This window comes from Crinia signifera, chromosome 8, assembly GCF_055691185.1.
Source record: "Crinia signifera chromosome 8, ASM5569118v1, whole genome shotgun sequence".
Classification (NCBI taxonomy): Eukaryota; Metazoa; Chordata; class Amphibia; order Anura; family Myobatrachidae; genus Crinia; species Crinia signifera.
The window spans coordinates 57,949,542-58,071,907 of NC_139224.1; the positions used below are offsets into that span (position 1 = coordinate 57,949,542).

Consider the following 122,366-nt stretch of genomic DNA (forward strand, 5'->3'; position numbering starts at 1 on the left):
GAGATCAACCTCGAGCTTCTGTGATGCCGGAGGGGGAACTGGCAGCCGTTGGAACCGGGAGGAAGTCGGAATTAGCGGGTCACATGTTATCCTACCTGGAAAACGTTCCAGGTTTGCCTGACGGTATCTCCGGTTCCCAGGGGGCTGGCGATGCGGGGCTGGGCTCGTTGGAAAGCCCTGGCCCTCAGCTACAAAATGGGCATATTTGGAGAGTGGGCCTGGAGCTGTAGCTCTATCAGGCCCATTGTTAATCTGGCCCTGACCTTATCCCCCTCTGCCTAAACCCTCCTTCCTCTGCCACACGCTACTGCTGGCTGCATGCTCACCATTTGTGATGTTGGCTGTCGGTATTCCGGCATCAGCATCCCAATTGTAAAATACTACCAAAAATCCCTTTATGGACTCCCCCAACAATTGCAAAATATACTTTTGCTTTGTGTCCCAGATGGCCACAGGCCAGGTCCAGAGTGTGCATGCCTCTGTGTGACACCACATCACACTCACCCTCCATGAGTGCTACAGTGACAGCAAAAGGACAGAACAGCGCAGAGTAGCGTTGCGGGAGAGCATAGTGATACAATTGGGAAATGGGGGGCGGTCATTTGGCAGGTGCGCTGACCTGTACACGCAGCCTCGTGAGCAGGTGGAAATCATGCCTTCGGTCAGGCACCCTCGTGCCACCCCACTCGAGGACTAATTAAACAATTGAAAGTTTCCAGTGAGAATAATTAGTCTGCAAATACTGAACTTCCAAAGCAGTTTCTTCTGTATCCAGCATCAGGATCCGGGTCTTCTGAAGCAGTGATGAGTATATTAAGGTGTGGGTGATACTCCCCCAGCCAGCAGATTGGAGAGCTAAATCTTCCAGCAGCCCTTGTGCCTCCCAGCAGACTCCTCCACCCCACCTCAGTCTGAAGATTGGGGGGACCACCAGGAGCCAAAGAAACCTACAGATGGGTATTTAAAAAAAAAAAAAACAAGGCTTTCAGTGCTAAAAACCCTGCAACCATTTTTTTTTCTTTTGGATACCATGGGTATTGAGGGTGAGTATAAACTCCAAAATTGAGCACAAGCTAAACCTTGCTCCCAACTCAACTACCCCTAACCGTATAAGGAGGCCTCGTTATAAGATCTGCTATGGATACAATTTTGTCTAAAATTAAATTTGATAAATGTTATACTTATTTAAATTTAATTCATTTTGATCACTATTACTTCTAAGCTATTCAGTATCTATTTTTGTCCTTATTGAAGCGGACATTAATCTAATGAAGGATGCTGCCAAAAAAGTCAATGAACCCAAAATAGAAAAGCACTTAAAATAATAGGACCCAGACAGGTCAGAGTGATATTATATTAATTCTGTTTCAGAGTCTCTTTGCCTTCACTTATGATCTGATTGAGTTTAGCCAGAAGAAAGCCACTGACCTGCACTGAGGTCTTCAATTGAATCAACATTTAAAAACATGCTAAGATATGGTATAGAACAGGGATAGCCAACTCCAGTCCTCGAGAGCTACCAACAGTCAACCTTTTCCAGGTCTCCTCACAGAATCACAAGTGAAGTAATTAGCTCCACTTGTGGATCATTTATAATGTGTCAATTAGTAATGAGTGCACCTGTGCCCTAGCCAGGTGATCTAGAAAACATGAACTGTTGGTAGCTCTCGAGGACTGGAGATGGCTACCACTGGTATAGAACATTTTAGGCGTGATGCATTAAAGTAAAATGTCATAAAATCCCTGTTATCAGGGTTTTTACCGCATTAACAAATGCACTAAAGACCTCACGCTGGGGTACCGCTGGGGTTTCGCCAGATTTTGCTATACCTATGTGTGGTACCCCAGAACCAGGGGTACCCCACCAGTTTCTTCTTCATGTTGCCCATATGGCTCCTCACAAACAAAATGGTGTACAGCTGTGTGCTCTGGGGGTTGCTAGGCAACTACCCCAGAGCTAAAACTCCCTACCCACGGAAGGAGAGACCCTTGGATTGGAGGCTCAGGAGGGTGCCAAACTGGAGGGGCGTCCCTGCCTGTCTCTGGTAGGGATGGCCATCGTTGCCATTGCCATTGATGGTTGCCATCGATGGCAATTCTGCAACAGGCCATCGATAGTGCTAAACTATGCAATATTTTTACATATCGATGGTCATTTATTGTGCTTGATTGATTGGCCTGTGGGCCAATCAAAACACGGGGGCGGGGCTTTGGTGTCAGGGGGCGGAGCTATGCTCAGTGTCCCGGGACTTTGAAAAAAAAAAAGCAAAACATTTTGCTGTTCCATCGATGGAGGGAAACCATCTGGTTCTCCCCATCGATGGCAAAAGTATTCGACATCGGTCATGAACCATCGATGATTTCGAATCATCGATGGTCGATGGCCATCCCTAGTCTCTGGGGAGATTATGATGTTGCGAGTGCCCCGGAGGAAGAGCGCGCAGGAGGCCCCGGCTGTAAGGAGTAAGTAGTGCTGCGCAGGGCTGGGAGATAACAGTACAGCCGGGCAAGAGAAGGCTAACATACAGGAGAGTCGCGCACCCCGGCGTCAGAGCTGAGGGAGAGCCACGGCTTCCAACAGGCCGAGGACCAATACAAGTTCCCCAGGCGGTTATTGACAGCCAGCAGAGGTATGCTTGGTGACGCAAAGGCTGGGGAGGAGATCCAGGGCTGCGGCAGTAAACAGAAGTTTGACACCCAGACAGGCAGAGAGGAGCCAGGCGGAGCAGCAAGTGACCGTGCCGGTGATTGACAGCGGGACCCGGCGGTAAGCAGCTGAGATGCTGGGGAGCTCCCGGCGCGACAAACCTGCCCAGCGGTGACTGACAGCAGGACCCGGCGTGGAGATGAGACACCCGGCGTTCCCTGCGTGTATCCCCAGCAGTATTCAAGTGCCCAGCAGAGAGGTTCAAGTGCCCAGCAGTATCCAAGGGCCCAGCAGAGAGGTTCAAGTGCCCAGCAGTATCCAAGGGCCCAGCAGAGAGGTTCAAGTGCCCAGCAGGGAGGTTCAAGTGCCCCGCCGCAGTATCCAGCAGTGTGCTCCCGATTCGGGATGCAGTTTAAATCCCAGCGTTCGGGATCCCGGCGTTCAGAATCCCGACGGGCGAAATCCCAAAAGTTTCTCCCTCCGTGGGTGTCCACGACACCCCTGGAGGGAGAATAAATTAGCGTGCCGAACGTAGCGAGGCACCGGGCCCGCTGTGTGGCGAGCGCAGCGAGCCCGCAAGGGAGGGCGATCCACGTCCCCCCCTTGTCAAGGATTTCGGCAGCCGGGATCCCGACCGCCGGGATTTCATACTGAATCCCCCGATTCAGCAGTGACCGGCAAGAGCTGGCAACGGCACCAGTACCCCAGGTATCTACTAATTGCCCCTCCTGGGTGCCCAATGGTCCCGAGCCATAAAGCCGTTTAGGTTTAATTTGTACAAGTGGCCCTTGCCCTCACTACCTCCAAGCCTGGAGTCGGGTCCCTTGACACCATCTGCAGTGGCCGCCTCCCCAGGCCCTCAGCTACAAACCCCGCCGTGGATATCTGGCCACTTTTGTAATAGAGGCCTTACTACACAGCCCGTCACTTACAAGGCCGCAGGAACTACCACCCCATTTGCTCTCCAGTAATTCACCAGGACCAGTTGGAGACTGTACGGGCCAGAGCCTGTTAATTCCGGTGTTATATTGCTACACTGCACTTGGCAGTGAATTTGGTGCACCTAGGCCAAAGGTACCTAACTTTAGGGGTGAACTGCGCAGTTCAAGGAAAATTATACCTTTTTCTGCTCATATTGTCATTTTCAGATTGCTTTGCAGCATATTGTGCGGATTGCAGCCCAGTGCATATTGTGGGCCTCATTGCGCACAGTATCCTTTAAGTGATTGCGTTACAGTATAATTATTCATTGCATATGTTTGATCTGTAATTTTAATCCAGTGAAACTGATTGCATTATTCATTGATTGTCCATCTGTAATTAGAAGTGCCGTGTACCGTGCAAGTTGCGACCTGTGTAATAGGGTCTCATAGCGCACGATATACATTTGTTCTTTCACCTTCAATATTATTGTCAGGCATTCTACTTGTTATTCCTTGCTTTCTCATAATGGTGGCCCGTCATCCAGAGTTGCAGAATAAAACATCTGTTCACCGTCCTCACGTGTGGTGAACCTGTTATTGTGTGTGTTGGGTTCCTTGTCCCTTTGCCCTCAGAGTTCAGGTGAGAAGCTCGAAGACCACAGAAGGACTGTGACAGGCGGGAGTAAAGAGTGCAAGGTATCGTTTACACCACACCTGAGTTTGGCGACATTACATATGGGCTTCTCTTCGTGGCATCACAGATCCCTCCCAGCATGCCCCACGCTCTGCACATGCACAGTGGGACTCCATGGTCTCAGACCCAGAAGTCCAGCACCGGAGCCGCATCGCAAGAGCTGTCCTTTGCATTAATAATCGCATATGTTTGTGCATATGCGATTATTAAGAATGCGGTAACCGATGATGTGGGGCGGCGGATGTTAGTGCATAGTTCCTCTATTTGTCCATTTATCAATGATGAAAGAGTTAATTTCACCTCATCTTCAAATTTACGTTTATGGCCTTAAACAGGTCCTACTAAAATCAAATGTCACAACGATGTCACTGTTAGCTTTACTTTAGTGTTAGAAACATAATCCAATGACTGAAAGTGGGTCTGAGAGATTAGTTACCAAGCACATTCTGATACTTCTAGTGTTGCAAACACTGATCAGATGTGCAGCTGGCATTTTAGTGACAGCAAGGGTTAAAAATAGCTGCGCCAAACCATATACTACAGCTCCTACAGGTCTGGAGTTGACAGAATTGTATAGAGTACATTCAGCAGAGAATTGAGGCTAAGGAAACCACATGCAAAGGCAATAGTGAATTATGGTTAGAGGAGATGCTAGACATATACTAATAAGTGGTAGCAAAACTAATTAGTTACTTTGTTATTAACCTCTAATCTTTCATGCAGATTGGTCAAATGTTGCAGACCGCAATGCCAGCCTACAGATCCAAATCCAGATGAATTTGATCAGACACAAAGATCATTCAATCACTCCCCATCAGCACATTAATTTGTCTAACCCAGAATGAAGGCTGCAGGAAGGTCATACTGAGAAAGTAACTTGTTCATTTTGTCCCTCCATAAATGACAACAGCATTGTAGGTGACACGGTGCCCAGAGCAAGGGTATATTTAGGCACCCCACGTTTGTATTTTTCCTTGCCTTTTACACATTATGCCACACATGGTAATGCTTATTTTACTTTATGCACAAACTATAATGGTCATTACACATTATACCAAACATCTTCTAGCAGCGTAAGCATTCCTGGCACGGGATCCCGACAGTCATTTACCAGACGTCGGGATCCCGACTGTCAAAATGCCGACAGACAGTTACCCGACGGCCACCGGTTATTCTCCTTCGTGGGGATCCACAACCAACATAGAGGGAGAATAGAATAGGTGGCAAGCATAGCGAGCCACGGTGCCCACAGGTATCCGTGTCTGCTCGCCACACTTTCTATTCTCAACTCCACGCCGACGTGGATAGTGGGGGTATGAATAGGTCGTAGGATGCGTAACGCTGCGCTCGCCACGCTTCGGGTTGGCGTTGATAGTGGGGGTGGTACAGTGTGAAAATGACATTTGGGTGCATTTTACATGATTTCAACTCATGTCCATAATTTCTGTGAAAAATGGCATCGCATCAGATCGCATGCGATGCGATTTTTCACTGTACGATGCACATTGTGGGAGCCGTGATTGTACACAAGTACCGCTTTGTATTTCAGCCTTTTCAAATATGAGCCAATCGGAGCTCATGGGCCAGCAGCCAATCACCATACACACCTGATGGTACGTGAGCTCTAATTGCCTGATGGCCAGAGCTGCATTTGAAATGTAAATATGTCTGCTCTATATAGATTTTGATCTGGGACCCCATCAGACAAAACAATTATTACAGGACCCTAGCAAGTACAATATAATGGCCGCCACACGTGTGGTCAGCAGAAGTGAAGTAGCTGCTAATGCAATCACCTAATTTCTTACTCAGTTGCAGAGACCAGTTCCTTTAGGAGTCCTTATCCTACATGTGTTTTATAAAATATTAATGTGAATGTTATAAAGCTTATACCTGCAAATAGTTGTGTTTGTGGCAAGATCTGTAATACCCATTTTACACAGAACAGAAAATTATAAAAGTTGTGAGTATACCATATAATAAAACCCCTTCTAAACAATTTTTTTATGTTTTAATATAGTATGTTGAATTGAATGTAATGGTGTAGCAAGCGGCACCCATTTTTTATTATGCGTCACAAAAGCCAGGCTAACAGACAAAGTCTCTATGAAGAAACGCGTTTGAGGTGTGGCTGTGTGACGCGATCTCTCAGAACTAAATGGCCAGCGGCTTGCTTGTACGAGTGGAGAAGGTTACCGCCACTCGGTAGTGTACCCGGAGGATGCTGGGCGTGGTGTGAGGTCCCAGTATCCTGCCAAGGGGAGGCTTCCTGCTGTTTGCCATAAAGGTAGCTAAATCATCATGTGGTAGTTAAGCCCACACCAGTTTAAATTATTGGTACGAGTACTATCCTCTAGGTTTTTATTTGTGAATTGCTTTTAAAAGTATTAAAGAAGGGTTTACTTAACATCAGGGAGTGATTGTCTTTTTGAGCAAATGTGACAAAGTGCTGATGTATCTGGATAGAGTTTCTAGAGACAATGGTTGTTTGAAAAAATTAAAAATAAATCTTTGGCATTTTCTGCTAAAAAAAAATCTTTTAGCAGTTTGAGCGCACCCATATTCTGGGTTGGGATCATTTGGTCTACAGCAGGCATGTCCAACATTGGCCCTCCAGATGTTGTGAAACTACACATCCCAGCATGCTTTGTCAGTTTTGCTATTAGCGAATGCTAAAACTATTGCAAAGCATGCTGGGATGTGTAGTTTCATAACATCTGGAGGGCCAACGTTGGACATGCCTGGTCTACAGCATGATGGTCGACAGTCATTAGGTAGACACCAGTAGGTCGACATGGGAAAAGGTCAAAAGATCATTAGTTCGACAATGTCTAGGTTGACAGTCAAAAGGTAGACATGGGGTTTTTCACAGTTTTTTTACCTCAATGTCACCACAGTCGACATGTACACAGTTTAAAGTGTACCGCATCCCCTCAGAGATCTCTTAACAGCTGGTCACTTAACAGTAGGTTGTAGCTGTACTCCAATGAAATGAAGGATTCAAATGCAAAGGTGGCATCTTTACACACCAACTGCATGGTTCTGACAAACACAAGGCCCGCGGGCCAAATCCGGCCCGCCAGACCTCGTCATGTGGCCCGCGCAGCCGCCGCCACCCACCCCCGCCGATTACATTACTGCGGGAAGCCATCACAGTGTGAGTGTCACATCACATTCAGTGACACTCACATGACGACTCGAGACTGACATACCTAACAACGTGAGGAAGCCGGGTGACAGTCACTCCGCCGCGGCGCTCGCTGGGAGGAGGAGGGAGGCAGGACAGTGGACACAGACTTGTTAGTGTCACTGTGTGACGTGCCCGACTCCTCCCCGGCTCCTCCTGCGGGCAGCGGCTACGGCGCTGCCATGTGTGACACACGCCCGCCTGACAGCAGTGCCAGTGACACCGTGATGTGCATGCTGCTGCCTGTCGGACTTGGACGCCGGCCCGGCGGTGAGCTGCCTCCTGCCTGTGGTGCCGCGCTGCGCAAAAGTGGCATCAGTTGGTTCAGTATATTTACTGTAAGTTCGGCAGTGGGGTGGGCACAGTTGTGTTGTCTCTTGTTGTCCAGACCAGTCTGTCCAGTCCAGAGTCCGTGGCCGGGCAGGCAGAGAGCCAGGCCAGCAGCACACAGCCACAGCCTGAGCCCACAAATCTGCAGTGCGGCTACCTGTGTCCAGGGTCATTATCATTATCTGTCCCACTGTCACCACCAGTCCAGAACTCTAGCGAGAGTACTGCGAACCCAGAGGCCCAGGTCACCTGCTGGGCGATCTGACGTCACGTCACTGTGCCCTGTCCCAGGCCCCCAGCCAATCTCCCTGCTAGTTATTACTTACATTATTACAAAAAACAGTAATAATTGAATGCAGTGACAATAATTTATGATAATAAAGAGTGGACACATAGTCCTACAGATACAACCGGACCTTTGAGGGTGACGAAACTGCTGATGCGGCCCCCCGATGAATTTGAGTTTGACACCCCTGGTCTAGTAGTATCAGAGAATTATTAGGGATATATAGGGCCAGAATTATTAGGGCCAGACCCAACGGGTCAAAGCTGTTGTTAGGTGATGGTAAATTCAGAATAATCAATAATTATAATCAGTTATGTCCCCTAAATATATTCCATTAGTGTAAAATACTCCCTGATTATTTAGTGCCGTTCCCCAACAACACTCCTTGTTAATAATCCAGATTGTGTTTGTGAAAGCTTTTATTTGCGGGACACCACATCGCAATCGCACAGGGGCATACACATGGAGCAATCTTTGCTTACTCTAGTCAGATCACTTAGAAAAGAGTAAAAAACAAAATAAATCGCTCTGTGTGTATATATGCCCTTTAGACCGAGCTTCTCACTCTCCTGCATAAAACCCAGCCATCTCTCATCCTAACCATGTTTATGCTCACTTCTATCATTAGATATTTATTAACAGTTTCTTATATAACGCACACATATTCCGCAGCGCTGTACAGAGAATATTTGAACAATCACATCAGTCCCTGCCCCAGTGGAGCTTACAATCTATATTCCCTAACACTTGTACACGCACACACAGACATTCTAGGGTTAATTTGTTGGGAGACAATTAACCTACCAGTATATTTTTGGTATTGTGGGAGGAAACCGGAGTACCCGGAGGAAACCCACACAAGTACAATCTCCGCACAGTTAGGGCCATGGTGGGAATGGAACCCATGACCTCAGTGATGTGAGGCAGTAATGCTAACCATTACACCGTCCGTACTGCCCCGTACCCCCTTCTGTGTCACTCCTGCCTGTCCCTCCCTTTCAGAATGTAAGAACTTATGAGCTGGACCCACTTGTCTCATGATATATATCTCCGTACTCCTAGTAATTGCTTCAGTGTCCTGTCCCCTGATACAACGGTCTTTACTTACCATGTACTTGTGCTTAATTGTACTGTAATGCATTATTTGTTGCTCATTTATAATTGTACAATAATAGTAAACTCACTTTGGCGCAGCCCTAGACCATCTTTGAGTAGATTTTTATCAAGATCTTGTTTCAGCAAACCTGGCCAAGGGATGTGAAAAGGTGCAGGAATAAAACCTTTGTAAATAAATCAGAAACTCTTTGAATCACTTTATCATTTTCTACTTTATTACCTCAAATTAACAAACACATTAAAGCTGAAAAAAGTCTATATTTACACAGGAAGTACAAAAACCCCCCCAAAAAGTTGCGTATTCCCCCCCAGATGGATATTTTTTTTGCAATTTTTATTTTTAAATTATAAAGTAATAAAAGTTACCACAAATAAAAAAGAAAAGTAAATATATTGTAAATAAATTAGGAAACCAAACATTGTTAAATATTGAAACAGTTTGGAGGGTAAAAGAGAACTAGTTACATGGCGCTATCTAGTGGTGCATTGTGGGCATGTCCAGGACATGGAGGGAAAGGGAGTGTCAACATTCAGCATCCCACCGTCCAGGAGCCTCCCAAAACATTTGATACAACCTTCATAAAACATCTTGTGCACCTTCACAGTCTTCATCAGGAAAGTCAGAGAGCACCCATCTCAGCCTCTTACCGCTCCAGAAGGGCAGGGGGAAGTCACAATGCTGTGTGTTCATATATTTTTATTTTTAAAATGATTCAAAAGACTTAAAACCACAAACCACTAGCAGCCACAGTGGGAGATACCCAACAATAAACCTACCACTAAAATACATTATAACCTACAACTAAAACTGCCAGAACAGCTAGGATTCACCCGCCGTTTGGACAAACTCTGCTTCTTCCAGAAAGACCTTTCTCCATGGCTCTTTGAAGCAAATGCTAAAAAACAAGCTAGGCGTCCATTGTGGATCAGTGCAAGGACATTAGACAATGATCCTGCCCCTCCACAGCCCTGAATGTTCAGTGACCTTAGACCTTTAGCATCTCTTGATAAACAGATCGGAGGAGGCTGAAAGGGGGATAAAGCCCAATTTGGCTTACATGATCAGTAACAGCGAAACCTCTTTTACCTCAACTTACTCTACCCAACTTTGATGTCATACAAAAAAATAAAATAATGTACAGCTAAAATCTTACATCTTGGGGGAAAAAAAGTTTTTTTTTTTTTTGGGGGGGGAGATGTGGGGAGGTAAGCTAAAAAATAAAAAGGAAAAATATATACAGTATATATCTATATGTAGTGTTCAGTTTAGAGAAAGCAGGAAGAAAATCCGCTGTCCTGGACTGCCAGTATATCTGGAAGGAAAGAGGAGCAGCTAGCCTCCTCCCTGACGCATCAGTTCTTTTGTGTCCGCGCCAAAACCAGCATTTTCAGCGTGGCTCTCTTCATTGGCAGAAAATAAAGGTTAAAAAATTAAATCTCGTCATCTTTAAAAGAAAATGAAATACAGTGAAGACACTGAGGAGAGAAGAGAAAAAAAGTGTTAATGGCTGCAAAACAAAAAAACAGTTATATACTGTATGTAAGCACACGAATGCAAAAAACATACATTAGTTTCTATTTTAACATTTCATGGACATTTATGCAATTTGACAAGGAAAATCAATATTTTGGGGAACAAACCATTTATTTTATTTACTAGTATCAGGGAACACATATAATGAAACCATTGTTTAGAACGGTTTTGCTTTGATCAAATGAATACAATTTAGAAATATTATACCAATTTTTTTCACTGGTGTGTTCTAGAATTTGTTCACACTTGACACCAGACACAGATGATGCAGTTTCCCAAACATCACAGTTGTCCCAATTGTAAGAATAATAACTATAAAGACCATATTCAAACCAAAATTGTTACAATAATAGCGATTAGAGGAAGCATACAAGATACCGCAATTAGTATCTTCTATCTGTCTGCAAAGCAGTGGTTCCCAAACTCTGTCCTCAAGTACCAGTCACAAAGGGGGATATTTAATCACTGGCGAGCATCTCCCGTCGGGGAGATGCCCGCCGGGCCCTATTCAATGCCGTCTTCCCGGACAGCATTGAGCAGGGTATCTCAGCAGAACGAGCCCGACAGCACTGTCGGGCTCGTTCTGCCGAGAACGGCCGGGAAGTGACGAGCTGCCGGCCACAACTCGCGGCCACGCCCCCTTCTCGCTCCCCGGCAGACGGGACATTGAATCCCGCCTGGGTCACGGCGGTCGAGCAAGCTTGACTGCCGTGACCCTCACATTGAATACCCCCCTAAGTCTCTACACAGAATCGTAAGTTAAATAATTAGCTTCACCTGTGGATATTTTTAAATGTGTCAGTGAATAATAAGTGCACCTGTCGGATGGCCTGGACAATGTGAACTGTTGGTGATACTTGTGGGCCAAGGTTGGCAACCACTGTGCTAAGGTGATTAAGGTTACTTTCAGTAACTGTACAAACGCTTAGAGCACACACCTACTTGCCAATGTGTTTCAATCCTGAACTAACGCAGAAAAAAAGAAAATAAATATATGATAGAGATATAGATTTTCTATGTGTACAAATCTAAGATTTTTAAAGTTCTCCATACAAGGGGGGTATTCATCAGAGCAGGTATGCAAGTAGTTGACCAATAAATGGCATGGATGCAAGTATTTTATCACTGACAATTGTCCCAAGCAAAAGGTAAAGAGGAGCCATTTACTTGTCTGGTTCTATGGAAAATACAACAAAAACACATAACAATGGGTTTTATCCATTGGTAGATTGCTCAGTAAATTTATGATTGGTACTCTTTGCTAAAGGTGCCCATACACGTACCAATTACCCGGTACTTTTTGTGCTAAAATAGCATCGTTGTGCATGCATTGTGCATGCGATGCAATGCTATGTTAGCACAAAAAGTACTGGGTAATTGGTACGTGTATGGGCACCTTAAGAACTAGTATTGTAGTCATCCAGCTAAGCCCATTTATAGAATTGCTACCATCGACTGGAGTCTCACTTGACTGCCATTATTCTGCCCAACAGGTCATATTACAAAGCAGCAGTTTTCAAAGCCACTTGGTCTTTGGCAGTTTTGACCATTGGATATAAAGTGGCAATAATATGAACACACCTGGTTTGGATTTAATATTGGTGCCTTTTAAATCCAGCTGTAAAACCATGCTGAATGGAGGCTACAAGTGGTCAGACATGGAAGACATCTGACTTATTTTCCCTGTTCCCAATGTAGGTGGGAGAGGGTATATTGTGAGACTGATGGGCTCACTATACCAGAACTGTGGAGCTTCTGCTTTGCCACAATTCTGCAAGTTGGTGGGAGGAGACATGGAAGAATATAGTAACTGCCAGAATGCCACTAGGCCCACCTGGCAACATACAGCTGCCAACCAGTAGCTTCTCTAAGAACCTTTAAAAACTGGACTTTATATGGCTATGTATCTAGAAAATATACGTAATTGTTTGAGTGCATACCCCCACATAAAATTATCCTCACCTAAGCAAACATTGGTCCAGTGGCAGCTTTCATTTTCCAAGATGGTCAAACGGTATGCTGGCCTGAAAGCAAGAACAGAAATAATCAGTCACCCATGGCTGCACAGGTCAAAGCATCAAGCAGTGAACAAAATACACATGGAATACAGGAAGATCGTTTTAGTCTTGTGAAATGCGGGCAGTACATGAAATGTGCTTTACCCCTGTCAGTTCTTAGTAATTCCTCTTTATGATTGTTGTATGGTGGTTGCCTCCCTCCCCTGCTCTCATGTAGGCTACACTACAGGAGCGGTGTAAAGCATCCCGTGCCATCAGATCATCTCATAACTTCCCCATCCTGCTTCCCACAACCTATTAACGTGGCTGCACTGGCACTGGAAGCAGCTTGGTAACATTCCTGCAGCGATTTGCCACACCTTCCAGCTTTCCGGAGACAACACATTTCTGGCTTGGTTCAACCAAAATGCCAATAAAGCCATCCGTAGTCCCCAAGTATACTCTGGTCAGGCTACTAACATTTAGGAGGGATATTTAATTCAATTTATTTGGTACAGAAAAAAGAAAGTTGCGTAGAGAAAACCGTTCATCAAAGGGCAAAGAAACAGACATTACAGTTTTAATAATTCAGGCAACAGGGTTCTCAGTCTGGGGTTAATTCAGATTAAGGGAAATATTAAATCCGGGAGTATGGGACCCTTCTAATCTCTACATTTTGGAAACAACTTTAGCAAAGGGGTAGAGGAAGATTTCCAATGCTGTTAAATCGCTTTTTATTGTAGCATGGAATGCAAGACTATACACCTGGATGGTAAATGCATGCTCTACCACTAGGGGCATTGTGACATAATAAAAGTAAAGCTGCCCATACACTGTCCGTTTAACGGATCCGTTCGGGACTTAAATATTACACATCACATCGCATGCCTTTTGCATGCAATGCAATGAAATGTGATGAACAGCTAGTACAAAAAGTATGTGCAGCACATACTTTTTGTACCGTACGATGAGATGTGCGGGAGTGCGCATCTCATGGTCCAGGAACGGACCGTCTATGGGCAGCTTTAGACTCATTAGGCAAGAACCAGATAGGTAGGGAGGTTTTGCTACACTGCACCACCAATGAGAACTTTTTTTTTTACTTTGTACCACCAATGTTTATTTATAAGGCCAATGGCCACCAATGATTTTATCGTTTATCAGCCTGGTGCCCACTGCCCATGGACAGCCTCGGGCTTCAGCCCGGGCCAGTGGAGCCCTGGAGGGGGATGACCCCAGGGACCTGGCCAGGGATGACCAGCCAGAGAGGTAATGCTTTAGCCGCGGGACCTTATGTAATAAGCGTCCCCCGGCTGTGGCATTACCCTGATGGCTGTTTGAGCCCGGTACTGGTTTCTAGAGCATGGGGGACCGCTACTCCTTTTGTCCCCCATATTTTGGGAACCAGGAAAATATTCCCCAAAGTCACCTAAACACTTTCTGTGAGAGATTTGAAATCTCTCATGCTGAATCTCCCATTATGAATCTCTGGCACAAATCTCTGTGTGTGTACGGCCCTTAAGAGGAGGCTCAATTACTGAGGCTAAAATGCTCAGATTACGTCAACTGGATAGTCCTGTAATGAGAGGCACGCCTTGAATAGGTCTCACATCCCTTATCTTTGCTTGCACCCTCTGGAGGTGCAAACAATGAGGACTATGGGGGCAAAGGCCAATTCCTTCTCAAATGGACAAAACCATGTGCACTGCAGGGGGGGCAGATGTAACTTGTGCAGAGAGAATTAGATTTGGGCGAGTTATTTTGTTTCTGTGCAGAGTAAATACTGGCTGCTTTATTTTTACACTGCACAAGTTACATCTGCCCCACCTGCAGTGCATATGGTTTTGTCCATTTGAGAAGGAATTTGCCTTTGCAAGTGAACCAGAATAACCCCCTATGAATGTATGCATAACGCTCATGGTGGGACTACCTAATTGAACTGGATGCAATATAAAAACCCCAGTGTGGCAGTTGCATTATATCTTCACAAAAGTGGAAGGGGAAAAAAATGCATTAACTACAGTTTAATAAGCCCTCTGGCAGTAAGAATGCCACCCTTCATATGATAACGGTGACACATTTGCTCCCATTCACAACTGATGATCCTTGTAGTCTGCATGGGGCTTGTTTCAAAAAGTTTCTTATACCCCTTTTACACCAAAATTACCGGGTTAAAAAAGGTCCACGCGGTACATTTTCTGAGTAACACAGATATTTTGGTCTTAAATCCAAGTTTGCCGACATTATCACGGTCGGGGACACGAGATTAAGACCCGGGTTGACCCTTTCACATTTATTTAGAAAAATACCAGTGCTATTCATCAAATTTACCGGGTGGACAGTTTTTAACCCGGTAATTTGCTGCTCAGTGTGAAAACGGGTCAGACTGCACTCAAAATGCTGGGTAATTGCAGGGCAGCAGGTCTGAAAGTGGTATTAGAAAACTTTACTTCGACTCTATATCATTAAACTATGTTACTCAAAACTATACTCTATATGAAAAATGTAGTGTAACTATTAACTTATTGAAGGCTAGCATGTCAAACAGATGTGAAAATCAGCTTCAATACACATTCTCAAGGGGTGCCGGATGACCTCCCGACAGTCGGGGATTGAAACGGTCAGTAGACTGACATCGGAATCCCAACTGTTAAAAGTCAGACAATCGAAATAACGAACCGCAGAGAGGGAGAAAATAACCCGTGGCGAGTGCAGCAAGCCCGCAAGGGGCTTCTTTCTGCTTGACCTACTGTTGGAGTACCAGTGGGATTCCAATGTTGGTCTAATGACCGGGGGGTCGTGACTATCTGACCCCTATACCATACCCATTCGCAAGTATCTAAACTACAATATTTTAGGGGTACAAACAATGGCGTCAATTCTGGGTTGCACTCAATCGGCTGCCATTTCACCCATGTTGTGTGCACATTGCTCAATGCAAATAGATACTGTAAGCATCAATGAGACCGCACAGACCCATACATTTGGTTTTATAGCCGACCATATCAACCTGCACTTACACCAGCCCTATACTAGGTGTAAAAGAGCTGCGTGAAAACAGGTCTCGGTCTCTTTGTATGCACTTACTAAACTTAGCCTATGAGCAAATAACCCATTACCACCCATCTATGCTCCATCCATAACATGTCTAGGATAAACAAGTTGTACAATTCTGGATGCTTGCATTCCACTATGCAGCATGCCGAGTGAGAAAACACCAAATCTGTTCAAAATACGTTCTTGTGTGCAACTACTATATAGGTAACAGTGGACATTTCCCCAGTCTGTTAATTGGTTAAACATAATTGTTTTGACCATTTTAAATATTCACAAAGAGAATTAAAGAGAGTTTCACCTGTGATGCTGAAATCCGTGACACTTCTTGTCGCCCTGTGAGATCGGAGGAAGAGACATTTGCGGGTGCTCCCCGGTGTAACCTCATGCTGACTTTGCGCTCTCTGTCCACCCTTGAAATTGCCCGTGGAGAGGTATTACCTGGAATATAAAAAATGTAAATGGCAAAGCATAAAACACAAAACAAATGGCTAAACAAATAGACCACACAACATGCGACTTATTACCTACTTACCACTCTGCTGAATTCGAGAGGCTGGCGTGGAGGCTACAGGCTCTGCTCCATTCCTTAACCGATTAGGGGCTGCACCAGCCGGAGGGCCAGGAGGCAGCGCTCGGGTAGTGGAACCTCTAAGCTGGCCCATTCTCTCCTCTCTGTCATGTTCTCGTCTTTCCCTGTCCATATCTTCTGGGTTCCGAGCTGCACCCTACAGTCAACCACAAAAATTAGTTTCATAGTATAGGTTATTAATGATCCTACTAATTATGTAGAAAACTTAATTATGGACATTAAATACAGGTTGGGTATCCCAAAACTTTCAAATCACTTTGCAAATAAATCTTGGCTGCGACTGTCGTTGTAAGTCCATGGCAACAAATGTGCAATGAGACTCCAAGGCATGCGCAGTGGTAAAGAGAGAGACACACACACACACACACATACTGTATGCAAAAGAGACATTGCAACCATCTCTGAATCAGGATCACATTCACAAGCAGCACAAATGATCTAGCTTCAGCTAAGAGGTCTAGAAAGCATAGACCTCAGTGCGTCCCTATGGACAAGTTAAAAAATAGGAATTTAATACCTACCGGTAATTCCTTTTCACGTAGTCCTTATGGGATACTGGGAATGGTCTTAAGACATTGGGTATTAGAGGGTATCCGAAGGAGACAGGCACATCTATAACTTTGAAGCTGGGTGTACTGGCTCCTCCCCTCTGATTCCCCTCCCAGGAACCAGTTAATGGAAAAACTGTGCCCGAAGGAGAATGTACATATGAGAGGAATAACTTATATGTCACCTATGTAAACATAAGTGTGAATAGTGTGGTGAGATTCATGCCAGCACACCCGCATTCATCAAAAATAAAAACAACTATAATACCACCAACTGGGTGGATTTTCTTTAACAAAGGTCACTGAACTAGACCTTAGAACCAGAAGACAAAGTTAACTTCTGAACTTTATAAGCAGAATAAAGCTGCAGCCAGACCCCCGCACAGGGCGGGCGCCCAGTATCCCATAAGGACTACGTGAAAAGGAATTACCGGTAAATTCCTATTTTCACTAACGTCCTTGATGGGATACTGGGAATGGTCTTAAGACATTGGGGATGTCCCAAAGCTTCCAGAAAGGGAGGGTACGTGCGGAGACTGCTGCAGTACTGCCTGCCCAAACTGGGTATCCTCTTTGGCCAAGGCATCAAACTTGTAAAATTTTACAAAGGTGTGTTGCCCCGACCATGTAGCAGCTCTACAGAGTTGCAGAGCTGACACACCCCGAGCAGCCGCCCAGGATGCGCCCACCGATCTGGTGGAATGAGCCTTTAAAACCAGAGGTGTCGGCATGCCTGCCGTCACATAGGCTTGTTGGATTGTAGTCCTAATCCATCTAGCAATGGATTGCTTAGATGCAGGGTGTCCTTTCTTTTGTGCGTCATACAGAATGAATAGACAATATGTCTTCCTGATTCTTGACGTCCTCTGGACATACACACGCAAGACACGCACCACATCCAGGGATACCGGAATATCCGGCGAACTGGAGGCAGACGGGACTACAATTGGCTGATTAAAGGAAGGAAATCACCTTAGGGAGAAATCGCGGGTTTGTTCTCAACTCCGCTCTGTCTGAATGGAAAATTAGATAGGGACTCTTACAGGAAAGGGCTCCCAATTCAGACACTCTCCTAGCCGAGGCTAGGGCCAAAAGGACCACCGCCTTCCAGGTGATATACCTCAATTCAATCGACTCCAACGGTTCAAACCAGGAGGATTAAAGGAAGTTTAGAACGACGTCCAAACTCCAAGGAGGTGTAGGAGGTACAAAGGGAGGCTGGATGTGAAGCACTCCCTGAAGGAAAGTTTGTACTTCCGGGATGACAGCCAATTTTCTTTGGAAGAATATGGACAGGGCCGAAATCTGTACTTTTAGTGAGCCCAGACGGAGACCCAAATCCAATCCCGCTTGTAAGAAGCACAATAACCTGTTCAGGTTAAATTTCGCAGGGGGGACCTTCCGTTCCTCACACCAACCCACGTACTTTCTCCAGATCTTGTAGTAGTGGGTGTTTGTTACCGGCTTTCTGGCCTGAATCATCGTGGTGATAACTGATGAACGCAGACCCTTCTGAGCTAAGATTTTCCGCTCAGCCTCCACGCCGACAAACGTAGCCGCCCTAAATCTTGGAAGACGCAAGGGCCCTGTGTGAGAAGATCTCTCCTTAGAGGCAGAGGCCAAGGATCCTCGATCAGCAGGCTCTGTAGGTCCGCGAACCAAGCCCTTCTTGGCCAGTCCGGAGCCACAAGAATGGCTTCCACTCCCTGACTTCGAACCCTTTTTAGAACTCGTCAGTAGTGGTATGGGTGGAAACAGGTACACCAAGGGAAACACCCATGGAATTGTCAGGGCGTCTATCGCCACTGCGCAGGGATCCCTGGTCCTTGTGCAATACATGGGGACCTTGTGGTTTAACCAGGATGCCATCAGATCTATCGATGGCTGTCCCCAACGGTCCACAATTGCTGCAAACACCTGTGAATTCAGGCTCCATTCCCCGGGGTGGAGGGCGTGACGGCTCAGAAAGTCCGCCTCCCAATTGTCCACACCCGGGATAAAGATGGCCGACAGAGCCACCACGTACATTTCCGCCCAAGCCAGGATCTTGGAAGCTTCCTTCATGCAAGTCCTGCTTTTCGTGCCTCCCTGGCGATTTATGTAGGCCACAGTTGTGGCATTGTCGGACTGTATCTGGAGCGCCCGACCTTGGAGGAGATCCTGGGCTTGTAACACTGCATAGTATACAGCTCTCAGCTCCAGGATATTGATGTGGAGTCTCGCTTCCCACCGAGTCCACTGACCTTGAAAGGTTCTGTCCATGGTCACAGCACCCCATCCCTGCAGACTCGCATCTGTCGTGAGTCGCACCCAATCCTGGATGCCAAATCTCCGACCTGCAAGCAGGTTCGACTCCTGAGTCCACCATAGAAGGGACTGCCGGGACTGATGCGACAGAGAAATCCTCTTGTACATCAGGAGATGGGAGCCCGACCATTTTGCCAACAGATCCAGTTGGAACACCCTGGTGTGAAAGCGTCCGAACTGAATGGCCTCGAAGGTGGCCACCATCCTGCCCAATAGCTGGATGCATTGGTGAACCGACACCTGAGGCTTTGCCAAAATCACCATCACCAGGGATTGTATGGCTTCCATCTTCTCCCGAGGAAGGAAAATCCTTTTCAACTCTGTGTCCAGGAACATTCCTAGAAAGAGGATACAACGCGACGGCGTCAGGGAGGACTTGGGGATATTTAGGATCCACCCATGCTCGGACAAAACCTGCCTGGTTTTTGCTATATCCTGAAGCAGGACCTGTTCCGACCTTGCTTTGATCAGCAAGTCGTCCAGGTAGGGGATTATGTTGACACCCGACCTCCTGAGCAGTACCATCATTTCTGCCATCACCTTCGTGAACACACGCGGCGCTGATGACAGGCCGAATGGCAGCGCTCTGAATTGAAAGTGCAGATCTTTCAGCGCAAACCGCAGAAAAGCCTGATGTGGACCCCAAATTGGTATGTGGAGGTAGGCGTCCTTCACATCCAGCGATGCTAAGAACTCTCCCTCCTCCAGGGTTGCTATTACTGCCCGGAGGGACTCCATCTTGAATTTGTAAACCCTTAAAAAAGGGTTTAGAGACTTTAAATTTAAAATGGGGCGTACCGAGCCGTCCGGCTTCGGCACGAGGAACAGATTGGAGTAGTAACCCCTTCCTTGTTCCTCCAATGGGACAGGTGTGATGACCTGTGACGTTAGCAGGCGTTGTATTGCCTGTTGTAGGTTCACTCGATCTGTCTGTAGGGCCGGCAGACCTGATTTGAAGAACCTGTGAGGGGGAGGTTTTTCGAATTCCAACCTGTAGCCGTTGGTAATAAGATCTCTCACCCAGGAATCCAGGAGAGAGACTGACCCCACGTGGCTGAAAGCTGACAGCCACGAGTCATGCCGCAGGCTTAGAGGCGGTGGCATTAGCGGCACGATCCTGAGATCCTGTGCTGGCGGGTTTTCTGAACCTACCGCGGCCCCCTCTGGCGGCCGAGCTGGAGCCTCTCACCCTCTGCCTGGGCCTGGAAGGCCGAAAGGACTGAGACGCCTGAAAGGACTGGGAAGCATGCCCCTGAAAGGGACGTTTAGCGTGAGTGGAAGCTGTTGGCAGAAAAGTCGACTTGCCGGCTGTAGCCTTGGATATCAGGTCGTCAAGTTCGCTACCAAACAACTTTTCTCCCTTAAAAGGCAAACTCTCCACACTACGCTTTGACTCTGGATCAGCTACCCATTGTCTTAACCAGAGTGCCCTGCGGCCCGAAACCGCCATTGCGGAAGAGCGAGCATTTATAGCTCCAAGCTCCTTTTGAGTATCACATAGGATCTTTGCAGTATCCTGGATATGGCGAAGTCTCTCTCCAACTTGCGCCAGTGACATATCGGCCAGCATGCCTTCCTGGATTTGGGAAGCCCATGTATAAATGGACTTTGCCATCCAACAACTGGCGAGGACAGGTCTCTGAGACGCCCCACTCGCAGTGTACATGGACTTAAAGGTAGTATCCAGTTTTTTGTCTGTACTATCCTTCAGTGTTGCTGCCCCTGGGACAGGGAGAACCACCTTCTTGGACAGTCTGGACACTGATGCATCCACAACCGGAGGCTCTTCCCACACCTCTCTAGTGGCGGGATCAAAGGGAAAGTTAGACTTAAACCTTTTAGATAATTGGAAACGCTTTTCAGGTTGTTTCCAAGCCTCCTTAAACGTCTCATCAAGGTCAACTTGTTCAGGATAAACAATTTGCTGTTTCCTTTGAGACCCAAAAAACGGGTCACCTTCCTGCATGTCTGCTAAGGGAAGGTCTAAAACCTCTCTTATTGCTATAATAAGAGGTTCCGGGCCCCTAAGAGATGACTGTGAATCAGGGATCAGAGCCCCGTCATCATCCATGTCGTCACCCGCCTGCAGATCATCATTTGAATCAGGCAACATGGCGACCGCAGCACGCTTCCGTGACTGGCCCGTGGTGGTGTTCATATTATCCACCCGTGCGGCTAGAACTGTTAAGTCCTGCTGCACCTGTTTGGTCTGCATTGTATTTGCAGCCAATTGCGTTGACACTGCCTGCAGCATGGTCTTTATGCCCGCAGCCCATTCAGGCTCTTGTGAGTCTGATTGGGGAGTACCACTGATCTGGGGTGAAACCCCTGTCTGAGTGGTCATACATTCCTCACAAGTAATCTGTGAGGTGGACTTAGGCACAAACTTGCTGCTGCAAATGAGACAGGTTAACTTCCTCACCATGTTGAAGGAAAGAGTAACCTTTTATCCACAAACACACCACAATCACAATGAAATAAAGATATATAAAATCAATGTGCAGTGTATAGCAGCTATGTATGTGTGAGCTCTATCACTGGAAGTGTGTAGCTTAACAAGCACGTGGGGGAGCGCTCAGATTACACTGAGGAGACCAGCACACCCTGTACAACCTGAACTCCTATTTAGGAGTTGGTAACACGCATAAACACAGAACAGTGTGATCAATTAAGCGATTTTAGCGCTAAATACACTTGCTGTTTTCTGCAGATTTCCTCTGTCCAACACCTCACCGCTGAGGAGTGATCTGGAGGCAGTAATGGCGCCCAGGGAGAAGCAGGAAGTAGTGTATGCGCGCTCAGAGCTCTGGCCTCGCTCCGCTGAAGCCCCGCCCCCCTGTGATGGCGCAGGGGCTTCACTGATCTTTATACTGGCGCTGGCTGTCAGTTTTAATGGCGCCCTTTACACTGAACAGCGTTTTGTGGTGGGATCTGCCCTGGTAGCCCAGGGACTGTCACCCGCAGCCAGTTTGTGACAGGGGGTCTGCGCAGCCCCTGTGCAGGGTACCGCGTCTGCCGCCACCGCCATCTTGCCGCACATTGAGCCGGGGTACCCCACTGTGGGGACCCCGGTTACTACTCACCACAGACGTCTTCGGACTGTGTCAGGAGTGTGCGGCATGCTGGGGGTGAGTATCACTGCAGCGCAATGCCCGTGAGTACAAACACCCTCTCAGGACAGTGGTCCTGCAGCAGGGACAGCTCGGTACCTTAAGAGGCCTGCAGCTGAACCCTCCTCAACTGACTCCCTCGAAGCAGGGATACTGTGAAGTCCAACACAGTAACCCCAAAATAATAAAAGAAAATAAACTGAAGACAAACTCTCTGGAGCTCCAGCAGTGTGCATCCTCTCCTGAGGGCACATTTTTCTAAACTGGTTCCTGGGAGGGGAATCAGAGGGGAGGAGCCAGTACACCCAGCTTCAAAGTTATAGATGTGCCTGTCTCCTGCGGATACCCTCTAATACCCAATGTCTTAAGACCATTTCCAGTATCCCATCAAGGACGTTAGTGAAAACACTGTTATATGAAAAATGGATAGCAGGAGAAGAGTATACTTAAAAAATAAAATAGAAAAAATAAATAAGGGGGGGAGGATTTACATATAGATTTGTGAATTTCATAGTAGTTAATTTTGAATCTAACATTTCTACTCACAAATTTGAGCATATTCCAGTCGAACACGTAGTCATACGAAAAACCTTGTCGATGGAAGAGGTTACGGAAGAGCTGCCTCAGGTAGGAATAGTCTGGCTTATCATCAAATCGCAGGGAACGACAGAAGTTCAGATACGTTGAAAATTCGGCTGCAAGAACAAGAATGGTCTGAATAACGGTCTCAGCAGCAGGCATTGCTGACCCAACAGCATGGCAAGCGTGGGAGAAGAGTGTTTTATGCAATATAGGAATTAACATATCGTACAATAAGAGCCCCTTGGTGGTTTCAATGTACAATATGAACTGAAACACAAAAGAGCACTAACGCTATGGGCCAGATGTTTCCAGCTTCAAAAAGTGATAAAATGGAGAGTGATAAACAACCAATCAGCTCCTAAATGCCATTTTTCAAAACCAGCCTGTGACATGACAGGTAGGAGCTGATTGGCTGGTTGTTATCACTCTCCATTTTATCACTTTTTGAAGCTGGATACATCTGGCCCTATAAGCGTTAGCTGACAAGCTCTAGCATTGCATACAACCAAGTCCACGCCAAGTGTCTCACTCAAAATGAGAGTCTTATTTGCACAAATGAAACAAAACTACTTTGCAAGGATTAATTTGATCTGCAACATTTGTACATATGGAGTCTGATAGTGTTTCACCTGCAACTTTGTATGTGTTTAAAACCAATTCCTGTGTGGATACAGTTGTAGCCCAGTGTCTGTAGTACACTCGAGTTGCATTATACGGTGTCTGCAATGTGAATATTCTGCAAAATGCACCACACCTGTTGGAGAGGCTCAGTCTCACACCACATGGCGTATAAAGGCTAGGTGTGTTGGTACACAATTGTATGGCTAACTTACGCTGGGGACACACTGGAGCAACCAATCGTTCCAACCTTAAAATATCGCTTGAGCCTAGAAGTAGGCAAATGGAGTGCTCGAACACACTGCATGATAGGCCCAAATCCCAACTTGACGTAGTTGCATACGAACACAGGAGCGCACATACTGAGTGTACACACTGAGTAAGTGATTGCAAAGCAGGCATTGTATTGTATTTCATTGTATTCAGACACCAGGTGGACAAAAGTACACTCAGCGCACATACCAAGTGTGCACACTGAGTGATTTAAGCAACCGCAAAGCACAACAAATTTGCTTCACTATATAAGAAACTCAATAAATAAAATAGGTCTGCCCTATCAGACAACATAACTCTCAGTGTTAAACCCAGCTCTATAAAAATTAAACACTGAAATGTTCATTATGGGCAGCACGGACGGTGTAATGGCTAGCATTACTGCCTCACGGCGCAGACATCATGGGTTCGATACCCACCATGGCCCTAACTGTGCAGAGTTTGTATATTCTCCCTGTGTTTGCGTGTTTACTCCGTGTACTCCGGCTCCCTCCCACAAACCAAAAATATACTGTTAGGTCAATTGGCTTCCTCAAAAATGATCCCTAGAATGTCTGTGTGTGCATGTACATGTGGTAGGGAATATAGATTCTAAACTCCACTGGGGCAGGGACTGATAAGAATGTTCAACTACACTCTGTAAAGCGCTGCGGAATATGTATGCGCTATATATAAGAAACTATTCATTAATAAATAAATACTTATGGTTTAGCCTATCCATCCAATTACACAATTAAAGACACTCAATTAGAGTACTTACAGGGGTAGCCTTTGCAGAGCACCTCAATAGGGGTTGACATTTTCTTCTCACTGATGCGTTCATACTTCTGCCGTTTGGTTGCTGCCTTTAATCCCTGCCAAGGCAGCGAACCTAGGTTAAAGTACATAAGGACGTATCCCAGACTCTCCAAATCATCTCTGCGACTTTGTTCTACATGGAAAAAAGTTTGATCAATTAAATACAGCCTTTAAAAAGCAAAAGTTGAAAATAATAAATAAATTGGGTTTTAAACATTATATAACTATATACTAAATGTGAAAACTAGAGCACAGGGAACCCCTCCATTTCTGTTCTCCGGTATGCTAGTGCAGAGCATTTGAACTCCTGAAGTGTCCTACCCACAAACAGTCACTTTAGAAGACTGTGTGATAAATACCTCATCAGTAAATCCAAAACTTATGTGGGTGGCATAAAAAAATAAAAATACAGTAAACAAAATAGATAATCCTGGTCTATGCAATGTGTGGGCCCAATTTGCTGCTATATCACTGAGGCTAGTGTTTCACAAACTGGTCTTATGGCCAGATACTTTACGAAAGACATCTATGCATGAGCACAGGTAGATTTTACTACATCAGTTTTTTTTTTAACTACCTGTGTTGAAGCAGGGATATTTCCTAATAAAACCTTACTCCATGCTAGATCATTTACTTAGAGCTATACCTTAACAAGTGCACCGCCACATTACATGTTCTGGTGTATAGCAAAAAGCTACCCCAATTACTCTCCTCTCCTCTTCCCCCCCCCCCCCCCCCCATACACTTGTGAGATATTGCATGAAATCATTTGATTTCGACCACATCTGGCCTATAAATCGAATGATTGTAAGTATTTTTAAGGGACCACTCGATGCGATGCGCGGGCACGCCGTCGAATGTTGCATTGATAGATCTTAAGTGCAGCACATAACATCTATCGAATTGCAGGAGCGATCGCATGTGGATTTTAAGTAGCTGTAAGTATCGCTAGCGGGCGGCAGCAGAAGTGTTTAAAACACTGGGCAGTCATCTGATTGGCTGAGTTCTCTCAGCCAATCAGAGGGTTGCCCAGTGTTTTAAACAATTCTGCCACCACCGCTGACCCCTGCCGCCTGATATTGCTACGCTACAACGCCACCCTCTGTCCGCCCTCTTCCAGCACCCGATGCGCCATCTCAAGATGCTGAAAGGGGGCACTTTTTGCCCCACAAGATGCAATCGGGTTCGATGGACATCGCACTTCAATGTCTCATCGAATCAGATTGCATAAGTATGGGTAGCATAACAAAAATAACACTCCTGGTCACTTACCTATGCCAAGATGAGTATTTATAGACGCATATCTAGCAGTTCCAGTCAAGTTCTTGTTTTCTCTGTAAGGTATATGCTGATGTGTCCGAGCATCACGATACTTCTTGGCTAGGCCAAAATCTATAATGTAAACCAAATTGCCCTTCTTCCCAAGTCCCATCAGAAAGTTGTCTGGCTTCACGTCCCGGTGAATGAAGTTCTTCGAATGAATGTACTCAATGCGACTGATCTGTCACACAAGTAAAATATAGGTTACAAGAGTGAACACACCGCAAGCAGTTGCTAGTTTAAGTCCACATTTGTTTCATATGCGTTCTAGCATGTAAATTATAGCTTTATTTTATGAGCAATTTCATAGTCACATTCGTAAATAATTGGGATTCAAATCTGCCTAATCGTCGCATACTGTATACAGAATCCCTATATGTTTCTCCTCTCAAGGACTAATTTTTCACACGGCTCAGTTTGATGAAATATTCAGGCATTTGGCCTTTTGCGGTACAATTAGATGATTGAATAATCGCAATGGATGAATATTGGCACATTATAAAGTGGGGAAGAAGAAGGAGATTGATCGTGTAGCAGGCTCAGCAGGCTCTTACATCATATACCCTCTCCTGCATAACACAGGGAGGACATGCAGTATTAATAAGATTGGAGGAGAAGCGATGTACAGTTTGTACCAAAACAGTCTTTGCTGGAAGCAGCAGTGCAAACACATCTTCTTTAATACAAGGCAGCGGATTGTTCGGAAAAGCAGTTTTCTGCAAAGCTATTTTTTTTGGTGGTTCTATGTATTTAACCCTTTGAGCATCAACCTCTCTGTGAGAGATGTTCAAAATATCCACTAAAAGTGCTAACGTCGTTCACATTTGTTATATACATTCAAATAAAAAATGTTGCATAAAAAGAGATTAGTTTTCCTATACACGTAGAGTCTCTTATCCAAAATATTCCAAAAAACTTGTTTTTTTATAATATTTTGGACTTATTTTGTTTGTCCCCCCCCCCCCCGCCCCTTTTTTCATACTCACCAGTCCCCTGATGTCCATGGCTGCCTTCAGGATCTTCTTCAGCGGTCCCATTGCGCGAGTGCAAACTGCACAGTGCACCCCTGGGACCGCTGAAGAAGGCCACCGGGGGGACCAGGGGTAAGTATATTAAAAAAATATATTGCAAAAAACTGAAAAATCCCTTATCCGAAATGCTTGTGGTCCCGAGCATTTCCAATAAGGGATACTCAACCTGTATAAAAGGTAAAGATTTTTACTAATCATAATGACCTGTAATATTTGCTTGCCAATTTTCACACCTATTTTGGAAAAATTCACTTGGCACTCGAAGGGTTAAAAACCGCCAGTTTGTAGAATAGTGATTATTTAAACAAGACCTATTGGAAAATATGCCCATCCAAAAGTAACATTCAATTGGAAAAAAACATTTTTACATCAAATGCCTGATAATTTTTTTTTTTTCAGGTCTACAGATACTGTTCAACAAATAGACATGCATCATTTGGGGGTGATTCAAGAACAGCAGCGCTGAATATTTGCTCTTTTTACCTCTTCGTAAAACTGAATGAAGATTCCCAACAATATTAATTGGTCATATGTTTAGCCAGAGATTGTAATGACACATGATAGGGAAATGAATCCCCCCCCCCCCACTGAATGCAGAGCAACCAAATCTTACCATCTGATCGGCCAGAAGCAGCACAGTTTTCAGGCTGAACTTGCGGGAGCAGAAATTGAACAGGTCTTCTAAACTAGGGCCCAGTAACTCCATCACCATCACATTGTAATCTCCCTCTGCACCACACCATTTGATGGAAGGAATCCCCACTGTAAGACAAGACATTTAGGTAAAAAGAAAGAAAATCACTAGGGAACGTGGCAGTTGGGCACCACATAATATTTACATTCAGGTATAAGAAGTACAGTACAGTCCAACAAAAAGAACCAACGTTTTCTTGCTCTAAAGATTACTCTAATAATGATTTAAAAAAAAATTGACTGTTTTAGGGACTGGGGAAGCAGCAATCTTCTGGCCTTGTGAGGTCACTAGTTCCTAGGTAACCAATATTCAACAATACATGTTTAACATGCAAAATGGCTGCCTCCAGTGAGTTTGTGGCAGGTTCACCTGAAATGTTGCTATTATTAAGGGCCAGAGTCCTTACCTCCCCCCTGCATCATCTTGTAAAACTTGCTTTCGATGTGCAACTGTGGGTGCTTGGTCTTCACACATTCCAGCTTAATGGCAACCTCCTCTCCTGTGGCAATGTTTGCACCTGTGAATACATAAGACACAAGGACTCACTGTATGTACACGCTGACATTACCATACATTTCTTATACAAGTACATGTAAATGGTTGTGAAAATAAAACTACTGTACCCCCACACAGAAAATATTTGCATGTTTAATATGTGTTTACGTCGTGCTGGGCTGCTCTATTATACAACTTTCCCTGGTCCAACCAGGGAAACTATATTCAAATATACTGCACTTACCCCTTTAACACCATAGGGTATACCCCCGTTATTCCCAGGTCATGGAAACAAGCAGCAGCAGCAGCAGCCCTGAAGGCCGATTGTCCCCTTGCGCTCTCTGTCCTCCTGTCCATGCGCGCCATGTCCGTTAGACACAGCGTTTGTTGGCCGTGTGCCACATAGTGTGAGAAAATTTGCGCGCCTAGTGAGACAGTCAGTGTGTGGCACCATGGCAGGACCCAGATTGCCCCAGCAATATCCTGGGTCAGACGCTTGGTCTTAAAGTAGTACTTTCAAAATAGTTGCGTACACTCACTCCTAAGCATTACACATGAAAGAAAAAAGGCCAACTCTGCTCCTTACCTCTATAGAGAGGATTCAAGTGTTTTGTGCACAGACAGCAACTAGATGGCTCCTGATGGAGCAATTCAGGTGTGCACAGCCTGCAGTGTGGACATTACTGTTCTGTTGTTCCATCTATTTGACAGGCTTGTAACTAGTTAGCTTATATTCCTGTTAAATTTATTGTTTCCTAAATTTCAAGGGTCCCACACATGGACGACACTGCTGAGCGATCTGAGCAATGTAGATTACTCAGCACACATCGATGTGTCAGTACTGTTTGCTGAGCGATCTGTCAGGGCCAGCGTTCTCCAGTGAGAACATTGGCCCTGACCGGCAATGTAACTAGATTTATCCAGCATGGCCCCTACACACCGAGCGATGTAGCGGCATTTTGTAAGCAATCTATGGAGACTGCATAGAAAACATGCTGAAATCGCCCTGCGTGTAGGCCCCTTAGAAGTACTTACAAATCTTGTTTCAGCTAAATGCACATGAACTACACTTATTTAATACAACATACAAACTAAATGCACTGTCGGCGTATGTGTGTTTTGAGAAGGGTTAGGTAAAAAAAAAAAAAGAGATCACGTAAGAGATCATATATTAACCCTTTGAGTGCCAAGGGAATTTGTCAAAATAGGTGTGAAAATTGCCAAGCAAACATTTGTATTCATTATAATGACCTGTAAGGTTTACTGTATATATATTTTTTACACATTTTTGATTTATATACCAAATGTGAGCAATGCTGGCATTTTTAAACATAAATTTTGCACATCTTTCACAGATGTTGGCACTCAAAGGGTTAAATCAAAATTTTAAGACTTGTTTTAAACACAGATTAATCTGACAAATTATACTTAAATCAGTTCTACTTTCATACAGGAAATAATTATATTTGCAAAAGGTTAAATATTTCTTAACACCTTTTATACTTGTGTTTAAAATGTTATATATATATATATATATATATATATATATATATATATATATATGTGTATATATATGTATGTATGTATGTGTGTGTGTAGATTTGCATATTTCATATATTAAAACACATCAAGCACACACTTCTAGAAACAGACTTTTCTGGTGCTCCTTGCAGGGGTAGTCCAACATTATATATGCAAGAAGGAGTGTGGGCGTTCAGGATAATTAAGGATTCACACTATATTTTTCAGAAAAATGTAAGGCCACAAGACACTTGCTTCATGTAATTATTCCAAAACTGGACAGTAAAATCTGTGATTGTGTACAGTATGTTCCTAAACTTTTACCTGTTGGCTTTTTACCTAGGTCTAGCACGAGTAGGTGACCACACAGTAATCATTGTGACGTTTATAAGGAGAGCCTTCAATTGTTTAACACACCGGTTTATCTGATCACCATGACAAACCATTGTGTAGTTAATGACACACTAGAGCTGTAATTACAGATTCAATCACCAAGCAGAGCACAGATTATCAAAGGGACTTTGAAGGGGATTATTATAGAGCATCTATTTACATTTCTTAAAGAGTAGCTCTCATTAGCATGGAGACAATGTTGACCATTTCTACCTGGAAAGATCAAGTGGGGCGACTCCTTAACAAATAAATCTCCTCGCCCAAAATAAATGCTGCACTTCTGTGACAACCGCTTTGTTGTGTATGCACACATGGGCATATTCACAGCCTCTCATGGGGGTGGGGATTTAGTTCCGGGGCACTATACAGTTCCTTCCTGTGACTATTTCGCTAACGCCCAAGGTCAGCTGCAGCTCTCAATGCTAAGTGCCAGGCGCAATGCATCAGTCAGGTCGCAACTAGCCCCAAAGCCTTACTATAAACACATTGACACTGTGCCACCACCGTCTTCTACCAATATGGTCTTGTTTCCAACACAATTACCGCAAACAAGCTAGAATCATTGGTTCCTATCTTAATGTAGTTTATTTGCTTTTTTATCAATTAGCACCTGAAGTTTTATATACGGTCACTCCTGCTTGTTATCCATTTCTGAATACTCTGTTCCCAAATGTTACAGGACATACATGGGGCGATATTCACCCCATTTGTAAGCGATCTGACTAGATTGCTTAGAAATGGCACGTGTGTGTATAGCCCCGGGTGACAGCAATGCACAGTCCCATGTGTGTCAATCATCCAGAGGGAAAAAAAGACAGTACTTGCACCGCCTTTCCTGCTAGATCGTGGGGCTTTGCCTATAAACAATAAATAAAAATAAACTCTTTGCAGAACGCTCAGCACACATTGCGCTGTGCATTGTGGGTGTACCGCGATGTGTGCTGAGCGATCATACTTTAACCCATCACTCAGCACAGCCTTCACGTACGAGGCTTTAGTCTAGATATTTGGAAAGAATAATATAAAGTCAAGTGTTGCTCTGTTCGAACAGCCTACTGAGGCGCCAAGCTAAAATGCTGGGGTCCGAACAGCACTACTTATGTTGTGCCAATTACTTTACACAGGTTTAGCCCCTTACTCCATCTGTGGAGACACAACATGCATGAAAAAAATAAATCTGATTATCGCCCAATTTAGACACCATCTTTAAAGTCAGAAAAATATATTTAAAAGTAAAACATAGGTACATAATGATGCATTCTTTATTTAACTAAAACTTGTGAACAAAAGGTCAGTCTATACATTATACCAGGGGTGGGGAACCTCAGGCCCTGGGGCCATATGCGGCCCCCGTAGCCGGTTTGAGTGGCCCTCCCACCCGTTCCCAGGAGTCAAGTACAGGGAAATTCTCGCAAGAAGTAGGTAGTTCTTGCGAGATTCCTCTTAATTAACAGCAGCCAGAGACTGTCAATCCTATTCAGTGGCAGCCACCAGAGCGTCAAATGGCTGCAGCAGGACAATTTGTAAGAGAAATTTTTACATATGGCCCCCAAAGGATTTTTCCCCATACAAACGGCCCTTGGCACGAAAAAGGTTCCTCACCCCTGCATTATACCATACTACATATTATTTGTATTTATAAACCCATAACAGGCATCATTTTAAAACCAGCAGAACACATTATGGCTTACGCTTAGTTGATGCTTAAGCAATGATTACTATGTTGCACTATATTTATAGTTTCCATATGCAGCAGGTTCTTATTACAGGATAGTCCCACTTTCTTGCTGAGGGGGGGAGGGGGGGGGGGGGGGTGTTGTATCCTTGCAAGCACATTGATCATTAATTTGAATGGAGAAGAGTCCTCAGAACAACAATGGCAATAATCCTGTCACGGTTTACAGTATTTCAGCACCCAATAAGGAACATCCTTTGGCTTTTATTGAGTCACTAAATGTCAGGTTAGAAGGATGTTCCTGTTTCTTTAATTAATAGATTTTATTAAAATTTTAAAAAGAAAAAAAGTTCAAAAGAAAAATAGGATACATTAAAAAATATATATGAGAGACAGGGTCTATGTACTAAGCTGCGGGCAGTGATCAAGTGGAAAGAGATGAGCTTCCCACCAATAAGCACCTGACCGTTTTCAAACACATCCTGTGACATGGCCGTTCCGAGCAGATACCTGTTCACTCTGCGCTCCTTAGTAAATAGACCCCATAGTCACTGGATTCTTTACACGATTTGCCAATTTGTTTAGAACCGGGAATGTGTGATCATAATGGGGGCCTTAGTCACTTGGCTCTGACATACATAAACTACTAGCTTATACAGTACAGTACATTTAAAATAGCTGTAGATGATTCAGAGAAGCTCATCAAAACGTACAACCGCATTATTCCAAAATATGGTACCTTTGTCAAGCTAGAACAATGAATACAGATGCAGCCACATATCCATTCATGGTGCTCGCATTACATTGGCAGGCCAGTGACATTCATGTGGGCAAACCCGTTCCTTCAGCACTTCCCAGAAATACTAATCAAAAATATACATTTATCTGTCCAATGGTAGACAGGTAGCACGCCGCACGGATTTGGCCTCAAAAACCAGTAGCAAAGCGTGTATTGGGGGGGTGTGTTGCAATCTGCCTCCGCTATTTCCGATGTGGGAAATATCTTTAGCGATAGCATTGAAGCGGGATCACGCCGAGCGGCAGGTGGGACATTGAATCCTGCCTGTCGTTCTGCGGTCAATCAGAACGCAAACGGGCCAGGATCACGGCTGTCGGCAGTGATATTAGTATCATAATTGTGTATTTCAGTGGTTCTCAAACTCTGTCCTCAGGACCCAACACAGTTCACATTTTCCAGGTCACCCGACAGGTGATCTCAATTATTTTAAATGATTTTGTGAGGAGCATGCACTGGGGTCCTGGGGACCAACTTATTTATATGGCACAACAAGGGTGCCACAGCGCCAAACAATACATAAATGAGCAAACAACAAAAGTCAAAGTAATTTAGGACACGTGTATTGTAATTAACGACAGTTGCGTCAGGGGACAGGACACTGAAGCAATTATTAGAGTAGCAGATATAAATATTCTAAGAAAAGCACAGAAGGAGGGCCCTGCACGTGAGAGCTTACGCATGCACACATTTTCCAAGTAATGCTGCAGCCAGAGCGACGGAGGGAACAATGTATATTTAAATGGGTGCAGAGTGTGTGGGTTCCCCTAAACCCAGGGTTACCACACACCGTGTACCATAATATAAATATATAATCTTGGGGATTGCGGCCTGCCACTCTCCTAATAACAGCAGCTGCCCCGGTGCCTTCACATGTGATGAGTAGTAGACGAATTGAACAGCGGCACTCTTTTCAAAGATATATATTCGAGATGAACAAAACTGACGTTTCGGAGCTTGCACTCCTTTATCAGTCTCACCTACACACTTTGATAAAGGAGCGCGAGCTCCGAAACGTCAGTTTTGTTCATCTCGAATATATATCTTTGAAAAGAGTGCCGCTGTTAATTTCATCGAAGCGAATAGTCTATGGTAAAAAGCTAGGACACTCACAAGTTTGGAGAAAAACGGCAATGTGTCTTCTAGGCTTAAAGCATAGCCAAAGATATCACCAACAGTTCAGGCACTGCTATTGGTGTTTTTCTACAAATGAAATGGTGTCCCTTAATACCACATTTTTTTAATTAATAAAAGATTACTTACAAAACACACACACACACACACACACACACACACACACTTGTATATCATTATATATCTATTGGATCTGAGCCTAATTTCTTTGAAATACATACACACATTAGTTGATCTTCTGCATTTGGCACCTGTACATGGTGTACTTCACTTTGGTGAGACTGTACGCATGCTTTATCAGAGATAAATAGGAAGCTCCCAGGACAGCCCAGCAGATGGGGATAGACACAGCAGGAGTGTACAGCAGATAGGATGGGGGAAAATAAAAATCATCTCTTCTTCTCCTCATGGAACATTCCACTTCCAAACACATTCACTGAACACACACCAGCCATGTTCCAATCCTTCCTCATAGTCCACGAAGACTGCAACTATTTATTTAACCCTTTGCAAAGCACCAGCAGCACCAGACTAAAGGAGCAGATGTAGCCTGTAGAGCCCAGCAAGCACCCCTTACTCAGCAGCAGCCTCCCATTTCCTCTCTTTCTAATGGCAAGAAACATCCTGTTTTCATATTGCAGCAGCAAGGCATGCTAAAGGCAAGCCAGAGCGTAAACGGTGTCTGATCACAAGGGATATTAGCGCACACTACAGCAATGCATTCCCATGTGATCCAGTCTGAGCGCCAAATCTAATTTAGCTATTCGTGTGTGCAAAAAAAAAACCTGGAAAAAGCATCCTTTGTGTATTGCCATGATATTTCACTGTGCCAATCATCCTTCTAGAATGACAACTTTAAAATATTTATGCCACAGGATTTCACCTGTATTTCAGAAATTAGAATGGGGTTACATATTTTTTGCATCTTCTAAATTCACATAAAACAAAAGCCTTTAGCCAGTGGATGAAACGTACCAAACAAATCTAATAAAGCTATGGTTCAATATACAAAACCATAATGTATGGAATTGTAGAATTAAAATAGGCCAGAACAATAGTGTTTTAGGCCCATATTTATCAAAGGTTGGAGAGAGATAATGGAGGTCACTCTGGTCGACTCCCAAATATGCAAATTCGGAGTTATGGAGCCAACTAAACGCCACCTGCACGAACGCCAGCCCCCATCACATGGCGAATATCCCCGCATGTGCGCAAATGGAGGTTTAGCATAAACATCTACTTGCAGCCTTGTGTGTGGACCCGAAATCATTCGATGGGGACTCAGATTTGCTACTCCCTGGTACAGGAACAGGGCAGGCAGCTGACATCCGGTGAAGTGAGCTGCCCTCCCCCAGCACCCATGTCATGGCCGAATCCCCATGGGAAAACCCAGCTTTTTCATGGGGACGCCCATGAAACGCTGGGCATTCCCATTGTCACGACCTGTGCCTGTTACCCCACGCCCGCACTGCTCCGTTGGAACAGGCTGGCAACTATACAAGTCAACGCCTCCGTTGCAAACAGAGAACATACATACACATCAATGCATATGCGCAGCAGCAAAACATCGCTCCACTATGCAAATGCACCGGGAGCATGAGGATCAGAATGACCTCCAAAGTACTAACCCCCCCCCCAGCATAACCAGTCCCGGGCAAAGTGCTGGGGTCACCTTGTATTTAAGAAACCAGCACAGAGACAAAGGGGGATATTCAATCGCCGTCGAGCATCTCCCGTGGGGGAGATGCTCGACGGGCCCTATTCAATGCTGTCTTCCCCGACAGCATTGAACAGGGTTTCCTGGCAGAACGAGCCCGACATCTCTAGCTGTCGGGCTCGTTCTGCCGAGAACAGCCGGGAAGTGACGAGCTGCCGGCTGCATCTCGTCACTTCCCGGCCGCAACTTGCAGCCACGCCCCCTTCTCGTCCCGCTGCAGGCGGGACATTGAATCCCGCCTGCATGTTCTCGGTCGAGCTGACCGAGAACGGGACTGGGTCACGGCAGGCGAGCAAGCTCGTCTGCCGTGACCCGAAGATTAAATACCCCCCAAAGAGTAGGGGTTCCTTGTATTTTGGAACTAGCACCGTGCTTCAACAGCCAGCGTTGTCATGATACAGCTGGGGACACTTTTTATAAAAAGGTACTCCGGCCGTCACATGAACACCCTTGATGGTCAGCCCTGAATGGGGTAACGGTGGGGGGATCCCTCAAAAAAAGGGATCCCCCCATCCCAAGGCTTAACCTTTGCATGGCTGAAGACTGGTACTGTCCCCGGCTCTCCTGGGCGGTGGACGCAGAATGATTATTCTGCTTGGTTGAAGGGTTACCCCGTCACTAGGATTAATGGAGCAATGGGGGAGAGAAGCCTGTGGCTTCTCCAATTTGGGATTTTGCAGGGTTTTTTTCTTTTCATTTTTAAATAAATAAAATCAGCCAAGAGTCCATCACCCAGGGGCACTGGGGACTACCCCATGCTTAATGGCTTAGCCTGGGAGGGGTGGGTGGGGGTGCCTTTATTGGGGGGTTTTCTTACTCCCCCAGGTACCCTGTCCAGGGCTGACCAGCCAAGGTGTTCATGTTTCTGCCGGGAGGACCTTGTATAAAAAGTGTCCCCTGGCTGTGTCATGACACCGCCTGATGCTGGCTACAAAATATAGCGCATTTTATTTTTAATTTTGACACGATTTTTGGACAGAATCATATACAGATCTCACTGATATGAGCACGGTTCTGTCAAACTCCCCAGCCTGGACCTGGTCTCTGTTTTTTGGTAATAACTAGGGTGCGATTTAAAAAATAGCACCTTATTACGTTTGCGATTTTGATGCTTTCTATGAGAAAACATTTGGATGTGATTTTGAGTGTGCCGTTTTTTGACCTCCGGGCCCCAAAAATAAAATAAAAATGTACACTCTATTACATTTCACCCCTTATCTCTCTCCAAGCTTTAGAAGTCTGGGCCTTAGTATTACAATATAGGGAGATATTTATCTTAGCCATCCTGTTGCTGTGGCACTTAATATTCTGTTTTGTTTCACAGCTGCAATTTATCAAAATATACCCTCAAGCAATGTATTTACCTGCACATTAGGGTAATTCTCAGCCCAAAGAGCTGTGTATAAGCCACACCAACATGCTGTCAGAAAGGGATCCAGAAGAGGCCATTTCTGTAGAGGGATATCCATCGACCATCAACAATTTGAAAACAATGGTTTATGGCTGATGTTGAATACTTTTTGCCATCGATGTGGGAGACTAAGCATACCCGACACCCAGAAGTCCCACCCCCATGTTCTGATTTGCCCACGGGCATTTGAATGAAAACGCTGCTGTGAACGATCCTCAAAAATATCTGCATCGCTTGCAGTGATTCTTTTAGTACAAGTACAGCCAAGTCAATTAATTGACGTTTAGTTAAATATTGCGCCCCAATAATGCGCCCCAAGAAAATGGTTATCATCCCTTTGTAAGTAGATCTATACAGCATTTGTTGGGGTAATCACCAGCTGGTCAGGGACTGGAGATATCTACAAAAATATCTCACTACAGGAGCTACAAATGTACGTTCTTACTAGAATAGCACAGCATATGTGTGCAATTACCCCAAACCGCACTGCTTACTGCCTACAATGCCTTACCCTTGGCAATATTATTCTGTTGAAGCCACAAAGTACCAAGTACACTTCAGATGGGATAAGTGGGCTTTCTGTAATACAGCAAAAAATGTATTAAGAAAAGAGGCGAATTATACTTACCGATAATTCCTTTTTCTTCATAGAGATCCCATGGCAGCCTTAACACTGGGATATTCCCATCCCCCATAGATTTCAGACAGGACATTTTTCTCTAGGACCGCCCACCTTGGGTATAATAGCCCCCTCCTTGCTCTCCTCTGTGTCTTTTGCCGTCTCCGTAACACTGGTCCTGGAGAAAAACACAACATAGCATAATACACAGGGAGGGTAACCAATGGCTGCCATGGGATCTCTATGAAGAAAAAGGAATTATCGGTAAGTATAATTCGCCTCTTTCTTCTACGATCCCCATGGCAGCCTTAACACTGGGACATACCCAAGTAAACACACGGGAGGGCTGAATTCATGCATGTATATTTATTCATATATATGTAGGCTTTTAAACAGCCGAAGTAGCCTCTTGTAAGACATGCTTCCCAAAGTGGGCAGTCGATACATTAAGTGCGTAGTGATTCGAAAAGGTGTGAACTGACGACCAGGTAGCTGCTCTGCAGATCTCCGCCACCGACGCCTTCGCCTTATTCGCCCAGGAAGTGGAAACTGCCCGGGTAGAGTGTGCCTGAACAATCGGAGGAGCTGTTCTACCGGCCTTCTTGTATGCAAACAGGATGGTTTCTCTGATCCACCTGGATATTGTCTGCTTCACTGGTGCCTTCCCTCTTTTTACTCCCTCTGGAATGACAAACAAGTGATTAGAGGTTCTGAAAGGCTTAGTTCTTTCCAGATAAATGGCTATCGCTCTGACCAAGTCTAGAGTATGCCAGGCTTCTTCCTGCTCGTTTTGCGGATTGGTACAAAACTGAGGTAGTGTTATCTCTTGGTTCAAGTGGAAGGAAGAGACGACCTTAGGGACAAATTCTGGGTGTGTACGTAGAACTACCCTGTCTGGAAATATTACCAGGTATGGTTCCTCTATCCACAAGGCCTGCAGCTCACTGACCCGTCTAGCAGAAGTGACTGCGACCAGAAACACCACCTTCCAGGTGAGGAATTTTAATGCGCATTCGGCTAGAGGTTCAAACGGCTCCTTAGTTAAGACCGCCAGTAGTAGATTCAAGTCCCAAGGTGCTACAATGGCCTTGATTGGTGGTCTGATTCTCTTCATCGCCCTACCAAATCTTTTGACCATTTTGTCCTCCGCCAGAGGCCTGTCCAATAGCACACTCAGTGCTGACGTCTGTGCTTTGATCGTGGCCGTGGCTAGGCCCATTTGAAATCCTTCAAACAGGAACTGTAGCACTTTGTCTGTGGGGATACATGCAAAGTCTCCTTTGAACTCCCCCCAGGTAATAAACTTATTCCAAGTTTTATAATAGGCTGCTGAAGAAACTGACTTCCTAGCCTTCATCATCATCTCCGCCACTTGTGGTGAAAGATTATGTTTCTTCAGGATCTGCCGCTCAATTTCCATGCCTCTAGACACAATGCTGCTGGGTCTTGATACAACAGTGGACCTTGGCTCAACAGATCCGGCCTGTTCGGCAATCTCCAAGGTTGCTCTATCGACATTCTCAGGGCATTGGTATACCAGGCCCTCCTCGGCCAATGTGGTAGAATGACTATCACTTGCACCCGGTCTTCCCGTATCTTCTTCAGTATCTTGGTTATTACCGGGAAGGGGGGAAAGACGTAACCCAGGTCGAATGACCATCTGATCGCGAAAGTGTCCAGTGCTTCTGCATGAGGATGCCAAAACTTGGAGCAGAATCTGTTCACCTTTCTGTTGGTGGCTGTGGCCATCAGGTCCACTTCTGGCACCCCAAACTTCTTCACGATCTCCCGGAACACCTCCTGGTTTAGTTCCCACTCTCCAGGCAGTATCGCCCTGCGACTCAGGAAATCCGCCACTATGTTCTCTTTTCCTGGAATGTAAACTGCTGAAATCGACAGCAGATTCGCCTCTGCCCAGTTCATGATCTTTTCCGACAATCGCATCAACTTCTGACTTCTGGTTCCCCCTTGGTGGTTTACGTGGGACACCACTGTCACGTTGTCGGTCATAATTCGGAGATGAGAGCCTCGAATTTTTGTTTTGAGCATGGATATTGCTTCCCAAACAGCCTGCAGTTCTCTTGCGTTTGAGGAATTCTTTGCCTCCTCCTGAGACCAGATTCCCTGAACTGACGATTCGCCTATGTGGGCTCCCCATCCTGACAAACTGGCGTCCGTTGTCAGTATCCGGAAACTTGGATTTTCCAAGCTGGAGGATCTGCTCTCCAGATCTTCTAACCACCATCTCAGGGATCTTCTCACTGGTTGTGGCAGCTGTATCATATGATGGTCTTTGTAGCCTCTTTTCAACAGTGGAAGCAGGTGCCATTGTAACTGTCTCGAGTTCCACTGCGCCCAGGGCACAATCCTTATACATGACACCATCATCCCCAGCAATTGAACTGCTTTTATAAGTGGGATTCTTCTTTTCAGCAGTATCCACTCCGTCAGCTCTTTTATCTTCGCACCTCTTTCCAACGACAAGGCCACTGAGTAATTCCCCGTGTCTATTCTGACACCTAGGAACTGTATCGTCTTGGTGGGATTGAACTGACTCTTTTCGTCGTTTATTATCCACCCCAGTCTTGTCAGCGTTTCCAGAGTCAGCGATAGGCTCATTTTTACTTCTTCCGCCGAGTCCCCAGCAATTAGCAAATCGTCTAAGTATGGCCAGATCTGGACTTTCCTTTTTCTCAGCTCCGCCATCACTGTGATCAGAACCTTCGTGAAGACTCTCTGTGAACTTCTCAGTCCGAACGGTAGGCACGTAAACTGGAAGTGCTGACCTGCCACGTAAAACCTTAGAAACTTCCTGTGATGTCTGCATACTGGAATGTGGTAGTACGCGTCTCTTAGGTCCACTGAGGCTAGGAACTCGTTCCTCCTTATGCCTGACAGTATTGACGCTAGGCACTCCATCCTGAACTTTATCTTCTTTATGAAGCAATTCAGTTCTCTTAGGTCCAGGATGGTCCTGAACCCACCTTTGGCTTTTTCCACTAAGAAGAGATTGGAGTAAAAGCCCTCCTTGTGTTGGGTCTGCGGCACCTTCTCTATTGCTTTTAGTTTTAATAGTTGCTCTTTCTTTTCCCAGAGCGCTGATCTCTTCTGCCGATCTTCTGGTACCCTTGATTTCATGAATCTGCTGTGAGCGGGGAACTTCGCAAATTCTATATGATAACCCTCTCGAATTATCCCCAACACCCACTTGTCTGTTATGGTATCTCTCCATTCCTTTAAAAACAGTGACAGTCTGGCTCCTACCTCCAATTCCCGAGGATAGTCATGATCTTCCTCCTCTATCCGACTGGAATCGCCCACGAAAGGACTGACGAAAGGCCTGCCTTGAAGTGTTGGAACCTCTTCTATAGAACGGTCTGCCCGGTCTGTACGTCTTAGCCTCCTTGTACGACTGTTTGGACGAAGTCGGGTAAGGGAAACGATTTCTTCTATCTTGAGGAAGCCGAATCGATTTTCCTCCAGACAACTTCTGGATCATTGTGTCTAATTTAGACCCGAATAGGAACTTCCCCTCAAAGGGCAGCGTTGCTAATTTATTCTTGGAGTTGGCGTCCGCGCTCCATGGTCTAAGCCATAGCGCTCTTCTGGCTGTGACCCCAGCGGCCATAGTTTTCGCTGAGAATGACACTGAGTCTAATGAAGCCTCACATAGGTAGTCGATTGACTTTTGCATAACTTCAATACTCTTCAATAAGTAATGCTTGGATATTTTCTCTTCAACATCCGTATGGAGGTTAGATGCCCATAGCCTTAAGGCCCTTGCCACAGATGCCACTGCCACCGTGGACTTCAGTGCTCCTGCCGAGGCCGAATGGACCTTACGTAAGGCGTTCTCAGTTTTCCTATCCATGGAGTCTTTAAAGGCCGCCGAATCCTCCACTGGGATGGTGGACCTTGATGTAAGTTCTGCCACTGCGGCATCCACTTTAGGCAGTGAACACCAGCCTAGAAACTCATCGTCCTTGTATGGGTACATCTTGTCGACCCGGTTACCCAGCGTTAATTTCTTGTCCATATTCGTCCATTCCTTGGCGATCATATCTCTCACCATGGCGTGGACCGGAAATGTTCTCCCCTTTTTCGGTTTTTCATCATATAAGGGGTTCTTAACCCCCGACGTACTAGGCTCTTCTTTATAATTCATCGCCTTATATATATTCTTTAGTATACCTTCAACCAAATCCAGATTAAAGGTTCTGGTTTCCTCTAACTCCCCTTCATCCGTGGAGTTATTCTCTGGCTCCTGATGCTCTATCTCGTCAGCTGAGCCCTCTTCACCACTGAACCCCGCCTGAGCTCTGGATCTCTTTGGTGTTTTTGCCTGCAAATACTCATCTTTGGAGACAAATGAGTCCTTCATCCACGCCATCAAGTCTTTGAGAATCTCCGATTGCTCAGCCTTTCTCTCCACTCTTCTCTGTCCAGCTTCGCATTCGTCACATAGTGACTTATTTAGAGCTGAGGCAAATAGTTTATCACAAGACATGCATCTAGTCTCCACAAACTTCTTCTTTGCCGTTTTCTTTTTAGGAATTGTATCCTCAACAGGCACACTACAAGAAAAAACTACACTAAGTAACTTGTAAAATAAAGAAACTAATGCCCAAAAACCAAAGGGCTTACCTCACTGGGGCATCAACCAGCTTGTGGGGAGAAGGTGCATCCATAACGCTTTCTGCTACAGTGCTATCAAGTCCAGAATCCTAGAATAGCTGCACATGCTATTCATCCTGGCGTTTCTTTAAATAGGGCGCCTTAACCCTGTAATCGCCGCTTTTCCTATTCAGGATGGCCAAGCGGAACCAAAAAATGCTTCCCCTTGTTTCCGTGGGGAAGCATTTTGTCAGCGCACCTCCGGCGCTTGTGGGCGGAAGTGACGCGTGCCGCACACTTCCGCCCCTTCTGCCTGTCCTCCGGAGCGCACAGACGCGGCTTGCAGCTCGGTCTGATGGCTCCCTTCTCCTGCTGCTGCCCGCGCCATCGCGCCTTCTGCTTCCCAGCGCCTGCCAGACCGCGTGCTCCCACAGCCTGCAGTTTCTCCGCTGGGTATGTAAAATTTCGCATCCTCCAGAGCGCACATCTCTGGGCTTTCACAGCGTTTTTCTCATAGGGACAGCTGTTATGGGTTAGCGTCCCTGTAACCGGCAGGCATCCATGCATAAGGGCAGTATACTGGCCTTAGCATCCTCCTCTCCCCGGGGAGCCACCCCATCATTATATAGAGGTAACCCTGTTTAAAATAAATTAACAACCTACTCTGTCCTACTCTTAACGGAGACAGGAAAAAAGACACAGAGGAGAGCAAGGAGGGGGCTATTATACCCAAGGTGGGCGGTCCTAGAGAAAAATGTCCTGTCTGAAATCTATGGGGGATGGGAATATCCCAGTGTTAAGGCTGCCATGGGGATCGTAGAAGAAATACACTTCAAAAAAGGTACTCCTGTACTAAATGCCAATTTGGGACAAGACAAGGAGAAACCCCTTGACATGATCACCAAAATGGACAATACCTGTATTTCTGCCCTACGCAGAGTTCATCATGGACAGGATCAGGGAAGGCTCCAGAGGGGGAGCTGCAGCACAGTTCAGAACTGCCACCAACTGCCTTTTCAAACTGACTCACTGGCAGTTGGTATGGCGCCCCTATTTGAATTTTGGACTGTGTTGCATCCCCTCCTCTGGAGCCACCACTGTACACAACTATTTTGTGGGTCAAAAGATTCTTATCTTGTGTTACATTGTGCGTCTAAGAAACAATTGCACGATTTGTTCTGAGCCCTGCAAGATACGCAGTTACATAGGAATTGATGAGCTAAGTACCTGATTATGTCAGGTCTCAGCCGACTTTACGTGTGTCCCTGTTCAGCAGCCAATACTTTAAGTCTAATGTCTGCACAACGTGTAATCCCATGGAACTCCTATGACCCACAAGAATATCCGTTCCTGAGGAGGGGGCAGTGTTTCCAGACACAGGAAACCTCCAGGACCCAAGAATGGATGGCAGCCAGCAGATGTTCTCCCCAAGATCACCCAGGAATAGAAACACTGACCCTGGGTGTCTGAGCCAGAATAACATCAGTGAATAGGATCAGGGTCAGTATGTTACAGATCCCGCAACGCCCTCTAACCAGTCTGCACTTTGGCTTATTTAGAAAAACATGCCATAAAAAGAGGTGACAATTTCCTGTGCCATCCCTGAAGATGTGAGAGGGTAGGAGGACATTCAGATCCATAAACAGTGGTATTGGTTACTACCAAGATAGATAGATATCGGAGTAAACGACATGTACCTGTAATTTGGGGAATCATACCCGACATGGGTAAATTACAGCTTAAAAGTTGCATTCTGCACAATGTTACATTAAACCTGCAACTCAGAGTATCACACTATAGCATTTACAGGGTTCAAAGGGTATTCTTGCATAGTACTGCTAGAGTCATTGCAAATAAAAAGTCTCTGCATTGACCTTTTTATTACAGATTTTAGCGAAAAGATGTAGCCATGCTGTCATGCCAACCAAGTCTCCTACCATGCCATAAGAATGGCACACTAAAGCTGGCCATACACCTACAGATTTTTTACCCGATCTGGCTGGTTGGAACAAAAACCTGGTTAAGTAATGAGTGTAAATGGCAGTTGACCATTTGCTTGGAAATGCTGGAAAACTTACCAGATTTTTGTTCCAACCAGCCAGATCTGACAATGAATCTTTAGGCGTATGGCCAGCTTAAGGCGTACTATGGTGTAAGAGGATCCAAAGCATGTAATTACATTGCGTTATCGCTGGGTGGCGATTGCGCAAGTGATAAAAATGACATCCATGGCTATTCAGCACTGTACTGTATATGGCAGTACAGAATACCACATACCATATGTACTATACAAAGGAACAGACAAGCCTCCCAGTGCACACTACAGTAAATATTGTTTTTAATACAATAAAAATTGCACACATTGTGAAATTTGACAAACACCAAGCGTAGCCCTGAGTGTCATTTACCACCTGCATTACAAAAGAATTCCAGGCAATATTGCTTTATTGCACCTCACTGTAAAATTATTTAAAAAAAAGTATGACACAAACTGCCTGAATGGAAAATGGTCAAGAATCCTTTTTTGTAGAAGAGACGCTCACAGAGCCGTTCAAATAGTGAGATCAATTCAGCACATGCTCAGCATCTCCACCCCCTAGCGCCACTCTCCTATTTATTCCCACATAGCCAGAGCCAACTGCAAACAGTTCTACACCTCCCCCATCATCAGCATCCTTCCCTTCATTGCTTCTACTAAGGCCACTACAGATATACTGTAGTATATACACTGCCACTTAGCTGCATCAGGTGTGAATGAGCTGACATGTCTTTGTTACAGCAGGCTTCATGGCCTAGCGGCTACAGTGTACCATTTGCTGGGTTCAGTTCCCACTCAGGACCGATTTCCTTTTCTTATTTCTACGGTGTTGTTTTTTTACATTAAAATGTATGCATGGATTTTTTCCCCCCATAGTTTTACTTGTGCAAGCTGGCACACAATTTTGGTGCAAAAAATGGGCAGCCTTATTCAAAGTGCGTTCTATGTTCATTAACTATTTACAGTTTCTTATATAGCGCAGCAGATTCAGTTGTGCTTTACAATTGTAGACAGTGGTAGAACAAACTGGGTAAAGACAGACAGACATGGAGGTAGGAGAGCAAGCTTACAATCTATTTGTTTAGGAAACATGACAGCGCCTGAACTAAGCTCACTGTGTTTACTGCTATGCGAGCACCTCTTCTGCAAAAAAAAATAAAAAAAGACTACCAATTTCTGAATAGGCAGTTTAGCATCTAATGCAGCTTGGGGACACATACAGCAGCTGTAGAAAGCAAAGCGTGAGTACTATCCTATTGAATTTACATTATAAAGCAATCCGTAGCCCTGCATCCATGTGGTAAGCAGACGCTTGTATAGCGTGTTTCCATTTACAATTAACTGTGCGAGATCTGCATTCAGCGATTCTGTAGCCCAGCACTCATCTGTAAAGCAGATTATCACTGCGTGTGTGCCTCCATATCTGTATACTGCATCTCAAATATAGTAAAAGGAGTAATTGCAAATCCTGTACTACATTTTATTGGAGACCTCATACATGCATGTGATTTTTTAAAGCGATATTTGGTGGACATACATAAGCATTACATGCACCGGCAACTCCAAAATAAACCAGGCTGTGACATACTATACTGCAGTGCGCCTCCTGTATAGATATATGCGCCATAGGGAGAATTGATGAGTGTGACTACATCTGTATATAACAAATATAAAAGATTTAGTCATTGGTAGTACGCAATGGGTTACTATTGTGTTCCATAGTAGTATAATGGAATCCTCCCTGTTAGTGGAGCCTAGGAATACATGTGAAAGTGGCCACTGGCATGCTATATTAGCGCACAGCAGCTCTAAATGCTGAGACTTTGCTGCCTAGAGGCGTCCAGAATAATATCACACACAGTCGTCTCTTCTGCATTACTTTATGCATACCCTGGGAGCAGAGAAAATGATGGAATAGTGAAATAGCCTCGCTCTGATGGGCACTTGTGAAATGTAAACAGGCAAGGATGAAAAAGAAGATCATCTGGAAAATACTGCAGCAGAATGTAGAACTGCTAACAGGAAAGCCCATGTATGACAGGTCAGTGACTCGGGATGCTGCCAGTGAGCAACATGTGAATAATCCTCAAACTACTCCGGATATTTAACTATTAATAGGTTTATCTAATTAATGATTCGGCGAACACTAAGACTGTTTAACCAATCAGCACGGATGTTAGTACTTAATAACAGGAATAGGTTTCTGCTTCATGACCAGGTTTTAGGTTTGGGAGATGCCTCAGTATCATCAAGAACACAGTGAAGTCATCTTAAGCAAACCTATATGGCCAGAAAGATTGGGGGGGGGGGGGGGGAGAGAGAGAATGAGGTCAAAAACGATGTTACGATAACTGGATCAAACCCCCCATCACACACACACACACACACACACACACACACACACACACACACACAAGATTGTGCTCATGAGAATAGAATAGAAAAGATCTACTGTGTTTGCGAGGTATGATCACAGCTGTTTTAATGGACACAGACTCTGTGGCAGATGGGGAGAGGAAAAGCTAATTGTGGTGATGGTACAGAGTATGGGTCATAATCGACAGCACTAAGGTGGAGATGCATTGGGTCCACCACTGAAGGTCGACATGCATGACTGTCGGATTCGGTTGACATGGGATTTTTCACAATTTATTTATATCGAATGTCGACATGGACACTAAAAAGATGCACTGATCGCTCGCTATGCTTCAGGCACACTATTTTATTCTCCCACCACACCCTAGTGGATGGTAGTGCATTAAGTACCACCTGTCGGTACATGTCGGCTCATACAAAATGTGAAAAACCCCATGTCGACCTGACCCCATGTTGACCTTCAGGTGTGTTGACACAATGCATGTTGATCTCCCCCTTGTTGACCTAGTGACTGTCCCCCGATGGTACCTTATAGCAGAATTAGAATCACACACATTGTGCATGCATGTTGTGTGAGCAGTAAGTCAGAGTGTGACAGAAGGTGACAACACTACCGGAATGGATTAATGCAGAGCTATATGAGGAGAGAACTGAATCACTATTCCCCCTGCTTTGACAAGGCCATGTCCAGCCTGAAGGGAGAGCCACTGAGGTCACAATGACGTCACCAAGTTTCAGTGCCAATACCCACGTGCAAATCTCATCTCCTCGCTGGATTACATAACATTCATAATAATGTTCATGTGTAACTGATACACAGTGTTGTAACAGAAAGCCTGATACCAGTGCTAGACGAATGGAGGCCCATGTAGTTTGGACTTTATTGTAGTCTGAGCTACAACATGAAGCTTTCTGACAGCTGGCAAACAGTTAACAGTAAGTAAAATGTAACCAGCACAGTCATATGGAAAAACAAAAACTAAAATAGAACATCTAGTGTGTTTTGGTTACACAAATATGATCATGAATTTGCAACTGAAAAGTAATAAAAGGTACTATATGTGGCATGGGTACATCAGTTAACCCCCAGTAGGCAGTATTAGAGAGCAGCAATGCTTACCTAAATAGATGTCTCCAAAGGAACCACTTCCGATCTTCCTGCCCAGCCTGTACTTATTTCCCACTCTGAGCTCCATCGTTTAACCTGGAAACAGGAACATATGTTACAAAGCATGGTAGCAGTAGGAGACCTGGCAGTTTGTTTTCAGAATTTATTTTTAACTGCACATTAGTTCCATAAATATAAGTATTGTCAAGGAAGTGGCGAGTTACGTACAGCTGTAGGAGAAGCAAATAGTAAAACATAATACCTAACAACACAATGAAGATGAACATACACGGGAATCTGACACCTGCGCTCTGGCCACAAGCAACACAGCGCCCAGGAATGCAGCTAATGCCCAGCACTCTAACCAGGGGAACATTCCGTCCAAAAATATCTCCCTGGAGCGAATGCCCATCTGACAAATTCATTTATCAGATGATTGCGGAATATGCTGCGCTACATAAGAAACTGTGAATAAATAAATTAAAAAACACATATTCAATAGTATACTGGCAAAGACCCTCTACTCTATAATACGAATGTTTGTGTAGATCCGTAAAAAAATAATAATAATTTCATCCTCAGAAAACAAGAGTATTGTGACAGTTAGAAATACATACGGCAAAAGGTTTACAAATATCATTAGAAGCCACAATTTGCAGTTGTACTACTAGTGGCATCAGTAGGACTGCAGTAGGTTAGTCCAATATCCTTATGCCCCACCCCGTACACACTAGCCGACTAGCGGCATCGGCTACATAGTTCACTATATTGGTAGTGATACTGACCAAATGAGATACTGTATACACACTATCGGCTACCGATATTGTTTAGTGACATCAATGGGTCTGCATCTGTGCATATAGTCAGACTGAGCTGCATGCCTACATGATTGGGGGGGGGGGGCGGGGGGAGCATTAAAGCCCACGCATGCACAAATAGGACTCCGGGTCATAAACACAGGTTCCCTAAAATATGGAATGTAATAACCTTTTCACACATTGGGGAGTTTAATTAAAGAAATTCTATTATCCCCCCACCCCTGGGTACGAGTGTAGTGTGTGTGCACCCATAAGTGACTGGTTTAGCCGCACATAGAGGACTGCCTTGGTGCTGCTGAAAGCACCTACATATGGCACATTCCAGCTCCCAGCTCTGGAGACTGCGAGACAAAATGTTTGTATCCAGCTTCATTGCTTTGTCACCACCACAGACAATCTGTATAAAATCAAAGAGACTGAAGCTACAAGGTCATTGGAATGACTTCTAATTACCTGACAAGTACTAGTTAAACAAGTGATGTCAAAGGCATTAACATTTGACACACAAAACACCAGGGTACTTAAGGCCCAGAGACCTACGAAATTCAAATTTAGTTTGTGACTCAACATGTTACAACACACACACACACACACACACACACACACACACACCACAATAGAGATTTCTATGAGCAAAACAAACTTGACTAAGGACGATAAACTCAAACTTGCCGTCCCCCTGCCCCTCATCTGCTCAATATACATTAGGTCGACAGCTCTTAGATCGACGCAAGCATTAGGTTGACAAAGGGAAGGTCTATAGTCAAAGTCGACATGCAGTTTTCTAATTTTTGTGGTCCGACTATAGTCGTCGTGGACACCGTGTAAGTGTACCGGCTCCCTTGCATGGCTCACTATTATCTCACACCGTAGTAGATGGTAGGGTATGAAATACCGCGCAGTCTGCACAAATCGGGGGTAAAAAAAAAAAAAAGTTAAAAGCTCACGTCTTCCTTCCCTTTGTCGACCTAATGCTTGTGTCGACTATGTGAACATTTCGCAGACCCTAAGGGGGAGTGGGTACCAATTAGGACTTAAATCAGGAGCTAAGGAGTACCACTTTAAGTACTCATTGGCTGCCCACAGTAATCCCCAGGGTGCACTTACAGCAGATAACAAAAAAGTGGGAAACGGTGCACAAATTTGTCTTTCAGGCCGGCTGGAGACCACATTCATCTCTGCAGCATATGTACTCAGGTATATCTTTAATAACTGAAAAAAAGGGGAGTCTGGAGATGACTCAAAGGGAACCCGACAAGGCTTTTTGGGGCACACTTGTAGATAATCTGAGTATGATATGGTGTCTGTATATTAAAATGTAACTTTAAATTGTTTAAACACTAAAATACAAATCTCACATGTGTGAAAGAATATGTTATCATGTGAGCTTCAAAAGGTTGATCCTTTTCTCCACCTCAAAACAATAAATCAAAGACTTTGTCCAGTGGTTCATTTTTAAATACACACAGCGAAAATTTCATAATCAAATTTCAAGGGAGGATTGCCTTGCCCCCTCTCTCTCATCCACAATCCGATACATCGTAAGATTGCGGACAGCAGAAGTGGGGTCTAGACATCACATTCACCCCTTCTCTATTCCCTCTAATCTATTTTTCAGTGATTCTCTCATTGGTGCCGCTACAATCTGTCTCCTTGCTATGCCCACATGGTAACAGGGAGGGATTTTGTGTGGCTGGACCAACAGCAGAAGCACATTGCAGCTCATTTCTGACCAGCAGTGTGCTCTCTCATTACCAAATTATAGCCATACCTCACTGAAACCGCCTGGTACCATCCGAACCCAGAAGCTAAACAGTGATGGGCCGGCCCAGTACCTGTTTGGGGAACTAACAGGGAATAGCTGGTGCTGTAGCACACCATAACAGCAGAAGCCAACACGCTGTAGGAGTGATCTCTATATCCTGTCTTTGCCCTTTGAGTCATCTCCAGACTCCCCTTTTTTTCAGTTCAGCATTTGAACTCCATTTTGGGAGCACCACCAACCAACGACCTTTGCCGCTAAACTACGGAATAGAGCAACGGTGCATATGTTGGTAACTACCTAATTATATTTACTATCAATACCAGTGCCAATCCAACTCAACCCCAAAGAAATAAGAGGATTTTGGTACTACCCGATAAATCCATTTCTCTGAATCAGCAGGTGACACTGGAACTCACATTGGGTTTTAGAGTTGGGACAGCTGGGAGCTAGGCACTACTAATTTGATTAAGGAAGGCTGGGTCCTCCCCTCTAAGACCCATCAGCCCCCAGTTAGGAAATTGTCCTACTAGAGGAGATGGTAACAGAAAATAGTTCACTGAGACAACAACATTCATCAAATCATACTATAAAAGTAACCAAAACTTGCATGAAAGAACACAAAAGGCAGGAAAAACTCCAGAGCTGGGAGGGCGTCCAGTGTCACCTGCTGATTCAGAGAAATGGATTTATCGGTAAGTACCAAAATCCTCTTTTCTCTCTCATGCAGCGGGTGACACGAACTCACATTGGGGAGGTTTTAAAGACCATGCCCCGGGTGGGAGAGCTCTGTGGATCCTGCAACACCAGACGACCAAAGGTCGTAGAGGAAGAAGCAAAAGTATCAAATTGGTAAAAGCGAACAAAAGTGTTCACGGATGACCACGTGGCTGCTCTACAGAGCTGAGAAGCCGTGGCTCCCCTCTGAGCGGCCCAAGATGTACTCACAGATCTAGTGGAATGCGCCTTCAAGGTTGAGGGTGGCGTCTTCCCTGCCTGCACATACGCCTGTGCGATGGTCAGACGTATCCACCTAGCCAAAGTCTGTTTCGACGCCGGCCATCCTCTGCGGAATGCGTCAGAGAACAAAGAGGCAATCTGACTTTCTGATGGATGATGTCCTAGACACATAAATCCTGAGAGCCCGAACAACATCCAAAAGTAGACTTAGAAGGGGAATCACTCCGAAACGCAGGAACCACGATGGGCTGATTTAAGTGGTATTTTGACACCACCTTCGGAAGAAAAGACGGATGTGTCCGCAACTCCGCTCTATCCTTGTGGAAGATAAGATACGGGGTCTTACAAGATAAGGCGCTGAGCTCAGACACTCGGCGGGCTGAAGCTAAAGCCAGCAGTAGCACTGTCTTCCAGATGAGGAACTTCAAAGGAACCTCGTCTAGCGGCTCAAACGTCCTGGACTGTAGAAAAGAAAGGACCAAGACTAAATCCCAAGGAGGCGTTGGTGGGACAAACGGAGGTTGGACCCGTACTACCCCCTGTAGGAAAGTCTGTATCTCAGGGATGAGCGCTACCCTCTTCTGAAAAAGAATGGATAGTGCTGAGATCTGCACCTTCAGAGATCCCAAACGCAGACCAGCGTCCAAGCCCCTCTGGAGGAATAATAACATCCTGGACAACTTAAAAGTTCTAAAAGGCCATCCCTGAGATCTACACTAGTCTGCATAGGCACGCCAAATGCGATGATAGTGAGCCGCCGAGGATGGTTTACGAGCCCTCAACATAGTCGGAATGACTGAACCTGGGATTCCCCTTGCTCTTAAAACTTCGGTCTCAAGAGCCACGCCATCAAATGGAGGGATGACAACTTCTGATGGTCGGAAAACCAACTTCTGCGCGGCCAACATGGGGCAATGAGGATTGCCTGGACATATTCTCTCTTCAACCTCTTTAGAACCTGACCTAGAAGAGAAAGTGGAGGAAACAGGTACACGAAGCTGAATGTCCACGGCATTGCTAGGGCGTCGGTCCCTATGGCGTGCGGATCCCTTGTCCTTGCCACGTATCTCGGAAGCTGATGATTTATTCAAGATGCCATCAGATCTACCTCGGGAGTTCCCCAGCGATCCGTGAGCTCCAGAAACACCTCGGGATGTAGTGTCCACTCTCCTGGATGGAGATCCTCTCTGCTGAGAAAGTCTGCCTCCACGTTTTCGACTCCCGGAATGAACACGGCGGTGAGAATCACCTGTCTGCCCACTGTAGAATCTTGGATACCTCCGCCATGGCCAACCTGCTTCTCGTGCCCCCCTGTCGGTTTACATAGGCAACCGCTGTGGCGTTGTCCGCTTGAATCTTTACTGGTCTTCCCTGAAGATAACCCGGTGCTGCTAGCAAGGCATTGTAAATCGCCCTTAGCTCCAACACATTGATGGATAATTGACTCTCTCTGAAGTTCCATCTCCCCTGCAGACGAAGACCGAGCACCACTGCTCCCCAACCTCTCAGACTTGCGTCTGAGGTTAGGAGAATCCAGTCCCAGATGGCAAATATTCGCCCCTGTCTGAGGTTCTCTGAGTGAAGCCACCAGAGTAAGGCCTGACGAGCCAGTGTTGAAAGCCGAATCAGTCTGTGTAGAGACAGATGCGAACCCGCTCCCTTCCTTAGGAGGTCCAGCTGGAAAGGTCTGGAATGGAACCTTCCCCAAGTTACCACTGGGAAGGAAGCCACCATCTTCCCCAAGAGCTGAACACATAAGTGAAGCTGAACTCGACGCGGCTGCAGAACCCTGCAGGTCAACGCTGTTATGGAACTGATCTTGTCCTCCGGTAGGAACACTCTGAACTGAGGTGTCCAACCAGAGTCCCAAAAAAAGAATCCTTTTGGAGGGAGTCAGAGTGGACTTCTTGAAATTTAGAAACCAACCCAGGTTGACGAGGGTCTGAACCGTCAGGAGCGCGTGTTCCTCCAGCAATTCCGCCGACGACGCTTTTATGAGCAGATCGTCCAGGTATGGTATTATGGTCACACCTTGATGTCGGAGTGAGGCGATAATAACTGACAGAGTCTTTGTAAAAACTCTGGGCGCCGACGATAACCCAAAAGGCAGGGCCCTGAATTGGAAGTGGTCATTCCCTATGGCAAACCTTAGGTAAGCCTGGTGAGGCTTCCAGATGGGAACATGAAGGTAACCATCCTTGATGTCCAACGAGAGCATGAACTCGTTTGGTTCCAAGGATGCAATGACAGAGTGAATCGACTCCATCTTGAACGGTTGGTATAATACCAATAGATTCAGGGATTTGAGATTTAGGATGGGTCTGACTGACCCGTCTGGCTTGGGGACTACAAAAAGATTTGAGTAGTACCCCTTGCCTCTCTGTGTCGCCGGAACCGGGATGATAACCTGGGACCCTAGTAAGATATCTATCGCCCCCTGAAGAGCCGATCTCTTGTCCTGAGACACGGGGAGAGCCGTGGTGAAAAACCGCGTGGGGGGAGGAAAGTCGAACTGGATTCGATATCCGTCCGAAATGAGCCTGCGAACCCAAGGATCCTCCGAAAGGGAGAACCACTGGGTTCTGAAGTCCAACAGGTGAGCTCCAACCTGAGGATCCCCCGCGAAAGCTGGCAAACCGTCATGCCACCGGTTTCTGCGGTGGCTTGGGCTCCTGTGGTCGGGCGTTGGAGTGAGTACGGGCTCTAGCCCGCGTGCCTCTAGAGGACTGAAATCCATGTCCTCTACCTAGAAAGGACTGCTGCGGACGAAAGGACTGGAAAGACGGTCCCGTATAATGACGTCGTGCAGGTGGAGCTGCTGAGGGAAGGAATGCTGACTTCCCCCCCCCCAGTAGCCTGCGAAATCCACTTATCAAGCTCCGGTCCAAACAGGATGTCTCCTGTGAACGGAAGTCCTTCCACAGCTCTCTTGGACTCCGCATCTGCCTGCCATTAACGGAGCCACAACGCTCTCCTTGCGGATATGACGTTGGCCGAGATACGCGCAGATATAAGCGAGATATCCTTAGCAGCGTCACCCAAAAAGGCTGCAGACTCCTTTATGTGCTCTGCTAATTGACCAATCTCATCACGAGACAAATACCTGAGTCCAAACCTTCAAGAATCATTTCCGCCCATCTAGCATTGGCCTTGTTCACCCAGGCCGACACTATGGAAGGTCTAAGTTGGGCACCCGCCGCCATGTAAATGGTCTTTAGGGTAGCCTCTAGCTTGCAGTCCGATGGATCCTTCAAAGAAGTTGCTCCAGGGACCGGCAATGTCGTCTTCTTGGATAATCTGGACACGGAAGCGTCCACTGGAGGCGGAGTCTCCCATTTACCTAAAGCCGCTGGGTCAAAAGGATATAAAGATGGAAAGCGTCTAGGAATCTGAAAACGCTTATCTGGGTGCCTCCAGGCTGCTAAAAGTTGATCCTGGTTCGGACACGGAAACACAATAGCAGACCTCTTTGTCTGACCAAACAGGTCCAGTTCCTGCGGTTGAGGAGCAGGGTCCTCTGGTAAATTAAGAACCTGCTTAACCGCAATAATAAGGGCTTCAATGCCACCAGGGGTAGGATCCGGTTCAACAGGATCATCCTGCACCTCCTCCCACTCTCCTTCCTCCATTTCCTTAAACGGAGGCTCCTCGTCAGAATCATCCAAATGAAACATAGCCTGCAAAGGCCGCTTCTGGCTAACAGAAGTCTGCTTCTGGGTCCTGTTCATTGAAGAAGCTAAGGACTCCACAGACCTAGCCAGGGTTGAAGCCCACGCCGGTTCAGCCCTGCGTGACTCTGCCAATTCTGCCGAAAGTTTGCACATATTCCCTTCTAGCAGGGAAGCCCAGTGAGGCGTAGTGGGCTCGTTCATCAGAGACCCCGTAGGGGAAGCAGAACAGACCTGACAAAGCGTTGGCTTGTCATCTGCAGAGTATTGGGAAAATGTAATATTACAAGAAGTGCAAATAAATGCCTTCTGGGAAGCCTTGGTGTTTGACCTGCCCGTCATGCTCCCTGCGCAAGTCCGGTCTCACAAACCTCTTGCGCCTTCTCACAAACCTCTTGCGCCTTCTCACATACACCCACACACCACACTTAAGTCACCAGGGGCTGCGGGTCCTAGAGGGGAACAAGCCCTGATACCCACAAACACCTCTGAATACACCCCAGAGTATATACCCACAAGGGGTTAACAGGCTCCGCTGGCTGCAGTAGTCCTATGAATAGGAAAAGAGCAGACCTTACACATGGTTAACAAGCCTGTGTGTATGTGTGTGCAGCGCATAGCAATGGGCCGCGCCATGCCCGCCTCAGGCTTTAAGCCTATACAGTACACTCTCCTTCTCTCCCCACCCCGGCAGCGTCCCTGCAATAGCGCCACAGCGCGCGCCCCTCACTCGCGCCCAGCGCTCCGCCGACCGACCGCTCCACATCCCTCTGCCTGACTACACAGCCAGGACAGGGGGCACCCAGAGCTGGAGAGCCGGCAAAACCAGCGCTGAAGCGGCGGCGCGAAAACAAGATGGCGGCGCCGCGATACTGCACATGAAACGGCGACAGGTTAGGAGGAGAATTGAAGGGAAAGCTCACTTACAGGCTGCTATCGCTCTTGTGGCTGGCAGACCCTTTGCAGAGTAGGGCTGGCAGGAACACCAACGTCTGGGCAGGCACCTTTTGGGAGGTCCTGACCGACAACCTGGTCCAAGAACCAGGGGCGCAGGAGACCCGGACCCAAGCTTTTAAATAAGCAGGGAAGGGCTCTGTAAAGGAATTTAGTATACTGCAAAGGCAACTCTATAAAATGAACAACCTGCAGGAGCAGGTAGAATGGTGACCAGCTCCCTGGGCACAATTTTCTAACTGGGGGCTGATGGGTCTTAGAGGGGAGGAGCCAGCCTTCCTTAATCAAATTAGTAGTGCCTAGCTCCCAGCTGTCCCAACTCTAAAACCCAATGTGAGTTCCAGTGTCACCTGCTGCATGAGAGAGAAATCTTTAATAACTTCATACTGGAGGGGGGGGGCAATTCTGTGCCATACATGCCAGCTACAATAGTGCCAACATCACAAGCTTTCTCCAACACCATGATGGGGTGCGAAGAAACACTTGTGAGGCCATCAGACCACAGTATCAGAATGGCACATGGTGGTAATACCATAGAATCTCATTCACCCTTGGAGATTTGAGAGTTTAGGGCACACTGTATACACAGTTTCCTGATTATTCTGTAGAAAAATATTTTTTTTTAATGACCGGTCATCATCATCACAAGAACACAAAGCAACAAATCATGGCTGTGTATGTGCTTCACGTGTGGGAGAACGTATGTAAAATCTAATGAAAACAAACAGCCCTCAGTATACTCCAGAACCTCTAAAGCCACTACAGAATGATTTTGGAAGAGGATTCCTGTGTGACCCACCTCATAAAAACCATCAGGTCTCTTGAAGGACAAGTCAAGGGCCGATGACTGTTACAGCTTCATATACATTCACACTAATGCTGCTGCTCTAGGAAACCACAACATGGAATGTTTCCTAGAAACAGGCAAACACTCTGCAGATATAGTCACCTGTTCAACAAGCGGAAATAAATACAGACAAAGGTCTCATACAAGAGGCAAAATGTACTACTTCATTGCATAAATATATATATACACACACATTTTTTTTTTTTCAACACAAACGAGAAACCCCCACCTCTCGAAAAACAAACCCTCATAAGGTCACACATCCACTGTAGTTAAAATACATGTGTATAACATAACTAGTGTTTCAATGTTAGTAATGTATGTATGTATGTATGTATGTATGTATGTATATATATTTGAAACTGGAACCCAGTGTTGGCATACACACTTAGTGTTCATTCTAGCACCCGCTATCTTTGAAAACCCATGCTGTTCCACTTCCCTGCCTCGGGTGCCACTGTCTGCTGTAGTGCTTCTAGCACATTGTGGTCTGTATATCAGCACTGATAGGCAAACCAAACCTTTGCTAGAAACACCACAGCAGACAGCAACACCCCAGGCAGGGAACATGAACTGCATGGGTTTTGGGTTCTAGAATGAACACTACACACTAGTGTTTATTCAGGTGCCTTTGTGGTTTTCAGAAACTTATTTGCGGTGTTGAATGGAGTACAATAGAAGCGAAACAGTGAGGTCAACGTAAGGACACAGGTAGCAATGCTAGCTTAATGCATGTCAAACATTTGCATTGGACACATGCTTTGACTGGCATTTGATCCAGCATCTTTGAATATAAAAATCACACAATTACTTTTAGGTAAGTAGAAAACAGGCTCATAGGGCAATAATCAATTATCATATCGCACCCCCATCTCTGTCTAAAGCGACAGGAGGTCATGGGATTAAATGCAATTGATATTTAGTCACGTTAAACTGCGATCAGTGCGAAAACAAATGCAGGCAGGCAGGCGCACTTATGTTGGGCACCCTCTAGCAGTTGCAGGCAAAAAAAAAAAGGGTTAATAACGGCCATATAAGTAGTACTAGCACTGGGGGAAATCCAAATGATAGCTTGACACCATATTTTTAACATGTACAATGTCAACAAAGGCAAAAGGTCAATACAAGTAATAGGTAAAAATGCGGTCAACCCCAAGAAAATTAGGTTGTCCATATGCACCAAGCTCCAGAAAGCTACACATTCCACAGCATGGATCCAGTAGGCAACAACTTTGGACATTAACATTGTCTAACAGAAGTCTGCTACTAACCCTGAATCCGGCCCATTGTCAAAGGGAACAGCTTGTGGGCCGAACAAAAACGCACAATAAAACATCTAGGTACTTGTTTCCTAGCACGGTGCCCACGATATGAAGTTGGCATCTCATCGCATGCGGGCATATGGCATGCGATGCGATTTTAAATTGTATAAGCCCCTATACGATTTTTTATTGTATAAGCACCCTAATGGGTGCTTAAAATGTTAAATGCACCCCCACACCACCCCAGTATTGACGTTAACCCGAAGCGCCGCGAGCGCAGCGAGCCCTCTGACCTTTTCATACCCCCACTATCCACGTCGGCGTGGAGTTGACATTATAGTGTGGCGAGTGCAGCGAGCCACCGAGTCCGAAGTGTGGCGAGCATCCGCTCGCCACACTATATAAAATCAACGCCACGCCGACGTGGATAGTGGGGGTATGAAAAGGTCGGAGACGCGTACCGCCGCCCCTCGCTGCACTACGCTTCGGGTTGGCGTTGATAGCACGGGTGGCGTGGGGGTGCTTTTAACATTGTAAGCACCTATAACGGTGCTTATACAATTATTTATCTTATAGGGGCCACATTTAACATTGAAAACACCCATTAGGGTGCTTATACAATTTTAAATCATATAGCATTGTATATGCCATACAATTCCATGGTATACAATTTTTAATTGTAAAACATCGCATCGCATACCATGGTATGCGTTATGGTATGCGATGGGCGCCGTGCTAGGAAACAAGTATCAACATCTATTATTTACAGCAATAGCCACACAAATATACAGTATAGACAGTCTGCAATCTCATTAACAGGCATCTATCAGATCAATTCAATGCTATGCCGATCAGGTGCCCTAAACTTTTAACACATCCAAAAACAGCAGGTTTAGCCACATAAAGTGGCTAAACCAGTCTAAACTCCTAGTGTGATGCAAAAAGTCCAGCATGGTCAACTAAACAGGAGACTTTCTGCACATTACTGATCACTATCATGGGAGGCTGCAAGCAGAAATGTTAGTGCCAGTGGCATTTCCACCCAAATGGCACAATTGTATAGCTGGCAATGGCTGCCGGAACAATTGAATTGTCCCCCATATTTATATATTAACTAAGAGCAAAAGATACTTTTCGCTCTCAAGCATTTCAAAAGCAACAGATAGATCTTTACATCCTATTAGGTTACAAACCAAACGTACTGACTTGTGTTTCTCCTACAGGAAGTGCAGCCCAGGCTGTGAGGTTAGTAATAGTGATGAAGAAACAAGTTCGCATCACTAAATTACAGCGATCCTGTTATACTACAACCACGTTCTGCATGTCTGGAGATTCCCAATAGTGAAGTATGATGTCAAAGTATATATTTAGAAGGGTTTACGTATAAGCAAATGTTGATGGAGAGATCGCTATATAGACCTATTTTTCTGTGGTTAGCTACACTACGCTTGACAAACAGGCAAGAATTGGGTTACAATAACAGTTGCCATTTTTTTGGGACAGACTGGTTTTTCATCAGAGTTTCTTCTTTCATCTACAACCATTAATGATATGTTTCTTGTCAGAGGGTCAATATGTGACTAAGCCTAGTGTCTGTGTCACAGGATCAATGTGAGACTAGATCTAGTGGTGCATATGTTCAATAAACCGAGGAAATACAAATCAATTTTAAGAGAAAACACTCAGCTCTGGAGATAGCTGAAAATGGCTGTACACCAACGCTTCCCAGAATACCTGATGGAGCATGAGAGGTGATGCATAGAGGAATGGGCAAAACTGCCCAAAGATAGGTCTGTCAAGCTTGTGGCTAGTGTACATTCTAGCACCCGCTATATTTGAAAACCCATGCAGTTCCTCTTCCCTGCCTGGGGTGTCGCTGTCTGCTGTAGTGCTTCTAGCACAGTGTGGTCTGTATATCGGCACGGATATGCAAACAAGACCTGTGCTAGAAACACCACAGCAGATAGCGACACCCCAGGCAGGGAAGAGGAACTGCATGGATTTTTGAAAGATAGCGGTGCTAGAATGAAAACTGCTTCTGGCATTATATTCAAAAACAGTTGAGGCTGTAATTGCTGCCAAAGGTGCATCAACAAAGTATTGAGCAAAAGCTGCGAATACTGTACATGTGATTTCTTAGCTTTTTTTATTTTTAATACATTTGCAAAAATCTCCCAAAAACTTTTTAGCACTGTTGGAAGCAGTTTGGTCATACAGGTTGAGTATCCCGTAACCAAAATGCTCAGGACCAGAAAAATTTTGGATAAAGGATTATTTCGTATTTCGGAATATTTTAATATTTCAATTATGTATTTTGAAGTATCTTGCATTTATGCTGTATAAACACATCAACCACATAAAATACACACAAATATATTTTATTTGTTTAAAAAACAAGGTTTCAAAACATGAAACAAAATTTGTGTACTATCTCAGATATTGAATTTGAATGCCAAGCAATCATTTTCTTGTACATATATAGTGGCAGTTACATATCATGTCCTCAGTAGTGCTGTTACAGATGTACCCAGTGAGTTTAAAAAAAAAATAATTCGGATAACGGATATTCGGATACGGGATACTCAACCTGTATTAACAACTAAACTTCTTGAGGTGCTTGTATTAACAAAGGCCAGAATGGGGCACAATGTAAGGAGCTAAAGGTACCCACACACTATAACGATTTTTGGGCCGATTGGCCGATTTTCGATAAATCGGCCGATATATCGGCCGATATTTACCGATAATCGGTCGAAAATCGGCCGATGCTCGCTCCCGTGGATCTTTTGCTAAATCTTCTGATCTTACGTGCTGCACAAAAGATCAGAAGATTTAACAAAAGATCCATAGGAACGCACACGGGATCTTAAGAAAAATCTTTGGTAAAGATGTGCGCTTGCCTGAAATCTTTTGCCCAGATCGGACAAAAGATTTGAAGGCTAATTTATGCGCACATCTTATGATCGCAGATCTTTCTAGTGTGTGGGCACCTTTAGTCTTTGAATGATGGTTCAAAAGTATCTCAGAAATTGTGATCTTAAGATCAGTCTCTTCAGTTCATTGAGAATAATATGAAGTAAACATACAGCAGTTCTGTGGGTGAAATTGCATTATTACTGGGGGGCAATTGAACTATTTCTTTGCACCCGATGTCTCATCGAATAGGTGACAGATCAGGGTGCCGCTATTCAATTTTTTTTTTTAGTTACACATGTTGCACCCAAGCAGTTAAACTTGTCTAAATTAATGGGCATAGCGTGAAATGTGCTGCTTGAGCGCGCAAGCAATTGATTTTTTTTTTCTTAACACTTCATCTCAACACCTCCAAGGGCTGAGAGCATAAATGTGCCCCCCGCCCCCCCCCCCCCCCCCCCCCCCCCCCCCCCCCCCCCCCCCCCCCCCCACATTTGACATAAATAACATGGATCCATAAAGCCTTCTGTCAACAGCTCCGACTAGTAGTGGTGTAATGGGCATGGGGATAGTTTATACACACTATTCCGCTTAAAACCACTCTAACATTGATTAAATTATACTTCCTTCTCCTGGAGAGGATATGCCAAAGAACTCTCTGGACCCACAATTCCAAGTATTATTTCCCTTTCCTACCCACTTAATTAGGGGTGTGGTATAGGGTTCCGACAGTCAGGATCCCGACAGCCATTATCCCGATGTCGGGATACTGACTGGCCGGACCCAGACAGCATGGTGAGCGCAACAAAGCCCCTTGCGGGCTCGCTCCGCTCGCCGCGGGCTATTCTACTCTCACTCTATGGGGGTTGTGGACCCCCATGAGGGAGAATAGCCGGTGGCCGTCGGGGTTTTGACCGTCGGGATCCCGACGTCGGGTAAATGACTGTTGGGACCCTGTCTGGCACCCTTTATTAGGAAGTGGGTGGGTTAAGTACGATCTATTCACCCTTCCACAGGTTTACCCAAAATAAAATAAAAATGGATTCTCAAATACCTTAGGTACGTATGGTTTAAAATTCAACAGTCATTATAGCCACAGTCTACCCATTGTTTAATGGCTACTTACGAATGTATGTGCCATGCCACAAGGTCCGCACCATCTCAAAACTTGTTCCACAAACATAATACACTCAAGAGGTGATTCTGGTAGGTTTGCCAAAGCAAACTCTGTCTTTAATCATGCAAGACCACTATATGCTGTCTATACAAATATCACTGCTTCTGTATGATTCTCTTATTAGATATTGCTCAATCTGCTTAGTAAACAGTGAAAAAAGCTAATGTGAGAAGGAGAGCAAAGATGTGCAGTCATGCACCAAACCTCCATGTCCTCTACCAGACTAGTACTGGAGTCTCCCCATGTGGAACGCATGGTGCCCATATATTATGCGACTTCTCCCCTCGGAGAAGTCGCATACAATTCCCACTCCAGTCGCCCCTTCTACATGAAACGTATTGCATGCTGTCCCGACTCCCTGCTGCTGGGTGGGGGTCCGACGCGGAGATCATACATGCAGCATGTATGTTCTCTGGGTTCTAACCGATGCACACGGGACCGCACATCATGTCAGACACATCTGACTTGGGTCCGATCTCGGCCGGATCTGTCTGAATCAGGTGAAATCAGGCCCAAATCAGACAAGTGTATGGGGGCCTTTGGGTACACAGCTACAGATTTATCTGTCCAATCTGTCCTCTGGGAACAAAAATCTGGAAATGTATGGGAGCATACGAAAAGACATTCATGTGCATCCAAATACTGGACAAGAGAAACTACTGTTCCAAAAAATCTGTTAAATCAAAATAATTCAACCAATTTGTCTGAATGCTCAGTGTGTATTTTCCTGCATTTGGGAGAAATTGGTGGATTGTCATTCGCTCTCATACATTACCAGATTTTTGTGCCCAACAAACAGTATGCAGTCATATTACCAAGTGTCAAAATAATGACAACCAAAATACAAACCGGCATTGGCTGACAATCAAAATACCGACACGTTCAAAATGCCAACATTCACTATGCCGCTACGGTCAAAAAAGTCAACATGAGTTTTTCTGCGAAACTGACATGTTCTTACTTCACAATCCAAGTGGGCATAGAGATAGATTATAATAGCGTGCCAGCGCATCGCGCCCAAAACATGGGGAGCATAGCGGGCCATGCGAGGGGACATGGTACACTTATATGGTGTCTATGTTGACCTATGTCGATAGACACCCCCCCCCAAAAAAAAAAACATGCTGACTTTTTGACCATGTTGGTCAAATTAATGTCGCTATTATGAAATGTCAGTGTTTTAATTGTCAGGAAATCATACTGAACCACAGCAGCCAGATTTGACAGACATCTGTAGGTGCATACCCAGATTTAGATTAATCCCACAGACATATACAGCAAAAAAAAAAAGTTTCCACCTGTATTATCTCCAGTCCTGACCAGCTTGGCATATCTACATTAGTAAATCGTGATAAAGCCAAATAAGAAACCCGTTAAAAACCCTGCTTGGTTCCCGGGTAAGAATCCCGGGTCATTGACTTGGGATTTTTACCTGGTCACCATTTCCACTGAAAAAAATCCTGGGTCGGTGCACGTTCACATGCAAAACCCTGGTATTTTAAGTAGGTGGAAAGGGGGTAATGGAGGATAATTACCTATACTGATGCATACCAATGGCAGAAAAACGGAAAAGGGAATATAAATCAAATGCTTAACTCTTTACAAACACATGTACATGTATGATTAAAAAACAAAACAAAAAAAACAACAACATTACTACCAACATGGCTGCAGACACTACAACATTTTGGTCCTAAGGTAACTGTTAAACTTTAGAGGATGTGTTCCCAGGACATTCTGTGCTCAACACTTGATGAAGAGAAATTTCAATTCAATGAAGACTAAGCAAACATAAGTATTTACAATGACTGTAGCACAGACAATGAAAGCAGCATGTGTTATTGCCTTGTGTCCAGGAGCCACCCAGTAATCACGTAACACTGGTGTGTACTGCTGGACACTTTACATGCTATTCCTGTAACAAAGAATAACCTATAGAGCGTGTGCTCCTTACCGTAACGTTGCAGGGCTCTGCCATCCTGCAACAGTGTAACCAATTCAGTGCTCATGAATGCCGCCCCTTATAGGGGCCTATTTATCAAAGCAGGTTTGCACCTGTATCAGCGAAAACACCTGACGGCATATATGACGGAGGGAGCATCCATATCCGCCACCAGCCGCACCCTTCATAGGTTTCTATTGGGGATGCAATGCTGGCTAATTCACCAATATCTGGAATGCGTCTGGAAATGGTGGTAGCCCATTATAGCCTATGAGCTACTCACCGTACTGGTGTTCAGGCAGAGGAACCCTCCCAAGAATTGGCCTCTGTGCACATCACAGGAACCAGCTCTATTTCGGAGCCCCTTTCTCTGCAGATGCCAATTCATACATAGGATAGGATGGCATATTGCAATGCCATCCTGGGTGGTAATATTCTGACAAACGCACTGAATATGTCATCATAAATGAGCCCAATAGACTGAAAGTGGGACAAGGCACGCCATCTTAAATCATACATGAATTCCAAGACTTAAGGGCCCCATACATCAGCAATTAATTGTGACAATTTTCAGATATGGAGATGATTGCCACAATTAATTTTAGATGTGTGGGCTCCCCCTTTTGGCAATCCCAATCAAAATCGCCAATCGATTGCTTAATCAGGCTTTTAAACATGTTTAATAATCTGGTATTATCTGCGGATCTTTTTTATATGTGTGGGCATTCCCAATTCGTCTTCTTCATCTATTTACATTATGAACAGCTGAAATGACAATCGATTGGGCAATTTCCAGATATGAAGATGCAATCTTTAGATGGAAAAATCTGCCGATCACTGAAATAAATCTGTAATGTGTGGGCAAAGTCAGATAGATTGTAAATTCCATTTATCTGGCCAAAAAATCCCTGGATCTGGAAATTTATAAATTGTGATTGCTGATGTATGGGGCCCATTAAGTAGCATAAAATACTAAACACATTTTAAATACCCATAGGGATGTTCCATACTGTTGGTCACAAATCATCGGTATCACGCATGGTGTAATGGTTAGCATTACTGCCTCACAGCACTGAGGTCATGGGCTTGATTCCCACCATGGCCCTAACGGTGTGGAGTTTGTATATTCCCCTTGCACTCCTAGATTAGGTTAATTGGCTCCCAACAAAATGAACACTACATGAATGTTTGTACATGTGGTAGGGACTATAGATTGTAAGCTCCACTGGGGCAAGCACGGATGTAAATGGCCAAATATTCTCTGTATGGCATTGCGGAATACGTGTACATTGTATTCAGCATTTACCAGCACCCTCAAATTGATCCAAAAACTGGAATATGTGATTGGGTCAAAGATTTTGTATCTTGTGGTATAATCCTCATGGGGCGACACACTACTGAGCACTACAGATCGCTCAGCAAGATTGCGCAGCACACAGCGAAGTGTCAGCGATGTGTGCTGAGCGATCTGTCAGGGCCAGTGTTCCCTAGTGAATGCAGCAGGATATAAATCACCGGGCAATAGCGATGCGCTGGGATGGGAATTGCTATGTCCCCTACACACAGAGCAGTGGTCTGAACGCTTAGAAAATGCCCTCAAATCACTCTGGGTGTAGACCCAATCAGAATCCTCATCTCCCTAGCTCAGGCATGACCAAACTGTGGCCTTCCATGCTGTTGTGAAACTACACATCCCAGCATGTTTTGCCATAGTTTTTGCATTCCTTTATAGCAAAACTGTGGTAAGGCAGATGGGACTTGTAGTTTCACAACAGCTGGAGGGCCATAGCTTGGACATGCCTGCCCTAGCTCATAACATACCATCCACAACAAGAACAAAAAAACAAGAATTGTGCAGATTCATAGACATAGGGTAAGCCCTCAGCGGTATGTCTGAAGTTTATCATCTTGTTATGTAGAAGGGAGCTAATGAGAGACCAGATTGGATTTGACGTAAAACAGCACCTGCTAAATCTGTGCTAGAAAACTCGCCTCTTAGCAGTCCCAAAAAATGTAAACAGCCCTGATGCTTTGCAACGCCTCAGGTCTTCTAGAAAGAATTGCTGTACTTTTTACAGCACACAAAAGGCCAATCTCATGTAACGTCAGGAAGGCATTTATCAAGTGTATCAGGCCAGCAATGCTTATATTTCATAGGTAAACAGTATTTTCCACAAAAAAAACATTACTACTAAGTAAATAAATAAAACAAACAAACAAACAAACAAAGCCTGAAATTGGAATTGTATGGGATAGTGCTTTATTGCAGAACGTGGTCTTTGGTCACTCAAAATGCTGGTGCTATTCAAGGCGGTTGCTTGTCTCCCCACTGTTTTTGTGATTTTCCTCTGGGTCCATCAGCTCCTCCCCCACTCAAACACAAACACTCCAGTAACAGAAGTGGCTGACAATTAAATTAGGCAAGAGCGAGGATATATTCCAATTCCTCCAGTCTACAGCAGACAATGGCACTGTATGCCATCAGCTCATAATACTGAATTGGGATTATATATATGTCCTTATACCAAATAAGCTGTAACTGTAAGACAAAGTGGTACAGATATAATTGGTGGAGAGGTTTTATCTGACTGATCAGACATTATGGCCCTTATTCAGATCTGATCGCGGTACAAATTTGTTTGGAAAATGGGCAAAACCATGTGCACTGCAGGTGAGAGTTAAATTTAGGTGGGCTGTGTTGAAGCTGAAATCTAAATTGCAGTGTAAAAATAATGCAGCCAGTATTTACCATGCACAGAAACAAAATAACTCTCACAAATCTAACTCTGCACATGTTACATCTGCCCCACCTGCAGTGCACATGGGTTTTGCCCATTTTCCAAACACATTTGTACTGTGATCAGATCTGAATAAAGGCCTATGTGCCACAGATTTGTATGTGATGCCAGCAAATAAAACTGGTCACAATGCCCAGTGAGATCCATAAGGTGTCATGTAAGACAGGTGTGTGGAGGGAGGAAGCGGACTAGCAATCACCGGGGCAGCATTTAAGCCCTGTATTTATGTGTGGTGGCATAACATGGACCTCATCAGCATGTAACCAGATCTATTGTTTATGCAGAGCCAAGGTGTCTGTGTGCATGTCACGTCTACCTTCATCTCGATCAGCCATCACATGGCTACCCTGCGCTGGTGCTTTTTAGTCCATCTCATTAAGTGAACACAGCAGTATAGGTTACATATTTCATTGTGGTCTATATTCTGGAATAAGAGCTTACCAGGAGCTAACTAGAATTTTGGCTGCCTTATGCATTTTGTAGTGCAAATGTCCTGCTTATCACCAAACTCCCTGTTTTGTTTCTGTCCAAGCCTATAGACACAAGATAAGACAAGCCAATCAACATGATCAGGAACCCCCCATTAGATATTATAGGGCCTGCTAATAAAGCAATCAGTGCATGTTACATTCCATTCCTCCCAGTAAAACAAGGACTCAAGTTTCATTAAAAAAACAGGACATTTGAAAGCAAAGGGGAAAATTTGAAGGCCCTTAACAAGTTTTGTATAGTGGTCTCAAGCACAGTGGAACATTATGACGGCATTTCGGAAAGAACTGAATATCCACCTAAATATGCCACTTCATTCAGGAGCAGTGAAGTTCCAATTAGCTATGTATATTGGTTTTCCTGACAGCAATCTTTTAATATAAATCAAGAAAAGAACATCCTATAAAAGTCAATGGTAAAAGACATCTGTTCCCGATGGGCTTAGTGTTGCTACTGTTTTTCAACCCTCACCTCGGGTTTGCTCAGATTGTTTTAAAGGATTCTCCTTTTAAGTTAAGCCATGCAAAATCCCTCCCATAGGTATCCAGTGAACAACCATGGGAGAACAAAACAAAAACGCTTTACACAGATCAGTGTGCCCATGTTGACATCTTTTTAACAACCACCACTTTCCTGGCAACAGTACACAGGTAAAGCAGATAGTCTTGTTCTTCTTGACTAGACAGATAGTTATGAGGGCAAACAGTCTCCGCATCCTAACACAATACAATAAGGGCTATTTCACACACTCTGGCTCCTGCCGGGCGGCTAAAACCCGCACGGGAAGGAAGCCGTGCCGCACTCAGTAGTTTAGAATAGTGGGGATGGCCACAGCCCGGCAGCCGTCCCTTTCAGTGGTGGGATCCGGCAGCAACCGGGCGGCCGGGCCGTGGCCGTCCTGTGTGAATGGACACAATAGTGTCCATTAGCAACTACTGTGCACGGCTTTTGGCCATTCAGGATTTCGCCGCCCGGCAGGAGCCGGAGCATGTGAAATAGCCCTAAGGGCTGTTTCACACAGTACGGTTCCTGCCGCACGGTGAAATCCCGTACGGTCAGGGAGCCGCGCCGCACTCAGAATTTTATAATGGCAGGGATGGCCACAGCCCGGCAGCCGTCCCTTCCAGTGGGGGGATCCGGCTGCAGCCGTGCGGCCGGGCCGTGGCCGTCCCGTGTGAATGGACACAATAGTGTCCATTCACAACTGCTGAGTGCGGCGCGGCTCCCTGGCCGTACGGGATTTCACCGTGCGGCAGGAACCGTACTGTGTGAAACAGCCCTTAGGAGAACTATAGAGTAATAATAACAAACAAACAAAAAACAAACCAACACAGAATACAGGGACATAAACAAAGATAGAGGTGTGCCACAATATTTGTTCATTATCTTTACTTTTATTGGGGGAATAAAATTGATTTATTGCTGCCAAAATTCCCATTAAATTTTTTGAGCCTCTGGGTGCAAGTGCCAAAGGGGCCCATTACTTCTGCTAACACCCTTATGAGGTGGCAAGCATAAATCCACCCAAAGTTGGGCTTCTGGGCACCATAATGCAGAAGGCTCAGTAGTTTACATAGGATAAGCAGCTTTAGATGTTAAAAATAATACATTTATATAGCACTCTTTTGCTAGTAAATACTATTACAGGTTGAGTATCCCTTACTTCCGGTGGAGCCGGGGACAGTCGCACGCATGCGAGCTCCCATCCACCGGATCTTTCATCCCCGGCCCCTGGAGAAGAGGAGCCTTACAGACCGGAGAGGAGGGAGGCAGAGATGGAGGAGGATGGAAGACGGAGACAGAGGGCGCCAAAGCGCGGCAGCATCCACGGCACACACGGTCCTCCGGCCTGCAGGCCCCCCGACCGCTGTGCTGCAGCAGACTGCAGGAGCCTGTCTGCCACCACCGATGCCCCGGCGAACCCAGCGGCGGCGGCCCACAAGGGAGGAGGTACCACTACACTATCAGGAACAACCCAGAGAGAGCCCAACTCCAGCCCCCAGCCTCACTGACTCTCCCTCCCTCCCCCCTCCCCCCCCCCCACGCTGGCCTGCTGAGGCCCTCCACTGCTGCCCTGTGAGCAGCAACATAAAGATAGCGCCGCTGAAGGCTGACTAGGATCTGTGCCGCTAGCCAAATATGTAACCCGTGTCACCCTGGTCATGCTCCATATCTGTTCTGTTTTTACGGTCTACCTATCTGGCTGGTGAAATCACCAAGTGGCGCTACTGAATGGCTGCCTGGGTGCTGTACAGATCAGTAATATATGGTTCCCCATGTCCATATCCCCCATCAGGATACATCTAGTGCATATCTGTAGGTGTTATGTTATATTCATCTGTACTGTGACTTTTTTACGTGTTCCCACCCTGGCTGTTGCACAGCAATTCAAGCCAAATTCCTAGTATCCAGGAGGACCTGCAAGGAGGTAAGCTGGAGGGAGCGGAGAGGGGTCGGCGAGGCTGCGAAAAGAAGCCCATAGGCTTCTATATGGTACTATGCGGTATCGGTGCGGCCAGTTTTTAATTAGAGATGTGCAGGTTCTGATTTACTGATTTCAAATCAGGATCTTATTGGCTATCAACTGTCAACAACTGTCATGTGATTTGGGATAGCTTTGAAATCAGAACCTATCTGATTAAATCTAGTTTTAATACATAGGAAAATGCGGTAAAACAGGGGTTTTACCGCATTTTCAGCTTAATACATCTCGCCCTTAAAAGGATATGAGACATAATACAGAAACAAAGAAATAAAGGAAAAGCTTTTCATGAAATACAGGGCATGGAAATACAACAAAGGTTTGGCTGCTATCAATTCCAGAGATTATTCATTCTACCTGTGCAGGGCCCAGGTGAGGCAGCCATTTTAGGTGCACTACATAGGATTACCCAGGGTGGAGTAGACAAAACGCGCAACTGTTGACACGATGAGAGAGATAAAACAGTACTTGTGTATTAGCAGGACGCCCGCTAAGCAAATTGCTTAGTGGGCAATTCTGCGTCAGAAAATTGAATTGCATCGCATGCATTTTTTTTGTGCGATGTGATCGCATGCGATTTTCCCATGTAATTTATTCACTGCGTTCTACCCTCGAGCAGTGCGATGTGATCTCATGCGATTTTTTATAGCGTGCGATGCCATTTACTTTACTATCCATTTCTATGAGTTGCAATGAGATTTAGGCACCCCCCACTATCCACGCCACCCTGAAGCGTGGCGAGCGCAGCGAGCCACGCGAGGGGCAGTGGAACACATACTCCCGACATTTTCATACCCCAACTATACACGTCGGCGTGGAGTTGATGTTATATAGTGTGGCGTGTGCAGCGAGCCTGAAGCATGGCGAGCGCCTCGAGCTCCACGAGGTGATGCAGAATATTTGTAATGTAATCCGCTGTGCTCGCCACACTATATATAAATCAACTCCACGCCGACATGTTTAGTGGGGGTATGAAAGGGTCAGGAGGACGCGCTGTGCACGCCACACTTCAGGGTGGCATGGATAGTGTTTGGGGGGGGGTGCCTAAATCTCATTGCATGTCATATAAGTGTATAGTAAAGTAAATGGCACCATAAAAAAAATCACATGCGATCGAATGCGATTTTGCGTGCAGTGCGATCGCATCGCAATGCCCGAGGGTAGAAAGAAGTGAATTACATAGGAAAATACACAAAATACTGCACGCGATGCGATTTTCCTACAGTGACGTATGTATGCAAATAGGGCGCCCTGCTAATAGAGAAGTACCGATAAAACACTTGTTTAGATCCTTGTAATTACAGAAGAACCAATCGAGGCAGCCATGTTGAGCACACTGGGCAGGATGCAGCAAGTATAGCCGTTTGCCTGTGATGCATCCTGCCACTATCCTCATGCACATCAGATGAACAAAATATGCTTTTAGCAAGATTTTAGCAAATGACTGCTCTGGTGGTAAAAGTCATCCTTTGCGATGATAGAACTTCAGGGTTAAGGACCCAGGGTCCTATCTGTGCATGCATCGAGTGATGCACATGCTGCAGGGGATGCTGGGAGGGACCCGGTCGTAAATGGTGGTGCCGGGCTTGGTGCATATGCGGCCAAACATCTGAAAACAACATTTTCTGAGGTTTGCTGCATCGCGCCACTACACTTGCTACAATATATGAATAAGCACTGCATGGAAAATAAGACACAAGGGTACAATGAGCTGTTAACAAGATACTACCTGCATAAATATTTCCATGGGTCACATCTACCACTGAAATACCAGGCTGAGCTGCCATCTAGGGCACCCCACATAAATTACAGTGGCCAGAATGAAAACTAGTGCAATTAAATATCGCCCAGACACAAGCTTTATAATGGGCTCCAAATTCAATAACCGTATGGAAACGTTGCTCAATCATTTCAATTTAGTATTATTTTAATTCTAATTTATTTATTTATAAACAGTTCCTTATATGGCACAGCATATTCTGTTGTGCTTTACAATTGGAGACAGTGATACAACAAACTGGTCATTTTCATATATTCAAAAGGTAGTAGGGCCCTGCTCGCAAGCTTACAATGGAATGTCCCGGAAATTCAGAAAGATTCAATTGCGGGCAATGGGCAGTATAATTGGAAAGCTAGCATGATGTAACCACCAATTTTCCCCATTTGTACAGGTGCTGCTGTATTCTACCCTGATCCAGAGAAACATTGCAGCCACCTACTACGGAGAACTGAATATGGCTCAATGTATTAAGAGGATTTCCTACTTTAGGACTCATATCCTGTGCCCAGTGTGGAGACTACTCTGATCTCTTAGTCATAAATAGATTAGGATTTTTTTATCCAATGATAAATGGTCACTTAAATATAAAAATAAGTAGATATTTAGGGGTCACTGTCAGCCTTTTATGGTCAATGTCTGTTTTTGCTGTGCTACAGAAACCCCATACCAAGCTGTTGCGACATACAACTAGGGGTACAAAGAGAAATCTTACACTGCAATGTCTCAAAGGAAGCAAAGTATATTCCTTCTGCCATAATATGCCATGGATCACAACTCCATCACACAATGTCGCAAATTCTACTGAAAGTTGGCCATACATGAGTGTATGGCCATCTGATCCCCCTGAGCCACCCAGGACCTTACTTTCACATGCGATGTATCTCATGCGACCGTGTTCCCTGCCGACTGGGAGGGGGCAGAGGTGAAAGGTCGGACGGGCAGCAGGTCCAACCTCCGGCTCGGATCCAATGTGCATGGGATCGTGCATCGGACCTGGGGCGACGCCAAACACATCCACTTCCTTGGCTCAATCCGTCGGGTTCAGGTGAAATTGCCCCACATCAGACTAGTGTATGGGCACCTTAATCTATCGCTATTGGGTGCACGTATAAATCATCCAAAGAGGTGGCATGGAATTTGTCCCTGTTGCCCCAGATAAGCAATCATACATGGGGAGGGATGTAACATATAAGGGTGTGATTTTAAAAAAGTAACAATTTGGGTGATTTAAGGTGGCATTAAAAAAAAAAAAAAAAAAGTTGGTTTTAACATTAGTACAAATGCACGACCCTATTAAGATCTTAATTGTGATCTGATCACTTATGAAAATGTCGTTTATCGATCAGACATCAACACTTGTGTTGTCATGGGCCTGCCACGCTTTTCCCAAGCGACTACATCCTGACTCTCTGCCAAATTCTCAAACAACCAAGTCTGTCCAAATGGTCCTTCCACATGTATTAATCTTAACCTTTGTGGACATACACACTTCCTGTTGCTGCTGCAGTTAAACTGAAAAACACGCAATTCATCCTCTGAAAAGATTAAGATATTGCAAAGAATGACGTCTGAATTTATTTCACCACACCAGACTTTTCCCACAACAAATACTGACAACATCATACACTTCCTCTTAAAGATATGACGATGGTACATGAAGCAAGTAGCATCTGCTTGGCCACACGTGTTTTACAGAAGCCCTCTAAATGACGGAGCCTGACAGCCAAAGCAGTCGCACAACAGGAAGTAGACAAGCAGCCATTGTACTGTAGACATTCCCATAGAAAACACTAATGTTTCTATTCTTATGCTTTTCTTCAAATAAACTTGCCAAAAATGGATGTTTTATGACTAAATTATTACTTTCACAGAGATGACAACATTCCAGAAAAGCAACCCACCGCAGACAATACACGAAAGGCATTGCTGTCTTGTATCTGACACTTTTCTATTAACCTGCCAAGATTATGCTTGTATTATACTAGAATGTTCATACTGTATTGTTCATAAATTAAAAAGTTATAAAATAGCAGGGTAAAACAACAAGCAGGTCTGTGAGGAGTACACATTTATTTTAAAGACATTGCTTGTTTTGACAAAAAAAGCCATTGCCAACATGACTGCCATGATGAGTGGGGTCTTCTGTAATATGCTATATAAAAACAACAATTTGGAAGACATTACATTTGCATAATACAATAATTCTAAATAAACACGCAGATTTTCACATCTAAAGACACACTAAAAAGACAAATGGCAAATACTGTATCAGCAGTATTTACATGGAAGGTGTAATGGTTAGCATTACTGCCACACAGCACTGAGGTCATGGGCTCAATTCCCACCATGGCCCTAACTGTGCGGAGTTTGTATACAGTATTTCCCCTGTGCGGGTTTCCTCTGGGTACTGCGATTTCCTACCACAATCCCAAAAAAATATACAGGTAGGTCAACTGGCTCCAACAAAATGAACTCTAGAATGAATCTGTCTGCATGTATATGTATCTATTCTATTCGGGAATATAGGGGCAGATGTATGAAGAGTTGATATGGGGGAGAAGGGTATCAGCGCACATTATGTGCACAGATACCTTTTCTCCCTCCTGTATGAAGGAGCCCAGTGAGTGCTAAATGACAGGGGCACTATACGCCCCTGTCCATATCGGCGCTGCTATCTAAATGATAGCAGGCCAAATGTATAAACACTCAATCTGGCCGTTGACCGTTCCACCCGCTGCTGCTATATGTTTCGCTAGCGGCAGGGTGGCGAAGCCCTATCTCAACAGCAGGGCAGCGCTGTCCCTGCTGTTGACTCTGGGCTGCGCTGGAGATCTCGCGTGAGTAGTGAGATCCCACGCATGCCCAGTCCAGCCGGCCAGGGGGAAGGAGATAGCGCATCAGTGTAAACTGCACTCCCCATGCTTCGGCAGACAAGATGTTAATACATCTTATCGAAGTCCCTTCCTGCTTCGCCTAGTATTATAGTGGCGCGCTATGCACCGCTAGAATACATCTGCCCCACTGGGGCAGGGACTGAGGTGAATGTTCAAATATTCGCTGTAAAGCGCTGCAGAGTATGTGAGCCCCTATATACAGGTATAAATAATTTAATAAATAGAACATACACAATGCACAGCAATAAGTCTTATTACCAAACTGTAATGGGAAAGTAAATCCAGATTTAGATCTGATCTGAAGAACCCACATTATCTGATATTTTGTAATTTCTATAATGAAATAACATTTGCAAAAATATATTTTAAAATGCAATCCAAGGAACCACAGTTTCCCGGAACTGGACATGACACTTGTGCTTTGACGGAGGCATCCATTTTGTGATCTAAACCTGTAGGACAGACTATCAGTTTCTTCTGAGCCAGTGACATATTGAAGGTGTTGCATGACAAATATGGTGCACTTATTGGCTTTTAGTGAATTTAAAGGTTACGGGCTCAGGAATATTAGTTACGACCACAAAATATATTCCTCTACTCTGACGTTCTAGGTCAATTTTAATTAGCATAAGGGCCGCAATCCAGTATGGGCTGCTCTGCATTACTGCCCTGAAGTCATGAGTTTCCCTTCCAACCAGGGTTCTGTGTGGAGTTTGTATTTTCTCCCTCATGTTTGCATAATGTACTTCTGGGAACTACAGTTGCCGCTCACAATCCAATTAACATAATTGGCTTCCGAAAAAAAAAATACAATTATCCAGTGTCCATCCATATAATAGAGAATATAGATTATAAACATAGACAACATATTCTCTATACAGTGCTGCATATAATATGAATGCTATAGAAAAAACTGATACTAATAAAAGCAACCATACCAGATGAGAGATTAGTCTACAAGTGGCAAGAATTAATAAAAATGTTGTAAACAATAGTGTCACTATCCATAATAAATTCCCTGTAAACAAAGTTTGTTCCCTTTGCTGAACTGATTAATTAAAAGGCCCAAGTCTATTTGCCTGGGAGGTGCACTGGTTTCCAGCTGTGTATGCACCAGCATTTCTTACCTAACCAGATTGGAGAGATGTACGCTATATAAAAAGGTACAGACCAGACAGTGATTAAACTTACAAAAGGTTTAAATTTACTTATTCGGTCAGTACATAGAAAGATTATTTAAAAAAGGTAGGCCTTGTCCATCAGCCGCCGGTAAACTACACCAATGTTAATTGTAATCTTTCAGAAAAGCTGTAGATTTAAGTAATCTGAATCACAAACACAACATGATCACACACACACACAAAAAAAACAAATAGAATAGCAACAACTGGCCTTTTCCACCTAGTCATATGGCCTAGTGTTCACCCACTAAGCTTATTTATTTACTTATATAGCGCAGCATATTCTGTTGCGCTTTACAATAAGCTTATATGATGTTGGGGTGACAGCCTCAGATGCACCTAGATCTGGCTAAAACTAAGTACACGTTACACACACAAACCTGTCAATTTAACACATCCATATTACCGCTCATAATAAATTACATTATTTCAATGTTTAGCAAGAGAACACTACAAGACAGTCTTGCACAAACCCCTGTTGTGTCAGAAATATATACATGAAGAAAACCAAACACATACAAATTATATACACATACACACATATTTATACATACACACACACCATTAAATGTGAAGAGAAACATTGTAACATCTCCCATACATTCTATGTACTGTAGTAGCTACAAAAATGGCTGTATATGCTAAGTATTACAAATGTAGCATATCATTAATACCAAAAATTATTCATGCTTGAGCCAAGAGCAGAACAAGCAGGAGACAGTGTGAATAACACTGTGGATTATGTAATGTATAGAGAACCCAATAATTCTGAGCTGCCATACTCACACAATACACCATAAACAATTCAGAAGCAGAGAATGGCAGTAATTTAGTAAATGTATATTTTGTGTCCTGCAGAGAACAAAGGGGTGGGCTCTGCATTTTCCCAGGCCTTTACCCCACCCTGTGAATACAGAACAGATTGGATGACGTAGTGGCAGGGAGATATGGGGGTCAGAGCAGCACCCCCTGTGCTAGTAAACGCACTGCACCGGAAGCACTCTAATGGGTTAAGTGTCCACTACGAATACGACGATTGTATTACCGATATAAATGTCCTTTCTGTAATAGCTAAACATAAAGGCTGGAAATCCTGTCTGTGGCTATTACTGGCAGCATCAGTCTGTCCCCGGGGTACCCCGCTGCCATATAAAGCAGGGACTGTATGGAACAGTGTATATGTGCTCTGACCCCCTGCCCGTACATTAAACCGGGGACTGGGTTAGCAGTGCAGAAGGGAGACCGGCCCCGGTAAAACCCGCAGCAGCAGCGCCTCACTGGCAGCATCACGGTTGTTTATCTAGGCTGTAATGTGGCCATCTCCCTGTAAATCCTGGGAAATCAGCATAGGGGGGACATGTTTCCCCCATCATTTCAACCCTATAACCAAAACCGACCCCCAAAATGTCGGTATGTGTGTGTAGCCAGGCGCTCCCTCTGTCTGCTCCTGGGGGTGTCACCTCTTGGGGAGGCTTCTGGGGGGAGGATGACGGGGGATTGCGGGGAGCTCGGCTTACCTGCTGTGGCTGTGTCTAGCTGTGTTCTGCCTCTCTCCTTCCCCCTTCAGTCTGTGAGCTGTCTCTACTCTGTGTACTCTCATTGAATCCGACTGCCAAACCCAAGTGCTGATGTCATCCTTGTGAAACTTAAAGAGACAACACCCCTTTTGTTTAATAGATGACAGCACATCTCACCCTGACTCACTCACCTGAGAGCAGCAGAGATTGTATATGCAGCACTTCTATAAATATCAGTCTGCAAGTGGGACATGGCTGTCAAATTGAAAGCGTGCAACTATGCATTTAGATATATAGATATACGTATGATTTTATGAATATAGCACTTTTCCCATAGAAAAAAATTACATATATAATATATAGATATAGATATACATACATATGTACATACATACATACATACATACATATAATAGTGACAGGGACAGCATACTTCTACATGAGGGTAATGTGGAAGATCTAGTCCAGGATTTAGAACAGCAGCAGCAGTGCTCGGGAGATCCAGTTCAAGTTTTCATAGGATGTAGGGTGAATCACTGGCTGATTAGCTGCACCTGTTGCTTCTTGTTGTGTGTGTGTTCGGGACATGGTTCTCAATGGCAGTTAGTGTTTGGGTAATAGGCTTGAGGTGGTCCGGGGATTATGTTGGAGATTCTCTGGAAGTACACTAAAACTAGATACACACCTATAGATTTATCTGTCCAATCTGTCTGGTGTGAACAAAAATCTGGTAAAGAACGAAAGCATAGCTCTCAAATACTGAAAAATTGACAAAAACTATTATTTGATCTAATCTGTAAGATCAAATTGATTTAACCAATTTGTCTAAATGACTATTGTCTGTTTTACAGAATTTGGGTGTAAATGATTGGTTTTCACATGCTTTCATTCATTATGCAGCTGCAAGGTTAATCTTCCTAGCCAGACGTTCATCGTCTTCAAAGCTACTCTGTCAGTCACTTCATTGGTTACCTGTATTCTACCGAAACTAAACCAAACTACACCAACATACATATCTTCTCTAATCTTAAAATATCTTTTAACCCGACCTTTACTCCCAAGATCTGCATCTCTCATCCACACTCATTGGCCCTTATTCAGATCTGATTGCAGTAAAAATTTGTTCTCAAAATGGGCAAAACCATGTGCACTGAAGGTGGGGCAGATGTAACATGTGCAGAGAGAGTTAGATTTGTGTGAGTGATTTTGTTTCTGTGCAGGATAAATACTGGCTGCATTATTTTTACTCTGCAATTTAGATTTCAGTTTCAACACACCCCACCCAAATTTAACTCTCTCTGCACATGTTACATCTGCCCCACCTGCAGTGCACATGGTTTTGCCCATTTTGAGAACAAATTTGTACTGTGATCAGATCTGAATAAGGGCCATTACTCGCTCCCATTCCCGATTGCAGGACTTTATTCGGGCTGCACCCGCTCTGTGGAATGCCCTCCCAAGCACAATAAGACTCTCCTCCAGTCTCCAAACCTATAAGCGTTCCCTGAAAACTCATCTCTTCAGGCAAGCTTATCAAATTCCAGAACCAGTCACGGAACCTTGCATTCTGGTGGAATCGATGCAATAAAGAATACTTTGGGCGGTATTCAATGAGCCTGATTCGCCAGGTTTTTATGGCGAATTTGTGCTGTTTGGCGAATTTCTGTCAAAAAACGGTGAATCACCCTATTCAATGACCACATGGCGAATACATTTGAAGGTTTTTTTCGCCATGATTCACCGAGTAGCAATCGCTATCTTTTTATGGTGAAGTGGAATGTGAACTTTTAAAATAAAGTGTTTTGTTTTTTACATTTGGTGTCAAAAAATCAGGAATTTTATTCTGAGGAGGGGCATGCTATTTTTATTCATGTGCTGTAAGCACATGAATATATATTTAATTTTAAAAATAATATTTTTGTTATTTTTTTTTTTACACAGCAGCCAGCAGGTGGCGCCAGAGCGGAGCCGCTCATTACATATTCATATATTCACTGCACGATCATTACGATCCTGTGTAGTGAATATACGCTCGCCTGCTGGCACCCCCGGGGGGGGCAGCCTGTGCTGCCTGGCACCCGGGGAGCACACCTAACCCCCCACAAAGGTCTGGGCTAGGCAGAGAGACTACCATCTCTCTGCCTGGCACCGTCCTGAGGCTCCCTGCGGCAATCGCCGCAGGAGCTCATATTCGCCAGTCAGGGGCTCGCTGCCCCTGACTCGTTGAATACCGGAGCCCGCCGGCTCCGGAACGTGGCGAATGTGCAGCGAATCCAAAAAAGGATTCGCTGCACCTCGCAGGTATTCACATTGAATACCGCCCATTATCTATCCTTATGTATCGATGCCTATTTCCCTATAGATTGTAAGCTTGCGAGCAGGGCCCTCCTACCTTTTGACTGTCTGTAAATACCCTGTTTGTTGTATCACTGTCTCCTTTTGTAAAGCGCAACAGAATATGCTGCGCTATATAAGAAACTGTTAATTAATAAATAAAATAAATACAATGATTGTCGTTTTCTCCAATACAATGCCAGATATTTGTTTCCACCAGACGATTTGACAGATAAATCTTTAGGTATGTACCCAGCTTTATTGTGAGAACTGCCATTGCTGTAACCTGAGAACTGCCATGCTGTAACCTAAGAACTGCCAATCTGTTATCCTGGTATGCTGTCTACCTGCTAAGAATAAAGAACTAGACTTTGGGCTTGATTCTGGTCTCTTCATTCCCTGGTGAATTTGCAACAGGGACCGATGTTAACGCTCTGCATATGCGCATATTCTCATGTGCAGGGCTGCTGTGTAGACGCCTTCAGCAAGGGGCGCCCAGGAAACCATTGGGTGTCCCCATGCAAACGCAGGCGGGCACCTGCCTTCCAGGGCCGGGCGGCTGGTGCCACAGGACGTCAGCCACCTGCCCCGTTCTTGCATTAGATTTAGGAAACAGAGTCAAAATAATTAGATGGTCGGCGACCATTGACCCGTGAATGGATGTATATGCAAAACATGCATTCACAAAGGGGCGGGATGTGTGGACCGAGGTGGCTTTAAATGGCTTACTAAGCAGGGATTTTTTTGCTACTTAGCGAGTCGACCAGAATCACCCCTTTCTTTAACTGGTGATTCCTTGTCATATTTGGCACCCAAAATGACAGGGACCCTGGTAGGACAGTTGACAAAACATTTTGCTAGTTATAAATTGTGTAGCAGGCTTGGGAGCCTGAAAAAAGATTGTTGTGTGTCCATTTGTCTGATTGGCCTGTTGAACCTCCCCAGTTTGTGCCTGACTAAAAATAGCAGGGCAATTTGGAATTGGTGGAGATTGTTTGAAAGGCAGCCAGCCTTATAGGGCCACCGTAGTATAAAATATGAATTGCTGTTTTGTGTTAAGTGGCCATTGAAGCAGGCAGGTGTAAGCTACAGTAAATCTGTTTTGTGAGCCTGGCCCATTATATCAAGCCTCCTAAATTTGCCCTGAAACGCAGGCTACTATGGAGCCATTAATAACAAAGTTGGCTAAACTCTCTGCTGGGCAACCAACCCAGATACAGGTGCAACAAGCTGAAACAAATCTTATTGACTTTTTTGACTGGGTGACTAAAGTAATGGATCAAGGTGGGGCTGTAGATGTAGCTTATCTAGACTTTAGTAAGGCTTTTGACACTGTCCCACATCGCAGACTGTTAAATAAACTTGAAAGCTTGGGATTGGATTCTAAGATAGTTGAATGGATAAGAGCATGGTTGCAGGACAGAAAACAGAGAGTTGTAGTAAACGGAGTACAGTCAAAGGAGGGAAAGGTTACAAGTGGAGTACCCCAGGGATCTGTACTTGGACCAGTGCTTTTTAATATCTTTATTGGTGATATTGCAAATGGAATTGTGGGTAAAATGTGCCTTTTTTGCAGATGACACAAAGGTATGCAACAGGGTAGACACACCAGGAGGGGTAAAACAAATGATTGATGATCTAGGCAGATTAGAGAAATGGTCAAGAGAATGGCAACTACAGTTTAATGCCAAAAAATGCAAAATCATGCACTTGGGTTGCAAAAATCCAAAGACTAAATATAGTATAAATGGCACTATAATGGAAACTACTGAGGAAGAGAGGGATCTAGGTGTCATTATTTCAGGGGACTTAAAGGCAGGTAGGCAATGTAACAAAGCAATGAAGAAGGCAAGTCAGATGCTTGGTTGCATAGGGAGAGGTATCAGCAGTAGAAAGAAAGAAGTAATAATGCCACTGTAGAGGTCATTGGTACGACCTCATCTAGAGTATTGTGTTCAGTTCTGGAGGCCATATCTCCAGAAGGATATAAATACATTAGTGACTATACAAAGAAGGGCAACTGAAATGGTGCATGGCCTACATCACAAAACGTACCAGGAAAGACTAAAAGATCTTAATATGTATACTTTAGAGCAGAGAAGGGAAAGGGGGGACATGATAGAAACTTTCAAATATATCAAGGGTTTTAACAAGGTACAGGTGGGAGACATTCTTCACAGGAAGAGGAGCAGCAGAACACGAGGACATGCACTGAAACTAGAGGGAGGAAGATTCAGGGGAAATTTGAGGAAGAATTACTTCACAGAAAGAGTAGTAGATAAGTGGAATAGCCTCCCATCAGAGGTGGTAGAGGCAAATACAGTAGTACAATTTAAACATGCTTGGGATAGGCATATTGATATCCTTACAAAAAAATAAGGATCAAATATGGTTTGAGGTAACATGTTTAAAAAAGGGGCAGACTAGATGGGCCAAGTGGTTCTTATCTGCCGTCAAATTCTATGTTTCTATGTTAGGTTCAGCTGCTGCATGAGGTGCCGCAAGCTCAGATTAAAGGCCAGCAGTACCTGGCTGAACAACAGCAAACCCACATACAGGGACAGCAAGCGAAAGTTCAGATGCTGCATCAGGCCTTAAAGGAGCTGAGAAAAGGATGGCGGGAGAGGCTTCCAAAGCTCACCTCAGCTGACAACATTAAGGCATTCCTCTGCACCTTTGAATCACAGCCACTTGTTTGGGATGGCCTGCAGATGAATGGTCTGACAGACTGGCTCCCTGTTTAATAGGTAGGGTTACCACCTAGTCCCTTTAATTCCGGACACATGTTAATTACACAGGTTCTGTGGCAGTTTAAAATCAGGTGAAGTGGAGTCTTGAAGTCAGCCAGCGTCAGAACCTGTGTAATTAATATGTGTCCGGAATTAAAGGGACTAGGTGGTAACCCTACTAATAGGGGAGGCATAGAGGGCCTATGTCAATATGTCTGTGGCTGGCTGCAGATGGATAAAAACTCAGCAGTGCAAATTGAGGTGATTTTTGCACTGGACCAGGCAATGCAGGTATTAGATTAGACAGTACAACAATGGACCCTACAGGCTGACCTGGGTAGACAAGGGTTTGTTGACGAAGGGTAGACAAGGGTTTGTGCCTGTACCAAAGCCCAGAACCCATGTTCCCATCACTAAGCCCCAGCTCCCACTGTATGGTTTGAATGTGGAGAGCCTGGTCATGTCGGCGGGACTGCCAAGGGCGTGGAGAGCCAATGGATTGCAGCATGGAAAAAGCAGCTCGGCCTGTGGTCAGCATGGCCGCTACAAACATATCCCAAACAGAGTACACCCTGTTTTGTGTTCTGGTACAGCTAGAAGACTGGGAGATCTGGACACTGGTTGACATGGGCAGTGAGCTTACCATTGTGCCTGCTAATGTGGATCCTCCAGGAGCTAACCAAGTTCTGCCTCCAGTCAGAGTCAGTGTTGCATAGTGCCCATGAGTGTATCTACCCCTGATAATTCAAGGCCGGCTAATAAAGGTGGTAGCTGCAATCACCTCTAGACCACCTTATCTGCTGATCCTGAGCTGTGACTTTCTAATTTTGCCATAGCTGATTACATGTAATGCAAATGCAAATAGACAATCAGCAGTTGAGGCATCTCAGAAGCCAGAGTCTGAAGAATATTGAAATTTGGCAACTGGGAGTGCTACTGAAGTCACTGAACCACCCCAGGGAACATAGAATGAGGCCCACTGGAGTCCTATAAGTCTCCTTATAGAAATTTGGGTAAGACCAGCGGGAGTATATGAATCTGGTGCATGCCTTTGGCAATGTGAAAGTGGTTAATGGTAAGGTGGTTACGGCTTTGCCACCAGAAAGTGTACTCTATTTTGTCATTAAAAATGATTTACTATATTGAGTAACCACTTTACAAAGAAAAGTGTAGACCATTTTTTTGTTGCACAAAAATTTCAAGCTTCAGGTATTAAGAGCTGCAAATACACGTCTGTGGGGGTGGTCATTTAGTGGAGCAGAAAACTCTAATGCATACAATTGAGATTCTTTTGCCAGGCATTCATGCCACAGTCAAAATGTATTGTCAGGATGCCCAGAGTGTCAAAAGACAGCACCCTGGCCAGAGTATACAGCTCACCTGGAAAAGCTCCCTATCATTTCCATGCCTTTTGAGATAATCTATGGATCTGATAGGGCCAGTGTATGCTCTAGGCAGCGGTTCTCAAACTGTGGGTCCCGACTTTCTCAGCATGGGGTCGTGAATCCTTGTTGCTGACCGTCAGGCTGATGACTTTTCTAATCTCAGTCAGTGATTCATGGGGTGACATTTATTAGAGATCGATGTTGGGTTTTTGGCGATTTTTATCGCAAAAACGGCAATTTTTTCATTTTTTTCCCAAATCGACTATTTACTGGGTGGCGATTTGTCGCATACATCGCACTTTTTGCCGCTAATTCGCACTTTCTGAAGTGGCGATTTACAACATTGCATCCAGATGTTTTCCCATTGAAAAAGATACAAATCTCTAATTTAATGTCTGCCGCATTTGGAAATCGGCAGCAAAATGCCATTTTCTCCCCCCCAAAAAATAGACCAAGTAGAGGGTGGCGATTTGCTTAAAATCGCCAGCGTTTCAGCGTAGAAACGGTTAAATCTCTCACAGGTGACCCACATAGCACTTACTAACTCCCCTACATATACCCCCACATGATTATGGACACCTGTGAGGCTGTTTGAGATGGACATTTTGCAGAGTGGACTGGAGGTGCTAGTGTGTGATCTGGGGCGTTTGGAGGAGCTACGCAGGAGGGATGATGCTGCCCACCAGATCCAGGTACCCCGACCACTCCGTGCTTCTCGTTGGTACCGTGCTAGGGTGTACCTGGACTCCCTCTCTGATCAACAGGTGGTGGACATGTTTAGGTTGAACCGACAGAACCTGTTGAACTTATATGAGCAGGTGAGAGATGATTTGGACCCTTGTGGGGGGGGGGGGCAACTATGCAGTGTCTGGGCTGCAGAAATTAATGTGTGCCCTCCACTTGTTTGCCACAGGCTCTGTGAGCTCATGGGCCTTGGGGGTGTCACAAGCCACTTTCTCTAAACATTTTTCTCAAGTGTTAAATGCATTAAAGAAGCTGTGGCGCACATATATCACATTCCCACGTTGTGAGTCCGAGTGGCAGGACCTGAAGGTGGCATTCTATCGGCTCTCAGCATTTCCAAATGTGCTGGGAGCCATAGACTGCACCCACATTGGGATTCGGGCCGCGCACGTGAGGGAGCATGTCTATGTGAATCGCAGGGGCAGACATTCCCTCAATGTGCAGGTGGTCTGCGATGCCAACCTCAGAATTCTCAGTGTGGTTGCAGGCTATCCCGGGAACTGCCATGATGCCTATATCCTGCGGCACTCAGCTCTCTGGGACCGTTTCCACAACCACACCACGCCAGAGGGCTGGCTACTTGGTAAGTCACTTACCACTGTTTACATGCTGTTTGCTTACCTATGTCTTTCCCTTTAACATCCATGTGTGTAACTTTCTAATCAAGAGTCATTTCTGTTGTAATTGTTTATACCAGCCCAAACAATATAGTATAGGCTGCTACTATTATGTGCCAATTACCACATGATATGTGACCACACAAATCCCTTTACATGTTAGGTGACTCAGGATATGCGGAACCCACAAAGCCCTGCACAGCACCGCTACAATGCTGCACATATTGCTACCCGCAATGTAGTGGAACGCACCTTTGGGGTGCTGAAAAGCCGATTTCGGTGTTTGGACAGGTCAGCAGGTACACTGCTATACCACCCTGCCAAAGTGGTTTTGGTTGTCCAGGCTTGCTGCATGCTGCATAACATAGCTTTGGGTCAACCAAATTATGTAGATGTGGCCACTGCAGCAGTCGTGCAGGAAGCTCAAACTACTGATGTTGTAGTGCGAAGTACACGGAGGGGGGATGTGGTTCGTACACAGATGATCCTGCAGCATTTCACAGGTAATTTTTGTGTGTACAATGAATAGTAATGGGGAACCTGTAACACACATACATTGGTAACATTACATTTTTCCCTGTCCATGTTAATTGCCCAGAAGCAGACCAACAATAATGGCCAACACCTGCAAGCTACCCCAACACAGCATACTTTATGCCTGGCAACATGATAACACCTATAACAATGTCAAGTAAGTACTGTAATTTTCTGTGTGTACAAATGTTGGCAAATACAAATTAACATAGGCTTAATGGATGGAGGTGACATGGATCAGTGATCAGAGGTGGTTGAAATGTTGCAAAACAAGTGGCGCCTACATACAGTATGCAATTCCCAATGCTTATCCCCTTCAAATGTGACTATTTCCTTAAAATTCCATGACAAATAAGCACACACAACCCAAAGTCCTGTGGCTGCTAAAATGTGACTAGTTGACAATACATAATAGAACATTGTGGGTAATCATTTGTAAAGAATGACAACAAGTTTGCTGGATGCAAATAATTTTTACTTGCTGAAAAATGTAGCCATAGGCCATAGCATATAAAAAATTTTCAGGAACATTCACTGCATGAGTGAAGGAAAAAAAGAAAGAACATGATACACATGTAAATGCAAACAACATTATTCATTTTTGAATACAGCCCGGGTATTAGCACCCGTACCACTAGTGGCACCACCACCCCTAGTACGGACACTACGCCGTGGGGGAGTAGTGGGGGACCCACTCATGGGTGTGGAGGACACACTACTACTTTGGGTAGATGTGGTTTGGTGCTGACCTAACAAAGTAGTTGCACTGAGGCTGATTTGCGTTTGTAGGGACATCAACGCAGTTGTTTGGCCATTAATAGCTTGGGTCTGTTCAACCATATTGGCATTTAGTGCTCTAAAATTAGTAGTTTGCCCCTGAATGGCTTGGCCAATTTCTGCTAAGCGTGTGTCTAATGTGGAGACAAGACAAATTTGTGTCCCTACATTAGCCCACACACTTTGAGAAATTCGTCTCATTTGCAGAGCTATGTTACGCACATACCCCTTAACGGTTTCTAGTTGGGTGGTCTGCACCTCCATAAAAGCTATTTGTTTCCCCTTGAAAAGATGGATGGATTGCGCCAACTCCTCCGCACTAGTGGGGGTGTTGGTGGCTGCAATGATTGGGGGCTGCTGCCTATGTGACTGCGTATAGGGGGCCTCATTGACTGGGTGTGCTTGGTTTTGTGCAGGTTCCAACGATGGCACCGTCTCGAATATGATTTCACTCATGTCGTCCATAGTTTGCATGGGATCCGTAGGTTCAGGCATCGGTTGTGAAGGACCTACACATGAGAAAAGAGTGGTAAATATGCTATGCAGATTGGTGTATAGTGGGTCATGTTACCTTAGTTGGAATGGTTAGGTGTTGTTTATGCATTATGCATTGGCACAGGCTACTGTGGTGGGGACAGCCATGTGTGAAATGTGCAATGTGTTTGTGTAACAGTATGATATCTCACCTGCAGACTGGACAGTGTGAACAATCGGATGTGGCTGATGTTGCTCAATAGCAGGCTGGGACTCCAGAGATGGAGCTGTTTGAAAGAAGAAGACATTTTCCATTATGATCATTTGCACCTAACTGTCACTTTTTCAAATATGCTGATAAAAACTTTACCTAAATCAAACTTTTTGGTACTTGTTTCCTAGCACGGCCACAATCTTGTCCATCGTGTATCTTTAAGTTAAGGTACACGATGGATGCAATGGACCCGATTTCCTTTGAAATCAGGTCCATTTTGCCGGCAAAGGCAAAATCGGGTCCATCGCGTCGGTCGTGTGCATTAACATGGCACGCGACGCGACCGACGCGATGGACCCGATTTTGCCATAGGCTTCAATGTTAAAATAAGGCAATTTTGAAGTCTAGATTTAGACGTCTAAAATCAGACTCCCTGCAGTCCTGCGCACCGCTGACAACCCGGCAATTTACACTCCTCCGGCAATTTAGAAGTCTAGATTTAGACGTCTAAATCCAGACTCCCTGCAAACCGCTAAGATGGGGGCATCTAAATTTAGTAGGGTCTAGGGGTACACTATTAAACCTGTTCACAATGACACTAGTCGACGTAACAGCTGTCGACCTTGATAATTCCACTATCCACGCCAACCCGAAGCGTGGCGAGCGCAGCGAGCCCGCGAGGGGCGGCGGTACGCGTCCTACGACCTTTTCATACCCCCACTATCCACGTCGGCGTGGAGCTGATTTTATAAAATGTGGCGAGCGCAGCGAGCCACCGAGCCCGAAGCGTGGCGAGCCCCGCGAGGGGACACGGATACCTTCACAGGTATCCGCGTCCCCTCGCAGGCTTCACAGGTATCCGCGTCCCCTCGGGGGCTTCACAGGTATCCGCGTCCCCTCGCGGGGCTCGCTGCGCTCGCCACGCTTCGGGCTCGGTGGCTCGCTGCGCTCGGCACACTTTATAAAATCAACTCCACGCCGACGTGGATAGTGGGGGTATGAAAGGTCGTAGGACGCGTACCGCCGCCCCTCGCGGGCTCGCTGCGCTCGCCACGCTTCCGGTTGGCGTGGATAGTGGAATTAACAAGGTCGACAGCTGTTACGTTGACTAGTGTCATTGTGAACAGGTTTAATAGTGTACCCCTAGACCCTACTAAATTGTGGTGAAAGGGGCTGGTCTGGAACAATGTGGAATGGAAACTCACACCTTCCTCAGGAGCTTCAATTGGGTAATTACCAACCCCCATGCTGGGCAATAGACCAGAACTTTTTACTATTGGACCCTTTCACCTTGCCCCTATCTTGCTCCATACCTTGTACAAGGGGCTTGGTCGCATCATTTGAGTACAGATTTAAACATCTAACAGCTAAATAAGAGGATGTGCCCATCTCTCCCCATTTTGTTTTCAAAATGTATACTATGAGTATACTGGGGGAAATTTACTAAGAATACAAATGCAAAAATTCGTATTTGTATTCTTAATACGCCTGAATACGAATGTATACGGCTGTTATAGCCTATACAAATTCATATTCCAGAGAAAAATTTACTAATCAGTCGTATTTGACTGATTCGTATTTTCCGATGGCGTATTGATTCGTATTTTTTGCCGATACGAATTTGTATTTTAAGTACAAATTCGTATTTTTAAATAGAAATTCATATTTTAAAATACGAAAATTCATATCGGCTGCAGTGTTGAAATAAATAAATAATTTTAAAAACCGTCATGGGATTTTTTTGCAGAATAAAATGATGCCCTATTGTTTGAATATTTTTTACGTGAAAACCTTGTGCTATTTTCTTGTCAGAAAATATTCATATATGGTGACATCATGATAAAATTATATTTCCCTTCTTTTCAACTTGTCTCTGTACAAGTCCTGAAGCAGAATATTGTACTTCTGTGCAAACAAGTTCTCTATAAATGATATTAAAAGCTTCAATATCAGAAGAAGAATATGTACATCACCTATGTCCAATGTGAGTTGTTTACAGGAATACTCCATGTTCTAGTAAGTTGTAGCAATCCAAACAATAGTGTACAAAAATCACCAGGGTGCCTGAGTATGTTATCTAAGCAGATCAAAAGAGACACTGCTCGGGAATGTATAGAGTCAGTGTTACTGGCACTCACTGTAATAAGTGGTAACTATTTATGTTTGCTTGGCGGTTTCCAACAAAGTACCACCCAGTTTTTGCATAAAGAATATTTCAACAATAGGGCGTCATAACTTTTTATTCTGCAAAAAATGGTGCAGTCCAAAATGGAAAATTTGATCAAATACAAGAGAGTGAAATTCATGAAAGACAATGGTAATTATGAGAACCAAAAAGTTTATGGGTGACTGACTGGTGGCACCCAGCAACAGCTAAGATTTGGTACTGCGCAGATACCCAGAAGGGGATATACCTTTGATATAGGTTTGATACCTCTAAGGACTCTCGAACATCAGCTAGCGGGGAACCCGCAATTTAAAAAAAAAACAGCTATATACCTTAAGGATTCCATAGGAGAGCACAATTGAGAGCTACAGATTGGGGAGGGGGGGGGGGGGGGGCATTGGAAATGTATTAAGGGCCCACATATCCCCAACACGAAGAATTAATTTTTAATCTTTCCTCTATGCCTTTGACACTGGATGAGATTAGTAAGATAAACAAAGGCCTCAACTTCATCCCTTCAACCTCTTTTGGCCCGTTCTTGTGGAAAATGGAGAATTTTAAGCTTATTCGACAACTTAAGCTACAAGAGTTTTTCAACACATGTGAAAACGGTAAGGAGAGAGCAATCCTTGTTGAGTTGCACATGCTGGTTCCGAAATCCTAGTTCGACCTCCCCTTCCAATAATGCATCCATCAAATACTTTGTTATGATTGTGGAATCTGTTATTACCAACAGTAAGGTACAATCGTCAAGTTCAAATCTTACAAAGTCTGAATGGCATGTCCTTAAAGCACTTGGCTCTAGGGAGGTCATCGTCATTTGAGCATCTGATAAGGGTGGTGCTATAGAATCTAACCGACCAGGGGCGTAACTAACTATTTAGTGCCCCCCCCGCCGCACATTTATTCGGCGCCCCCCCAACCCCCCCCCCACACACACCTAACCTGCCCCCCCTTCTTACCCCCGGTCTGCGTCTCGCCCGGCTCTCTGTCGGGACCTTCCTGACATCACGGTCCCGGCCGGCTCCTGCTGCTACAATGAAAACGGACTCTTAGAAAATGGCTGCAGTATGGGGGCAGCCATTTTCTAATTGTCAGTTTTCATTGCAGCAGGAGCCGGCCGGGACCGTGACGTCAGGAAGGTCCCGACAGAGAGCCGGAAGAGATGCAGACCGCGGGTAACTATAGCCCCGCAGCCCCCCCGGCGGCGCCCCCAATTTCTCTGTGCCCCCCCGCCACCGCGGGGGCTGCGGAGCTATAGTTACGCCACTGTAACCGACTATAGGAATGAGTTTAACAGACAACTATCTGAACATTCCACTTATTAATTATTGGACTCTGACCCTACCCTATTATTCAAATGTAACCTTGTCTCCTATGTTCAAAAGAGCATTCATTGCCCCTGTCAGAACTATCATCTCTGCCAGGGGGTCAATATTTCAACCTTTTTCAATCTATCTAGACACTTATTTACAGCCATGTGTCCAGAGCACACTGTGGGGGAAATTTACTAAGAATACAAATACGAATGTGCCATGAATACGAATTGACGTATTTTCAGGATAGCAAATCCTAAAAATATGTATACACCTAAAAATTTCAAATACAAATACAATTTTTGTCGCCATATTTGGCTTAGTAAATGTCCCCCTGTATGTCTTACAAGATACAACTGTTTTGTTAGTGGCTTTGAATAATTTAGGCAACATTCCCACTGTTTGCTTGTTGTGTAGTATTGATGTGAACTTTCTGTATACATGTATTCCGCATACACAGAGGGTGTTTGAAACCAGGCATTTGATCACGGACAACACGCATTAGAAGGGCCCAGATGTTCATTGTTTGTGAGCTTTTGGAAATGGTTCTGACTGAAAATTGCCCCATTATAAAGTATACAACATGAATGCCCTGCATGCTGGGTGGTTCTTGAAGTCTCTGCATGCAGGGAAGGCTTGCTAGGATTTGTAGTTCCACAATATAACCCAATAGTTTTTTTTATCTACTTATACACAATTATGGCTAATGCCACCATCCAGAGGTATCGGGGAAAGCCCTGGACTTCAGCCCAGTCAGGGAGTAGCCTGGAGGGGACACTCCTTATTGGGGGGTGCCTACTCCCCCAGGGTCCTGGCCCAGGCTGACCTGGCTTGGGTAACGTGTATAAAAAGTTCCCCCAGCGGTGGCATGTTTGGCACGGTTCTGGTTGCAAAAAAAAAGGGGGAACCCTATTCACTTTATTCCCCATATTTTGGTAATCAGTTACATGCAAACGGCTACGACATCAACAAATACAAATCTGGAGACTGCAGCAGCAGCCTTGTAAATTTGCCATCTTCTCCATTTGTATTTGCAGGTTGTATGATCCCATTCTTATGGGGATTGGCCGTATACGGCATAGACTGAAGAACGGCTGCAGAGGAAGTTGTCAATATAGAAGCATTATGGTAAAAGCACTTTCAAGATTTTGCTATGGGACCCAAAAATGTATGACCATGCTGGAACAGCCATGGAGCTCTCAAAAAATACAAAATGGCTTTCCTAAGCAAAAGTATTCAAGTCTCCTGGAAACTGCCACAGCCACTCAGTACCACTTAGTCCCAAGTAAAGCAGCCAATGTCATCATAGCCATGCTACCCATGAGGAAATGGGGTACAAATGATGCAATTATGCCCCATGCCCTGTTCCACCCACTTATGCTACACCACGCCCACCACACATGCCACCTATACTGACCTGGCTGTCCCTTCCTGCACAATGACACTGCACTAGGCAAAGTGAATACTAGCCCAGGTGCTTGTTTTATTAAATAATATATACTTCCCAACAAGGTGGCGCTAACAGGTGAAAAAGAAGACGCAAATTCTTCAATACAAATAAACCAATGTTTTAGAATTTACTGCATCATGGATTGCTGCAGGTATAGTTGCCTACCCTCCCAGAATGTCCAGGAGACTCATGGAATACTGGGGCAGATGTATTATCCGACGTTATGGGGGAGAAGGGTATCAGCGCACGTTATGTGCACTGATACCGCTTCTCCCCCATGTATGATGGAGCTAGCGTGCGGTATTGGACAGGGGCGCTATGCGCCCCTGTCCATATCGGCGCTGCTATCAAAATGATAGCAGGCCGAATGTATGAACGGTCAGCATCGCTGACCGTTCCGCACGAAGCCGGATTTGGCTTCGCCAGCCTCAGGCTGGCGAAGCCCTATCTAAACAGCAGGGACAGCGCTGTCCCTGCTGTCAGCTGTGGGCTGCGCTGGGGATCTCGCGTGAACAGCGAGATCCCGCGCATGCCCAGTGCGGCCGGCCGGGGGACAGGAGATAGCGCATCAGTATTAACTGATGCGCTATCTCCAGAAAGGGACATCGCCGAAGGGGGGAGTTAGCGCTCCCCCGCTTCGGCAGACAAGATGTTAATACATCTTGTCGATGTCCCTTCCTGCTTCGCCTCGCTATTGAGGCGAAGCAGGAAGTATCATAGCGGCGCGATAAGCGCTGCTATGATACATCTGCCCCACTGCGAGGTTTCCCAGAGTTTTAGGAAGTAAGGCTAGCCTCCCCATCAATGCTGTACATCCCGAACTGCCAACTGGCATACAGTTTCCATACAAATGAAGAGTTTTATCTCCGTTAACTGTCAAAACTTTGTTGAGCCTCCCATTGGGTGTGTATTCCTTTCTGCTCCTGTAGATGTATGCTGTATGAGTGTTGCATCACTGCTATGCACTTGTCATACAGGAAGTGTTTTGTTTCAAAGGAATTTTTGCTGCTGCAGCAATTGTTCAATATGACTTCCAGATAGTACACAGAGTACTGTGGTGATTTACACACAAACCACATTACACCTCCTGTGATGCATCCTTTCACAGTGTTATACCATACTTAGCTACTTTTACTGTCTCCTCTCTGGGAGAAGCCTCTGGAGATCTACTCTTTTTGAGATTGATAAATAGAGGCCACAAAGCAGTCCCCATTCAATAACGTCACTATAGGGGTGAGAGGACCGCACCCGGGTGTCAGCCAACAACAGGGGAAATTCAGATACCTGTGCCTGGTCAGTGATAGAACATACATCCCAACATTGAGGTCGGTTTCATGCTCATTGCCACGGAGTTACCATTAAATGCTTATTCATACCTCCCAACTGTCCCGCTTATAGCGGGAATGACCCGGTATTTTGGGACATTACCACGTCCCTTCCGCCGCCGGCAGTGTCACCCGGCGCGGGGGGCAGTTGTGAGTCCCCCTGTCATCCATGAATAGACGTTGTGCGCATTGTGTGCGTTGTCCCCAGTGGCTGGGGGCTGCTCAGCAGCTCATAGAGCTGCTGGGAATGCCCCCACAGTTGCTAAAAACTGGGGCGTGGCCTCACGTCAGTGCCACTATTATAGGCCACGCCCCTTTCTGATATGCCACGCCCCCGAAAAAAATCGCACCCTGTCCCTCCCCGGCATCTCCAAAAGTTGGGAGGTATGCCTATATGGTAAAGGTAGATAGCAGTTTTGGCATTACTGGGGCAAGGAGGGCATTAGGGTCAGGCAATATATATATATATATATATATATATATATCTATATATATAATGATTTCTTACATTTAATTTGTGTAGTTTTAGATAAGCATATTTAATTGCCTTTAAAATAAGCAGTTTATCTTTTATAACTCTGCTTTCCCTGGTGGTCTAGGGTGAAAGCACTCAGCAAGTGTTTATTACCAGACAACCTACCCCTCCCCCCTTTCCCAGCAGTTTTGGGGTTGGTGGCAGCCAGCCCAGTACTCCTACCCTAGGCAGTGAATGGAAAGCAGGGCTGTCCATGCTGTAGCTGCAGCTTCAGGCGTGTCCCATGCATGTCACACAGGCAGCGCAAAGCACAGTAACATTGCAGCTGCCGCAGCGGTGTCCAGGCTATTGCTGAAAATACTGGTAACTGGGACACTCGCGGTGGGGAAGACCTGATTAAGCGATAGCCGATGCGGTAGTCAGCTCTGCGTTGTTGCTGTGCTTCCGGCACCGCTGTCTGTATTACAGGCGCAGTACAGGAGGCACCGTGTCCTGGCAGAAGCAGAGTGGTATTGCAGGGAGAGGCTTGAGCGCCTCTTCAGTCCGGTGCCTCCCTGCACCGCAGGAGACGCTGAGTGGGTAGCGCCGACCCTGCAGGGATGGGCAATAAGCTTCACTCCAGCTGTTGATGAACTACACATCCCAGCATGTCTTTCCTTAGTTTTGCTATTTAGCCATGCTGAAACTGATGCAAACATTGTTGGAATGTGTAGTTTATCAACAGCTGGAGGGCCGCTTATTGCCCACCCCTGGTCTAAGACCTGACCTCTAGAGGAGGGGGTAGGACCTGAGGCAGTGAGGCCCACCGGGGGTTTCTCCTGTACACCTATGTGCCAGTCCGGCCCTGAAGTTAAGAGTTGAGGCCACTATACACTTGTGCGACTTCTCTGGGGTCAGTATTCCGATGGTCATTAGTACTACATCAGAATCCCAACTGTTAAGTGCCTGACAGTCGGGATCCCGACTGACGGTGGCTATTCTCAATTATAGGGGTCCGCGACCCCCATAGAGGGAGAATAAAACCTGTTGCAAGTGTAGCGAGCCAACAAACCCACAGAGCCCGCAAGGGACTTTGTAGCACTTCCCCTCCTGTCAGAGCCCCGGCAGTTGGGATTCCAATGTTGGACTAATGGACCGTCGGATTCACGACTGTCTGTGCATTATACCACACCCACTTCTCCAAAGGAAGAAGACGCATACAATCCCCTTTGAACAACCTGGGACCTTCCCGGTGGCAGGATCCCATGCGTTCCTTTTCCATGTGATATATTGCATACAATTCCAGCATGTGATGCCAGAGGCTGTCTGATCCGACAGTTACTATGTCCTGCACTTGACAATTAGGGGCACCGTTACAATGCCCACAGGTCCGTGCATGGGATCAGAGCTGATAAAAAACACATGTAAGTTGTCCTCTTTCACCCAATTTCTTGGTCCGATGCGTGGGAATGCTGGTGAAATCGGGTAGAATCACACTAGTGTATGGCCAGCTTAACTTGGAAGAGGATAACAGAGTTTAAAGATTCTTCTGGTTCACTCTTAAAAGCAAATTCCTTCTCAAATGGACAAAACCATGTGCACTGCAGGGAAAATACTGACTGCTTTATTTCTACACTGCAATATAGATCTCACTTTGAAGTAAAACCCCACCCAAATCTAATTCTCTCTGCACAAGTTATATCTGCCCCACCTGCAGTGCACATGGTTTTGTCCATTTGAAAAGGAATTTACCTTTGCGAGTGAACCAGAATAAGGGCCTAAAAGTAAAGGGTCTCTATAAAAATAAATGATTAAATATTAATTGTATACATTAGTATATTCAGTTCCTGTAAGCGATTAGAAGTAATTATTACCCCTGCTGTACAGTGTTTCCATTTTCATTGTTTCTGTACTAAAAAGTAAATGCAAATTTCAATACAGCATTTAAGGTCATATGGAACTACATTTAAAGATTCAAATTTAATAAATAAACAAAATGACAAGTCACAAATCTATCTGACAAGGTCATACTCCAAGCAGTAAAATGAATGAATAGGATGTAATGTCCATGTGCTGCTTACAGTATGCAATGATACATAAGTAAGTCAGGAGTTTGGTATTTATTGCTTAGCTAACAAGAAAGTAATGGTTATCAGTGCTAGAACATATGCCCTCTGATGGTGAAAATATGAATTGCAGGTTTTGATCTCTTGGTACCATGTCTACTGTAAATCTCTATACTTCCCGGCATTACAATTCTGCATAAATTAAGTGCTTTCATTGGACTTGAAGCAAATATATTAATGTGGTGGATGAGACCACATTTTTACATGCATTTATACGTATTTGTAAGTGTGCAAATCAATGCATATAATAAAACACAGATTAAATGTGTACCTAAATACAGTTTAAAATTTAAATGTGTTTATGGTTATAGGGGAATATTCAATTGATGTACAAACTGCCGTTTTGCCAAAAAGACGGCAGTTATTGACATGATTAGATCGGAAGGGCTCCAATCTTTTGAATGCTAGCTGTGTTTTTTGGATTGACGGAATATCGACTAATTCACCTGCTTTTGATGGAATCACAGCCAAAACCGAAAGGCTTTGGCCATGTTTCTGGCAATCTCAATCCAACATGAAAAGATGTCGGACTGAGGCAGGGAGGACGGTGCCGGGTGAGCAGCAGCAGCTTACACGGCTCTGTCCTCTTGTCCGCCGCCTACCGTACCCTCCAACTGCCTCCTGTACCTTCCCGCCACCTCCCGTACCCACTCACCCAGGGGCGTAACTATAGCACCGCAGCCCCCGCCACCGCGGGGGGGGGGCGCTGTGCATGTGGGGGCGCCGGGGGCTGCGGTGCTATAGTTACCCCCCCCCCCAATCCCCCGCAGACTTACGTATCTCGCTGGTCCCGGCGGCTCCGTTCTTCTGATGAGGACCACCACAAAATGGCCGCCCCCATATAGCACACTGTTCTCTGAAACTGTCTGCTGTATGGGGGCGGCCATTTTGTGGTGGTCCTCAGCAGAAGAACGGAGCCGCCGGGACTAGCGCAGCGCGATAGGTAAGACTGCGGGGGAGGGGGTAAGCATAGGCGACGGGGCGGCCGGGGGGGGGGGGTGCTTGACGGGGCAGCGGTGGCGGGGGGTGGGTATGGGCGTCCCCCCCCCCTAACGGCGGGGGGCGCCCAAAACGTAGCTACGCCACTGCACTCACCACACTCACATGTTCTGCCACCGGGTCGGGTGAGAGCCCCATCCTGGCTCCCGCCACCTCCCGGGCAATCGTGCTGCCTCCCGCCGCTGCACTCACCCGGTCCCCGTGCCGGCTGGGTGAGCCTCAATCAGCAGCCAAATCCGACATCCTGATTTGGCTGCTGCAATGAATAATGGATGCCGGATCCACTCCGACAAAATAATTATTGCTAGTGTGTCTAGTTTGACAGTCAAATGTCAACTACTATTGGTCGACAATCAAAACACAAGAAAAGGGTTAACATGCTTTAGGTCAACATGGTCAAAAGGTGGACACAAGCAGAAGGTCCACATGGAAAAAGGTCAAAATATGTTTATCATGATTTTTTTTTTTTAAACCAACTTTACCATTCCAGTGGGCATAGAGGGAGAATATATAATAGTGCCGGATGCATGACGAGCGCAGCGAGGGGACGCGTTAAACTTATACAGTATCCATGTTCGGTATTATAATAGGATGTTTACTGTAAGTTGCAGTATTAGTAAAGGTTTGGGAAATGTTTAGGTTGCTACAGTGAAACTAGACAGTGTAGCATTTTTGCTTGAGGATCCATTCAGGTGGCAGAATGCTGGTCAATGGTATTGTGGCAGAATATCAGAGTGGATGTTTTCATAGAATATTTCTTTAATATTTGGCTTTGTCAGCACTATAACGAATGATTAAATAAAGGCAAAATAAGAGTAAAGATCATCGGATTTAATAGAGGTTAAACATCTTTATAGAGAATTTCAGAAATTCATTAGAAACAGAGAAAAATAGAAACTGACGGCAAATGAGAACCGCTTGACACCAAAGGCCTTATTCTAGTTCACTCTTTCTGACAAAATCCTTCTTAGATGGACAAAACCATGTGCACTGCAGGTGGGGCAGATGTAACACGTGCAGAGAGATTTAGCTTTGGGTGAGTTATTTTGTTTCTGTGCAGCGAAAATATGGACTGCTTTATTTTTACATTGCAATATAGATCTCACTTTGAAATAAAACCCCACCCAAATCTAATTCTCTCTGCACAAGTTACATCTTCTCCCCTGCAGTGCACATGGTTTTGTCCATTTAAGAAGGAATTTGCCTCTAAGAGTGAACTAGAATAACCCCCTAAGTCTGCCCATTTTTTACCTTTTGGAGATATCTAAGGCTATTTGTAAGGATATTTATGTGGCTATCCCATGCATGTTTTATTACAGTACTGTACTGTATAAGCCTCTACCACTTCTGAAGGGATTTTATTCCCTTTATCCCCTACCCTTTCTGTGAAGTAATTTTTTCTCAGATTTCCTCTGTACCTGACAAGGACAACATGAGTTGTTTTAGGATTTTGGGTAATTATCTTGTAGCCCATGGGCTCCCAATAAGTGTACAGTGTCTCTATGCATGGCTTGCTCGTTGGCCATGCTTCGGGCAAGATGCCTTACTCCACTACCACTGCGCTCAGCACACTTCACTGCTACCAATCATATGGTGAATGGTAAAGTTCAATTCAATGACAAAGTTCAATTTTAGTATAGTGAAAAACTCATGTCAACCATATGATGTCAACCATTATTGTGTCGACATGTTGACCATGATGACTTAATTCATGTCAATCAATAACTTTTGACTTATTGACTTTCAGCCTAATGACTGTCAAATTAAAGCCTTGATAAATCTGCATTTACCTTAATATTGTACCACAAATTTTCAATAACTTTTTAAAACTATTTTCCTATATTATTTACCAGTTAACCAAGTTTAATGTAAAAGGGGGGTATGCCTTAAGACAGGGGTGGCCAGACCTTTACAACCGGGGATCTACTTTTTGAACACTTACTTACCGGGGATCTACCGACATCTCCCCTTGTGTAAAATATGCCCCATCCCTTACACATTATGCAACATGTAATGGGACAAACTTCACATTACAGTATGCCACATATGGGGCGGGATGCTGGTATAATCGCGGCGAATGTGCATACTTACCGCAAGGTGACCGTCACTACTTCGCGGCGTTTCCGCTCTTCTCATCTCCATATGCTGTAAGAATTCAGTTACCGCAATCTGTTTGCGGTAACTGACCCCTGCGCGATCTCCGTTTTTAGTCTAGTGCGCATGCGCCCGCTGTGTGCATAGCGGACATGCGCACTGGGCACCTTCCTGGACGCTGCTCAGCTAGAAGTGCGCGTCTTGCATAATTGTGTCAGGGCAGCCATTTCACTCGGGGACAAGTAAGTTTCCTATGTATTATGGCGCCCAAATATTTGTGAAACGGGTCATCGTGTGGTATGGGTCACCATGGTTTAAATGTATGTATGTGTACATTTGTTCTATTACCGCTGGCCTCTCCGCCAGCCAAGGGAGGCGAGTTACCACACAGCTTGTACTAGCGCGGCGGATGTAACAGCATAGGGTGCGCGCGCTTCTCCTGCACAACCCTATGGGGAGAGCAGCGCGCACCGATAACATCAAGAATGCGGAAGTGCTGAGAGAAGCACTGATCCGCCTGAGGATATAACATACAGCGGCGCAGAAAAACACCCGGGGCCGTGGCGGTGAGTCATATAGCATCCCGCCCATGATGAGGTAAAATTCACATTCTGACACAGGAAATGTGCCCAATATTCACATTCTGACAGGGAATGAGCCAAAATCCACATTCTAACACATGTAATTAGCTGAAATTGACATTCTGACACATGGAATGAGCTCAAATCCACATTCTGACATATGGAATGAGCCAAAATCCACATTCTGACACATGGAATGAGCCAAAATCCACATTCTAACACATGTAATTAGCTGAAATTGACATTCTGACACATGGAATGAGCTGAAATTCACATTCTGACACAGGTAATGTGCCCAAAATTCACATTCTGTCATTGGGAATGCGCCCGAAAATTCACATTCTGACACAGGGAATGTGCCCGAAATTCACTTTCTGAAACAGAGAATGTGCCCGAAATTCACATTCTGAAACAGAGAATGTGCCCGAAATTCACATTCTTACACGGAATGTGCCAATATTCACATTCTGACATATGGAATGCGCCAAAATTCACATTCTGACACAGGGAGTGAGCTGAAATTCACATTCTGACACAGGGAATGAGCCCAAAATTCACACTCTTACACAGGGAATGTGCCCCAAATTCACATTCTGACACACAGAATGTGCCTAAAATCCACATTTTGACACATGGAATGTGCCCGAAATTCACATAGTGACATACGGAATGTGCCCGAAATTCACATTGTGACACAGGGAATGAGTCCAAAATTCACATTCTGACACAGGGAGACATAAAACAGCATCCCATTCAACTAGCACATCACAAAAAAGTCTTACACTTAGTTCTGGCCGCCGCTGCTGCTCTGCCGTCCCGCCTCCTCTGCACAGCTCTCCCGCCTTCTTTGCCCAGGTTTCGTGCCAGATGAAAGCTCCTCAGTCATGCATTGCGCCAATGCTCAGTTGCACGGTAACGCCACCAGTGCGCCGGCGCACTCGCGCAACGCACTACTGGGAATGCTGAAGCCAGCTTCAGAATTAATGTTGAGGTAACAGGGGCTTATTACTGTAGGAAATGATCGCAATCTAGCACAGGAAGGTCCGTGATCTACCAGTAGATCGCGATCAACTGTTTGGCCATCCGTGCCTTAAGAGTTTGGAAAGTGGTTATTGGTGGCAGCAGTGGCGTAACTAGATTTCCAGAATAACAAGTGTAGTTTCCAATTATAGGTGCGCAATTAGAAACAGAGTGCAGCTAAGTTAATCAACACCAAAGGAAAACATCCAAGAAGTTACCTAAGATTACAAATGGACACCGTGTGTGGTGAGAAAAACAGAAAGCGCACAGTGTTTAACCAGATGAATAAAGATAAATGGATTTGATATCACCAATTTATATGCACTTGGTTCCAGCAGATCTGAGGTAAAACCTGCAAGTACAATTGTTGTACTTGCAGGTTTTACCTCAGATCTGCTGGAACCAAGTGCATATAAATTGGTGATATCAAATCCATTTATCTTTATTCATCTGGTTAAACACTGTGCGCTTTCTGTTTTTCTCACCACCCCCTGTGTCCATTTCTAACTAGATATGCGTAGGCACCATAGCAAAAGTTTGTAATGGCCTCCTATTTAGCAACTGATTGTGACAAATGTATGTAAATCATATTACTTAGACAGTAAGGATGGGCCCCCTTCAGCTCTGGGCCCCATAGCAGCTGCACCCCTTGCATCTATGGTAGTTACGCCCTTGGGTGGCAGTATGAGGGGAGGGTGGGTGAGAGGTGCAGTAGGTTAAAGTTTTGCCTAGGGTGCTGAGAAACCTTACACCGGCCCTGATCAGACCACATAGCATTAGATGTAGTAAAAACTATCTGTATCACTATCATTACTATCCCCACATGCCTGTACGATTTCTACAGTCATACATTTTGGGACATCATAAACCTGAAGAATCTCAGAGTTGATCCACCTTGATAATCCAGAGTACTGTAAACAGAAAGGATCTTCTGCTTTACTCGCACATAACTAGAACTGCCCAGAGATAGCTGTCCATGAGCTCATAGGCGTGCGCAGAACATTTTATTAGGGGGTGCACTGTCAAAGCGGTGTGCCTAGCACCACCTATTGGGCATGTCTAACACCGCCATTGGGTCTGTCTAACACCGCCAATCAGGCGTGCACTCTCTACAATATAAAACGTCTCTCAGCCACACCATTATCTCCTGCCTATTTCAGTTTTAATCTTCTAATTACTCTGTGTAACAGTACATGCAAATACGGTCAAAATCATATCTGGATGACACAGGTATATACAATAGTGATATGACAACGGTGTAATACAATTAATATAATTGATTGATGGGCGCTTATTTTAATGGAATACAGGTCTAAAAAGCAAAAGTCTTTGGTAAAAGGTATTGCTGGTATTACTAGCAGCAATAAGTGTGGGTATGGGGGCACAGCATTAGGGGGTGCCTGTGCACCCTTAACACTCAATGTGCGCACGCCTATGCATGAGCTATTAAATTACAATTACTAAGGTCACAGAGAAACCAAGAAAAGAGGAAAAGGTATCAATCGTAATAAGTTTGGCTGAGTTCATTGAAAAATTTTCTATGTGGTTAAAAAATTAGGCAGGGACGTACCATTAGTGTATACTGGATACTAATTTTCAAGCCAGTAAAAAAGCTTTTGGAACACTATGCCCACCTACAGGAGCCACAGGCCAAGGCCACTCAGTAGTTCCCCCTTAGTAGTTGTACCCTGGACGCTAAGTAGCTCCCCCTTAGTAGATGTACCCTTTTGTTCTCCCAAACAGCATCCTCCATTAAGTTAAGCAGCCTGTTAGTTCCCCCTTAAGTTTGTCCCCCCTCCTGCAGCCCCCATAGCTTTCCCCTCTGCAGTTTGTTCCCATCCCCTTTTCAGACAGCACGGACACATCCGTGCTGTCTGACTTTCACAAATGCGGAATGAAGATGGCGCCGGAAGCCGGGACTCATATAGAGTTCCGCTCTTGCGAGAATGGACTTGTGAATGCCTTGGATCAGGTAGGTTCGGGGGCGTTCAGATCTCTAGAATTTACTTTTTCCAGAGTTAGCAGCTTGAAAACACTCCCCATAAATATAATTCTTTCAGATTTTGGGTGTCAGTTTATACAGGAACAGGTACAAAGCATGACACTTACAACCAGGCATTAGAACATTTTTTCTCTAATGCTGCTTTTTATACCAAAGAGCTGGATCGCACATGGGATGTTGTGCTCAGCTCAACCATGGTGCGTCCTGGTTTATGACCCTTTTCCAATGCCATTCCTACCTGGCATAATGCCAGGTGGGGGACCTCAGCGGATGCGGGTCCCAAGCTGGAACTGGCAGATGAGATCATTTCCCAGCACAGGCTATTTAATGCCAGAGCTACAGTGCTTTCCAGGGAGTTAGGAGTATCGAAGAAACACAAATCATTCTCTGTTGTGTTGGCTGGCAAGCTCTGGGCTGCCCTCTAGTGGTTGGTGCCTTAGGCAGCTGTCTAAATCTTCCTAATGGTAGTGCCAGCCCTGAATATATCTAATCACTAGAGCTGAAATCCTGACCCTTTGTTCCAGATACACCATCTGAAGTCCTTTGAATGTCCCAAAGAATGTGTCTGCAACCTTAGCATTCAGAGCCCATACGACCAGCTCTGTTCTTCAGGAGGAGGTTACTCGTGACTTCCAGTTGTTGCAGGCTTCATTTTGTCAGCTAATACCCAGGTTCTTCCTGTTGTTGCTGACCCACACTGCCTGGGAGATAGTCCGGGATTTGCAAGTGTGTGTTTCCTTACCTGGCTGTCAGTGCTATCTGTGAGAACCTGCATCTAAGACACTGGTGCCCCTGCTGGGAACCAGTTGAGGAGCTATTGACCCCCTACTGTCCATTAACACCAATGCAGGGGCGGAACTACCATTGGTGCAGCAGGTGCATTGCACCGGGGCCCTTAAGGACTAAGGGCCCCCCCATGCAGCATATCATTAACTTGGGTTGGGGAGGAGGAGGAGGAGGGGGGCCCAAATTACATTTTTGCACCTGGGCCCACCACTCACAAGTTCCGCCCCTGCACCAATGGTGTCACAAATGGTGCCCTAGGCAGCCGCTCTCACCTTACCACCACCCAGTGACAACCCCTGAACTTCTGACTGCACAATGTAGTAGTCGCCACATAGCTGGTGACTTTGGGAGATGTTTTTGCCTTGCCAGAATCAAGTGCCATATGATATTCAGTATTTGTCATTTCTGTGCCTTCTGGCCATATACGTGCAGGCCACCTACATCTCAGTCAATGTAAACTGTTGGGATTGTGAATGTTGCGATGCCGCTCATTCTGACCACCAGGATTTCAAGCATCGGGTTAATACCATCCCCTTTTCCCATGTACATTCCTCATACAGGGCCAGATTCTCTAAGCTTCAAAAGTGATAAAATGGAGAGTGATAAACAGCCAGCCAATCAGCTCCTGTCTGACATTTTTCAAACACAGTCTGTGACATGGCAGGTAGGAGCTGATTGGCTGGCTGTTTATCACTCTTCATTTTATCACTTTTGAAGCTTATAGAATCTGGCCCACACTCTCTAATATAGATTTTATTTTATTTGATAAGTAGAGGCTTCATCTTACCCATAAGTCTTGATTGTCCTTATAGCAGGCTTGGACTGGCCCAGCGGGAACTTGGGGAATTCACTGGTAGACACTGGTGCTTATGACCCCACCCACCTAAGGACAGGGCCTGACACAAACCTTTAATGCTACTAGGTAGTCAGTTGCACAAATACCACTGACTGCACATTTGCAGGTGCTGGGGGATGTGTCACCACTTCTCACATCCATAGTGGTGGCCAATGCAGCGCAGAACATCACTGAAGACTCCTCCCATTTCCTCCCCATGTCCAGTGTTGCCTCCTCCCTGACGGCCTCCCACAGCTATACTTGATGCTGCAGGAAGAGACAAACTGGGTAAGGTGAGTGCTGATAAGCCAGCAGCAGGGCCATCTTGAGGTATGGGCTCAATGGGCAGCTGTCCAAGGGCCCCCCAATTCTAGGGACCTTTGAGTTGTGGTGGATTGGGTTTTAGGCATCTGCCGCCTGAGCTTCTTGGTAAGCAGGAGAGAATGCTGCCTGGTCGCTCTGATTGTGACTCACACAAAACAGATCATCCAGACAGAATTCTCTTTCTGCTTCCCAGCCTGCAGCCAGACAGTGAATGTCTGTCACCATGCTGATTGCTATATGTTGTAGCCAGGGCTATTTTTGTGCAGGCTCTAGCAGGAACTGTGGCCCTTATTCTAGTTCACTCTTTCTGACAAAATATTTCTTAGATGGACAAAACCATGTGCACTGCAGGTGAGGCAGGTGTAAAACCCCACCCAAATCTAATTATCTCTGCACAAGTAACACCTGCCTCACCTGCAGTGCACATGGTTTTGTCCATCTAAGAAATATTTTGTCAGAAAGAGTGAACTAGAATAAGGGCCACAGTTCCTGCTGGAGCCTGCACAAAAATAGCCCTGGTTGTAGCTATCCACCAATCAGAGTCCACCATTCTCTATATGCCTCCCAACCTGCAGCCAAACAGTAAATGTCTATCAGCATGCTGATTAGTGGATGACAGTAGCTATCCACCAACCAGAGTGCTTACACTGAGTGATTCACTGCATGGAAGCAACATGGGCCTGGTTGGGATGGTGTGGTTAAATGTGACTATTACTAAATGTGACTATTGAAGTACTTCTGGGCCCTCTCGTATGACATGAAACCAGCTCAGGGGTTAATAGTGATTTGCAATGGAGATTGTGCTATGGCCCTTTTTTAACATGTCCTGAAAATGAATTCTTCATTGCTACAATAAAGAATAATAGCTGTCTGGGCCTCACGGCAACCAATGCAAACCTCCCAACTGTCCCGATTTTTGAGGGACCTTCCCATATTTTGAGATGGTCCACGTCCCACCCAGACCGTCAGTGTCCCTAGATGGTGGTGGGCAGTTGGGAATCCTCCATGCCTGCTGAGCAGAGCAGCAGGGAATAGGCACTGTGGGCATGCCCACAGTGACTATTCAGGAAAGCAGAGGGGCTGGTGGCATAGTGGCTGTCACACTAGGAGTCGCAGAGACTAAGACCTCTGGTGGGGGCTTGGACCAATACTGGAATCGGGGAGGCTGCAGGAGACCCCTGCGCATTCACTTGTGCGACAGTGCACCCAGAGGCAGAGATGAAGCAGTGTTAAAATACAACCAGGTTTATTGAAGACAGGAAGGTTGTAAATAACAGGCAGCAAAGTATGCAAGATGGAGTCCTTGGCAATTACAGTCACTGTTTAGAAATGCAATACTTTACTGTAGCAGAATGAGATATGGAACGAGAATAAGTTCAGGAGTGATGACGGAACATCGGAATCAGGAGCAATGGTGGAACATCGGAATCAGGATTGATGGTGGAACATCGGAATCAGGATTGATGGCGGAACATCAGAATCAGGATCGATGGAGGAACTGGATCATAGGAGCTGGAATACCTGGACGGGCTCAGGAGCTGGAATACCTGGACGGACTCAGGAGCTGGAATACCTGGACAGGCTCTGTAGCTGGAACACCTGGAGTAATCACACTGCAGCAGAGAGAACAAATGCACCAACAGGAAACACTTGCAAAAGACAAATGAAGCACTAGCAGTCTGTGGGCTCCCAGCATACTTATACCCACTGGAAGGCCAGGATTGGCCGGGTACCTATGGCAGGGAGATTAGACTGTACCGGATAGGTTCAGATTAACATGTGACTGGAAGGAATATGGCAGCCCCCATGTCAGACTAAGGCGGGAAAGACTGTTTGTATCCACCATGCTTGTGGCCAGTAGCAATGGCGGCGGACTGGGAGATTGCATGGCACTGGCCGCTGTCACTCTGTGTGGGGAAAGCGGTGAGCTGCGCAGCCGCGGGGTCAGCAGTGCTGAGAGAACCGGGAGATGACAGCAGACAGGATGCCGGCTGCATCGGGACTTGAAACGCAAGCTCAGCCTGTGCAGACCCTTAGAGGCAGATGTATTAAGCTTTAACAAGAGATAAATCCAAGGGTGATAAGGAGAGATAAACGTCCAGCCAATCACCTGCTAACTGCCATGTTACAGGCTGTGTTTGAAAAAAGTCAGTAAGCAGGTGATTGGCTGGACATTTATCTCTCTTTATCACCCTTGCATTTATCTCTTGTTAAGGCTTAATACATCTGCCCCATTAGTCGGTAAGAGAGCTTGCTTCAGTACTTGGATCGTGACAGTTGCCTACCCTCCTGCATTCTGCAGGAGACTCCCTGAAATAGCGGCAATCTCCCTCTTTCCCTCATTAGTCTAGCAATCTCCCTCATTTCACCTGACCCACATTACACTGTTACAGTCTTGGTGAAAAAAGGAATGAGCGATAAATACATTTACATTGAATCCTCAGCGCCATTTCCCAGCACTGTAGCACGTATACTAGCTCTTACTAACTGCTTTGGGACTCATCTACATTTGGATATAAGTCATAATAAAATATTCCTCTCAGATGTAGTAGTACACACCCACACTTCTAGGTGCCACATCACAATCTCTTTTCACAATCTCTCCATATATGAAACTAGACACGCCCTTTGGGTGGAGCATGACATGCCCCCTCAATGGAGCGCTTTTCAAAATTTTATTACCAACTATAATCTCCCTGAAACTAGTTTTCAAAAGTAGGCAAGTATGGCTGGTGGTATGGCCAGCAGCTCACACAGCACAGGCCATGCCTACACAGCGGTGAAAATGGGGGTGTGGCCTTGCGGGAGCACCGCGAGCATAGGCCACTCTCCAAGAAATTATCCGTCACGAGTAAGCGTCCCTATTCAGCTTCCTCTAAAGGTGGGAGGTATGCCCAATGATAAATAGACCTCTTCATAAAATGAGTAAATATAAAGCATACCCTCCAACTGTACCGAATTTGCCAGTACAGTACCGTTTTTTTAACAGTCTGAACCGGCAAATATAGTTTGTACCGAATGTACCGCTTTTTCCCCATTACGCCGGTGGTCAGTCACTCACTGTGCGCCGCAAATCATTCCTCCTGGCTCCCGGGCCCCCGCTCCATGTGCTGCCTGGTGCACTGGCTCTCCCCTCTTCCCCTCCGTTCCCAAGAGTGCATTGCGGGCCGGTCCTGTGCATCATGGCGTCACGCGCCGGCACCGCGCACCCTGCACACTCAGGGGAAAGGACATCTCAGCCCTCACTGTCTGCGCAGGCGCAGACTGAGAAACTGAGGGCACAAATCTGCCTGAGGGAGAGGTGTGCGGTGGCCAGCCCCGGCGCGCGTGACTCGGGGATCTCGACATCTTCGCATCGGCCGGAGCCTGCCACTAAGTTTTCCAGCACATCAGACTCCAGTACAGTGGCAAGTAGGTGGCTCAGCCAGGCTGCACTTTGACTAAATCTCCTCACTTGACTCTATCCATCATGTGATGCACCTCTGCCTGCAGCTCATATCACATGGTGGCTTGGTGGGCTGATGGCATATTAAATAAGTATATTTAATATACTTATTTATTAAATAAGTTACCAACATGGCTTGGCTCCCCCACCCCCTCTTCTCCTGCATTTTAAATGCATATATCTGAAAAAAGGCCCAGTATACAGTCGGCCCAGTATACAGGCGTGACCATGCCCCCTTTATCCATGGGCACGCCCCCTTTCTGTATGTGTACTGATTTCTGCCCTTAAAATGTTGGAGGGTATGATAGAGTTGTGCATGGCTTGGGTACTGACAGACATTGCTTGGCAGAAACTAGAGGGCTTTTAGTACAGAATTGTCGGGACCGCGTCCGGCACCCAAATGGAGTGTGATAAATCACCAACCAATCAACTCCTACCCAGGGCCGGCGCCACCACTAGGCAGCCTTAGGCATTTGCCTAGGGCGCCGGCCAATGGAGGGCGGAAGAAAGGAGCAGGAGGTCCCGCCCCCCCCATGGAGGTAAGCAACTCTACCCCCCTCCCCCGAACCCCCCCGTGCGATGCGGTGGGGCCCGCCCAGCATCACCCGGCACCATCTCCCCATGTAGCGACGCAGCAGTGGCCGCATCAAACCCCCCCCTGATGGAGCGGAGGTGACCGCGCTGATCCCCCCCTCTCCCCTCCCCTCCCTGCAATGCCCGGGCTGTACATCACCTCACCCGGCACCCTCCGTGAGGGGAGGGGACGGAGGGTGCTGGGTGAGGTGATGTACAGCCCGGGCATTGCAGGGAGGGGAGGGGAGAGGGGGGGGGATCAGCGCGGTCACCTCCGCTCCATCGGGGGGGGGGGGCGCACGACGGGGGCACCCTCCCCCCGCACGAAGCGATGACGAGCGCCGGGGCGGGTGAGCACCGGGGCGTGCTCCTACCTGCTATGTCACAGACTGTGTTTTGAAAAAATGACTGGTTGGTGCTGATTGGTTGGTGGTTTATCACTCTCCATTTTATCACTTTTCGGGGCTTAGTACATCTCGCCCTAAAAGTCATAGTGATGCTGGTGCTTCAGCTACACTGGACTAATTTGTTAAATTGATTTTGATGACAGTTGCTAGTAAACATGTCTACACTGCCACTATTAATCTCATTATTTATTTAAAGTTGATGCATATTCCATACCCTCTATGAAATGGATGGCATGCAGTTAGTCACATACAAGAACAAAGCATTCATATTTTATTAGAACACAACCAAATATTTCATAGAAGATTACAACCTTCAACTATTTTCAGATGCCCACATAGTAACTGTCTTCACTGATTTACTTTGCTGTGATGCAATGTTGGACCACTAGGGGTCATATGTGCATCATAGAACTTCCCCACTATACTTGGGAACTATCAAACATTTAAAAGAAAGCTGATATATTATTTTTAATTAAATAGTTTATACTTTTTTTTGTTTATTATTAATTATATGGTCTACACTTGAAAAAAAGCCCAGTATACATTCGGAAAGGGGGCGTGACCACACCCCCTTTATCACTGACCACGCCCTTTCCGTATGTGTACCGATTTCTGCCCTTAAAATGTTGGAGGGTATGATAGCGTTGTGCATGGCCCTGGCGAAAACGGGGCGAATGGGTAATAGTACATAGGAAAATGCGGTAAAACCCCCGTTTTACCGCATTTTCCCTTTAGTACATCCCGCCCTTAAAATCATAATGACAACAGAAACTACCCAATTATGATTTCAAAAGAGTAAACACAGTTGTAGGAAATTGCAACAAAACAGAGATGTGAGAATCAGGTATACCTGAGACAGACAGCTAACAGTTGTAATACTGTAGATATTGCATATAATAGAACTGTAGGTTGATTCTAGACATTTAGGAGAACTAGGGGGGTAAAGCTCGCTTCCAGTATTGGGCTAATGCTGCCCTAGCTGCTATACAAATGTGCCCCAACAAATACCTATGGGGGATAAAACATTAGCGGGGAATAACGGTAGGAGAGCTATTGTTGGGGACGGGGTTAATGACAATGTCATTACTTTACTGATGAATACAAATATCTCAGCCCAGAACCTTTGCATATGGGGGCATGATCAAAAATATGAAAGATATTGCCCACTTCACCACAATTACGCCAACAGTATTTAGAACTTGATTGCCAATAGGAGTGTAGCTTATCAGTTGTTAAATATAATCTACTGTAAGTAGGAGTTTGATCTGCATCTACATATGGTTCAAACATCTTGACATTCGATAAGATGAGGCAAAGATTATTTCCCACTATGCGGTAGACCAGTGGCGTAAGTTAGTTCCAGTTACCCGGAGGCAAGATATATATTGGTGCCCCCCCCATATATATATATAACCCTATATAACCTTATATAAAATATATATTTCTGTTCAGCTAGATAGATAGATAGAGAACACATATATATTTCACAACTCAGCCACAGAAGCAATATCGTTGGCTTTTAAATAACTGATTTAAACTTCCAGGGGGTGGAATGGTGAACCTTGGGAGCAGGAGTCCGGCAGCAGATGACTCCATTGCCTCCCAGAGTTCTGCCTCTGCGGTAGACAGTGAGAGTCCCAAGTCTCTCTTTCATTTCAGCTGAGCATTGGATTTCAAGATAGGGATCAAGCCTCAAAGGGTCTTATACCAAAAAGATATATCTTTTTTGGAGTGACGTTGAGATAAACGTTCACAATGGCCTGGGATATTAGACTGGGAACTTCCACAGACTTAGATAAGTCCTTGTACCAATGATGAACCTGAAGATAGTGAAAAAGTTCCCTATTCTTAAGGTTATAAGGGGACTGAAGGGTAGAGAATGGGAGCATAATAGTACCATCCAACAGGTTACCCAACATCGAGATACTCCTAGTATACCAGGCTGAAAGATTAAGATTAGCAATCAGCTTAGTTACAGCACGCAATAAAATAGAAGCATAGGAATATAAGGGAGCAGGGAGACGGACGACCAATTTGTCCCGGATATGCAGAGAGAATTTCACAGATGGGAGAAGAGCTAGAAAGGGTGGACGCAGGCTGAGTTGTATTTTAAGAAGGTCATCTAGCGGAAATGTTAGGTTCCTTGCCCATTCAATGGATATCCAACACACTTCAGAAGTTACAGTTACAGTATGTCAGACCAATATTTAAGTTGGGCCAACATACACGCTTCATGGTAAAGAACCAGGTCAGGCATTGCCAGTCCCGCATTACCACAGGGGAAAACATTCTATACCAAGCCAATCTAGATGGACGTGTTTTCCCATATATAACATAATAAAACAGAATGTCATTTATCCAAATGTTTTTCTGGGAAATAAATAGGGGGTAGTGCGATATAAGCTTGGGCAGGAGAGTCATCTTAAAGGCAGCAAGGCATCCTAACCAGGAAATTTCATAAGATAACCGTGATTTAGTCAAATTCCGAAAGTTATCAAGTAGAGGGGGCAGGTTGACTTCAAAGACAGAAGAAGTAGATGGAGGAATCTGGATTCTGGAGGCAGAATGCCAATTATACAGATATTGTGATGTGAGAGTAGCTAATGTCAGGGCTTGGCCATTAATAGGAAGAGCACCAGTTTTTCCAATATTTAATTTATTATATGAAGCTTCACTGTAACTTCACAGGATAGAGTGTAAGCAAGGGAGAGAGCATATCGGGTCTGTAACAAATAAGAGTACATCTTCGGCAAATAGACATAATTTATGTACACTATTGCCAATCAACACTCCTGGGAAACCTTCAGCCTTCTGAATGTTTTCAGCTAGAGCAGGGCTGGGCAACACCGGCCCTCCAGATGCTGATGAACTACACATCCTAGCATGCCTTGCATCAGTTTCAGCATGGCCACATAGCAAAACTAATGCAAAGCATCCTGGGATGTGTAGTTCATTAACATCTGGAGGGCCGGTGTTGCCCAGCCCTGAGCTAGAGGTTCTATACATATAGTAAATATCAAGGGTGAAAGAGGATATCCCTGTTGTGTTCCATTCCCAATTGGGAATATCAGACATGAAGCCATTACTAAACACCTGTGCTGAGGGGAGCTGTAAAGAGCTAAAACAGAGACGAGGATTTGACCATTAAAAACTAATTTTTCATGTAAAGCCAATTTAGTCATCAAATGCCTTCTCAGTGTCTAAAGAGAGCAAAAGAAGTGCAGTGATAGATTGATAGAGTCAATAATATAAAACACTCTACAGGTGTCCATGCACGGTGCTATGATCGCACCCGTTATGGGCTGGATCGCATTGCATTGCAACACGTGTTTTGCATGCAATTTGCATGCAATGCGATCAGAAGGCAGTACAAAAAGTATATGCAGCACATACTTTTTGTACTGTGCGATGAGATGCCCGCGGGAGCGCGCATCGCATTGTGCAAACGCACTGTGTATGGGCACCTTACGTGTGTTCCCTTTACAAATTTTATTTACTTCTTTGTACTTATTGAATGCCTCCTGATTCCCGTTAGCCTTGTAAAATGTAAATGCGTGTCTTATTGTTTATTGCTGTCCTTACTTTTTTGTCCAACCATGGTTACTTTTTCCTATTGATTTTATTGCCTTTTGGGATATATTTAACAGTAAGTGTTTCTAGCAAGTTTTTAGGGTTTCCCACATTCCTTTGCATTTCCCCCTAACACTTCCCACAATTATTTTAAAAAGATTCCCTGAATAATTCAAAGTTAGCTTTCCTAAAATTGTATATTTCAGCTGGTCCTGTATGTTCGTTGTTGTTTACAGAAGTTGATTTCCAGTGAGACCATGTTGTGGTCACTGTTTCCCAGATGTTCTATTACTTTGGTGTTTGAAAAGAGATCTAAAGGTGCCCATACACGTCCCGATGCGGGTGTGCGTTTTGAGCTTAAATAGCATGCATCGCATTGCATTGCATGCCTTGTGCATGCATTGTGCATGCAATGTTATGCGATGAAAAGCAAGTACAAAAAGTATGAGCAGCACATACTTTTTGTACTGTGCGATGAGGTGCCGCGGGAGCGCGCACCTCAAAGCACAGATCGCACTGCCCGCATCGGGACGTGTATGGGCTCCTTAACTAAATCCAATAATGCCCCATTACGAGTTGTGCTTCAACCGATTGTGTGATAAACTGGTCCTTGATTAAGTTTAGGAACCCACTGCTTTTAGCTGACGTACTGGTCTCATTAGTCCAGTTGATGTCCGGAAAGTTAAATTCCCAATAATTAATACCTGCCCCTGATCTGCCAAATTTTTTTAAAAGTAGTGCCTCATCCCTCTCATTAATGTTAGGTGTTGTGTAACATACCCCTATTAAAAGTTTTGTTATTTTCAGTTGTCACTTCCCACACGGCCTCCATATTATCCTCAGCTATCCCCGAGCTCATTTCCTTCCCACATGGTTTTAAGTTTGTTCTTACATAAAGGCACACCTTCAATTCTCCCTTTCTTTTGTTAAAAGGGTGTATCCCTCCATGTTAAAAGCCGAATTGTGTGACTTCCATGTTTCTGTTATACCAATTATATCGTAATCATCCCTTGTGGTCATGGCTTCTAGTTACCCAATTTTGCCTACCAAGCTTCTTGCATTCTCTCGTTTTCCCGCTCCTCACTACTCTGTCTTTCTAGCCCATAGTATCATTCTGTACCCCCCATGTCTAGTTTAAAGACTCCTCCAACCTTCTAACCATCCTGCCGCCCAGCACTGCCGCCCCCTTTCCATTCAGGTGCAATTCGTCATTGCTGTATACAGAGGCGTAACTAGAACTCTTTGGGCCCCATAGCAACATTTTGCTATGGGGCCCCCTCCCCCCAGTGGAGGGGGGGGAGACAAGGGGGGTTGAGTGCGATAAAGATGAGTAGGGAAAGTGAGAGAGGGGGGGGTGGGGGGGTGAGACAGGGGAAAGGAGAGGGAACAAAACAGGAGAGAGAGGGAAGATCTTAATCCACCCCACCCCACCTGACCAGGTATCCTGTGTCCCCCTGCCCTCCCACAGTATAAACTGTCTTGTTCCTGTACTTACAGCGCCAGGACCTCAGCGGCAGCGCAGCGTGTCTAGATCAGGGGAGGATTTCGCAGCCCGGGTCTCGCTGTCACCCCCGCTCCCCGTTCCCTGCTGTCGCCCCGGCACTAGCACTTTTTCGCGCCGGGGCTGGTCACCAGATAGTGACGTTGAGCCCCGGCAGCGTCATATAGAGAGGGGGGAGAGTAGAGGCTGGTTTTACCCAGACCCGCTCCTCCCCCTTCATTGACGACACCAAAGCTGCTGCAGAGGGGGAGAGAAGAGGCACGGGGCACCGCGGTAGGGATCAGGGGAAGATAGGGACGGGAAGTCTTATCAGGGGAAGATAGGCACTAGCTAATAAATGAGTGTGGGTTTTTGTTTGCTCAAGGGAGGGCAAACGTAAGACAGAAAAAGAGCTTTGTGGGCGCACTCTTGTAATTTGTAGATATGGAATTAATTTAAAACTTAACTTTTATTACGATCTTTTTAATATATATTGACCAAGGTTAGCAATAGTAAGAGAGAGAGTATAAGGGGTTAGAAAAGTGCGGACGATCAAAGTGACGACAACTCCCATCGAGGGGACGAGCCAACACATAGGCCACCCAGTAATCAAGGTCAATACCACCAACCTACAGACTACTCAGCTTCGGGCCATTTTTTAGACTTTGGCCGGGGAAACAGGGGTCCAAAAGAAAAACAAGACGTGCCAAAAAGAAGAAGAAGGAGGGACTTCACCAGATGGGAACCACGGACACCGAACTGGTACCCTCTGAGGGGCAGGGAAGCAGAGAATCCGAAGTATCCAAACTACAGATATTAAATTTATCTCAACATGAACTATCAGATGCACAGAAGAATGTGCTACAGAAAGGATTAACCTTCTGCCCCACAAGCACCTTCGATCGTTTCCAATGGGAAACCAATCTCCAACTTTTTAGTCGAAAGCTGCTACTCACAAAATTCTATGCCAAAAAAGATGGGTCCCTATCAACGGACACTTGGTCGGAACAAGAACAAGAAGCCATCCGGGCTCTGGAAGAATTGGAAGGCAATACTGAACCCCCAGAATCAACCACAAGGCCTCTGTGTAAGAAACGGTCCTGCTTTTTTCCACCGATCAATATATGCCCAGAGGTGAAAGTGTTCACGAATTTGGTCTCAAGGGACCTGGATAAATTACATGAAAAGAAGAAATACACCAGATACAGCAGAAACATTACCAAACAAGAACACCAAGCAATCCAGGAAATCAAGCAGTGGACTGATGTAGAAATCAAACCCTCTGACAAGGGGGGGAATATAGTTCTGTGGCCGATCAATCTATATTTGAAAGAGGTTAATAGACAGCTAGATGACACCACGTGCTATACGAAGACACTCTTTGATCCAACCTCGAATTTCAAAGCACAATACGACAGAATCATCCATGATGCAGTAATGAATGGGACTATCACAAAAACAAAACATCAATTCCTGGCAACCCCAAATCCCCGCACAGCGACCTTCTATTTACTACCGAAAGTCCACAAACACATCACTGAACCACCAGGACGTCCGATAGTGTCGGGAAATGGAGCACTCATTGAAAAGGCTTGCATCTTCCTAGATACACACCTGCGCCAACATGTCACGGCCCTTCCCTCCTACATACAGGACACAGCTGACGTCCTAAGGAAATTACATGATGTCTGCCTAGATGAAACAGAGATCCTAGTAAGCCTGGACGTCGAAGCGCTATACACCTGCATAAGACATGACCTGGGCCTGGAAGCTGTCAGATATTTTCTACAAATGGAGGAATATGGAGACTTCCAGGACTTTCTGATACAATTAATGAATTTCGTACTGCACAAAAACTACTTTACGTTTAACAACCGCTTCTACATCCAGGGGAGGGGCACAGCGATGGGGGCGGCTTGTGCCCCCACCTACGCTAACCTCTTCCTTGGATGGTGGGAGCGGGAGTTCGTCTTTCACGAAGATAACCACATCTATGAAGAATGCATAACCGCATGGATGCGGTACATAGATGACATTCTGATGATATGGAAGGGCTCCGAAGCACAGTTACATCGATTCCTGGAACACCTGAACAATAACCAACTCAACTTGAAATTGACATCTGAATACAGCCGCTCCAGTATAACCTTCCTTGATCTAAGGATATACAGAGGTGAAAGGAACATGGTGAATACGGAACTCTTTCGAAAAACTACCTCAACCAACAGCCTGCTATATAACTCAAGCGCACACTTCCCACCCACAATTGCCAATATTCCTAAAGGAGAATTTTTAAGGCTCCGCAGAAATTGTTCCAACGAAGAAGTATACCAACTCAACTGTAAAGATCTCAGCGACAGACTGGTGGAAAGGGGATATTCCAAAAGATCCATCAAAAAGGCAAAACGAACGGTGGATGAGGTAGAGAGATCACAGATCCTCTTCAGAAAAGATGAACCCACAAACAAAAAAGAAGACACCACAATTCGATTTGTTGGCAACTTTTGTGCTGAATGGCGTGAAATTAAAGATATCATACAGAAGCACTGGCCCATCATCCTGAGCGACAATGACCTAGCCATGAAACTGGACAGCAGAGTCAACATGAGCTGGAGAAGAGCACCCAGTCTCAAGGACCAATTGGTGCACAGTCACTTTTCGGGACCAAGGACAAAAAACACCTTCCCAGATGGCAGCTTCCCCTGCGGGGGTTGTAAAATTTGCCAACACATTAAAAAAACAACAACCATGAAGGACAAGTATGGACAAGTGATCAAGATTAAAGGATACTTCAATTGCAAAAGCAAGAACCTGATATACTGCATTACATGCGATTGTAACATCCTATACATTGGAATGACGAGTCGGATGTTAAAACAACGTGCCCTTGAACATCTAGGGAACATTCGGAATGCCCAAGCTGACATAAAAAAGATGAAGCAGTTAACAACTGTAGCTAGACATTTCCTTTTGAAACATGAAGGAAAGTCCACCAGCTTCAAGATATTTGGCCTTGAGCAAATACATATGGGCCTCAGAGGTGGGGACCTCAACCAAACACTGCTTCAGAAAGAAGGTAAATGGATCTTCCGTTTGGGATCCTTAGCACCCAATGGCCTCAATGAAGACATCAAGTATGGGGCATTTCTCAGATAAAATTCCCTTTTGTCAATCATGCAGCTATGCTCCATTTCTATCAATTTATAATTGAATATTAATGTTTCCCCTTAGCTTTATGTAAATATCTCTACTACTAATTAATTTAGCACGCTATTAAGTTGAATCTCAGTCCTCACTAGGTTTTAGCACCCACAACACCGTATCACCCACTTTAATTCATTTGCTTCTCACTTTCTATCTAACCATCAGCACCACGGGTCTCCTAATAATACCCTTTATACGGTTAATTGTACCCTAGTATTATCACCAGCCACTTATATACCATAGCATTCTGGGTATCACATCACCACAAATATATATACATATATATTTCCTCTCTTTTCACACCAGTCAGTTGTTGTTCCACGTTGTTCTTCCCTTCACCATATTTTTGTCACCTTCACTTGGTCATACCCAGGACCTACAAATCCTTTCACATAGATACTTTCACAATTATGTCCATACCCATATTATTCACTGGGACATTTAGGGTCTCTTATTTCCCATCTCTAATAACAATATATATATAAAAAAATAATATAATTTTTCTACAATATATATCTTATATATACATATATTTTTTAATATTTATTTTTATTATTTTTTTATTTTTTAATTTTTATTAATTGTTATTTCGGTTTCACTTTATCACTTAATATAAATAAAATATATTTACAATTTTTCATCAGATAACATTTAACCCCTTTAATCAATTTCTTATTGAGAGTTATCAATTTTAAAACCACTTTTAATCCTCTATTTTATATTTATACAAATTTCATTTCATCTTCTATTTAAATAAACCTATATCTATATTCTCATTACTAATATAACTTCATGGTTATAAAAATTGCTCTTTTCCTTCCCTGTATATAGTCCCCCATATTTATTCTATAATATTCATTTAATATTGAATCATGGTAAATAAACCCTCCAAGTACCTAATTGATCAATTAATCCCTAATAATGACCCTGAAATTATTATGGCAGGGGAATGCACACACCCCATATCGGGTAATTCAAACCCCACCATCATGTAATCCAAGTTGTCTAACTCCTAGAATTAAGGCTACCACGCTACTTCAAAAACTGTTACCAACAAGCTTTAATAGACTATATAAAACACAGTGAAAAAACGGCATACAATCTCAGCCACAGCTGCAGGCTAATCAGTGACCAGCGCCTTCACATAGGCGAGCTGAGGCATCAATCAAAACAAACGAGCGGTGATTGGATGAACTACGTACAAAAGTCAGGGCAAACTGCCCACAACCAAGATGGCGCATACTGACGAAGCCGATCCCGGCGAAACACGTGTCTAATTGACACCCCAGCGACAGCAGCAGCGGCGTTACCCATACGGAGACCCTCCACTCTGCGACCCCCAACCAGCCGTACCTCAGACCTGCCCGGACACCAAGCGCTGACGCCCGGCGGCGTCTCAGGTACCAGTGTCCTCCAACTGCGTCTGGCAGAGGAGTGACACTTCTGTTCATTCAAAGGAACTGCTACAATTATACGTGTATACATAGTAACCAGTGTATAATCTAATACTGTTAGCCGGTTCCTGCAGTGGCCAGCATCGGAGCTGAGCTACCAGTGGGGCAGCATTGTAGTAATATTTGACTGTGGATACAGGATAACACAATTTCAGTGAATTACAATTGACCATCAATATATAAGCGGACAGGCTATATCTGGCACTGAGGTATTTAACCCTTTGTCGGAGCTGAAATACTTTGTGGGACAGCAATATTGTAATATATAACTGTGGACACTGGACAAACTCCCTTTCTTGTTAAGAGGATTTGACCACTAGAAATTAGCAGGCAGGCTATACCTGGTACTTAGGTATTTAACCCCCTGAACGCCGCAGACTTGAATAGCAGCTACAATTTAATTTAATATAATTAACATCCATACCAAATAAGGCAATTTTGCCTCTTGTATCACTAATTGCTACTACTTCCCCTCCCCACTTCTCCCTTCCCATCTCTCTCCCCCCATTCCCTCCCCTCCGTATGTTTCTTTTTCTCCCCTTGTAATGTCATTTTTGCAGCACTTATTGAAGAGATACATATTTAGCTGCTAATCCATTTGTGACCACACAATTTCGGTATCCAGTCAGCTATCAATGCTCTAATCCGCAGTTAACCAGGCAATCTCTATTCTGGGAAATAAAAACCTCAGTAAATACCACCATACCTCACTGGAAATGCCCAAATACGTTCCGAACTTGGAAGCAAAGCAGTGACGGGCCAGAAAAGTATTCTTGTGGGGGACCCCTGAAGAACATCTGGTGTGGTATAAATAGAGGTATCCCTAAGATAATTGCACTGGACACGCCTACTGCATGAGCAATACAAGCCGTGATAATACCAACATACTGTTGCTGGGGTAATCTATATCCCTACAGGCGAGCTGAACCTGTAGGTGACAAAAACCATTCATTTTCGCCCATAATCACATTGTCCATATGTCAATGATGATAAGGACGTAGTGCGCTGAATGGAGAGTAAAGTGTGAAAAGTGAAAGGTGCCATCACACAACATTTTTATTATATCTTTCATAATTGTCATACTATAGGTACCCTTTTCTAACCCCTTATACTCTCTCTCTCTTACTATTGCTAACCTTGGTCAATATATATTAAAAAGATCGTAATAAAAGTTAAGTTTTAAATTAATTCCATATCTACAAATTACAAGAGTGCGCCCACAAAGCTCTTTTTCTGTCTTACGTTTGCCCTCCCTTGAGCAAACAAAAACCCACACTCAGTTGTTATACTGAAATCGTGGGCGCACCACCAATCTATGACTATCAAAATTTAATTAAAATAGTCCTCATGTTGGTCAACAAAATGATTTAATAATCAACTAATCCACGTCAGTGCGGCTCCAAACCCTACCCCACATTACTAGCTAATAAATGTCTAATGGGTGCAGGGGATGCCTGCTTAGCCCTCGGGCCCCCCAAAGGCCCGGGCCCCATAGCAGTTGCACCCCCTGCACCCTCCATAGTTACGCCACTGGCTGTATAGATGGCCCCTGTTTGAAAAGTCCAACCAATGCTCTAGGAACCCAAACCCCTCTTTCCTACACCATCCCTTTAGCCATGCATTAAGCTCCATTAATTCCCTCTGTCTCCCTTGACAGGCGCGGCACAGGTAATATTTCTGAGAAAATTACCTTGGATGTCCTAACTTACATTCTAGATCCCTGAAATAATTTATAAGGACACCCCAACTACCACTATCTTGGTCATTTGTGCCAACATGCATCATGACCACTAGTGCTTTCTCAGCCTTACCCAGTAATCTGTCCACCCTGTCCACGATGGATATGTGTCTTCAGGTATATTTTTATACATTTTCATGGGTCATGTGTCAAATTAAATGTTTAGCATTATAATTTTTACTTTATATGATATTTATCTTAAAAATTGTTCATTGACAATCTTAATTTTAGTAATATGATATGGTTTAATATTATGCTGTCTCTAATTGTCAGCTTCAGTGGGCATTATGGGGGCTTTTTAATTTGATTGGTCTCCCGCGCGTTCGGCCTGGGGACTGATGTCTTGCATCTGCGCATACACAGATGCATTTCTGCGCATGTGGGTACAGCCTATGGGTACAGCCTATGGGAACCCAGTGTTTCATGGGTGTTCCATGAAAATGCTGGTAATCGCCGAGTGGCATGGGTGCAGGGGGCGGGCAGCTGATGTCAGCGGATGTCAGCTGCCCGCCTGCTTCCCGCACAGGGCCCTTGCAGATCAGAGAGACCATAGAGGTGTCTCTAATCTGTGAACACTGGACAAATCATTTGATGGCCACCGAATGATTTCTCCCCCGGCAAACAAGGCTGCGAATGGATGATTATACAAATCATCTATTCGCAGCCATGAGGGGGATCGTGGCATGCAAGGGGGTAGGGGTCACTGTGGGATGCGTTTAGTCCACACGTAATGCTGCAAAGCATTGTGTGTGGACCAGTATAAGGTCTTATGTGTGGCACTACTGGGGGCAATATGTGTGTAACTAGCACTATGGGGGGGCAGGCGGATGCAGGTGGATGGGAAATTTATAATTACTCCAATGCGTGCGGTTTCGCCCGGGAGTGCTGGGTTTAATTGTCAGGAGTTTAATTATGATAAGTGGATTAAAGATTAAGATAATGCTACAATTACACCATCGGTTCTAGGCACCCCCCCCCCCCCATGCAGCACTTTTTTTTTTTGGGGGGGGGGGGGGGGTGTTGGAGGTGGGATCCCTGCCTATTTGCCTGTCCTGGGCCCCACAATTTCTGATGGCTGCCCTGGTCAGTGTTAGTGGTCTGTGTTCTGCGACCAGACTGCTGTTCCTGGCTCCTGCACTGTCGTTTTTCAATGCTCTGATGTCTGGAGGGGCAAGCAGGGCCCTCCTACCTCTATGTCGGTTTGTTTCTACCCAGTGTGTTTAATCACTGTTGTTTGTTGTTTTCAATTGTAAAGCACAACGGAATATGCTACGCTATATAAGAAACTGTAAATAAATACATGTGCAGAGGTGTCAATATTTTATGCTGGTGAAAATGTACTCCAGATTTCCATAACCTTGTTAGGAAACCATGCTTTTCTTCTAAAAATGTCCCTCTGGATATCACAGGAGGGCTAACATCTCTGTGAAAGATGTGCAAAAAATCCACTAAAAATGCCAGTGTCGCTCACATTTGTTATATAAATTCAAACAGAAAATGATGTGTAAAAAAAGATTAGATTTCCTATATAAGGTAAACATTACAGGTAAAAAAAAAGTGTTTGCTTGACAATTTTCACACCTATTTTGACAAATTCACATAGCACTCAAATTGTTAAGGCAAAGGCACCATGACTTTCATTAAATGTACCTTATGATTTCATGCACATTTTGTGCCTTTATTGCACAACCTTTAAAAAAAATCAACAAAGTTTGAGTAAATATGTGGATAGCCTCGTATCGAAAATTAGTTATTATGTGGCTTAGCTGTGTATCTTTTAAGAGCCTTCTATATATTATATACCGTTGTGCTCATAAGTTTACATACCCTAGCAGAATTTGTGATTTTCTGGCCATTTGTCAGAGAATATGAATGATAACTCACAAACTCTTTTTTCACTCATGGTTAGTGGTTGGGTGAAGCCATTTATTGTCAAACAACTGTTTACTCTTTTTAAATAAAAATGACAACATAAACTACCCAAATGACCCTGATCAAAAGTTTACCTACCCCAGTTCTTAGCACAGTGTATTGCCCCCTTTAACCCCTTCCTGACAGAGCTAGTTTTGGCGTTCCTGACAGAGCCATTTTTTTCAAATCTGACATCTCTCACTTAAGTGGGGATAACTTTTTTTTGCTTTTACTTATCCCAGTGATTTTGAGATTGTTTTTTCGTGACACATTGTACTTCAAATTAGTGGTAAATTTGGGTCGATACAGTCTGTG

General features: G+C 45.0%; 1 protein-coding gene and 1 pseudogene across 1 annotated transcript; one reads left to right on the top strand and one right to left on the bottom strand.

Annotated features, from left to right (window-relative positions):
* Positions 1 to 9,376: 9,376 nt before the first annotated feature.
* CSNK1E (casein kinase 1 epsilon) lies at positions 9,377 to 77,126 on the bottom strand. Its single transcript, XM_083156479.1, has 11 exons — positions 76,983 to 77,126; positions 47,551 to 47,634; positions 28,048 to 28,158; positions 27,561 to 27,709; positions 25,869 to 26,097; positions 24,559 to 24,729; positions 22,872 to 23,020; positions 16,304 to 16,496; positions 16,070 to 16,209; positions 12,680 to 12,741; positions 9,377 to 10,659 (listed from the first exon to the last, which is right to left on the bottom strand). The coding sequence occupies exons 2-10, from the start codon at positions 47,624 to 47,626 to the stop codon at positions 12,709 to 12,711; spliced, it is 1,251 nt and encodes a 416-aa protein (XP_083012605.1). The 5' UTR covers positions 47,627 to 47,634; positions 76,983 to 77,126; the 3' UTR covers positions 9,377 to 10,659; positions 12,680 to 12,708.
* Positions 50,114 to 50,232, top strand: LOC146029617 (5S ribosomal RNA; annotated as a pseudogene).
* Positions 77,127 to 122,366: the final 45,240 nt, after the last annotated feature.

Coding starts and splice junctions, on each gene's coding strand:
- CSNK1E (XM_083156479.1), bottom strand. CDS start 47,626: ATGGAGCTCAGAGTGGGAAATAAGTACAGGCTGGGCAGGAAGATCGGA. Junction 26,098..27,560: donor TGCTTCTGGCCGATCAGATG/GTAAGATTTGGT, acceptor CTTGTGTGACAG/ATCAGTCGCATTGAGTACAT. Junction 16,210..16,303: donor CTCTCGAATTCAGCAGAGTG/GTAAGTAGGTAA, acceptor TTTATATTCCAG/GTAATACCTCTCCACGGGCA.